This window comes from Poecilia mexicana, unplaced genomic scaffold, assembly GCF_051168715.1.
Source record: "Poecilia mexicana isolate PSO_F unplaced genomic scaffold, ASM5116871v1 scaffold_16, whole genome shotgun sequence".
NCBI classification, from domain to species: domain Eukaryota; kingdom Metazoa; phylum Chordata; class Actinopteri; order Cyprinodontiformes; family Poeciliidae; genus Poecilia; species Poecilia mexicana.
In genome coordinates this window covers 7,164,516-7,266,048 of record NW_028263385.1, presented here as the reverse complement: position 1 = coordinate 7,266,048, position 101,533 = coordinate 7,164,516, and the positions used below count along the sequence as shown (strand labels likewise).

Below are 101,533 nucleotides of genomic sequence, written 5' to 3'. Positions count from 1 at the left end.
TTATGCTTCAGGTTTAGTTAGAAAACAATACTTTGTGTATAAATTCACATCTGTGATGTGATGTCACAGAGGAAAACTCTTATGATTGGATAATTTCTGACACCCTTTTCCTCATTGGCTGGATTAAAAGAGTTTCACGATGCCACCAGTTTGAGACAAGATAAAACAAAATACTCAGTTAACAAAAACAAGAAAGGATTTTTGAAACCCTGCTTTTCTGTGTGTTTAGTTGCAGAAATTTCAAAAATAATTCTTACTTCTTGTCAAATCCTTAGCTAGTTCTAATGTAAATGTATCAATAATGCTTTTACCATTGCTAAAACTACAGGCAGACTACTTTTCTAAAACAGTGCAGACAAACGACATCATTGTTCTCAACTTCTTCTGTTTGCCTAGTGAAAATTCTACAGGAAGAATCCAAGAGAATGGGAGAAAGTCCAGATTGAGCACCAAAGGGAGATGAGAATCAAGAGGAATTGCTTAGTTTACCACCAGTTGTTATAAAAACTACTGAAAAGGAATTTGACTTCCCATCATAGCCATATTTGACACCTTGAAATTGGCCTCTGTCTCTTTAAGAACCTCCCACCCTTTCCGACACTTTGCCTTCTGCGCATCATCACAACAATGCTCTACATGTTGTCCAGTGATGCCATTTGCAGTCGCTCTTAGGACTGAGAAGTGGTTTATATGATGAGCTCAGCAGGCTTGCAGTTCCACCAGGTATTTGCTAATTGCTGCTGCTGCTAGTCTGGAGGAACTGTGAGGCGAAAACTCAGCCTGCAGACTGAAGCTCGAAGGCATAGCTTTGTTTAACTAGGCAGTGCATCGTATAAAGAGACATTAATGCATTTTTAAACATGCAAAATTGAGTCAAAGCAACACGCCGCGTATGTTTTTGATGGGCAAACTGCTATAACATGATATACAGCTCAAAAAAGTGAATTTTCGCATAATACCCCCTAACCAACTCTTAAATATTTTACATTCTTGAACAAAAGCAAATCCTTCTTTAAAAACAGAAATAGTACTTCAGCGTAGAGAGAGGAGAGAAAGCCGCATTTTGCATCGCTACCAGTTAGCGGTTAGCTAGTTGTGCTATTCGCAGGATGCTTTTTCTCTTGCCTGTCACTTTATCGTCCCTAAAAACAACTGAATCGAACACTTAGGGTTAGCAAACTCCACTGACACAAAGGACTAACAAACTAAAGTCACTTCCCTTCACATCCACGGTTTCCAATATTCACTTAAACTTCCTCCACCAGCCAAAACACACAATGGCAGCAGCTGGAAGTGCTTAGAAAGACAAAGTTCACTTTCACAAGAAATATTGTGGCATGAGACATCGTCACATCCGTAAGGGCATTTAAATAGTTTGTGTCGAACCGTTTTAGCTTCACGTTTTTAACAACTTTATTAAGCTGTTCTTAAATTAGCTTCCAAATTAGAGGAAAATATTAAGCATGACAAGGTGGAAATCTTGATAATGTGGATTTTTTAAATATAAAATGAAGCACAATATCTGTAATACGTGATGGTTTGTAGATGGAGAAGTTTCATTGTCATTTTCTTTTCATGATCACAGAGGAGTTACACAGCACCAAACCTTTACCTTTGGGTTTGCTCCATTTGTTGCATTTGGGATGTCAGACGTTTGTATTTGTCTGAGTATTTAAGGTTGTGCATGAATGGGCCTTTACTGGCTAATATGTTTAAGCTAACATGTTGTTCAAAAGTCTACTTCTACTGATTGAAGTTGATCAGAAATGCAAGTTTATGCAACAACCTAATTACCTGAAAGCTTCAGGGAAAACTATTTCTGAATCGAATCGTGATTCTAAAAATCAGAATAAGATCGCCAGACACATGAAAGATTAGCATCTCTAGTGGACACGCAAAACACGGCCTTACCGAGTGTGTCCTACAGACATCAGGGAATCTTTAGGTTTTTTTACTTTTTTTTTTTTCATAAGGTGCTTTAAACACACATATAACCCAAACACACACTCCTGTTGGTACAACGTGTTTACACATCCATCATCTCGCGCAAACAGAAGAACTCCGTTTCCATCTCGTTAAACTTCAACTGCAGCCAAATCAGGAATGTTCGCAGATTGTCCCACAATTCCAGATGACAGACACACACTCTGCACATACAGTGAAAATCACCCACTCTTTCAGCTGTGTGTGTGTGTGTGTGTGTGTGTGTGTGTGTGGGGGTGTGTGTGTGTGTGTGTGTTTAAAAGGTAGAAATATGCTGGTGTTTTGTGGACATGGGAAGCAGGCTGATGGGTGCATAAATAAGGCATGTTGGAACATCTGGTCTTTGTTGTGCGTTCAGCTTTTTAATGTCTTCAAAGAGCAACTCTGACGCATCGCTGACTACCGCTCCTTGCTCCTGCTTCATTTTAGCATGGAATAATAAACCATCTTTGGGGAATTGAGTCCCTAAGTCTCTCTCGCTCTCTTCATTTGGATATGCCGATGCGACCCTCCTCTTCCCCCACACTCCTCCTTTCTTCCCTCGCTTCCAACTTCTAGCACCCCATTTAAGACAACTTCCCTTTTTACTTAGTTGATTTTAAATTTTTTATACCTCAGGGAACACTGGTGTGTGTCACTGCAGTCACCGGCTGTGTTGCTACGAGCACAATTAAAATTCACGCACACTTTCCTCGTCCCCGTTCCCCCGGCATGCTCAGACGCTTCCTCTCCGGACGACGGCAGACATGGAAAGTTGTACGTTTCTGATTATATGCAGAGTAGATTTAGTCTGGAAGGCCCTGCGCTCAACACGATTAGGCACCCAGAGCCATAAATTAAACACACGCAGGACTTCATAACTGAGTGATAATCCTGTTGACCATGAGAGCCGTGTTTAGCTTGTACTTTCATTACGAAGCACAAGTTTCGGGCCGTGTTCAACCAGGGCTGCTGCTGCTTGAAATCAACCAGCTACATGACACATTAGGAAATGTTTCCAGCGCGACACGGAAAAGCTCCAAAGACACAGCAACACGCTCTCACAGTGCGTCTTGCTGCTATTTTGAGAGAACTCATTCACTTTGCACATGGTAATTGAAAGATGACGGCAGACTGTATTCCCTGAGAAAAAGATCATTCACATGTGGATTCAATGGGAGGAAGTGTCGCAGAACAAAGGGCATTTTCTGGGGCTTCAGCGCGCTGGCGTTATGGCATCTGAATGCTGTGAAAATTGGCGTGTGTGTCGAGGTCAGGCCGGTTTTATTTAGTCTCATGAGTGACACATGACTCACTGGTGATATAGATTTACCGAGTTCAGCTGGAGAATTAAAATATCCGAGCAGCTGGAGACCAGCAGATTCATGACTCTTAATGTTTCTGACATGAAAGTCTGCCAAAATAGTTTTAACTTTGGCTGAATTGTTGAAATCTGAAAGGGTTAAAACTTCTTTTCTTAAAAGTGTTTAAAGTTATACTGAATGTGTTTTTTTTCTTAATTTGTCTTCTTTGGGTGTCTAACATTTAAATTGTATTGTAAATAAAAAGTTTTTCATCACATGATTGCAAAAAAAACCACTTCTAAAACATTTCGATACGTATATTTTTTATGAATTATTAATGTATTTATTTAGTTGTTTTATTTTAAGTCCTTTATGATTTAGTAACTGCACCATTGTAGGATCATTTGTGCATCAGTTTCTCTGCAAAAAGAAAATTATACCAAAGTATTTTGGTCTATTTTTTAGTGCAAACATCTTTATACACTTAAATTAAGACGATACTAACTTACAAGTGACTTTTCTGCAAGATATACGAACTTGGGTTAAGTAAATAATTCCTTAATATTTACAAAAAGTACTTTTTCTGGAAATTATTTCACTTATAGCATGAAAAAATGTCTTATTATATCAATATCAAGGAGTTATTGCCAAAACCAAGCTCCTATATCTACATTTAAGTTTGATTTATTTTAATTCAAATGTACTAAGATAGTTTCACTAGAAACTAGGTCAAAAACACTTGGCAGGATTTTGTGTTTTTGCAGTGTTTTTTCTCAAAGAAGAAGTTTAATTGATTTTATTTATTTTATTTTGAAAGAATGGTCCAGAATGGTGAGCAATGGGAGAAGTTCATGATCACAGTGAGCGCAGTTCCCATTACCAGCTGGCAAATGACTAAAATGGCCTTAAAATAAGGAACTATGATTAGACTCTTTTTACCTTTTTAGTGTCCAACCATAATTTCTCTGAAAAAAGGCAAATATTTGGCATATTCCGGGTGAAAATGTCAAGAGAATTACAAAAAAAAGGAAAAAAAAAAAAGCCATTTAACACCATTAACACCATGGGCTGAAAAGCCACTCAGAAAGGAAGAAGCCATTATCCAAAAAAAAAAAAAAAACTAAATTCACAACCAATAAACAGAAATACACAGGAAATATTTCGGCAACATGCCAAGATGTCAGCCAGGAAGTTAAAGATGCGACGGAAATGAAGCAACGCTTTAGTTTCAAAGTGGGTTCAGGAAAACAAAGTCAATGTTTTAGATTTGCCGTAAAAAAGCTGTGATTTTGGCACAATGGAAATTTAAAGAAGGAGCTGAAAAGATTTGTGAAAGGTGAACAGGAAGCTTTAGAAATATAACTCGGTTACACCGGTTCTGTCAGGAGGAACGGGCCGAAACACCAGCAAAAAGGATAACCTAAAACGTGTCAAACTAAAGGCCCGGGGGCCAAATCTGGCCCGCCACAACTTTTCATGTGGCCCTCTAGACTCCAGGGCCACATAAACAGAACTTCAAGGTAACAGATGTTTGCTTAAAAATCATTTTATCTGTGAAATCAAAGCACTTTATTACATTATTGTGAAAGAATATTTCATTGAAGTAATCATGGATTACTTACTATTTATATTCTGTCATATATGATTAAGATGGCTTTATATCAAACAAGCCCTTTGTACAAATATCTGTGATCATTTCACATGCAATTAATAATTAATCATATATTTAAATCCATCATCTTTTCATAAATAAATCCCAGAACCCATCTAAACAATCTTTCCTAATTTTTGAGTCTGTTTGCAGTAGAATAAACTGATCCGCTCTCAAAGTTGAGTTTTTCTGCTCTAGCAGATGTTGATGCTCATTTCTTTGTTTCAACCAAAATGAAAGAAAAGAGGTATGACACCAGAAAATTCTACTTCTTCTCCCCAGAAATCAGCCATTAATTAACAATAAACAATTTCTCCACACCATCTAATTGGCACCACATTTGCCAAGGATACAGTTAAAGAGACTGCTTAATTAATTAAACATGAAATAGCACCTTCGTCGAGTGTTTGAGAATACAGATGTAAAAGTGACATTTTTCTTTCTCTGCGTACCAACACCTCAACCCCAACCTCTAAGAAAAAAAAAATCCTGCACCAGATTTGATAAGATTTGTTCTCTTTATCACTTTAATTAGCACCTCCCTCCTGTCCCCTTTGCAAATGAGGGTTAGGTGAGGGGGTTCGGGATTTGATGACTTAAAATGCACACAGCTAACGAGTTATTCATACCCTGCACAGCTGTTAAGGCAATTTAACGGCTTCTTCTCCATTCTCTTGATGCTTACTTGTCAAGGAGGGAAAGGTGGCGAGAGGCCTCAACAACTGCTCCATTATCCTGCCAGAGATACTCTTGGATTCAAAAATGGTCACAAATTTTTATCATTCACCTGAAGCGGGAACGATTTACAGCTATTCAAAACTCAGGCTCCCACCTTTCCTGGAACTTCGCTCCGTTTTTATGCAACTTTTTCCTAATTCTGAAGATGGGGGGGGGTTTGTTGGGAAATCTTGCTGCTTTAAAGCCGTTTCTGTTCACAACTGGAGTATGAGCACATTTCCATGCATGGAGTACGCTTGCACTCCACCGTCGCCCATCTGTCACCGTGCACTCTGGATCAGAGGAAAGAAACGCACCTCCATTTCCACGCAGATAGGAACTGTTAGCATCGCAGTGATTGGAGGCTCACTATGCACGTCTGCAAATGCTGGCAGAGATGCAAATACTTTATGTAAATCCATTAACTTAAAAAAATTGTAATCGTCCACCTTCTTTTGTTTCGAAAGATATACACCTCCAAATATATAATTAGTTAGAAACTTTTACTTCCAAAACTCTACTCTTGATCCATTTGTTGCTAAACTGGTTCATTTTAATAGTTGTCAAAAATTAATTGCAAGCTTTTAATCGAAAGTAATTCACAAGAGTTTCAGCTGGTTTAAGAGCTGAGCGCACAAAAACAAACCGGGAAAAGTTACTAAATTAATGTTCTTATTGATTTAGATAATTGGACTCATGTCTACTCCTGGAAACACAAAGCTTTGTTGGTGTAACCAACTGGCCAGTCACAAACTTTGGATGGCATTGGCTTTGTTTTTATTCCACCAAGACTTGCTTTAAATCCACTACAAGTTTTCACAACTGCTTGTTTTCATTAAAATAGCTCATGATTTTGTTTTACTTCGACGCTGGAGTGCTGCGATTCTTTACTATTGTGATATTTAAAGAGGGAGAAAGATTACAAAGCTTTTCGCTGATTCATAATGCATAAATATGCTAGTGTTGCTAGGTAATGGGCTGGGCTTCTCTGGGGTTGCTAGGTAACGGGCAGTGCCTGCTGATTTGTGACGTTACATTCCAGAGGTTTTTCAAACAGATAATTTTCCAGACACCAAAAAACATTAATTTATTGCCAAAAAAATGTCCTTTTAAAAATTTTTAATCGCTTGTGCTGTTTTTAGAAGCAGTAGAAACCCAGATGTAAGTACAAAAACAAGCAAAGGAGGTAGTTCATCAATCCCCTGTTTAAAGATGCTTTTCCATGTCGCCCGTCAATGTGTTATCGCTCTGATTAAAGCGTCTCATCAGGCTGTGTTGCTAACGGTTTTTAACAAGCTGTTGTGCCGCTTCTTTTAAGAAAAACCTCGACCCAACTACAGAGTGGGCTCCAGTTCATACTGGGACCATTGCCGTTTGTTTTCCACATGGTGCTGGGAAGCACAGCATAGTTTTTCATTGTGTTGCCCACGTCATTCAGGCCTATTAGCTAGTTAAGCTAAGCAGCAGTAATGCTCCGACACCTTTTATTGAACGACTCCAGTAAGGAATTAGGGTTTTATTTTGGACGGTTCTGTGAAGTTGGATAAACAGATAAGCGCCGTTATTAAGTCAAGCTGATTCCAGCTTTGACTCATTGCTGAAACGAAGCCTTATTTCTTTAAGGTTCATCACCTCTAACTCGACAATAGTAATTATTTTATCTCCTTCTAGATCATTTATAAATAGTTCAAAAACATGACAGTAAACTTTATATTGGTTGTTATTGCCGACATTGGCTTTACTTTGACATGAAGGAACAATTACTAAACTAGTTTTTTTCAGCTGTTTATCTATTGACATGTTAGCTCTTTAGTTTTGGGGGAAAAAAACAACAAGAATACATTAAACATAATTCAGACTCATAAGTGGTGGCGAGCCACTTGGACCTGCAAACGGCCTAAAATTCTGTGACGCAACGTTCGCTGTCGAGTCTGTTTTGGTCAATGCATAAGTGGAACCGCTGTGACAAGAGCCTCCTGGCGAGTGGTGTTGTTCATCGATGAGTTATTGTTTTTAAAATGAAAGAGGTATGGCAGGTTTGGGGAATAAAAAATGAGTTCAATTAGTACTTCATCCTGCAAGAGGCCACTTGAGCTAAAATCAGACAAAATGAACAAGAGGCTGCAGACTTGGTAAATAAACATGAGTCGATTGTTCGTGAAATTTGAGGAAAATTTATTAACTAGACTTAAAAAAAATAATTCATCACATCTCCAAATTCTCACCTAAAATAATGATAGGGAAACCCGGTTTTGCATCTTTACACCTTCATCTGACTGAACGGACTGCAGTCTTCGACACAAACTTCGAGGAAGCTGAAGTGTTAAGTAGATCCATCTGTCCGTTTCCACACATTTCTGCTTGAGATGCTCAGATTGTAAACAGAGGTGGAAGGTCTGAGCTCTGTGGAGCCACAGCTCTGCTTGTTGTGTCTGCCTCTAAACTTCAAACAAAAGCTGTTGTGTCTGAAGCCGCAGAGCTGAAGAAAAGGGCTGCCAGAGGTGTCGGCCTCAGACGCAAATAAAAAGCTTGGAATACCAACGCCAACGGCTGAAACGAAAAGATGAAGCATGTTTACAAATGTGCTGTCACGGTTATTATTTCACTTATAACATGGGGGAAAAGCTATGTCTTGTTAAAAGTGAAATAATCTGCCAGTGGATCTAGTACTTTTTATTTACGCCAAACAAACTCCTGTGTGTTTCTGACAAGTTACTCGTAAGCAGAGGTGGGCAGGTAGTAAGAGTAGCACTACTTAAACATATTTCTACTCAAGTAAAAGTAAAAAGTAGCTGTCTAAAAGTTACTCAAGTAGGAGTAAAAAAGTATTTGGTAGAAAGACTATGCAAGTACTGAATAACTGATCAAATTATCAATCATTTAATATTTCAAAAAGTCTTCATTAGACGGACCAAAATATAAAGTTAAATGGAAATTTTGGTATTTTAAAGACAAAAATAACAAAATTGGGCAAATTATTTTCTCCAAATCAGCTTCTTTCAAAAAAAACAAAAAAAACTGATGAAACTTTAACAAAAACTGCAGGTGTGTGTTTGGTGAATTTTTGAGTGGGTAGAAAATCCAGAAGTTTTACTCAAGAAAGAGTATACTCTTTCTTGAGTAAAACTTCTAGATACTTCATAATAAAATTACTCAAGTGAAAGTAAAAAGCACAGCGTAGTAAAAATAACCCTAAAAATACAGTTTTATTTAAAGTAAATATAATTTAGTGTTGTCTTATTTTAAGTGTAAAAAAATATACTAGATAATAGAGAGGTTTTGTGTTTCTGCAGAGCACTTCCCAGAAGCATAGTAGAGCAAACGCAAACCAAAGTGATATTTTTGTCTAGTTGTTGTAATAGATTTAATGCAGCTAGATAACAGTGATGGTTTTTAATAAAAACAGACCAGGTAAGGAATGTGGTTGGGCTTAATTTTCCATAAATCAGAACACGGATCCAAACAGGTGTCATGCCGCTGAACTAATGTGATCAGCAGGACAGTTTCAACCTGCCGCATTGGTTCGTGTTTAATCTAGCCTCCAAAGACCTGGAAGGCAAACAGTGAGAGAGGAGAGCAGAAAGCAACTCTGTGATTAAAGTTATTAATTCCCAAAGCTCCAACCTTCCACTTCGCTGCATTCAGGAAACCAAGTGCTGTTGACTCCTAATGTTCAGCAGCTCAATGTGACGGAAAGAGTCACAGATATAGGCGAGATTCGAGTTTATGTTGTGGCGTTGCCTCCGAGATTGCCATTAAAATAACTTTATTAGGCTTTCTGCTGCATTTCCTGTCTGATTTACTGCACAGTCCCAGGGGCTCACCGGTAGGCGCAGAGGACTCGCCGTCACGAGGAGCCAGACCTGCCAATGTTCAGCCGTGGCAACCTGAGCATAACGTCCCTATTAATCTGTAGATAAACGTGGCAGAAAGACAGCAGAGACGCTGCCCAGTAAAACGGGCTGCAGACCTGTTAATGCAGCATGTGTTCATGTTGGTGTGTCCATGTTGACAGAGATAACAACCAGATGATTCCAGGAAAACAACCTGTTTAGGGACACTAATTCGGTGTGTTTGACATGCTGTCAAATGTTCTGTAAGGTTACCAAAATCCAAGGATTACACAGAAGAAACAGTCAAGTTTTATTGCTTTGTCATTTGGAGTAGTGTGCAAAAGTGATAAATAATCCTTTATTTTTTCTTCTTACTTTCCTTTTCAGTTCCAATGAAATGCATACATCTTACACACCATTCATGCAGGTGCAAAATGTTGTAAGTTTTCATTTATTCATGCGTCCAAACAGCCAATTCATTTTGAAAGAGGATAATAAGAACTACTGCAGTTAAAAAAGGCATCTGCAGCAATTTCTAATTATTCTACAGCAGCTGCATTTTCATTGACTTCATAATTGCACAGATTGGAATTACAATACGGCAATTTTGAAAAAGAAAAAGTTTCTGCACTACAAAGAGATCGTTTTTTGGCCGTATCACAATTTGTGTATTTCACAAAGCTGCAATGGCAACACTTTTTTTACATCACGAGTCATGTGACCGACAACCAGAGTTACTACTGGAGGAAAAGAGAAAGATGACAACAGGAAGTGGGGGAGGATGATGGCGTGGCGTGTTTTTTAATGACTTACTGCGTCAACAAATGTATTCAAGTGATTTTAATTGCATTTTTTATTTAATGAAAACATCGCAATTGCAAAATTGTGTTTTTTCAACATTAGCAGAATATTGTGAAAGATCAGTCACATGTGGAAAAAATGTAAAAGGGCTGATTGACAGGTTTTCCTTTATCTAAGCTTGAGTTTTACGATAGGACCACCAAATAAATTAAAGATTGATTGGTGAAAGGCTCTTCTCTATAAAAACAAAGATAGGTTTGCAGAAGTAAGCACTGTACCAATTTCACGCAAAAGTGGTAAAGAGTTAATACCTGGGCTTGTTTGGGAAGCCGTACAAGCCCAAATTCCTATGTTCATCAGTATTCTAAGACTCAAAAACAGCTGTCAGTGGAAACTGACAACGATTCCAAACTACAAAACAAACACACTGACAAAGGATCAAAATGTTTCAATGGCCCAATCAAAGTCCACACCTCCACCTGATTTAAATTATGTGCAGGAATGAATGTTTGCAAACCACAAAAGAACTGAAGCAACACTGGAAAAGTTTACCAGAATCTCTCCACAATATTTTTGAGTGACTGATAAAGTTAGACGAAAAAAAGAAGACTACTGCAAGTTATTGCTACTAACAGTTCAACAAGCTGTTAAATCATGGGTCGTATTTAAGTTTTCACACTCGGCTTTTACATTTTAACTGCATGTTTATTTTAAAAATAATGATGGTGTGGAATCTGTTCATTTTTTGCTGTTCAGTTTACACTGAGCTAAGTATAGAACTTGTAAAAAGTCATTACTTTTCTGTGAAACCCCAAAATTAAAAGTCTGTATGGTTTCTTTTCACCATAACTGTAAATGCTGTTAAAATGATCTTATCTCCAAGCAAACTTTCTTCTTTCTAGAGCCACAACAGAGTATTAAAATAAAGATTTTTTTTGTTTCTAAAAAAAAAATGGCTTGCTGCAGTAATACAACTCAACTTTGGAGTCAGATTTTCTTGCTAGAACTGCAAGAACTGTGAGGGTCAAACCTCTGCAAGCTGGGCCAAGCAGGCTTAAATGAAACCTTTACAGGTGCTGTCAATTATGGCAATTAGGATGAGGTGCCATGCAGAGAGCTTTCACATATCTATCCAGGGCAAGTTGAGATTCTGTAGAGAGGGCTGATTGACTAACGTGTTTACTTTCTTCCTGCTGCATAAGGAAATGGCCACACAGCAGGTCTTGATGCTCAATTCCATTTTTTTTTTTTTGTGAAATTTTCGATTATTTTACCAAATTTTTTTTTTTACTACTAAATAAATGTGACCGCGATAAGACTTATGTGTGAATGGTTCACGTCCTCAAAGCCAATCACATGCGGCGAAGTAGAACGTTGACGTCACACAGTAGCGCATTGTTTACGGAAGTAATAATGGTGTTGGATTCACTCCTCCCGTTCCACTAGGGGGCTCTATAGTTGCTTTATATTGGTATGTGTAGAAGAAGAAAACGAACTGCGGACCATTAGTGTACTTAGGTTGCCTAGCAACCACACTAACAAGCCGAACCTGCCATTTATTCACATCTTACCAATCTTACCAATGTTCATGAGTGTTGCCCAATGTGGTGAGTTATATATTAATCCTGTAAAGCTATGTGTAGCCGGGGCATATTGTTTCCCCTGAATGTGTGCTGCTGCGCCCTCTTCCTCTTGCCCATATATGGAAGATGCTGTGACAGAGCGCAGCTGGCTTGTTAGGGAGACAGGTGATCAGCATTTGCATTTAAAAGCAGGTAGATCGCTGAGATGATCAGATGCAGGCTGAGAACTTGTGCACAGGTATGTTTAACATCAATCATGGAGTGAGTTTAGAATTTGTCTGATTCTGCCACTGATTGTTGTAGGAAACGCACTTTAGAGAGTGATGTCAAGAGCAACATTTACTGGTTTCACTGTAGAGAAGGTAAGGGCCGTTTCTTATGATTTATCTGGCTGGTTAATGTTCTTGTCTAACTTGATTTCTTTTGTGTGTAGGTTGGCCTGCTACTGTTTCAGTTTTTGATTTGTTTTGATTTCAATTTACTTATTTTTAGAGGTTGTTGATTAAAAATAACTTTTCTTTTTTTTGGGGGGTTTGTTTAGGGAAAGGGACTTTCTATTTTAGCCCGCTGACTTGTTTTAAACTGGGACCTATGCTGTCCCTGGGTCCTAGGCTGTTTTATTTAGATTGAGGAGACTAGTGGAAGGGGAGTTTCTTTGTTTCTTTTCCTTTGTATTCACTAGGGATTTTTGTGTGAGTGTGCTTTTGTTGGAACACTTGGGTGTATTTGGTTATACTTTTGTTTTCTTATTATTCCTCCCCCAAACAGTCAAATTTTTATCTAGTTTTTAATTATTCAGCTTTAAGGATCCCAGGGCCAGCATAGACTTCCACTTTTAGTGTGGTCATTTGGTATAATAAAATAAGTTGACTATTATTGCACATGAAACATTTGTGAATTCAATAAACTGTTTGTAATCTGCAGCAGTGCCTCTGTCCATTTTTACAAACTTACCTGAGTGATCTGGTAAAAAGAAGATTTAAAGCTGTACCCAAGGTCACATATGTTTAAGTTTATGTCCTTTTGAATAACGCAATATTAAGTATTGACGTTTTGTTTGTCTTTTTTTTTTTACGTTATTTACAGTTTAACCGGCATGTCCGCGTAAAGCACTCGACAATAAAAAAGAACAGGTACAACATCAACGGCTACCTTATGTTCTTCGCAACAAATGGATTAAGCCGTTTATGGGTCGATTTTAAAGTTTATTCATCAACGGGAGCCAACAGCATGTCACAAGATCATAACAAGACGAAGGAAGCTTAAAAAAGACAAAGAAATAAAGAAAGTTTTGCCAATAGCAACGGCCCTTGACTGCAATTTCTATTGCTGTTTGGATTCTGACTGTTAACTGCAGACCATTCTACCTGCCCAGGGAGTTTACTGTTGTTAGCATCACTGCCGTATATGTGCCCCCCAGTGCTAACACTAAAGAGGCTATGACTGTTCTCCCTGCTGCCCTCTGGAAAGAGGTTCCGCAGCATCCGGTGCAGGTCCACCAGGTTCCGAAACAGCTTTTTCCCACTTGCCATCAGACTGCTGAACTCTTAACCGCACTGCACTTAAAATCTGGTCTCCACTTTATACCTTGCACATGTACAAAACTAAATAACTTCTATTTTTACTGTCATTCCTGCACTTTATATTTTATATTTATATTCATATTTTATACTGTATTTTATTTTATTCTGGAGTAACCTCATAACATTGAAAGCTCAAAACACTGTCCTGAGCTGTATGCAACGAAATTTCGTTCTGTATACACCTTGTGCATGCAAAATGATAATAAAGTCAGTCTAAGTCTAAGTCTAGTCAGAGCCAGACAAGACACGGACTTCTTTCATAAGTTCATAAACATAATTTACAACCATTGTTTACCTTGCCTTATGATGTACATCAATGACAAAAGTCTGATCAAATCAGACATAACCGTTTAAAAACAATAATATATCCATCCGTATTAAAGAAATGTGACCGCGATCAGAGTTCCGTATGAACAGTTAACGTTTCCAAAGCCACCCGCATGCGCAGAAGAACTACGTCGACGTCACTCGGCAGCGCCTGTTTACGGAAGTAATAACGGATAGAGCAGTTTATGGATCGATTAAAAAAAAAAAAAGTTTATGGATCGATCTTAAGAATTTTCAGCAACGGTAGCAGTATCGTCACAAGACTTCATTCACAAGTTCATAATCATAATTTTCAACCATTGTTTGTCTAGCTTCTTCTGGCGCAGAATCATGACGCATGTCACGTCACACACACACATCAATGACATAAAAGTCGGATAAATTAGACCAATTAATCTAAAGAAAGTTTGAAAACAATTTGAATTAGTACCACATAATGGAAATGGTTGGAATTGGGAAGTTCAGAATGCCATGGAAAAGCCGACTTGGGTCGCATAAATGCCTGATGTGTGAACGTAGCCTTACCTCGTGTTTCCCTGAATTCCTTTATTGTTTTTTCTCTTTACCTTATGCTGTTGATGAGCATTGTAGCGAGCCATCCCCCTGCTTTGCTTAACATCGTGACACTTCCAGAAGTCTTTGTTATGATGAAGCCAAAACTCCTGTTTCCCTTCAGTTCGTCTGTGAAGTGTTAATGCTTGCATTTGATTGACGTCTCCATGAGGACTCTGGGGGATTGTGTTCAGTGGAGCGTGCGCGCTTTGCAGCATTTAAGTACATCCACGCTGCAGATGTGCATCCTTGCAATGCGAAATTCTAATTATTGAACAAACTCACAATTTCTGGATGTTTTATTTTAATCAGTTTTGTCCATTTAATTTAAAGTTTTCTTTTAATTATTCGAAGTGTGTACTTTTGTAATAGTTAATGTTGAAAAACACACATAAAGCAATGTTTTACCTTCAGCACCACAACTATTTAAACTAGATTTATGAGTTGGTTTGATTCAGTACTGGTGTTTGGACTTAATGTTTACGGATGTATTACTTCAGTAGTACTTTGGCAACATAGAACTGTTTTTCTAGAGATTGTACCACATTCTAAGGCAGTGCTGTCTTGTGCCAAGAGCCTATAAACATTTGAACCGATTATTTGCGGTTCAAAAATTGGTGGATTTTTCTGTGAAAAATCTGCAGAAAATCTGCCAATTTGCAAATTATTTTGCAGAGGTTAAAGAAAATTAAGTTAGGAAATATGAGACGAATCTACCTGACAGAAAAAATTTGAGCAAACTCTTAATGTGTTTTTGACAGCATGTAGGTTTCATTGTTTTTAAATTTCCTTAATGGCCAAACTTTGGAGTTTGACTCATTTGCAGCTTTTAGCTTTTTACTATTTTTCTGAATGTGCATATGGTGAAGGTTATGATGATCAACACTCTTCTGCTTTAGTTTAACGAAATGTTCTCTTGTCTTTCTTATTTTGAAGAACAGTTGAGAAACATTATGCCACAACATGTAGGAATCAGGAGGTCATGCATTCTAATAAAAAGTTTGAAGACACTCACCAACTGAAAAAGTCAGATAAGAATATATTTTTTAAAGGAATTGCTCAGGCATTTTTTAAATACTTTATGTTTTTCCCTCTGAACAAATGGACTCAAATTAAGGGTTATATTTTTACACAATTTTCAACATAAGATATGTTACTTTATTTAAAGATTAAGTTAGATTTAGGTTATTTACAAAGAGTTTTGTGCAAGACAAAGATGGAAAACCATTTTTACTCATAAATTAACTCAAGTTACATCTTTAAACCTGAAAATGAACAAGTATATAAAGCTAATCTCCCAAATAATTTTCCTCACACTGCAAACATTATTTCATGTTGTGCATCACCTATAAATATGTCTCCTCTCACCACCGTTCAAACTGTACCGTTATTATCTAACCAGTTAAAATTAAGCTTTGCTTCGAGCTCCACCCAGCTCTCACCACACATGTGCGTCAGCTGGAAGCTTAATGTGGAAACTGTTTGCTGAGGATTTCTACAAATATCACAAGAAGATGCCTCTGTTTGCTTCTTTTTTTTTACCAACTCAGAAAAGGTGGCCTGTTCCCCAGCATGATGTCTCTTTAGTTTAATAATTTAAAAGCATGTAAGCCTCCCATGACGTGCCTGAGGTAACAGCATTGATGACTCATCAGTCACCTTTATTGCCACGAATGTGATTTCTATTTTAACGTGCGGTGAAGTCTTTGAAGTGGAGAGCCAGAAAACAGCCTTACCTGTCGGAGAGTCGAACACAAGCCAAAGCTTTCAGCTGCTGCTTGGGAGAGAGTATTTACTGAAGAATCAGATTTAGCATCTACTCGAAGAAAGTTACACTGAGGTTGACGGCACATATTTATTTTTGACCCTAATCTATGGTCTACGAAGAAGAAATATTCTTTCTGTGTTAATATTGTGCCTGTACCTTAATATCACATTATAAAAGCTTGATCATGTTATTAAATATTAAAAAGAAAAGCAACCTCAGTTTAAGCAATTTAGTTTCTTAGGTATTTACAATTCCTTCCATAACGTATAATTTTACAATTATTTACTGACAATGTAATTTTGAATTTAATGACCTTTTTAGTTTTAAATATGTTCTATTTACTCTTAGTATAAATACTGGCTATTTTGACATTGTATTTAATATTTCTATTCAAATTTTAAACAGTGATTATTATATGATTGTAATATTTTTTAAATATATTTAGATAATTTTAGCAACTTTTAAATTTATTTTTGTAAGACATAGACCATTTGGACTTTTAAATATTTTACACACAATTTGCTCTTCATGCTTTAGTTGTATTTTCTTTTATCATAAAATAACCCTCAGAAAATCCAGATTTTGCAGCAAAAACAGAGACCAACGTTTCAACTAAAGGTTTTACTAAAGTGGAGGAAAATATACCAGGACAGATTTTTCAGTTTTTGGTTTTTAGACAGAAATTGTTAATTTTTTTTTAACTTCTCCTTGTTTTTTGCAGTGGTGTGTTTTTAATGTGCAGTACTGACCCAGTATTTAGAGATGTTCTTCTCCACTGTGTCCATGTGCTTGCACAGGAAGAACAAGTACGTGAAAGTAATTAGACATGTTGGTTTGGCAACTGTATTAAATATAACTTTACATGTACTGGACCTGTTCTGTAAAATGACTCTTGCTGTAAAAGAAAAGCTATTTTCTAAAGGAGACAGTCTGTCGTCATGAAAACGGTGATAATGACTTAATGCTGGTGTTGCTGATAGTTGTTGGCACCTCTGTCAGAGCGAGTGAAAAATCAGGAAAAATCAACGCTGCTTTCTTATTTCGATCTCGTTTTCACCTCTTAACGTGCTTTGTGTCCCCTCAGATCATCACCTCTGACAGCTCAGGCATTTTTTTTTGTTTGTGTTTCTTCCTTTTCCCCGGAACACAAACCGTGTTACGTTTTGCAGGATAAGACAGAAAGTCGGCTGCTGGAGGACACGTTTCCCTGGGTGTGAACAGGTGAGGGGGGATTCCCTCTCAGTGAGGTCAGGACACCTGCGCCGCGTTAGATGTTAACTCCCAGGTGTTCACACCTCACGTTTTTATTTATTTCAGATTTCACAGGTGCTTCAGATACACTCAGCAGTTCGGAGGAGCCCAGGTACAGTCGCTCTGAGAGGAAGAGGCACAACAGAAAATTCAGTTCTTGTACGGTGAGCTCTTACACAAACTTCAAATATATTTACAATAATAAACAATCAATGATCCATACCATGTGATATTTACAGTTATTACAAACAGCAGGTGTTCCCAGCTGAGCGGGGCGTTTAAAAACAATTCACATTGTCTCGTGTTTTGATTCCGGAGAAGACGACAAAATAAAAACCCCTCCCTCCGGGGGCGAAAGAGTCTGGTCAAGTTAATGCCAAGAAATCTGTGTAACAATACAAACACTTTTAATCGTGTAATTAACAATCAATAACCACTTCTAGTTAGAACATCTCTGCAGAGACAAACTGAGAAACACTTACAAAAACAGTCGGTTTGTAACAAAATAACCGGTGTTCTCGTTGAAATGAAGGCTTTTTAAAAAAAGGAAACACTTTTTGTACAGGATCTTTACACAGCCGGAGCTTTCCCAATCGGATCGTTGACCATAGGAAGACGCGTCGCAGACATCAGACCTCACACAGATTGCATATGTTTTTTTCTTTTTAACTCTCTCTCTAAGCTCGCTTGCAGGTTAGTCGTTCCACCTAAGCTTATTTGCATGATAGTAAAAATTGCATACAACAATAATAGTGAAGCTTGTAGCATGATTAGCTTGACGGACAGCACTTTATAGGCAACCTTTAAAGCACGCTTCTCCGTTTAAGACGTTTAAGACACTTTGTTTTCACTGCCCGTTGAAGTTACACTTATAAATAGGAATACAAAGACTGGTGGAGATTATTAAAACAAAAAGAAGAAAAGAGGGGGCGAAAGTGACAAAGTTTCAAAATGAAAACTGTAATAATTACATCAGAAACACTGCATGAACCGCAAATAAATAACGTCAGACAACAGAACATTTTCATCCATTCACATTTCTAACCGTGTGGCATTTCACAAATTACAGTGACGAAGGTTTTGCAAAATAATCTAACATCGGCAGTGCCGTATAGTACAAGGCATTTGTTGGCATAGTTTCTTTAAGACTGTACTTTTTTTTATTTTTACAGGTACAATATAATGTCTATATATATTTATATTTATAATTCTTCCCTAACAGATAATAAGTACAGATTGAGCTCTTCTCAGAGATGCACCTGGGCTCTGGGTGATTGCAGTGATCCAGAATCACATTACGCTCTTTTGTAAAAGAATAACTTATCCGCCAGCAGGCTCCAGACTTGATACCTCATGATTAAGGCCTTGACAACCACTTGGTCCTTGATTTCATTTGCTTAAAAAAAACTACATACATAAACACCTATCGAACTCCTGGGAAACTTTTTTTTGTTTCTTTCTTTTTTTTGTTTCCTTTCGGAATATAATCAGTAGCTCAAAAAGAGAAGTCAGTGTAAAACGACGTACATCGAGTGCAGCCAGCAAATATCCACGGCAACATAATTACAATAACTTTTTTTTCTTTTTGTGCAGGTTATTAAAATGATGCTTCAGTCTTTACAGTGATTCTTACAAGTTTTACAAAATCCAAAAAGTAGTTCTGGTTTTTTTTTCGGAGTCTGAAATGGGCTTTCCAGTGTGTGTGATCACATATTTCCACATAAACACGCCTCGCCGGTCCGGACGCCGTACAGACTGAGGTCACGGCTCCGCCTCACGCTCAGCGCGCCGCCGTCGGCACGGTCGTCGGTCCTACTTGACCTCGTGCTCGGACTCGGCCTGCACCTCGGCGCCGCGGCCCAGGTGCTCCTCCATCTTGATGGAGAAGATGGTGGCGGTGGTCTGCGTGCTCTCGTCCAGCTCCTTCAGCAGCTCCCCGCTCTCCCTGAAGTCCGTCAGCTCCTCCTCGAAGGCGGGGCTGCTGCGGCTGCTGCTGCTGCTGCTGGTGTTCGCCGCCGTGCTGCCGCAGTTGTTGTTGTTGTTGTTGGCGGCGGCGTTGTGGTCCTTCGGCGCCTTGGCGGGGTGATTGACGTAAAAGCGTTGGTTCTGGAAGAACTTGATGATGGTGAGCTTGGGCAGGTCCAGCTGGGCGGAGAGCGTGTGGATGGCCTCTTCGTCGGGGTACAGGCCCACGTCCTGGATGAAGCTCTGCAGGATGCCCAGAGCCTCCAGGGAGATCTTCCCCCCGCCGCTGCGGGACTTGATGCCGCGGCCGCCCTCGTCCTCCGTCTCGGCCGGGGAGGCGGTGGACGGCTGGCGAGGCGGCAGTCGGGGGCCGGCGTTGCTCTGCTGCTGCTGCTGCAAGGGCTGCTGGGAGAGAAGAGGCTGGGAGGGGTGGAGGGACAGCGAGGGCTGGTGCTGCTGCTGAGACTGAGGCGGCTGAGCCTGCAGAGAGAAAAACCAGAGGAGGGCAGGAACTGAGCAACTTTTCTGAAAAGATATGCTTTTAGGAGTAGTTTTACTCCTTACTTTTTCTTGGGTAAATTTATTATGAAATATTTCTACTCTAACTTGAGTAAAATTTCTGGAACGAAAACCAAACATGTTTTAACTAAAGATTACACATTCCTGCAGTTTTTGTTAATGTTTCATAAGTTTTTTATGGAAAGAAACTTTTCTTTTGCCTGATTTGTTATTTTTTGTTACTTACATGGATTATTGTCATTTTCGTCCCTAAAATACCAACATTTCCACTTAACTTTACATTTTGGTCCAACCGATTAAGTCAATTTTAAGTATTAAATGGTTGATAATTTGATCAGTTACTCTGTACTTGAGTAGACTTTCTACTAAATACTTTTTACTCCACTAGGCCTGTTGCAATAAATTAATTAATTACATGATCAATTAAAATAAACACAGTAATTTCCATTTACATGATTTATCTTTTTCTCTCTTTTTCTAACAGAAACTGGATGACAGTGTTTAGTCTGGAGTTTTGGTCTCAACTGGCCCTTTAATTGAATGACAGTTTCATTTACAGAGACGCCATTATTCATCTTATTTGTTGTTTTATTTATTTTAGACATTTAAAATGTCTTCCAGTTCCAGAGTTTAATGTTCGTCACGATTTAAAGATCATTGATCTTTGAGAATTTGTTCTTGCATTATTATGCTATTATTTCCATCATATTACAACAACAACAATATTATCGTTTATCGCATTAACTTCAGCTGAATCTGTTACCCTGACAGGCCTTATGTGTGTGCTGGTTGGCTGTTGGCTTTACTGGGAGCTGAAAAGCAGCAGCATCACCCTCAGGTACTTAAATAACTCAAGCAGCAGAACAGAGAGGAAACCAGTGTTTCAATTCTGTCCTCAGCAGCTCATCAGGCTCCAGTGGCAGCCAGCAATAATCATTCCTGCGCTCAGTTCACGTAGCGACGGCGCGGCTGACTCGCCGCTGTCGATGGCTTTCGCTCCGGCTTCGTTTTGGAGTCCCGCCGGTACAAACACATGACACATTACTCGTAAAATGTCTCATTGTGTGGCTGGAGAGGGAGCGAGTGGGCAACTCGTGGTCCCTGTTGACCCGGTGAAATGGCTGCTGTTGTGTTTTCATTTCTGACTCAGACGCTGTCGATAGGTGTTTCATAATCAAGTTTGCAAAACAGCACTTTGCAGGGACTCGGCTCGCCAGCTGCATAAATGCACCCAGAGATGTGATTTTACTGTACCAATATACCGAGCTCCGGTAACTCTTGTTGAGCAAATGGGAGTTAATTTGGCCGACGTGTCGCGTTAGTGAAAGACCGGCGGAAAATATTTAAACCCTGTTTTTTTTATGGACAGTAAGGAGCTGCACCATTAAGTCAGAAATAATCTAATTTTATCCATCTACAAGCATTTCTGTTTGCTGCAAAGTCTGCATAAAAACTCCCTCATTCCATATCTGCTGCTAAAAGAAATCCTATTACCTTATTTATATCCCGTAAATGAGAGCCTTTGTGAAACAACTGGCCGTGTATCTAAGGAACCAAAAAAACAAATCAAGCAGTCAGCTGTGGCGCGGACTTTTAATAGGAGTATTATTGTGCTTCATTAAGATGTTTCTACCGTTAACTGAGCCTTTGTGTTATTTGTTATTCATACGCCAGATGTCTCGTATAAAGCAGCTCTGTTAACTAAGTTCAGCCTAATGATATCTTTGAAAACAGCTTTCTGTGAAAAGTAGGAACTTTGAAGTGTTGCCGTGGTTCTAATTTACAAGTGTTCATTATGACTGTTAAACGTTGTTTATTTATTTTCCTGGAATATTAGCTGAAAATACATTAAATGAGAAAAATTGTGTTTTTCACTTGTTTTTGACTCAGACTTTCAGGATCTCATAAGCAGATTGTTGTCAAGAGAGTCTAGCTCTGCGTCTCACAAGTAGCGTTTACAAATTTATTCAGGCTGCAGAAATGATTCAGATCCAAAGGCAGTTTAATAACTGATTATTCTCTCCTATCAGATGACTCATTTAGCAACTAAATTGTCCAATAAAAGACGTAACTTCTATGAAACTAACCGTCTGGTTTAAATTGTAAGAAAATAAGCACAGGGAAGAAAAGTGTGAAACATATATTTCTAAATGTTTGGTTTAATTTCAGCTATAGTTGTGTTAAAAAAAAGTACAGATTGATAAAAAACATGTGGTCTCTACAAGGTTTTAAATGATGATGATGATCTTATTGCGTGAACAAACTTTGTTTCAAAATTGTGTGTTTTGTTTTGACATTATCGGAATATAGACAAAGTTTTGCTCACATTTTTAATGGAAACGTAGCTACTGCATGATCCACAAATCCGGAAAACTGTAAAACATATAGACTAATAATGAACCTGTTTAGCTTTTGAACCATAATGAATGAAACACTAACCAACATTTTGATTTGTAAATGACGACACTTGAAAAACTTTAATGTTTCAATAGTTGATTTTTGTGTTTTTATGATGTAAAGCACTTTGAACTGCCCTGTTGCTGAAATGTACTACATAAATAAAGTTTAAATTCCTGTGACTGCTTGTAGATAAAGACTTTTGTTGGTTTGCAGGGGAATACGGATGCATTTAAACTAGAATATTTTGTTATATCTGGTAGTTCATGATCAACTCAATGACTGCTGAATACTTTTGTTGGTGCAACATAAGCCCAAATCATTAACCCTCCACTACCGTGCTTGACAGTTCTGGTGGTTTTACTATAACGAAACATCTCTGCTTTGGTCTGATCTGTATAAATTACACTGGTTAACAGGTTTTGATGCTTATTTCGATTAAAATTAGTGCATAGATTTTTTTAAGGGAGAAGAGGCTTTTTGATGGCAAACTTTCTACGTTAGTTCAGACTCTTTCAACTGTCCTGAGCTTAAACATTTAAAGGGGTGGTAATATGTACATAAACCCCTTTTATAGCACAATCGAGTCACTATGTTGCCTTTAGTTGACTGAGACTGAAAATTAGCTTATAACTCTTCCCAGACTGATGTTCAGGCTCACTAGTTGCTTCTTTAAAGTCATTGCTCATTTCTTTCCATCTTGGCGTTGTGCTGACATGAACCAGGAAGTGAAAACCTCGGCTTTTAAACAGGCGGTCCTCCATGTTGTATCCTATTATTGTGTGGAATCTGTTGTGTATTCATCAATTTACGTTAAACTGGGACAATTTTTGAACCTAATAAAAAATATTAATTGTATTATATGACATTGTAGGACATAAAAAGTGTATCTTTTGATAAGCAGACACTATAAGTGGGGTTTTCCTCAGTTTGTTTGACTGAACGTCTTGCTCACCTGAAGCTGGTCGGTGGAAACGTGGATCAGGTGTGACGGCCGCTCGTTGTGGTGCTGCTGCCCGGCGCTGCTCTCCTGCTCGTAGATGGCGTCGCGTTCGGCCTGCGAGAGGCTCAGGAACCGACGGATCATGGACAGGTTCTCCCACAGCGTCCGGTTCTCCGGAGACGGATCCTCTTTCCAGCGCAGCAGCTCACAGAGCCAACCCTAAAAGAAATGAGTGAGAGGAAAGATCAGCAAGTTACAGACTCATACACAGGAGAATCAAGCAAAGTAAAGATTTATTTTAAATAAGGTCTAGTTTATAGTGCAAATATATTAACACACTTGAAGTAAGACAAAACTAACAAGTAACTTTTCAGCACAACATAAGAGCTTGTTTTACATCAATAACTCTTTAATATTGATGAAAACTTTCTAGTTCCACTGGCAGATTATTTCACTGTAACATGGGAAAAATGTTTTGTTGTAAGTGAAAACTTGTGAAATGGCCACAAACAGATGCACAATTATACAACCATACACTTTGAAAAGCAGAAGTAGAGCCTTCTGCACAACAAACAAGAAAGCAACAAGTGGTTTCTGGATAGTAAGTCAACAACAAAACACTTGTCTTTTCTAGCAGCCATTGCACCGAGCATGCAGCAGTAAAACCAGCTGAATTATTGACTTTAAAACTTTTATATCTTGCTGAAAAGTTACTTATAAGCTAGTTTTGTTCAATTGTGCCAAGATATTTGCACTAAAAGTAGACCAAAAATACTTGGAAAGATTTTGTGCATTTGCAGTGCAGACCTGTTGTTATACAAGTTGAAAAAACAACATTTAAAATTAATTTATTAATAAAAAGAGAAGAGGTATTTAACAAAAATGATTTCCAGCTCTAAAAGAAAAACAACACACACACACACACACACACACACACACAAACTGAAGCTGCGGTGTGTATGCTCCTCCTCTGCAGCTGAAGATGAAGACGAGAGTGACTGGAGGTCAAGCGGCACAGCAGGAAGGAACAATTTAATGTGACAAGAAGCACACACTCTCACACTGAGCTGCACCCTCAGGAGGAAACAAGCGACTCGTGTGTTTGAGACGCTCCAGCAGAGGGCCACGAAACACAGAGCTCAAAGACGGCGATCAGAGAAAACCCATTTAACTGATCAAACAAAACACCATGGACTGCCTGATTTATGACTCGAGATGTTTCTTTAAGGCTTAAAGTAAATAAGAGGTTCAGTTATACCATGAGTAAATGGTTCTGCATGTAAGGAAAAGAATTAAATGACTTTAAAGTGGAGAATTATAAAAGCACCTAACGAAATAACCCCAAAAAATGAGTTTACTCTTAGATTAGAAGGAAAGCACATAATCCAGAAACAAAACTCCACTTTTTTTTTTTTTTGCAGACCAGCTTCTTTCTTCCAAAAAGTCGGGCGATTCGTTTCAACTGAATAAGTCTAAATACATGGATTCAGTCGGAAAAGTTTGAACTAAAATATTTACTGAGATCACTAAAAGAAATTTGGTCAAAATTGTAATTACTTGTACATCAAAGTATCAGATGAGACGGGACTCAACATAAGTTTCAGAAAAATGTAGAGCCAATGCTGAACAAAAACAAAAACATGAGGCCTGTTCCGATAAAAAAAAAAAAAGGAATATTGTCCAAAACCCTGAGAATAAATAAAATGAAAAGATATTTACCAGCAATAACACACACACACCAAACATACCGGCCCCATTTCAGCAGGAACCACAAGGAAACTCAGCATGCAGAGATGAGTGAGAGTTATTTTAACTGCCCAAAGCTGCAAAGGATCGGCTTGGCGTGACCCACGGCTGTCATGAATTTGGGCTGGAGAGTAGGTGTGAAGTACAGACAGCATTAAAACTAACATTACAGCTGGAAGTCGCTGATTTCATGATGCTGGTTTCACTTCCACAAACACGCATCGTCACAGGATGTGCTGCGGCTGCTGGAGACTTTAAGGTGGTTTAAAGAAAAACTGGAGCTGGTGATCGTTCCAATCAACCTGACTGGGTTCACTCGACGTTTTCTAGAAAACATGAGCCAAACTGGATTTATTTTAAAGGATACTTTTACAAAACAAAGAAAAGCAAAAGTTGATTTCTGCTACTACTCTCAGCTGAGTCACTGAGCTTATATATGGGGAAGAATATTTTTGAGTCTGTGCAAATTTAACATTGAGACCAGAATTTAGCACAAAAATTAGGTTTTCCAACTGTTCATGTTCCTCATTTATTTAACGGTAATTGAAAAATTAACTTACTGTTATCAGTAAGAGCTAAACGTTTTAGTTAAAGCAAATAAGCAACTTTTCACGAAGATATAAGAGCTTGTTTTAACTCAATAATTCCCTAATTTTGATGAAAAAGTTCTAGATCCGCTGGCAGATTAATATGGGAAATGTGTCTTGTTAATTATATATTATAATTACACTTTTTGATCATTAAATGAATGCAAACATTTAGATTTTTACTGTAAAATAAACTGATTTATCCTGTTTATATTGCATATACGTATTCTTTACTCCTCTTGAGGTTTTACTTAAATATTAACATTAGCTGGGGATTTTCTGACAATCATAGAAACAATATTCATAATGATAATTATTAACAATCAATGTTATTGTTGTTTTTAAATATTGATTTGACCTTTATGAATGCAAATCCAGATCTATGTGCACCAAAACTCACTGCAAAGAATAAAAACATTCATGCCTGAGCAAAGATGGAGTTGGCAGCATCTGTAAACCTTTAAGCTCTGCTTCTATTTTCACATACTGATGCATATAGAAGCATATTTGAGAAACTTTACTCGGTTAAAAATTGGTTTGTGAAGTGAAAGAAGTGAAGATTCAGATTCGCAGCTGCAGAGACAGAAGGACTCTTCAGAGGCTCGGTGACGTGGTCGGACATGATGACCTCAACCAGAACAGCGTGAGTGTGTGAGTAAGAGCGAAACGGAAACACCGGACCTCTGCCCAAACTGCGGGAGAGGTGTAAAAGAACGAGGGAGGAAGACGGCGGAGGGCCTCCGGGTGTGTGAGAGCGTGTTTGTGGGCTTCTCTCTCGGCCTGGCAGCGTGACAGAGCGGCGCTGTAATCTCCCGGCCAGTGCGCGGCAGCACCTTTCATTTCCACGGGATTACACCGGGGCTGCTGGTCCGCGCACAAACACGGCGACACACACAGAGCCACGCACGGAGGGCAGAGCCACGCCGCCACACTGCATGCAGGAGATAACTCAGCAGTTTGGTCGTCCCCCGTTCCAACTCCTCCCATAAGCCACATCAAACCCAGGAGGGCTTCTGGAGGAAGGCGAGAGCAGGAGAGACATAAAGAGCAGAGGAGGATGGAGGAGAGAGAGAAAGGGAGAGATGGGTGGGGGGGATGGGAGGAAGAGGAGGAAGAGGAGGGGAGCAGAGGGGGCCATAAAGCCTGCGTGCCCACCTTGTTCCTTTGCCACGTTTATTGTTGCGTTTTTAATTTGCATGCAGAGGGATTTGGACGGCGCTCCGGTTGGGCTGTCTGTGGTTTCAGCTGATTCGGTATTGAAGAACACACACACACACGCACACACACACACACACTCACACACCACCACACAGCATCTTGTCAAAGCCAGAGAAACAGTACCCAAGCCCAACGATGGAGTAATCCAACTCAAACACTCCCCAAACCAGCAGGATTAAACCCAAAGCAGCAGAGCCAATCAAACAAAGGCGCGACGTGAACTCCATTTCAATGCCAGGAAGTCCATTTGATTAAATAAACTACCCAGAGTTTATTAGTTCACAAGTATGAATGTTTTTTTTGTTTGTTTGTTTTCTTTTTGTATGTGTGTGTTTGTGTGTTTGGCTTTTTTCTCTCACTTCTCTGCCAGTTCTGGGGCGGGTGTTGAGCTTTTAAAGAAAAAAAAAATCATGTACCACAAAAAGAGAATTTACCAAACATTTCTGTTTTATGCTAAATGGATGCCAAGCAGCGGTTAACTCTGCTCCCAGCCAGCACTGAGGACAGTGGACAGTCAGCATTTTCCATGGCAGTTTCAAGAGCTTTGTTTGTGTTTGTCTAATTGCATTGCTTCCACAGGCCAGGCAGAGGCAGCGAGACGGGAAAAAAGATCCACATGGAGAGCCAACGGAGGATTTCCTTCAAAATACACAATGTAGTTAAATTAATACGGAATAAACTAAAATACTGTTGTGCTCAGATGTTTCCATGGACTCAGGTTTTTTTTTTTTTTTTTTTTTTTTTTTTGACAATTTCTGGTTGTCGATGATGATGATCCATTGCATCTGGTAGTTTCTCCTTTTGAAATAGAAAAAGTCTAAAGATTTCCCTAAAAATCTGAAAAGTTTGTTTCCACAAGATGGAAAAGTCTTTTGGAGTCATTCTTAAACGACTCTGCATCTAAAGATTATTTTGGTTATCAATTAATCTCTCCATTAAAGGCCCATTCTGCCTTTTTTGTACAATAAAAAATGCAAATAAACACAAATAATTCAATTCCTTTAAACAATAAAATGAACAATTTATTGAATTTATTTAGTGAACACGATCATGTGGAGCAAAAGATGCATCTGCATTGAAAAAACTCCTTCTAAAGCTCAGCCTTTTCTGCTTGACTTAACATTAATGCAGTGCGGAGCGATTTTGTTGATTGTTTTCTGGATTAACAGATTAATAAATGGCCAGCAAAAGGGGCTTAATAAGAGATATTTTTACAGAATTCGATCCAGATGAAGCTAAAACTGGGCCACTTTAGGAGATCTGGGTGGAACATTCTTAAAAAAGGTTGTTTTTTTATTTGTTAAATGCAAACAGTTTAAATTCTTTGTATGGTTTTCGCTTAATTACTGAAATTGTCGTTTCTTGAGTCACTATACTCCATGATTAATCTGTTACTAAATCGATGTATCATTTTAGCCTTAGCCAATACCTTTCCAATGTCAGAAAAAAAATCCCCCAAACTGCCTCCTTCATATGAAGTCAGGATGTTCAGGAACAAACCACGACTCAAGTCTGCATGAACTGGAAACCATCAAAGACAGTCCTGACCTGGAATAATAAAGAAAAGCTTCAAATTCCTCAACTTTACCTCAAATCAACAGCTAGACGGTTAAAACTTGGACACGAGCGGGGTAGGATGTTCCCAAAGACACATTGAAATTGGATTTAAAGAGGAAAAAGCAGCAGACCCACGCTGAGAATTATCCAAAGCCTCATTATCAAACTTAATGAAAATATGTGGATAATTCCTAAAGACCCAACAAATTCCAGGAAATCAACTAATTAAATTAACTCTACAAATTCTGGCGAAAAGAGAGACGACAAGCATCCAGCCTGAATTATTCATCTCCATATCAGCGCATCCACAGCAGAAGAGCACCAAGGTGTTCCTCACTGTTTGAGTTTTATCATTTTTAATCAGCCCATCATAAAAAACACAGCGGTCATGCTCATGGTACGTGTACGGAAACCACTTTAATATCTGTACATTTTAATACACTTCAAAGCATCAACATGATTCTATGCTTAACATTCCTGCACTCTTGTGATATTACCGCCCAGTTGCAAATCTGTTTTCCCCCTTATTGTTTAATGTAATTTGCCGAGCCTCTCCACTGCAGCTGACAAGCACCGACTGCTCTTGATTGGATCACAGAACTTGCTGCCCCTGCCGCTAAAGTGTCGCAATATGTTCCAGAAAACAAAAATCTAGGGCTCTTCAATGCAGTGTACTCTGGGTTTTGTTGTAGATCATTAAGGGCTCTCTATAAATAAATAGAACAAGTAGTTCAGAACAGGCCCGGTTGTCGACTAACAGGGGCGTTTATGCATCACTCAGATTTTCCCATGTTACAGTTTAATCATTCTGGTTAAAAGAACAGCACAGAGACAGGAACCAGAAGACTTAGGGAACTTGCAGTGACTGATAAGAAGAAATACTTTCATTTACAGATGACCTGCATTCGCATGAGAAACAGAAGTAAGATGGTTACTTTTAGTAAGCAGGCTGTGAAGCCTCGTACCTCACATCAAACCGCGCTATAATAAACCGCATACTTGTGTGGCTGAATTCAGAGAACAACGTCTGAGAGGAAACAAAAACCAAGAGCTAAATTATTAGTGAGGCCAAGATGTCAAACGTCTCTAACATCCAGTTTTTTGTTTGATATGTATGAGGTTCATTTCATCCACAGTTTGCAGCTGTTTGTATAGAACATATTGTTCTGGGATCATTTGGACGTGTTCGCCTCCAGGAATGTGCTGCGTTATCCGACGTTCAGTGAATTACTCTGTAGGTGAGCGCAGCTACGCCACACCCAGCCGGGCTTTCACACAGAGGAACGGGCGTGGCCGGCGAGCCTCCCATCAAACTCTGATGACCTCCTCACTGGGAGCGCAGCCGCTGGCAGGTGGCTCCACTCCTTCTGAGCAAGTCATGTAATCAAGTCAAAATGTAGAAGTGGCCTGTATTTCAAACTAACTTGGTGCTCATGCAAACCTCTGATGAGAACGACAATGACGAGAAGCTGGCGTGTTACGTAAAGAGCAATGCATCGGGTTTAATGGGGTCTGGATAAAATGGTGATTAATCAAGGAATCACTTTGCCACAACATGACCAGCCATTGGAGCCACGGTACCTTAAAAATACGCCTGGTCCTGTTGGACGTGCCCTTGCCAGAGAAATGAAAGAAGTAAACCCACAGTACGACTCCTACCAAACTCTGGTACGCAGCGCTAAAACCGTCCAACGCGCCACTTAGACATCCTTTGAGTATCCAGGTCTTCAATTACCGTTTAGACTGTTGGTTGCTATGGTAACGACACGTAAACACCATTGAGAGCGTCATGACTGCGCCGACACCGCCTTGATATGCCTGTTGTAGGTGTGTCAGCTCCTTAGTAATGTACTTATTTACACTCAACACTGATCTATACTTAGACCAAATTACGTTCGTCAGGTCAAACTTCCTTCTGCTTAACACTTTCAGAGGGTGATTAAAAATATCAATGGCACTTAAGTCCAGTCTAAATCCTCTTCTAGGAAAATTTGAGATCTTCCTTCAAAGATAAAGGAACGATATTTAAACCGATGTCATGCTCCAGTTCCTCCAGTTTGAAAAGTAGGCCTGTGGTTGTTGACAGGTTTGTTCTGGTCAGGTGGTGGTGAGGTGGAAGAAAAAATTGGAGTTATTGTTTTATGAGGAATTTCAGACAGTTTTTGTGTCAGTTTGGTGTCAAATCATTTATTATTCATTTGCGGACAAGAGCTACAATTTCCGTCAAAGTTTTGCTTCATTTTGTCGTAGTTTGGCCTTTCCAGTCTATTGCAATTCAATCATTAACTACTTTTAATAACTGGTGGCCAACATTCGCTAACACAGTTTTCTTATTTAAAAAACACCAGTCGGGTTTTCCTGACCAATCCCAGGTACAGGTTTTCTTGGATGTCTTACTTCTTGATTCTGTTTTGAATAATTCTGCTTTTTATTTTTTTTGGCCACTCTTACATATAGAGAGAGGAAAGTTCTGAATATTACTAGCTAGAAGAAGATTTAAATTTAATAGAAAACTAAAGCATTAGAAAATTATCCACCTATTTGCATAAAGTATGTCTCTAAACAAGGTAGATGCTTTCTGTTGATGCATTTATAGACCACGAATAGTTTTGATAATTTTAATGAGTAGTGAAAAATACCCCAAATTTTTAGCACTTGACCTACCGCACAGATCAGATTAGATCAAGGGAAAATCTCTTTACTTTTTGAAAAACCGACTGATTTTAAGTTATTCAAATGCTGACCAAAACTTAGAAGCTGCAACAGATGAAGATCCAAAGAACTAGAGAGGAAAATCTTTTAGTCTGAGCAGAGATAGCAACCGTCGTGTTCGGGTGAAAACATTTTCCTAAGTACACAATAGCTGAATTCATCCGCAAGATTTCCCCCAACGATGCAATGAAGTGCATCGTGTAAGTGAGTGCAGGAGTCACAAGCTGCCAATGAGAGCTCTGTCAGAAAAACCCACCCACTGAGCCATTCACCACAAAACCTCTGCTGCAAAAATCCCCAACATAAAAAAAACTAAAAAAAGCAGGCTTTGCTGTCAAAAAACAGGGACGCTACAGAGAAGGACAGACAGAGTGTTCTGTCACACTGCCTGCACCAACACCTTCCCCCTAATCTCATTTGCTCCTTATCAGCCCCATCAAGCTGACCTCGGCCACCGCGAAAATAAATAAAATAAGCCAACAGATGTCCATCAATTTGCCATTGGAGGCTTATCCCCCTCCCCGTCGTCGTATTGCTGCGCGACAACAGCCGAGGCCTCATTTTTAGCCTCATGGAGACAGTAAAGGCTGAATTTGGAAGCAAAAAAGGCCAAGATGATGCATCAGAAATTAAAACAGAGGGGAAAAAGAAGAGAAGTAATGATTGTGGCCATTGTTGTCACTGGCTGGTTGGAGGAGAGGATGGTTACCGGGGCAGCCAGACAAATCTCTCCTGTGTCTCAAGCTGGGGGTGAGTTAAAGTAGGGGGGGAAGACAATGCATTACTGTCTTTTTTCCTCCTCCTTGAACTTGGCAAAAGTCCAGCGCTGGCAGACAACACAGTGCAGATAAATGCAGTCGATAACACGGTGTGTTCAAACCTGTTTGGCCTCTCTGAGCGTGCCAAACCAGTAACTGCACATGCACATTCGACCTACAAAGCTGGGGTGTGCTGCGCTGTAAATGCATTACGCCACGGTGGACGCCCATCTGCTGACGACAGCAGACTACCGAGATATTCCTGATGCTCAGGCATATGTGGATCTAACGCAACAATAAGCAGTAACCGGGAGCTCGTCTCAAGACCGGAGCAAGGCTTTGTGTGCAAACAGAAAGCGATGATTTGAAACGTGTTTGGTTTTCTGTAGGGCAGGAAGGGAAAGGAAAACAGGAGAACTAGTGTTTTTACTGTGCTGTGCAAGAAAAAGGAAAGTCACTTCAAGTATAGGTGAAGAATCAATGAACATTCAACAAAGCAAAAGAAGTCTCAAAGTGTTAAAAAATAAAAAAATGGGTTTTAGGACGTTTTAAAAGTGGCACTTCCAATGTGTAACAACAAATTGCTGCATCATTTCTACCTGTTCATTCACATTAAGCAGATTTACACCTGAAATAGCTGTTAATTTAATGCAAAGATTTTGATTTTTCTAACATTTTAGTTGGCAGCTGATTAACCAAAGCGTTCAAACAAAAATGAAGGTGGTTGTGAAAATGTGGCAACATATTTTTATGTTGTTTTTTGGTTACCTTCAGGTCTGAATTGATTTACTGGAACAATATTTGGGGTTCAATGGTCAGTTTTATTTTTTCTCTGTGGATTTAAATATTTTGTTGAATAAATGTTTTTTTTTTCTAGTTACTCTGGTTTCCTCCCATAATCTAACAGCATGACTCTGAGAATAAGGGGAGATTTTAAACTGTGTGCTAGGCTGTCTCGTTTTCCTTTATTACTACAAAATAGTCAGTAAAAAGACAAAAATAGGAATGAAAAATTATACAATAATAAATCCAATACCTATAAATTGACTGCATAAAATATTCAAATAATAATCACGATAATGCTTGCAGCATTTACGCATTTTAGTGAATGCAAACTTTAGTTTTTAGTGTTTTTAAAAGCTCCTTTAAATAAACATTGTTTTTGCTGAACTGACAAACCTGTCAACAGTACTGGCCTCTCTTTTAACCTGCTGCTGAAGCTTCAACAGATGCCACTAGTTGTTTTTTTTTATTTTTTGAAGAGGTTTTTGTGACTTCATCGCAGTTCTCTACACCACGATGAAGTCTTTGCTAAAGGTCACCGCAGGAGCTGCAACTTTACCTCAGAGGAAGAAATACTGGATATGTTTCGTTGTCATGGAGGCAAAGAAAAAAATGGCAAAATGGAGTACTTGGGAAAAAAAATGCCATTTTCTAAAGCAGACTGAGTGATCAAAGAGTTTTATTATTCTCTGCATAATTTCTCATAACCACCATCTGATTACAGCTCTGTTCAGCAAACTTGAGAACAAACTAATAAAGCTGACAAATGGTAACCTTGTTAAATGATGGCTAGGCCTTCTTTACAGCCACCCGAGTCATTCCAGATTTTCCCCTTTAAAAATGTTTCCCATCATAAAGTGACCTAAACATAACTCTGATGTCTGTTTTCAGTGCCGGCGTTCCAGATTGCGGCAGCCAGACTGTGCCACCATCCTTCTCTGTTCTTTCTGTCAGCGTCGGTCTGAATCCTTCATGCCAAACACTAAATCTCTGTTGGAGCTGCGACACGGAGAGGTCGTAGCCAGACAGTGAGCGTTTTCTGAAAGAGGTCGCAACCTCTGTGGATACAATAAGGCGACTTGTCAGCGTTAACAGATTGACGGCTAGCGCGACGCGCATTGTGCGGAGGGGAGCGAGATGTGAGCACGCAGGAAACCGGGCCCCCTCTGTGTCAGAGCCAGCGCCCAGAAACAATGTGGACCGGCTCTGTGTGGCCGTTTACGTCATGGCTGCCGACTCAGTTGGGCGTTTGGGGAATTTTCGAGCAGGCAAATAGAGGCAGATGGAGCAAAGAAAGAATAACCAAAGGCAAATGACCATTCCATCTAAAACGGAGCGCATTAAACATCTGTGTGGTTTGCAAACAGATTTATTTATTTATTTCTTCCTCCACAGCTGCACATCGTGCTGTAACAATACCAAAACTTGGGAGTTCCCCAGAGTGTATTCGTGTTGCAGGACTAATATGAAACTAAACGCTAGTAGCTAGCAGAAAAAATACATCCTCTGGAGGATTTTTTTTTCTTCAAAGTTCAGATATGAGAAGGAACATTTTTAGTAAGTTTCACCTTTAATATCAGTCCGTATAAAATCAGTGAAGGTTTTGCAGCACTCCAGATGGATCATGTACACAAAATGGCTGAAAAATGAGTCACCAATGGAGCTTTAGCACACGTGCCTCTTTGTTTCAGATACTAATATTGTTGAAATTGCACCATAATCCAGTTTAGCCTGGTGGTGGGCTGATATTTGGGTACGAGCACTGCCTGCGCAGCCAGTGTTTGAGTGTTCAAACACGGCTCTCCCACCGCAAATTTACCTCTTGTTTATCATCTTTTCTATTCAATACTGATGAGGCAGATGGAGGCTGAACGCGCACGCACCAGATAACAAACAAGGCGAGGATGAACAGCAGACAAACAGAAACCACAGCTCCCATCCCAAACACACACACACACACAATCACGTAGAGCACCTACATAGAGTCTGATTCCATCAATTATAAGAGCTTGATTGAGATTTAATTCAAAGCTGGGGTTTAATTGCTAATATCAAAGGATAATTAAGCTGATAAATCATGACTGATCTTATTGAATTAGAGATTGAAATAGCAGAGAACTTGCAAATTGTCTCTGTCAGTTGAATAAGTCATTTAATTGGTCTACAAGTTTCCCTCTGATACTAATCGAACTAAATATTCAGCCTAAAAAAGAGAGTTAAAATAAGTTTGTCAGTTTGATGCAATTACTAACCATCATTAAAGTAATCTACCTTGAGTTTAGAATATGCTTTTTTCACTCTGCTTCAATAATATTAAGATTTTGCAGAATATTTCACACTCCATAAACCTGTTTTCATTTTACAAACTACACAATTTAATGTTTTTATTAATATTCTTATGCTACAAAATTGTAAGTAGGAAAGAAAAACGTATGTTTTATAAATTACAAATATCCCTCACATGCTACCTTATTAGTAAATGTGTGTATTTTAATCTCAGTTCTGTGAATGACAACCAATGAACGGAGCAGAAACGTCTGCAGGATTAGTTTCTAAAACAACATGTTAAGCTCTGGACATCTCACAGAAATCCGATTCATCCATAAACATAAAATACAAAGACACAAACGCTCATGGTGGCTCTGGAGGGAGAATCTGTTCACTTCACAAATCAGGCTTTTATGGACAGAGAAGAAACATAATGTTGAAAGAAATAAATGCAAGATCCAATGAGTGGCAGAAAATGAACCCTGGTAATTCAATCTGCATGGTATAACTTGGTGGTGGAAGCATCATGCTGTGCTCAGCAGAAACAGAGGAAAGATTGAGAAAAAAATACTGAAAAAAATGTTTTACACTGCAAAAAACACAAAATATTAAGAATTATTTTTGACTAGTTTCTAGTGCAGATATCTTAGTACACCTGAAATCAGACAAAACTAATTTAAGTAACTTTTCAGCAAGATGTAGGAGATTGTTTTAAATCAATAATTCCTTGATATTGATAAAAAAAAGTACTTCTTTTCACTTATAACAACACTGTTAGAATTTCTTGCTGAAAAGTTGCTCTTAAGTTAGTTTTGCCTTATTTAAAGTGAACTGAGATATTTGAACTAGAAACTCGATTGGTAAGGTTTTGTGTTTTTGCAGTGCAGAGAATATCCTAGTGAGTGTTGGATTATGACGTAAAATCCCGACACAATACAGGTAAAGAAGAGATGAGTGCAAGGCAGAAACAGTGATGTGGAGATCATGAAATACATCAGGAGGAAGAATAATGTGAGTGAAACCAAGTGCACATAAGCAGGATGAGGACTTGGATAGATCCTAATATCTCTCCATGCAATTTCACTGCACTCTTTCACACACACACTTACACACACACACACTCTCTCTCAGGCTGCATCTGCCGGAGCTGGTGGCTGTAGTTAAATTGAAATATTTCCCGGCGTGTGTCAGAAGCATGCAGAATGGTAATTATGACAGATCTGATTAGGCGGGCCGAGTCGGGCGGCTCCGGGCTGCAGGTGCGACCTTGTGCATTCCTGCGTGTGTAAATAAAATTAATTACAAGCGTAGGGGGCGCGCGGCGCGTGACATCGGCGCGCACAGGGGGGACTCCCACGGGGGGCACCCTAATGGAATATTTTCCCCGAGTCTAATAATACAGTTGGTATTGACTTGAGGTAATTAGGGGGATCATTAAAGCGCTTTTCCCGGCGTATTTGCCTGCCTGATCAGATTAGTGAGAATGGGCCTCAGAACAAGCCCTGTGTGGTCTGTCAGGAGAAAGAAGTGGAGACAGTGGGAGTGGGTTAGATAGCTCGCATTTGCAGGGAAGACGAAACGAGGAAAACGCCACACCTGGCACAGGAGCGGGAGCAGATTCGGTCAGAGCCAGAGACGGCTCGAGGAATTAGTCCTGAACTAGAGCGGCCAAAAGCTGGAGAACGTTCATTAAAGACGTGAAAGGTGATGACGAAGCGTCCCGACAGATTCCCGGCTTAGGCTGGAGGGTAGGAGGTAAGCGAGGAACCGTGAGGGAGCTGTAGCGGCTGGGAGACAGATGGGGTGAGAGGTGGCATGTAAGGCGTAAGTGAGAGAGATTGAAAGAGAGATGCAAAGTGCTCTGAGCATGCTCAGTGCGGCCCGGTGCTGAACAGTCAGATAAAGGCTGCTGGGAATTCCTCTGTCCATTAAACAATAAGAGAAAGACACATTTCAGGGGGGCGACTCACCGTTTGTGAGATAACTCATGAGCTAAATTAATTATTCAGACAGCTGGGTCTCCAGATCAAGAAATTTGTGTCCTTAATAATAGAGGCGATCTGGCCCTGCCTGTTTCCCATGGCAACCTAATAACCAAGCAGGCACGGGAGATAAATAAATAAATCAATTAATAAACAGTCACGGGCCTTTTCGACCCCCGGGGCTCCGGAGCGTCGGCTCTGATCTGCCTAATTTGAGACGTGCGATGTGCGGAGGAGCCACACAGGCGGGGAAGCTAAGCGCATCTTTACAGGCAACTTTAGAGTTTGTTTGGTGTATTTTTACACCAAAAGCTTCAAACAAGGACAAAGTTTATAGTAGGGCTGCACAAAATTTGAACAAGATATTATTGTTCAATATGGCAATGAAGATATTTATTGTAATCGATCCACGTTTTTCTCAGCACAGGTTTGCTTTTCCATTTCCCCCTAAACGATTGCATCATGGTCAGGGAAAATCCTTGCAAGGATTAGGGTTAGACATTTTTTAACATATCCGTATCGGTCTGGTAAATGAAACAACACCGATATGAACAACCAGTATTTGTTTCTATCTTGTCTGTTTCTGGACATGTTTAATTTTATTCAAAGCTGTTGAAACAGTCAAGAAATATATATATAATATCATCGACGTCCAACATTGACAATATTTGATATCAGATAGCCGATATTAATATCGGATCTCGATTTTGACCAAGATTTCATATCGGTGCATCTCTACTCCACATACATCAGAGAAGACTTGGGTTGCGAGATAAATCACAGACGTTTCCTCGCAACATCCTGGTGTGGAATATTTATTTTCCAAGGAACTGCTTGTGTTGCATTAGATAATTACATAAACACCATGCTACTCACTAGCCGGGGTCTGTAATCGCGAAAAAATCAAACACAAACAGACATTAACTGCGGAGTTAAGCATTTCTTTATTTATTGCGAACCATCACAAACAATAGCGCATGTTTTTCGGATTTCGTGCAGCTCTATAGCCGACGGTGGTAGCAAGGAAAACCCAGACAAACCTGCTTCACGCACACAACCTCTGCACGATTGAAACGTTATGGCAGATTTCCTAGACCACTGATTGTACGGGTTGCCAGCGCCGCTAAAATTTTTGTTGTTGTGCAACAAAATGCCCTTGAATGTAGAGCACCGCATGATGTCTTCCCTTAAGTCATGAAGAAAGTGGATTCACCTTCAAGACAAGCTCTTCTGAAGTCTGCATCCTGAAAGCAGCTCACTGACTTCATCATTTGCTTTTTCATTAATATTTGGATAAATTGCTATATTAAGCTGTAAATCACTGTGACGTGCCGTGAGTGTTTAGAGTTAAGGCTGATGAATTGTTTTAATTTCATTCATCTTCAATAAAGTTTTCAGCTGCCTCTTTAAATGAAATAAATGTAAATTCAGACTTTCTACTTTGCCGTACATTTTGATTTTGGAGTGATGATTGCATTTCAGTGCATTTTTCCGGCTCCAGTCGTGATTTAAAGTGGCTTCTCAGTAACAGACTAACATCTGAGCAGCCACCGTCTAGAAACAGACACTGAGAAAGGTCAGCCATCTGCCTCGCTTGTTAAGCCGCCACTGGATGCAGCGGAGTGATGCATGCAATGTGTGCATGTGTGTGTCCATGCATGGGTTGTGCTGTGGTAAAAAAAAAAATTTAAAATTAAAATGGGGAAAATCGTTTAGGGAAAAATTCCAAAACGACGACGACAACGCCGCAGACTCTTCCCGTAACTTCTGACAAGCTTCCACAGTTTTTCCGTCCAGTTCCCTTCCTCCTCTTATCAGTGTCACCACCTGCCCTCCATCCCCCCCGCCACCCACCCACCTCCGCATCTCAAGACCAACATGGCACTCACTCGCCCCCTCTGCCATCACCCAAACCCCCCTCCGTCGTCCACGACTCCAGGGACCGCCGTGCCAGGCGGGTGCAGGGTGACAGATGGCACACACCAACCTCCCTCCCCTCCTCGCGCTCTTCTCTCTCTCTCTCTCTCTCTCTCTCTCTCTCCCACCCTCTGCCCCCCCACTGCATCAGCCCCCCTGCTCAGCCCACCTCCCTCCTCCGGTGGCGCAGCGGCGGACCAGATCAGTGCCATTCTGTCTCATTAGAGCCTGGCTAATTAGCGTAGCCTCTTCCAGGGGAGAGTGAGTGAGTGAGGGAGAGAGATGGAGAGAGGATGATGATGATGATGGGAAAAGGAGGGCGCTGGTGGTGCTGAAGACGATCTGCGCTCTTCTGGTCATTGAGTCGTCGGAGGGCTTTGAGCCCCGCGGTGCTCCGGGCTCCCAGGGTGCTTGTTTCGCGACAGCGGGGGCTCTGATTCCACCCACCGCATGATTCCTCTCAGGACGTGTCGGGAATGTTTTGACACGAAAGTCAAGTCAAAGGAATGCCCCCCTTCCTGCCCCTCCATCTCCCCGAACCGCTCCACACCGCCCTGCAGCTAACCTCCCATTGCTTAGCTAAACATTAGCTGCCAGGCTAACCGGTCCCCTCTTAGCATACTGAAAAACTCGTTCAGCTTTCCTGCATCAGGTAATAATTTGAATGTATTTCAGACATTTCACCAAGAAAATAAACAAAAACAGTTCAGAGATCAAATCATAGCTAGCATCTTTACAGACTTATTATGCTTCCCTGAACAGGTTAAAATCCTTTAAATCCAAATAAGTAACTTCTGGCCACGCCCCCCCCAACTCTACGTCACACTGGGATGTGAAAATGGCTGAAAACAGATGCTCAAATATATCTGTACATCTTTAAAAAGCACAAGCACAGCCTCCTGCACAACCAACAAGAATGCATTAAGTGGTTTCTGGATAGTAAGTCGACCACAAAACACTTGTCTTTTCCAACAGCCATTGTATAAAGATTAAACTTGCTAGAGCTTCGCTGGGGTTGCTAGGAAACGGGCTAGCCTTCGCGGGGTTTCTAGGCTATGTTACATTCCGAAGGTGTTTGAAACGGCTCATTTTCCAGACACCAAAAACCATTAACTTATTACCAAAAAATGACTTTAAGCGCTTGGGTTGTTTTTAGAAGCAGGAGAAACCAAAATGGAAGTACAAATACATGGAAAACGTGAATTTTGCATAACAACATCCTTTTTTTTTTTTTAAATGAAATGTGTCTGTGCCATCACTGGATCATTTTCTCCGATTCGGACGACTCGCGGAGCTCAATGCAAATGGATTAATTCAGATTCTGATTTCCTATCGACACGGCGTCTCTCCTCGTTTTCCCAGATTGACTGGGTGCGAGTCGCAACCTTTAATCAGATAAAGTAACACGGCTCAGGTTAGATTCACAGCTCTATAGTTGCGTCTGAATATGTGGCAGTAAAAGAGTGATTGAAATGCAACACTGAATACGTGAGAGAGGAGGAAGAAGAGGAGGAGGAGGGGGGCTGTTAGGGTCTGGCAGAGGCCTGCTGTGGTTACGAGCCCTAAGAGAGAACAGCATGGCTGTGTTCCAGATAGCTCCCAAACACACTCGTACAACACACACATTCAATCTGCCTGCACAGAAACCTATATCTGATGAAGAAGAAACACACACAGATCTATACACACACTCAGTGGAGCAGAGCGTGCACCAATCAGGTAAATGTTTACTACTCCTCCATCTTCAGAGCCACAGGATGAAAAAACGGACCGCGTTTCCTTCTGGTTTCTATCAAATACTTGTCTGTGAATAAATCAAGCGCTTCTTCTAAACATACCGCTGCTGGGAAACGCCCACCCAGCACACATGGGACTGACGCGCTGGTCAGCTGATTTTCTGTTCTGAAACACCCCCACCCTCCCAAAGCTGAGCCTGAACTGACAGGACGGTGCCAGCTTCGGCGATGAGGCCTCTTCGTCACCCTCCCCCAACGATTATTTCCCTGGACCCCATATGGGCACCCTGCCAGTTGAGCCCATCCTCCATCTCCATCACCAACCCCGATGCTCGCTGCTAGCAGGAGCCTTTCATTCGGGTTATATTTTCCCTGCAAACATCTCTTGACCTCAGCGAAATGTAAACGAAGACAACTTGCTTCATACGAACCAAAAAAAGGCAATAAAGATGGCGTCGTTGATATCACACATAATGGGGGGGGGGGAACAAAATCCTCCAATCAGAAGGAGCGATGATTTCACCACTAACACCTCGTTTCAAGTGAGCAAGGAGAGATGAGTTGGCAGCAGTGCGTAGCAGGGTTAAACAGACACAGAGTCGGTGCTAATTGCTTACTTGTTTTGCCTTCCCTGATACGAGTTATTGAGAAAATCATGTTTTTTTTTGTGCATGAATGGAAGGTGGATTCTGTTCTACCTCTCTTGTATAAAGAAACATTTTTATTTCAGACACCGTTAACTCTGCAGCACACTGCAAAACACAAGCAGGCATTTTTTGATCTAGTTTCTAGTGCAAGTATCTTAGACTTGAAATAAGACAAAACTAACTTACAGGTAACTTTTCAGTACAGCTTGTTTTAAGTCAATAACTCAGTCAAGTAGTAGTTCCACTGGAAAATTATTTCACTTACAACAAGACATTTTTCCTATCTTAGAAATGAAATAATATTTTTATCAGCATTTAGTAATTATTTACTTAAAACAAGCTCCTATATCTTACAGAAATTTTACTTGTAAGTTAGTTTCATCTTATTTCAAGTGCGCTAAGAAATTGTCTCTAGAAATTAGATGAAAAATCCTTAGTTAAATGTTATAAGAATAATTTCACCAAGAACTGAAAATTTCAAAAAACCTCCAGCATAAACATTTTTCTCAAATGTTTAAACGTTAAAAATCAGAATCGACAAGTCAGTCTCTTAAAAAACAAACAAAAATCTGAATCAGCCAGGAAAAGCTTGATACGAACGTTAAGACCATTATTATTATTATTATTATACATGTATATTTTGTTTGTAGTTGTCGTTTCTAGGTTTTGTTTTTTCTCTTCCTGCAGGTTTAGAGGCAGACTTGTGTTCTTTCTGCAATTCTTTCTTTCCTCTACTCTTATCTCATTTCCTTTAAAATGTTTTCCCAACCTTTCTCTTTCATCTCTGTGTCCATTATATCTGAAATAAATCCAAATAAATTCCTAATAAAGTTTTAAATACATAAGAAGTGGAGCATCGTGGTGAAAGCAGTAATCCTCTGCTTGTGGAAGTAAATCTGTTGGGCTTCACTTTGACACTCAGACAACAATTATCACTGCCACACAGGAAACATAAAAAAAAAAAAGAGTTGATTTATGTGAAAATTAAAATAACATTCGAAATAAATTAACCAATCGTAAATACAACATAAATATTTTCCTTGAGTGTTTTATTTAAAATTTAAAATCTGAATCGAAGAGTCAGGACTTTAAAAAATTGGAAACCTGGATTGACAAGGAAAATCCTGATCAGTGCATCTCCAACATAACAAGACGCGACTTGAACCCGTCTCTGAAGTGGATTAAAATGACTAAAAAATGTGGGACCTATTAGGAATTTGCAGTGGAAGCTCTGCGTAAGCTTTGGGAGCAGGTTTGTGGTTGGAGCAGCGACTGGTCTGAAGGTTGCTGGGAGCTGTGGCGGCTGCTGAGGTAAGGGGGGAGACCAGCTGCCCGGGAAGCGCCCATTACGAGATGGAGCCAGAGATAAGTGCTCTCACAGGCCCCTTTTCAGAGGCATAATTAGCACACTTCTTATCTGCAGCTCAATTCACATTCACACCCGCCTGCCATGAATGGAACGTGAAAAAGAGGCAGAAATCGGAGGGAACGGTGGAGGCAGAGGGGCAAGACGGAGAGACGGGAGGGGAGGCGGGGAGGGCACGGTGGAAATCGGTTCCCAGACAAGCCGTCAATTTGGGGAGAAGGAGACAGGAGCGAGTTAATACTGCGACTGCCTTTTCTCTTTCTCCATCCTTCCAAGGAGTCTTTGAACTCTTTAACAAAAACAGTGGTTTGTGCATCAAACTGCAATTTGGTAAAACAAAGCTATCTGGGGCTATAATCATCCTAATCAGCAAGAAAAAAAACATAAAGCCTTTGCAGATATTCCGAGATTATTCCGCCCTTGGTGATCTATTTCCCCACCCGTCCTCCTCATCAGGCACAATTGTGGAAATCTCTCCAGCTCTGCCTGCGACACACACATTACCGCTAAGTCCTGGGTGCCGCAGCTTTAATTGCTTTTAATAAAGAGTTAAACTGCTGGTGTGTTTTCTCCTCGTCTGTTTCTCTGTTTCCAGCACACACAGGCTCGTATTGTTCGAGCTTTGTGAGAAGCTGACAGGGGCCCCTCATCATCATCTTACTGCGCCGAGCTAATATAAACAGGTTTGTTTGGTGTTGAAACAACGTCAACCGCTGAACTCCAAACCCACAATAAAGAAGACATGATGATGATGATGATGACGATGATGATATCTCACTGCTGCCCTGTTCTGGAGTCAAACACGTTTCACCTAAAACTTCTAGCCAACTTCACGTGACACAGTTCAATACCTGAGAGAGTTTTTATCATGGATGTTTTATAAAGAGATGTTTGCAAAGAGTTAAATTGCTACTTGATACATAAAGATTATTTAGTTTGAAACACATCTGCTGTTTGCCAGGCTGCAAACTCGCTAACACACTTTAAAATAAAGTAAAATAAGTATCTGTGTTTCCATTGACCATATAAAATTGTGCAAACTGGAATTATGAAAATAAATTCACGTAAAGTAAACACGCCCATTCTTTAGGGTTTTTCGGCTGTATCAAGATTTGTGTATTTTACAAAACTGTAATGAAAACACTTATTTCATGTGAGCAACAAACTAGTGCTACTTCTGGTGAAAACGACAAAACAGACGGCAGGAAGTAGAAGGAGGATGACTCATCAGGTAAAGAAATTCATTCACGTTTCTTATTTAATGGAAACAGAGGAACTGAAAACTTGTGTTTTTTCAGCATTAGTGGAGTATCGACAAAGTTCTGCACACATCTGTAACACAATGGCAGCTACTGAAAAACCTTCTGCTGTAATTGCTCTGAACACGATTAACGAATAAAACGACGAACACGACGGTTCCCGTGTGTCTGGGTACCTGGCTCTTGGATGCAGCCACCTTGGCGAACAGGGCCTGGGACACTTTGGCCCGCTTCATCTCCTGCTGGATCTCGTCGTAGATGGTGGAGGTGATGTTCAAGATGCAGTTCTCGGTCTTGCCGTTCCACTCGCTCGGCAGAGGCGACGGTTTTACCTGAACAAGAAACGCAAGATAAACCTGATGCAGACGTCTAAAAATGTTTAAATGTAAACTTTATTTTGTTGTGGTAAATATAAGTATATGGAGCTAAAAGGTCTATTTGTCTAGACTGATGGCACTTTAAACATGCTGACCATTAATATCTTACAAGTAACGCCTCTTGAACTCAGATTTTATGTTATAAACCAACACAAAGTAGTGCATTGGTGATGTTGCTTATTTTCCTCCAGCAATATTGGTTTGCATGTGGCCCAGAAAGTTACATTTTTATCAGATCTTCTTCTACTGCATGTTTACAGCAAACCTTATACTTTATTTTTCATGGTTTCATCGTACCACTGCTCCATAAATATGATTATCTTTTCACTACTTCAAGAGTGTCAAACTCATTTTCATGTTTCAAGATCATGAATTTCCTCAAAGGTTGTAAGCAGAATGTATCAACAGAGGTAACTAATAATTAAATATTCTAACTTTTTTCAATTAGTACTTCTAAATATTAACATTAAGGTAAATTGGTCCTATACACTTTGATAAAATAATGCATAAACACAGTATTATCATAAAATTTAATGAGTTTAGGGGACCACAGAAATGATTATGATGGGCTGGATTTGGCCTGCGAGCCTCGGGTTTGACCCATGCTCTACCTGGTGTTACTCTATCACATAAAATCCCAATAAAATACATAAAAGTTTATGTTTGTAGCGTGAAAAATGCAAAGAAAAAAACATTTAAGGGACGGGAAACTGTTCAATTTGATTTGACATGTGTAGAGCAGTGCATGAAGTCCAGCAGATGTAGAGTGAAGGATGCACTGCAAAAACAAAAACTTATCTTTAGTCCAGATTCCAATGCAAATATCACTTGAATAAAAAGAAAACTAACTTACAGGTAACTTTTCAGCAAGAAATAGGAGCTTGGTTTAAGTCACTAATTCCTTGACATTGATGAAAAACTACTTTTCTGTTGGACGATTATTTCACTTATAACCCAGGAAAAATGTTTTGCTATATTATAAAATATTGTCAGTAGAAATAGTACTTTTATATAAAAACAAAGGACTTAAAGCCAGCTCAAATATCTTGTTGAAAAGTTACTTGTATGTTAGTTTTGTTTTATTTCAAATGTGCTGAGATATTTGCAATCTTGGTAAGATTTTGAGTTTTTGCAATTTGGAGTGTGATATGGTGTCGTGTTGTGAGTTTACATGAGGCTCTGCTGATACGTTGGAACTATTAACACTGTGACAACCGAGTGTGACCCCCATCAAACTCTGACATATCTGCGTAATATTTGCTGGTGTTTCTAAATACTTTTGCTCAGAAACTGTTGTGTGTGTGTGTGTGTGTGTGCTTTGACCGTGGGTGTAATTGTGTGTTCACATTTTGCAGTGTTGCAGTTGTCGGGGTGAGTGGGTGACGCTGTGTGCTCACAGGTGAAATTCCCACTGGGATCCGGGGATTCCAGTCCTCCGGCCTCACGCTGTTGCAGTCTTCCCTCCGAGGCTGAAAACATCAAGAGCAAAAAAAAAAAGACACGGCCAAGTTTGTTCAGGCTCACATGTGGAATAATAAAAAGAAATCTGTCTGCACCAACACACACACACACACATTGGAGTGTAGATTACACCCACACTGAGAGCTGGATTGTTGCTTTGCTTAAAACCACTCTGATGTGTTGTATGAAATGTTAGTATTCTTATGTGGAGCTGGTGATTAAAAAGCAAATGCAAGTCAAGTGAAATCAAATCATTTTTAATCAGCGGCTTGTTGCATCTTGACAAAAATCCTTTGACAAGGTAACAAGCATCCTAATAAAAGCATTACCCAAGAATCATTAGCATATGAATCATTCCATACGAGGCTTTTGAAAGGAGACATGCACAGGGCTGGGTATGAGTGCAAGTGAATGGCATTCAAATAAATTATAATAACACCAACAGCGAACAACTCCTACCAAATAAGAGGCTGGGATCAAAAACATATATATTCAAGTATTTGTCTAGCTGCCTAATACGAGCCTGATGTGTTAACAACAATCCCAGAATCCTGAAATTTGTGGTGGAGATGGAATGTCTGGGCATCCCTGCCTCTTTTATCTTCTTTTACGACAGCTCGACGCGGAGCTCGTCAGTCTGAGCGGGACGATACCGTGTCAAACAAATTGTCGAGGCCTGGACGTGCAGCGACTGGCTGTGGGGGAGCCGAGCCGAGGCGTCAGCACACATGAGAGAAACATACCTCTGCATCTGTTTTTATGAGGCCAATAAAAAGCCTCCTCTGTCTCTGGCTCAATTGCCACCTTGGCTGATTTATGTGCGTGAATTCACACCGCATTGCTCCACCGGAGAGAGGCTGGCAGATGGCCAGGGTGCGCGGAGCGAGCGAGCGAGCGAACCTGCGTCTGCGGCCGTGCGCGAGAACTGATGATGAATGTCTGCGCGCTGAAGTCACGTGGGGGAAGTATACAACCCCTGGAGCGATCGGGCTGATGTGTCAACAGTATTCTGAGAGCTGTTTGAATAAGAATCACAAACCAGATGCTTTGAACTTTTTTTGTTTTTTTTAATTCATTGTCCTGACTGTTAACACTGCAGATTTACAACCAAGTAGCTGTTTTTGTGTTTTCGTCGAGTTTCTGGTTGGATGGGAATTGGTTTTCTTTAAACTCTGAACTTGTTTTGGTCTTTGTCTTTACTCTTACTGCAGATCTACCTCTGTTTTTACAAACCAGGGCTGGGAGATATAGCTTAAAAATAACATCTCCAATTTTTTCACACCAGATTAAATTAAATTTTATTCTTTTTTTTCTCACTTTCTTTTCACTTTCTGAAAATATTTTCAAAAAGTGGCTTTTATCATCTCTGCTTTGAGCAGGACTTTTTCCATTGTTTAATTGCAAGAAAAATAGTTGTAATATTAGCAGAATAAAAACACAATTTTACCCAAAGCACATCTTAAAATGACAAAAAAAGTCACTTTAATGAGACAAAAAGCTTTTATAGAGTTATCAAAATCTTTGAAATGCATTCAGTTGTTCGCATAATCATTTCAAAGTCCTGCTACTGATAATAATCCGATGCAGTTGTGTTAAAAGATGCAGTATTTCCTTATTTATAGATTATAGATTATTTGTAGACTTAAACCATAGTATAGCTTCACAAGATGCTCAGCATTCCTCATTTGAATTTTTTGTTATGTTATGTGTTGAAGTTACTGCTTCATTTTCCTAAAATTACCACTTTATTGTTGTAATTTTGTTACTTTTTCCTCATAGTTTAAAAAATAAAATAACTGCCCTGTTCGTAAACGTAACCTGAATTCAAAGTCCAAATCCAAACATGCTTGTCAAGCAAGATGGCGGCTTTGGGCTTGGAGTGCATTGGTGAACAAAAAAATCTGGATTTTTCAAAAACCAAACATTTGATGAATCAATAAAATCGATTTATCGCCCAACCTGTTACAAACTGAACTGACATGCAGAAAAGGCTTTTAAGCTAATTTATATAAAGTAACAACACTTAGCAGGTAATTTTTAGCAGTATTAGCACAAAGATCAATAACATTATTGAACAGCTGCTCTAAATTCAATAATGAATGTGCAGGGTTACGCACACCTCCAAATTGCCTAGCCTAGGTTAGGCTGTGCTGGTTGCTGGGAGACGGAAGAAATGTGATATGACCTAAAATCAACATCTTGATATGCAGAGCAGTTACGACTGGTATACTTTATATTCATGGTATGACTCCCCTGGATCGGTTTTTAGAAATTATTTTTATCGCCAATTTAATGGACTTTAAAACTACAGCATCTCAAATAAATAAAGTAAATGTGTAATTTTAGTTGTTAAAAGTTATTTAACAAATAAGCACAACTGAACAAGTTTAGAAGCCTTTGTTGGAGGGAAGATTACGCCAACAGGAAATTAATAAGTCATGAATGATCAGACCTAAATGTTGCTTTGCCTGAGTTATTCACAGACTTTTTTTTGTAGGATATGAGTTGATTTCCTCTAATTAGCTGGACAGAATTAGTTCAAAGTTTCAAAGTGTCTTTGTCTCGACTGATAACTCTGCAAAGCTACTTCTGGTTTTAAGAATCTGGTTTCATGTGCACAGAACACTTTGCAGCAGACTTTGTTTTTTACATTTTCACTTCAATAAATTGTTGTGCAAAGATTCATTATTTGGCTCTGATGCACTGCTCTGAATTCAGACAGCTGCTCAGTGTATTAATGTGAACTGCTTGAGTGCTTCTGCTCTAAAGTCCTACTCTCTTTACTAGCAAGCAGAGCACTTAAAAGGAGAGGAGGCTTGATTTTGGAGATGGAAGGGCCTTTGTCCTTCTTACTTTCCCCCCTTTCACCTGAATAAAAGCCAAATATTCTTGACAGACAGGACAGAGGACGCCTTTGTCTGCCCCCGCCACCTCCCAGACGCAGCTGACCGCGCATCAAATGCTCTTAAGTGGTAGAAAGTTGCCACATACGTCTCTCATAAAGGACACTGACTCTAAGAGAGGGTACAGAGTTGTGCTGTGGCATGCAGGGATTTGGAGAGAGGCACCGACTAAACGATGTTTGATCTTTCACGGAGCTTGTCATCACTGAGGGAAACCAAATTTTTTTCTTAGCAAGCGCCGTCTAATGCACGGCAAAAGGTCAAAATTAGCACAGGTTTTTTTTACTTCCTCCATCATTTGTGCCTGATTTTCACCTGAGTGGTGAGGGCGGGGAAGATGCGGAGCTGATTTGCATGCAGAAAGAAGGTAAAGGAAAATCAGTCATCTAAAGTTTCAGTCAAGTGTTCGATGTTAAGAAAACATCTCTGGGTGGAAACTGGATGCATACTTGCAAGAAAAACTGAGTGTGCTAATAAGCACAAAAGTAGTCAGTGTTTGTACAATAAAAATGTGCAGCCTAATGGATAACCACTTAATGCACTAGAATTTATGGGGGAACGTTCATCGTACATGTCTGGATTTGGTTTATGATAATAAAGCAAACGGCCCCCCCACAACTCTGCATACCTTTCCTCATCACTGACTGCAAGAAGACGCCTACATTAAACAGTAATAATATATCAAAACAGACAGCTTAAAGGTTTAAATAATGCGATCCTGGGTGGAGCGTGGAGGAGTGGGACGGTGGCAGCAGCGGTAGACCATCTACTCTGAACCTGGACTAAAAGGTCTGCACAGTTTTACAGCCAGGTTGGTTCAATTTAATCTAACACTGTCATTAACTATCAGTTAGATTTAAAAGATAGGACAGATAGTAGATGCTTAAATGCTGTCTAACTAAACAAAGCAAACAAGAAAAACATTCTGAGTTGGAATAAATACAAAAATTCTCAACTTAATATTACCACTATACTTGTTGCTCCATGACTTTATTAATCACAGTAATTTTCTTATGCTCTGATATAAAATAACTCCTCTCTGACTTGGATTTGGCCGAAGGAGGTTTTACTGTTCATCCGAGCGCTGATAGTTGACGTGCAGAGGCTTACTGCTGCAGCTTCCCTCCAGGCCAACATCTGGCCTTTGTTTTCCATGCTGGCCTTTTTCTGGCAGCTTCCTCTGCTCACATCTCCACAGCCACAAACATTAGCTGACAAAGCCGCTGAAGCATTGATAGAAAAGGAATCCCAAGGATTTTTCATGTCAATTCGTTTCTTTTTTTGACCACCTTTTAATGTGTAGATTTAAAAAATTCACTGTGAATTTATGGTTGGACGTTATGGGCGGGCATTTATCGTATCGTTTATCGCGTATCATTTACTGTGATAAATTTCTGATCATGATTTATTGTTGTCACAATAAATAATGTTTAAAAATACTTAAAACTGCTCGTATTGTTGGAATTGTAGTCAATATTTTTCCTCCACTGTTTGTTCAATTATTAAATGCAGTTACAGTGTGCATATTAACAATAAAAATAAAAATTATTTAAGCTACTTGTGTTGTAAAGAAGCTCATTACTCAGGACGAGTATTTATGTTTGTGGTCTATAATTGCCATAAAGTTACCTAAAAAGGAGAAGTAAATAGTTCTTATCACCACAATAGTACCACAAAATATCGTGATAAAATTTTAAACCGTATCACCCAATCCTATTGGGCAGACATAAAATCAACGCTGGAAACAATTTTTTTTCCAATAATCAATAAAATTCCCAACTTTACTGACTTTTCCAGACTCTGAAGGAACGCTATGTTCACGATTTCCTGTCCAGACACAACAGAGCCACCGGAAAATTGTCTGTATTTGGTAAAAAGTCGACTCAAGTAAATGATGAAATAATCAGTCATTAATATTTAAAAAATACATCATCAAACGGATTAAAATATAAATTTAAGTGAAAATTTTGGTATTTTAAGGACCAAAATGAAAATAAATAATTTAAGCAACAAAAAAATAATAAAATCAGGCAAAAGAAAATTTTTCCAAATCAGTTTCTTTCAATAAAAAAACGTATGAAACTTTAACAAAAACTGCAGGTGTGCGTCTGTGTCTGTTCCAGTCGAGACAGTGGGGAAGCCAGCAGGACAGAGTCTGGTACCTGAACGGGCCGGCTGGTCGGCGTGCTGATGAGGGGAGTGGAGCCCATGGCGGATGCGGCCGTGAGGCTCCGCTCCCTCTCCTCCTGATAGATGCGGTCGCGCTCGGCCTCCGGAAGCTGCAGGAAGTTCTGCATGGCGCGCAGGTTGACCAGCAGGGACTGGGACGCCGTCTTGGGGTCTTCTTCCTTACGCAGGATCTCAGACAGCAAGCCCTGAAAAAAAACAAAAAAACACCCACGGTTAAAAATTTATGTTTTTTATTCTTAAGAGAAACAGCAAAGTAGCTTTTTTCTGCAGACACCAGTTTTTATTCATATCAAAGAAAACCTCGATTCCTTTTCAGCTTCGTCTGTCCATTTACGCACCACAAAAACACTTCACTGGAACTCGTGTGTATAATACGTGTAATTTTGCACATTTTTTTTTTTTTCAGGTTGCCTTTGATAAGAGCTCAGCTATTCGCCTTGTTCAGCGGGCAATCAGTGTATCCTCTGTTTACTTTTCAATAGTGCTCAATTCCATCATTATGAGACAGCGATGACTCCATTATCGGTGATGTGTGATTGGGCCTTTTCATCAGCTCCTGGCCACACACTGTGCAAACCGACGCTGTGCTTCTCTCACCATCAATAGATGTGATTTGGTAATAAAACAAGGTGATGGGGAAACATACTCGTGTTTTTTTTTTTTTTTTTGAGTATTTAAGTCCTCTTGGACTAACCAGAGATGTCTAACAGCTAAATAAAAAAAAATCAGACGAGACACGCCTCATGTTTTCAATATTTCACTGTGAATGCATTGATCCAGACTAGCCAATCGGTTTCCTTTCTGTTACAAAACCCCCTCTAGTCTGATGCAACACAAACTACAACCTCCTCCTTTTTCTCTGCATTTTTTTTTTTTTTGGGAAACCACAAACCTAATAAATTATCCTCTACAGGCGCACTATCTGGCTAATTCCTCATATCAGACACAGATAAGACTGAGAGGAAGCTTCCTGAACTGTACAAAAACACCACTGTCTTTCTCTCCCATGTGACTTTTTAAAGTGAGCGCTGTACGTTCAGCTTGATCGTTATCAGTCGACTTAATGCTCCCCGTTATATGCAACACCTTCAAAGCAAAGACAAATTGAAGGAATAGTTTGGATGATGTGTTATCAACAGCAGATTATTGCCAGGAGGAGAAACTGAGCACAAGTCAAGGCAAGACGGATGATCATTTTCTAAAGTTGCCATTAAATTAAGTCACTAATGTCAGGAGACTGAAGTTGTTGAACTGTGTTTATGAAGTTGAAATCATTTGATGGCTCTGTTTCTTTGTTTTAGAGGTTTTACTCCAGATAACAATTAATCAATTACTAAAATATTCAAATAACTGATCAAACACGATTAATCGGATTAATCATTTCAGCCCCAACGTAACCAACAGGACGCATAGAAAACAGACCAACTCGCGTGATAATCTAGTAAATTCTGGGTTTTGTCCTCACCTGGGTTCTGTTGAAGGCCACCCGGGCAAAGACGGCCTGCGAGATGCCGGCCCGCTTCAGCTCGTCCCTCACCCACTGGTAGATCTCAGAGGAAACCTCCGTGTTGGAGCCCACCTGAGGCTCCAGTGGCTTGGTGTGGGAGTTGCGGTTCACAGGCGGGTGGTTGAGGTACTGCTGCGACAACGACTGCTGCGCCAGCAGCCGGTTCACCGCGTACTGCTGGTTGAGGATCTGCGCCATCACGAGCTGCTGGTTCACCAGCTGGGGGCTGATGGGCGTGGACACCAACCCCGGATGGTGCAGGCCGGGGAGCTGCGGCTGCCGGCCGCCCGTTTGGCCGCTGTGCGGGGGAGCGTGTGGCAGCGGCGGCACCGGTGAAGACGGCGTCTGCTCTGCGGTGCTGCCAGGGATGGGCTGCTGCTGGGAGAAACCCAGGTGGTTGTGGTTGTGGTTGGAGCCGGGAGGGGACAGATCCGACAGGCTGTCCATCTCCGCTGGAGAAAGAAGGGAAATAGAAAACACAAGCCAAACTCATCATTATGGCTGCAACTAAGGACTTTTTAGTAATCGATTATTCTGGCGACTGATTGATTAATCGGATAAAAACCCAAAACGCCATTCCTGAAATGTAAATATGAACAATGTTCTTATAAATATTTCGCAGTGATTAATCACAGCGCCAGAGTGTGATTAATTTGATTAAACCTCTTGATCAACTGAGAGCACTACATATCTAGCATAACTTTTTAATGTTTTCATCAATAACTTAAAACAAGCTGAAAAGTTTACTTGTCACTTTTGTCTTATTCTGTGTAGGGTTGCAAATAACTATTATATCAGTATATTATTATTCTATCAATTATGATTATTCTATCAAAGTGGCACATTCTGTTGATTTAACCATTAAATATTTTTTTAAATATTAGAAATACATTGAAAGATGCAAATGGACAATTTAATTCCTTTTTCAAGTAAGAAAATAAACATTTTCTTGCCTAAAATGCAGCAACATTTCATTCATTTGGTGCAAAAGAGCTAAAATAATATTTCTAACATCAACATGTAGAAGCTCAGCCCTTACTTCTTGACTTATCAATGCAGTGCGGATCTATTCTTTAGATTAACCAGTTAATAACTGAGTAGGGAGATTTTTTTTAGGAGGTATTTTATCTTTACAGAATTTGAACCAGACTACTTGAGGAGTTTCGTTTAGAACATTTTTACAAAAGTTTTTTTTTTTAATAATTGCGAAACGTATAGATTTTTACTTTGAACTAGATGTTCTTTCAGCAAAAGGCCTTTTTTTTTTACAGTGCATATCCCATTTAAAAATTTATCGATTACTAAATTAGTTGACGATTATTTCAACAATCAATTCAAAATGATTCATATAATTATTTTGTGTTTATTTGTAAGCATGACAGGAAAAACAAGCTTAAACAAACTAGTTTTATGTTTTTTAAGAGAATCAGCAGGTCAAACCTTTAAAAGAAAAAAAAAACAAAAAGGAAAAATCAGTATCAGTCTGTAAAATCCGGATTATTACATCTCTAACTATGACCATAGATTCTAATCCGGGGAAACAGACAGACCTGGTCTGCACCGGATCAAATTATTGCCTGGGGTCAAAGCTTGGCTGATCGTTAACATTCTTGGTTTTGCTCTTTATGGGGAGGCAATACAATCAGGAGCTTTGAAAAGAAAACTGTTAAAACCAAAATACCAACCAAAAGATACAGTAAGTCTGTGTTTTTTTGGTTTTTTTCCCCTTCAAAGGGCTCTTCATCGACGAGTGGATATGCCACAGCTGGTTATCCGGCTTAAAAAGAAAAAGATGCAACCGCTGATAAAAGAGCCTCATTGTGTTTGACCTGTGTGTCTCATGCCTTCAGAATTAAGTTCAGAATGTGTTTGGCCTCGTGGAAAAAAAAAAAAGAGAGATCGCACACAGACAGTGGAGCATGTGTGTGTCTGACTGGGATTTATGTTGTAAATGCATGCTTAATTCTAAAATAAGGAACACACGCTGGCCAATGTGACAATTTTAGGGATGGATGGTGTAAATATAAATGTGAAAAACAGAGACAGAATAAACATCAGTGCATGTAGAAACCACCTCGTTTTAATGATCTTCACCTTCCACCGTTTAAGTGAACCGAAATTAAATGTTTTCGCTGTCATTTGAAGGCATTTTCGGAGATTTCTGTGGTGTCTCTTCTTTCGGGAATCTTTAAGTCCATAATGGCTGCTGGGGAATATTTTAAGACTTGTTTAAATGATGTGCTAAGAGGATGAAAACAATGATTTAACATTCAAAGTGCTACCCACAGAGAAGTGAATAAGCAGCTGGAATAGTTTTTAGGTTGCAGAGGATTTTTTTTCTCATCTTCTGTGCCGAACGAGTGAGGGGGAAGCATTCAAGGATTCATCCGCGCGGCGATGCTAACTCCTCGGAAGTGGGCTGCGGCCTCCACATCGTATGGGATTAATGTTAAAGATTTGGATATTTTTCCCCCTCCTTTGATAGAGCAAAATGTTTCAGCAGATGGAAGATTATCTGCATGGCCGTTTTCCAAAAAAATATTGATAATCGTGTCTGAGGTGCTTGCTCTATAACTGTCAGGATGCAGAAAACCACCGTCCAAGACAGGTCTATTGAGCCTTTTTTTAACAAATGATGTGGAGTGGAGGGGTGACGAGGATAAAACAAGAACAAAACAACAAAAAAATGTTGGTAATAATCACATCTTTTCTCATAATCCCTGGCATTCCTTGGCTCTGATGGTATGACATGCCTATTCACTCCTATATGAATGTGTGTGTGTGCATATGCTTGCACATGCAGACTGCTGGGGGGCATGCTCACAACACACAAACAGAGGCACATGGAGGTATTTCCATGCAAATTGAAAAGAGTAGGGGTGACAGAAGAGCATGGCAGGCCCTGGGAGGAAAAAAACAAAAAAAAAAACGGCTGCCACAGAAGCGGGAGTCCTCATGTGGAATCCTGCCACAAAAGAGTCCCGGATTAAACACACAATGGGAATGGAATGTGAGCTGAGGGAGAGAGCATGTGTGTGTGTCTATGTGTGTGTTTGACAGAGTGAATGAAAAAGGGATTGACCCAACTCTCACTTTTACGTTGGCTTTCCTAAGGATCGGGAACTTTATTCAATAACCAGGAACGTTAACCAAAGCACAGATAAACAACTTCGTTTCTCAGTTTAGCTGCGTTTTTCCAGCAGATTCCTCTCCACATGTTGCCAAAGATCAACCCAATTAGATGGACTCTGCCGCAAGCCTGTGGTGGACAACTGGCATATATGTGCTGGGTTTTTATCTGACGTTTGGTTAACATGACATGTGGGTGCTAGAGTTTGTGTTTGACTGCACGTCTGGAGATGTTATCGCTGAAAATGTGCACCAATGTGGTTGGTTTTCTTATCGCAGCGTAAAGTTCCAGGCTGAAGGATTTCATACGTGACCGTTTTTATGAGCTGTCACGATTTAGATCATGATTTGAGTGGAAAAGTGACTTCATGTTCAGGGTTTCCCCTAAAAATCATGCAACTTGTGCATTTATTATGAGAAGATTTGAGTTTTCTTCTTTCCTGCTTCAAATGTGTGTGCTTTTTAAGAAACAATAAATTCATATAGAAACAAAAACACTCCGTTAATAAGTGGAACAGCTGATTCTTTTAGGCTTTTTCTTACCCTGTGGCAAATCTACATGAGATCGAAGCTTTAGCAAACAAATCTTGAGTCCTGATTATTCCAAAAAGTAAAACTTTTCTTGCCTGAAAATCCAACATGGCTGCCAAATTAATAAGAAATGTATAGAATATAAATTTGACTCTTCAGCACAACTGGAAGAATCAATTTAAACTTCCAGGGTAAATGAACCCATTAAAGGAACAACCACCATTTTTATTTCTTCATCTGACCAATCAGAGAGGGAATTTGTTCTTAAAGTGACATAATCCAAATCAATCTGTGACGACATTGTAATTCAAGCAACACAGATTGTTTGTAAACTTGCTATGTGTAATGTGTTTGGCTGATATTACTTTGCAGTCTTAAATTGTGAGAGTGGGTAAATTAAATGCCTAATTTTTCATCGTTCCGCTACGAATCTCAACATATTTCAAAGGATTTTTAAGTGATTGACCAACAAAAGTGAAAGCATAGAGGTGAAGTGGAAAGGAAGTGCGGAGTGACGCACCCTTTTTTCACAACTTAACTTTAAACTTCTTGTATTTTATCTCTGTTGTGTCTCTAAAACAAGCAGCACACTGTACTTTTCAGTTTCCTTGAAATAAATGTAAAACGATTCCTTTTTCTTTCACATCACAAATTATTTGTCGTTTTTACAAATAATCCCAGAAGTGTGAATACTTTTAAGTGTTTACAATATTTGTTGAGCCTCCAGATCAAATTCCCAAAAATATCATTGTCCCTCTGAAATCTACTCAAAATAAAAATCAAGCATTAGAAATAGTACTTTATGAGATTTATTTTCTAAGTTAAGGTCGAATGTTTGACAAGTTTCAGCTTTCATGGAGGAAATGAGCTCTTAAAGCGACTCATGTTTCATTTCTGCATGACTTTAAATTAGCATGAATTGCTTTTTAGAACCAGAAATAAGATTTTAATTAAAATTCTAGTTAGGAGAGTCGGAAGGTAACTATTTTAGTTTATGCATTTAGGAATAAAATGCTGCTTCTCAAATACTGAGTGGGCGACTGTTTCTTCTATTAAAGTTTGAAATGGAGATTTACAGTTAACCTTGGGAAAACAGGAGCTAAACTTGCAGGTATTGTGGTTGGGTTACAGTAAAGCTGCAGGTTATTAATGTGTGTGTTTTAAGCGTGTGTGTGTGTGTGTGTGTGTGTGTCTGTGCCCATGCTGTAACCTACCTAGCGCATTGGCACGCGGGCTCTCACGGAGGACGCACGTCCCTAGGTAGCCCTCCAGCTGGGAGGGTTGGCGCATGCCTGCACGGGCGAATACACACACAAACACACACACACACACACACACACACACACGCACACACACACACACACGCACACACACACACACACACCACGCCGTGCAGGCGTGAGGAGAGAAACACAGGGGTTAAGGCTTTCTACAGATTGTCTCTCTCACTTCCAGCTACGCAGGAATAAAAAGCATCAGCATCACTACAAAAAGGCCAGACTGGCAGCTGCAGCAGCTCCCCGTCTGAGGAACATAAAACCGGATAGAAAACAAGTGTGACAGAAAACGTGTGGGAGTGAAGCAAGAGAAAACACAAGAACAGCGGCTCTGAAGGAAATAATGTACCCGGTGTACGTTGTCACTTTAAAAGGATCAGATAAAATATGATCGCAGCACACCGTTTGCATGCAGGATGTGAAAACATTTTTGATAAAGAATCTTGTCTGTCATCGCTGTGAGGAATAGCATCCTGGCAGAAAAAAAAAGATTCAGCTCAACAGATTACTAAAACTAATATCTCACCAATGCCTGCTGCCCTACAGGTTCCCCAGCACAGAGCTGCTCCGCTTAATAAAACTACAGAAACGAATATCTGACAACTATCTCCAGCTTTAGTGGAACTGGCATTATATGACCCCCATTTCCTGGGAGGTCAAAGGGTATTTTTTTAGATTATATAAAGTAATGCATTGGTAGAGAGATAGATAAGAAATCTAATTTAATTCCGGATGGGGTAGTGGACAGTTAAAGCCAATGCCGCCTTTTATTCACAGAGTTATACAAAACATAAAAAGAAAATGTTCAGAAATGTTTGTTGGGTGTGGTAATAATAGCTCATTTTGAGATGCAGTAACTGAGAGAAAGAAAGCACACCCTGCCCACCTTCCGTATTTTCTGGACAATACATTGATAAAGAGTAAAAGTTACAATCAAAAAATGTGACACAAAGAGGGAAAAAACATTTATGTGCATAAGACACATCTAAGTGACATTTAGTCACATTTATTTATTTTCAGCTAGCTTTCCTTGCACTGCAGACGCTAATGTTTAATCCTTGGTTCATATCAATATGAATTAATATTTAATGCATCAGTCCAAAAATAAAAACACGCATAAGTTGCAGAACCAGGCAAACTATGAAAATAAGTGTGATGTTTAGTCTGGAAAATATGGTAATTAAAAATGAAACTGACATCAAGCTTACAAAGCACAAGCTAAAGTTTCCAAAATGCTGTTATTAATTGCACAAAATACGAGGAGCAAAATGGAAAAGCTGATTGTGGAAAAAAAGAGAAAATCCAACAACCGCTAAAACTCCATTCTTTGCAGTTTGTGAAGAAATAAGTTGCGCTCTGTGTCTTCTTCAGAGGTTTTCATGTTGTTTCCCTCAGTAGGTCTTGGTGCAGCGCCCCCACAGGCGACGGGGTGAACAGGTTTTGGAATTAGCTTAAATCATTTTACACAAAGCAGTGTGAAAGCGAATCGCATCGGCTGAAAATGTAACAAATGTTGCAACTTTGGTCCTCAATTGAACCGAGTTCATCGGACTCTCAGGTGTGAAAACAGAATCCGAAGCACTTTATGAATGTGGATGTGTGGTTGTTTTTACAAACTGTCCAGACATGAGCATTAACATCCACCAAGCTAACTGAGGCCTGGACAGTCTGGGATGAAGCTGTTGGTATCATTTTAGCATTTTTCAGAAGGTGAGGTTGAATTTTTCAGGGAAAAACTTTCCCATGAACATTAGCAAACGACTTAAACGTTTTGCACTAATGGATGTAGAATCACAGACTTTAAATTGTTCATGAAGAGTTTTATAAGCCTTCCAGGATTGATGAGAAGCTCCTCTAAAGCTACTGCTGACTCTTTCTAACGTGGCATTGTGGTAACACACATCCAGACCAGCAAACAGTAAACACTCCTGTCACAACCCAAAAGGGTCCACTTAGATTTTCCATTTCTTGCTTTATAGTGCCAACAACAAAGGTTATATTTACATGTTTTTTTGACCTTGTAGAGACCCGATCATTTCTACTGTCCTAATAAACAAAACCATGGAGCTGAGAAAGGGTGTACTTTCTTATTCCAATGGTTGTAAGTCCTTTTGACCTTGAAATATTAGATAACAAGATAAAAATGTATCTGTGCAGCGTTCAACAGCAGGAAGACAAAGAGCCGTTTGGATAGGGGACATATTGTGATGATGACTGGTGCGAGTGTGTGTTAAAAAGTGTGTGTGCGTGTGTGTCTGTATGCAGAGACAAAAGTGTGAGCGCCATACTTTGCGCCCCTCCGTTTTGCTTACCCATCATATCTTTTGTCTTCTTGAAATGTTTATACCAGCGCCCAAATTCCTGACACTTTGCCGCCGACACATTTGCATAGTAAGTGCTGTTCACAATGGAGGAAATCATACTCTGAAAGAGAGAGATTGATTGAGAGAGCGGGAGAGACTTTTAGATTCTCACTGTGGAAAATACAGACATAATATTAGAGCTGGTGGAACATGCAGCAACACTGTCGCTTGTCAAAGCAAATAAAATACAGGGGAGGATAAAAGTGTAAGACATGCAGATGTGTACGATTCTTTCCCTCCAAACGAACAAGAAATTACATCAAACAAGGTTTAATCTGTTATTTTTATCAATTTTTTTATCAAATGCCACAGAGTTTGTCTTTTGCAGTGTGGGTATTATTCATCAAGAACAAGAAAAATATTTACCTTCAAAAGGAACATAGCAATGTATTAAGCACCAACAGCTGTGGAGGTGTTTCATGTGAGCGAATACGAATCTTTTTATTTTTATTTGTGCAATCTGTTGGAGACAAAAAACTTCAAGCGCGTCGGGGTCCGCAGCGAGCATGTCGCTCTGTGACGCCGACTCTCCCTATACAGTTGACTCTCTGCTCTCTCAACATTTATCTCCAACCTGAGACAAACAAAAGCCCCATTTATTAAATCCCCATGCAGTTTCATTAAAACGAGCGTTTTAACACCTCGCCAGCCTCCGGGTGAATGCAGGGAAAAAAAATGTTTCTGATTGTTATAAATATTCAAAAGAACCAAACCATCTGTTTTCAAATTATAGGTATGCCATCTTTATCGTTTTCTATAATATATGCGCTTGGAGGTTTTGTGCGGGGGACCTGCTGGCAGAACGAGCACAAACCAACTGTTTCAGCATAATTCTGCTTTTCTGGCTTCGGCTTCTCCGCGCAGAACGGGGAGGAAGAAGCCAACAGCTGTGCCATCAAAAAGGTCAGAGCAACTCTGAACTCCTGACCTTTTGTATTAAAGGGATACTTCAGATTTATTTCATGCAAGGTTCTGTTAAGAGGTTTTGACTGGTAGATCCCTGCAGAAGTAGTTAGAGCAAAGTGAAGACAAATCATGTTAAAAGACCTCCAGTTATAATTTTATAAATGATCTGAACACGGAATAAGGACTTTTTTATATGCAGGTGGCAAAACAAACTGGATTTTCCTGCTACAAATGTAAATAAAGCTCATTATGCTTAATTTGCCAGACACATTTCACATGGGAAAGGCCCACAGCAGCACAGATCCACCACCGTACCTAACAGTGTGGATGAGGTCGAGGTTTCGTTTCAAGTCAGATTCAGCTGGACTGTTTGTTGCTTCAGGGCAAAATATAAAGTCTGACCAAAACACATGGTTCAGCTGAGGTTTTCTGCTGCATTTTAACTCAAACTTCTGACAGACTGTGGTTCATGCCTTCAAAACAACAACTTGCTTATAGTGTGTGAATAAGAAGCAACTGAGATAAGAACCAGTTCTTGTAACCCCTTTCTGCACCACCAGCTTCTCCATTCTTTCCCCTTTTGAAGGCTTTTTGGAAGGCTGATGTTAATTGCAGACCAACACCAAATGTGGCGTAAATCACCATGAACGTCTACATAAATCACCAGGACTGTTTGAAGGTACAAACCTTATTTTGCAGTTGATGTTTAAAAGACTGGAGTTTTTGATAAGACAGAAATCAGCTTTCATTTTGGCCCATCTACTGCAGGTAAAATATTAATCAGCCAACGTCTCAACAGAACCCGACTTTCAAAGCGTCTGAACTGTCCCATTAAGTTACAGATAAAACAACGACGGTTTCTTAAATGAAACCGTCGTTGACCCTTACTTCAAATTAGTACAGTCTGCCAAAGGTCTTTAATAACACGCCTTAGTTTTATCTTGCTGATGGTTAATCTAGTTTGGCAGGAAATTGTTGTTGAACTACATAAGACAACCTTGTAAGATGGTATCAAAAACGCAGTGTGAAGCTTAAACTCGTCTAAAAGAAAACACTGGACAGCAGAAAAACAGCCAGTTGTTCTCTCCATCGTCTCCTTCACTGTAAAGACACTAAAGCTTCTTTGCAGTCTCCCAAAAGGGTTTTCTGTTACATTTTTCACATTCCAGAGACATTCTCTGCAACTTCCCACAACGTATCACAAGGATCTAGCCGTGAATACTGAGAACTGCGTCACTTCATTTCCTTTGAATTCAATTCAGTTTATGTGCAAGGAACCAATAAACCACAAATCTTAAACCAGAAATGTATATTTAAATCAGTCTAAACAGATTCCAGTTTGATCTTACTTATAATACAATGCAATTCAAGTGCCACTACTGTTAATACGATCTGAACGTGGAGTTTTATGTTCCAGTTTTACTTAGAACTGGGAAATTCTGACTTCCCGGTTGTATAAATCGATCAGAAACCCATCCGAAGTTGGATTTCCCTTTGGAAAACTGAAAAACTCCAACTACCATCAGTTACCCTCTGCAAGGCCAACTTCGCGTTTCAATTTGGCCGCTTCTCGCATTAAAAGTAATAAGCTGAGGTGGAAACATGTAAAAGTGGATCTAAATGTTACAGGTTTATCCTGAACAAATTAGCTTAAAACAATGATCGTAAACAACGTCTGAGTCGTCTGACATCAAATCCACAGTAATCCTGTGTGAAGGGGCTCTACAAAACAATCAAATATCAACATAATTTCAATAAAATATTTTTTTTTTTGCTGAACTTCTTAGATTGTTAGAAAACCACTTTTCTGTTCAAACTGTAAGAACATGTCAGATCTAAAACTTATTCCAATGAATGAACCATGAGAGGAGTCAGTAGAAGATCTTGATTGTGGTAAAAAACATTTAAATGTTGAGAAAATGGTTCACAATACAGTGAAAATAAAACATAACTAATCTATACTTCAGAATGCCTGTGTGGAGCGGATGGTGCGCTGATTTTATCTTAATATTTCTGGGAAAAATGAAGACAGCTGAGCAGAGTCACATTGGCGACTGCAGCTGGGTGTGAATCTGTGCCAAGCATGTTGTGGTGCATCATCCCGCCATGATGAAAAACAAGAGGGGAGGAGGCGGGGGGGCAGAGAGGTCTGCAGTCGGACTTCAACAGTATAACAAAGCGGTCCTTTATAGATTTATTGAAAAGGCTTCATTCAATAAAAAAAACCCTGATGGAGTTCAGGTTGGGGTTAGGAAGTCAGAATTAGCTTTTTAATGGGTCATACATTTATGTATGAAGCACTTCCTTCTTTAGAGTTTATGCAATATTGTTATTAGCAAAGAATAAATAGTAGTTCAACCTTTTGTGGTCGATTCCTTGGGAAGTGGCGAAGCCGGCCTGGTTTCCTGCCATGTGTTTTAGCTCGGGGGGGTAGAGATGGAAATATTCTGGATGATAAATGGCGTACCTGGCAGTGAACCATGCAATCCAGTTTAACCTGGTTCCAGCAGCCCAAAGATCCACCTGAAAAGGCTAAATTTAAAGTGAATACAGTTCTCCTTTTAGTTCGGGGGGGCTGGGATAATGAACTCCTCTCCTCTAGCCTGCCATGTTTTATTTACAGTATATCTGGGCTAAGGCGGCTCCAGGCAACAAACAAGAGGCCTGCAGATCTCTCTCTCTCTCTCTCTCTCTCCCTCTTCCTCCGCCATCTTTGACACAGATGTTCTAATAAACGCTCCTCATTAATCAGCCCTCTCCCTCAATACATCACTCTACCTCTCACAGGGGGCCCAGCCTGTATGTGTGAGGAGAAACAACACACACACACACACACCTATTCTGCGTCCCCCCACTGCTCTGTCACACACACATGCAGACGCACTAAGTGAAATCAAGCAGATAACCAGCGCCTCTGCTTCCACTGTGGAGCCAGCGGGAGGGCTGAGCTTCGGTGTGTCAACAGGTAGTAACTCTGCCTCTGTGCCTGCATGTGTGTGTGTGTGTGTGTGTGTGTGTGTGTGCGGGTGTGTGTGTGTGTGTGTGTGTGTGTGTGTGTGTGTGTGTGTGTGTGTGTGTGTGTGTGTGTGCGTGTGGACCCTTTAAATGATAGCCATCTGCAGCACAGAGCGCTTATCGGCAAGACCAGGAAGTGGCACTGGGCTACTATCGGTCCCCAACATCTACTCCACTCCCCGACATAGGAGACAGGAAGAGAGAGAAAAGTGTGTGTGAGTGTGTCTGCATGTGTGTGTGTGTAAGTGGATCGCAGTGCAGCAACCAGGTACTGTACACACACGCACACACACACACAGATTGCACTGGTTGCCTGAATCAATTGGGAAAAGGCGAATCCTATTTGCGACACTGCGCCTTGCCGCTCGCCAACATCTAGCAGAGCTCAATTATGGCACATATTCATCTCAGCTGGGATGACCCCTCCCTTCCCTTCCCCTCCCCTCCACCGCCGCCACACAGAGACGCCACGCACTGGCAGCCAGGTTGCGCCTGTGGCAGCCGAGGTGGCGAAGGCCTCGCAAAGATGGCATTTTGATGACTTTGCTGCTACACGACGCAGCAGCTGGTACATCAGGGGCAGCTCAGCGAGAGGGTGGAAGGGGGGAAATTCTCGTTTGTTGCCATAGTTTCTGCAAACCAAACGAGGGTATGGGGTTTCTAAGCTTGGTAGCATCTAGGGCTGAAACGATTAGTCGAATTACTCATGATTTTTGAATTAATCGTCAACCAATTTAGTAATCGATTAATCGTTAACTGGAGACTCAAAAACATGACATTTGCTGGAAAAGCAACCTACTGAGAGCAATAATTAAGCCATAAACGGTACAGATATGTTGTGCATTTAAGATCAGAAACGGATCTTCAATAGTTCTTGAAGACCAGATTTTGCCAAACCTGCTTTAAAACATCAGTTTGTCATTAATGATGAGTACGGCTGAAACGATTTATCGTTTTGAATCAAATAATTGTCAACTAATTTAGTAATTGATTCATTATTAATTGGAGTATACAAGGTCAAAAAACAACACACTCAGAGCAGTAATTAAGCCAAAACTGCAGAAAAATATCTACATTTGTATGTAAAATTAAAAAGCGCTATAATTTTATCATCACCTGATTCAAATTCTGTTATTAAGCAACTTTTATGACCCAATTATTAATCAGTTAATACAAAAAATAATCAATAGATCAGTCCTGTAAAGTTTAGATATTAAGTCAATAGGGTTGAGCTTTTCACGTTTTATTATTTTACCTGCAGTTGGGTCCTTTTCTACAAATGATCACTAAATAGATGAAATGTTTGAAATGTTTAATTTAATGTTTAAAAAAGGGAATTATTTGTTTTTAACATGTTTAATATTTCACAAAAAAGGCTTAAATTAAAGAATCTGTAGAGTGCCAATTATTTTTATCCGATTAATCGTCAGAATAATCAGTAACTAAAATAATAATTAGTTGCAGTCCTAGCAGCTGATTGGTCGATGAGAAGTTTAATTTTGCGGACGCTTCTTCGAGTCATTAGCCGTTAATGTTTAAGAGCCGCTGTGGGTCGGAGCCAATTGCTTGAGGAGTGAGAACAGCGTCCAAACACACAAAGAGTGAAATTAAAGATTTGACGTCGCAGAACACAAAAGAAGAATTTCACGCAATAACAACAATAATAAAGCGTTTTCTTCTCCTCCGTCTCCTCTGAGAGCTGTTCAGAGGTGGGCTTGCTCGCTCACTCACTCGCAGCCATCCTGTCATCTGTGAACCTCGCCTTTTGCTCTGGGATTACACAGCAGAATATCAGGGAAACACTAATCCTAAAAAAGGTGCCAGTCTTCCGTTCCCTCCCACTACGCCCCTTTCTCCTCCCACGGCCCTCGCTGGCTTTGGTTGAAACCTTGCAGGGAGGGGCCTGGGAGCCGGGGAGAGTGTTTATCGGGGAGCAAACGGCTGGGTGGGGGTAGCCGGACACATGCGGCCCCCACAGAGTAACAGATGTCAAACGCCGTCATAGCAGCCGTCTCTTAGATACAATTGGATCATCAGGACATGTTCTAACAAACCCAAGCCAGAAATTTCAAATTGATAGAGTGGTTTGCAGAATACATTTCCAGAAAGTATTGTTGCCTCAATAAAATCAACCAACTCCCATCAAACGCCACCGAATTAGCAAACAGAATCCAATTGTATTACAAATACAGCCAATCGAAGGCCTAAGGGGTTTCTTGGACACTATCAGTCGATGTCTTTTGAGGTGGTTTTTGACTCTGCGGTGGCATCAGTCATCTTCTGTGGTCTGGTACGTTGGCACTGCACCTTATCTGCAGCTGAGAGGAAGCACTTAGATAAGCTCAACGTTAAACGGAGGGTATAATGTAGCTTCCATTTTATTGCACAACTGAGGAACTTGTTATAAAAGCACTGTATGTATCAAAAACAACTTAATAGATATTTTACTTTACATGTAGCCCAGTCTGATGCCTTGAAATTGGCCTCTGTCTCTTTAAGAAGCTCCTACCTCTTCTCACACTCCCCCTTCAGCACATAGAAACACCAATGCCTCTCCTTTATGCTGTTCTTAGCAACACTGGCGTGAGAAGCAGTTCCTATAATGAGCTCAGCAGACGCGCAGTTCCACCAGATGTTTGCTAATTGCTGCTGCTGCCGCTAGTCTGGAGGAGCAGAAGAGCAGGGTAGAGGTGCTCCAAGGTGGGGCTTTGGGAAAATAGGTGGGACTTCTCACACATGCATGAATTTCTGAGGAGGGAATGGTATCATAACAGGATATAAAGCTCCAAAAAGTCGATGTTGCATCATAGCACCACCTATGTTGTAAGACGCCCATCAACCCAGTGCAGGTGGACGATGTCTCCCACCCCATGCATGAAGCTGCTGCTGAACAGAAACACCTACAGTGACAGATTGCTGCATCCTCGATGCACAAAGGTGCATAACAGAAGATCCTTAACCATCACTGCTCCCAAAAAACTGAATAAGTGTTTCGATCCTTGCTGGTATTTGCACAGTTTTCTATTTGTTGTAAATACTTTGTTTTTGTGCACAAACGTGCATGAACGTTTTGCTTAGTTGTACAGTTCTTTTAATCTGAATATGCCTGTCACTTGAATGTACCTTATTCTATTCTATTCTATTCTATTCTATTCTATTCTACTCTAACAGCATGATGAAGACTGACGGACACAGGGTGTGTTATTAAATGATAATCTAAACTTTGAACATCTCCCATGGCTTTGCTCAACACATCATCTGAAAACGGAAAGAGGTTAATCTCCAACCTTCCCAAAACTTTCCTGTCTAAGTGAAAAACAGGATAAAGAAGGCAATTAATAAAAGAAGAGGTTAAGAAACCGATGGCAAGAAACTGGAGAGCCATCAATCTGAATCTGTCGACAGGATAACTATTTGTCAAACCTGCAGAGGAAAGACGTCCTGTTTGAAGTTTGTGAAAAGGTGTGAGCCAGAGGAACAGCAAACAAGAGGAAAGTAGAGGAAAATTTAAATTATTGGCTTCCTTACAAGATGCTATGTTTGGTAAAGTTGGCCTCTACATTAGTATAAACACATATTTCCACATTAAAGCTCAGGATCATGTGGTAAGGATGCTTTCTTTCAGTTGGGAAAGGTCAAATTTGAAGGGAAATTAGAGCAAAAGAGGAGGCGATGCAGGCTCACCTTCCAATGGACGGTTTGGGCAGAGCTACGTTTGAGTTAAAAAGAGGCCAGTCAAAATCCAGACCTACATCTAATTGACAATGACTGTGTCAAGATTTGTAAATTGCTGTTTACAGACGCTGAAGGTATCTGGCGAAGAAGAACGGATGTAAATTTAAGCTTCTAGACGGACAGAACTGGCAGAGAAATGGAGGAAAAGACCTGCAGCTCAAAAGAGTCCAGAAGTAAATCATGTTCCTTCACTAGGATGCTCTTCTATCACATTAAAATCCCAATAAAACTCCTAGAATTGTGTTGCTGTAGCAAAACGTAGGAAACTCCACAGGGTAAGCTTGTGTAAGCTCATTGCTGTTGTGTATATACATCTGAGATAGCTTCGGTTTTACATAACAGAGCATTTAGGGCTGATTTATAGCATTTAAACTGGTAAGTGGGAACGAAAGACATTGGCTTGAAAGGAAAAAAACAAAACAAAAGCAATCTGATAATTTAATCTGAAACTTGTGTGTGTGTCAGTCTTGCGAATTTGTGTCTGAGACAGACTGAATGTGCTTTGTGTGTTAAATCCTCGGAGCTAGTGTGCGCTCTCCTCTGAGCCGTCTTCACATATGGACCGTAAACAGGGTGATTACCAGACCGGGCTGGGCTCCGCCTGAACGCCACCCAGGGACTCTTTACATCATCATGCCCAGCTAAACACACACACACACCCACACACACCCACACACGCACACACACATGCACCGAAAGCAGCTTCTTGCGCATACACACGGCACAAACCCGGGTCTCCAGGTGACCATCCGGTGGACTGGGAGGAGAGCTGGCTGCTCGCTAAAAACCTCAAAGAGCGCAGATACAGTCTGAATATTTCACCAACAAATCCAGGAAAACACACACAAGCCCTGCTGAACAGTAGCTAACACACACACACGCACACACACACTCCGAGATATGCAGCCTTTTCTTTCCATTCACTGCCTCCATGATATACCGACTGCATTGCCTTTTAATACAATATCAGTGCAAGCGCGCTCTATTGAACCTCTCGGCACACAGCGTGACACCTAACATGTGAATGTGTAATTCTCCAGCCCAGCGCAGCGATACGAAATGAACTAAAAAGACAAAATAAAAAAAAGAGAGCAAAAAAACACAATCCGGATCGTTCTGGGATTGGTCCAGTGTTTATCTAACAATAACCATATGTTCAATAACACCTCTGGTTTTTTGGCTGCACGCACGTCTCTTGGTGTGTGTGTGTGTTCTGTAGGCGGCAAAAAAAGGGAAAAAAAATATTCAGACGACAATGGCCATTGATTTGGATTTTCTATGCCAATTCTCTTTCCCAGTGGATCAAACTCAGGGCATTTGATAAGTGAAAGATAAGAGACGGAGGTGATGGAGATAGGGGTGTTTGTTTTGTTGTGTGGTATGGTAGCGGAAGGAGGGGAGGTGGGTGAGGTTGAGATATTTTTCTGCTTTCTTTTGCTCTTTTTTGGGGGGTGGGGGGAATTTTGAATAAGCGGATTGGGCTTCAGCACCTGTGATAAAGGGCATTCTTTAGCCAGAGAGCTCTGATTCATGTCTTTGAGTAACTCCTTGAGGGCGTTTCTTACTGTAGAGTGGCTCCATTGCTCGGGCGGCAGGTCCTCCAGCTTAGGACAACTGTTAGGAAACAAAAACACACACAGGAGACGGAGAGGAGAGGGGAGGAGGAAGGGATGGAGAAGGACAAGGGGTAGAGAGAGAGGATCATGAAAAAAAGCACCAAAATAAAACACTGAAAAATATGAATTTATTTACAGATTTACTCCCTGAGGAGCTCAAGTCAGTTTAAAAAAGCTGAATTTACTTGGCTTGCACTTTAAATCACTTAAATTTTCCAAGATTGTTATTATTAGGGAAACAAAAGCTGTTGTAGAAGTTTAAAATGTCAAATGAATAATAATTCTGACTTGGTTTTACAATAATAAAACAATGTTTTAAAGAGACTGCTCATTCATACACACAGTGTAATATTAATATTAATAACTATTGGTGCTTAGGACAGGAAAATTATGTGTTGAATTTTGATTATTAGGAAAAAACTATTGTAGACTTTGAGCAGAGCACTAAAGTGAGTGATATCATCAGCAAAAGAGTTTGAACAAAATTATAAAAAATAAACTGTGATTTCATAAAAATGGTAAAAGACGTTTTTTTAAATCATTGCAGTTTTTGAACAGACTTTGTAAGAGGAAGCAGTTTCCATTTAAAAAAACAAACAAAACAAAAACTTTATTTTTTAGTTGTATTATGGTTTTTATATTTAAATAATTGCAGTAGGGTTAATTTGTTGAGAGAGCATTCTTTTCAGCAGCAAAATACGGGACTATTAGGATTTCAACAGAAATGTGAATACAGTGAGAAACGTCTGAGGTATTAAACATATCAAGTGATTGATTCTGGATGACATGACGGAAAAGGAACATAATTTACAAAACGCTGTCAAACAATTGTTAAAAACCTGCTCAATTATTTCCGTTATACAACAGAAACTCCTCGAAATGCAAGACTTGATCGATTATTGTGAACCTGAAAGATGCTGCTTGCTGTTCTAATATGAACTGATCTGTAAAAATGTGAGTTTTCATGAAAGTAAAGCGTCTAAATACGAATGATGCAGGGCTGACATGTCATATTGCTGAATTTGGTTGGAAAGAATTTTAGGCGTTTAATTGTTTCTGCCACAAACAAAAGGTGAAAATCTGAGGATAGTTTATACATGTCAACATTTTTGTCACAAAAATGGAAAAGAACTCGGCTCATTACCAGAACTGGATGATGTTCCAAAATGTTAAAATCCATTCAGATGAGTAAATACATCTTAAAGCAACCCTCTTCAGTGTGGACGCTGCTACTGACTGAAGAAGAGTCTGAATTAACTCCTGCAGTACGAGTGAAATGCTTAGAAATGAAATCTGATGTAGCAAAGAAATGCAAGTGGCTTCATTGAGTCTACGAAAGAGCAGGAAAGAGTGAGACTTAAAACAGGAAGGTTTAACATAAAGCATTTTTCTTCTCAGCTTTTAGTCGTAATCTGACATGAAATGTACTGGATTTGGAAACGTTTGCAGCTTTTTCTCAGAATTAGGAATATTCTCTCGGGAATACAGACAGACAGCTGTTCTGGTAACGCAGCCTCACTGAGGCTAAACACAGTTCAAAATGTTAAACCAATAATTATTTGGTTTTGAAATAGTAATACTCTATGTTAAAGCAGCTGCTCATTCATACACACAGTGTGACATCACCTCTGCTCCTAATATGAATGAATAATGGCGCTCGGGGTAGGAAGACGAGAAAAATATACATTTAATTCTTATAATTGGATAACGAGAAATAGGAATTGGTATCTGTAGTACAAATTCTAGGACTGAAAAGTCGTCCACAAAATTCAGATTCAGCAACAAACATTTGATCATTTCCCCAGAAAACAAATATGTGAAATCTGTTTCAGTTAGTCCAACCCTGTTTGAAGTCCATGTGCTGCTGAACTGAGGACACATCAGAAAGGCAGAGCAGAGAGGAAACCAGAGAGAGCCGAACACACGGGCCTCTGCTCGTTTTTCCTGCTGCAAGCGTCCCTCCAAGACAGACAGATTTCATTTGGCGCATCAAGCAGATGCATCTGGAGATTGCTCTGTCTCTTTCTCTCTCTCCCTGCCTTCCTCCTCTCTCTTTCATATTATCCCTCTCTCCCTCTTTCTCTCTCTCCTGATTGTTCTGATTAGTTAATTACTTTATACAACACATCTGCTGGATTGATGCATGAATTATACATCAGCTGCATGTGGCGACTATTATTCTGTGTTACTCGTACCTTCCTGGCTTGTTGTATTCGCAGAGACAATTTAAGGTCTAACTGGGTAGATTTCTGCAGTCAGAACGCAATATTACTGACAATATTCAGCACAACAATACGGTTACAGGAGTAACAGTCTGACGTTGAATTTAGTTGGGAGAGTCATCAGCTGCAGACATTCATCTCTACCTGGAAAAACACTCCTGGGTTTTGAAAATGAGAAACATATTTAGATGGAGGGTGTGGGCAGCTGAACTGGGCTCCAGTGGTTTCACCAAGTCTGGATGTGCAAGACATATGTTTGACTGTACACTAAAATTAGCACCAAAAAAATATATATACATCTGATAAATCCACAAAAATAGGAGAGAATATTTGGAGAAAACTCAGTCATTTAGTTTGTTGGAAATGTTCTGGAGAATGGAAAAGACAAGGATGCGTGGAGCGGTCGAGGCCAACATCTGCTAGTGAGAAAACACACAGCCTTGCACGTGCACGCACTCCATCAAGCCGACAATGGATTTTCCAGAACACCTTAAACTGCTCCAGCAGCTAGAGAGCCTCTGGGGAGATGGAAGTGAACAAGAGGAGGGAAAGAGCGAGCAAAGCGGGAGGAGGGAGCAGGGAAAGACAGCAATCCGCGCATTCAGAGGCTGGCAGGCCGGAAATAAACACAACCTTCTGTATTCTGGCTGGTGGACGTGCTCGCATCAGTCAGTGCATGTGTGAGTGCTCGGCTGGAGAAGGTGGGAGGAGGTGGGGGAGACAGAAGGGGAAGAGGCAGAGCAGGAACAGCTCTCCAGAGAGTTGCAGAACACTAGGTTAGCGTGCAGCTGGCACGAGCCTCCACATCAGCGCCAGCTGACTGTTTGCGCGCGCACGCCTTTGTGTCCACGAGCACATGCAAGCCCGTTTGGGTCCAAAAATACAAACGTGTGTGTGCTTGCTGTGTAATACAACAAAGGCTCTCACACCTACAGGGGAGAATTTAGCATCCAATGTGATCAGAAGACAGTTAACAGCGTTCAAGCTAAGGCTTGAGCTGGTTGGGTTTTCTTCCCTGCAGCATCGTTTAGGATTCGGGTTTTATGTTCCGGTTCTAACTGGCCGCTCAAGTTAGCAGTGGAATACAACCTCAGACATGTAAAACTTTATTTTCTTCAACCAATATTTGAAAAAGTTTGTAGAATAATCAAAGGGTGCAAAAATGTTCAATAATTGTCTTCTGGATGTTTTTTATCTGTGCTTTACGTTAGTGTTTATGAAATTTGCAACATCTTCCTATGACCTTATTTTAGCTGCATTCACACCAGCTCTGTTAATCCGCTTTAATCAAAGTTTAGTTCATTTGGCAAGAAAGTCCAGTTGGTTTGGGGAAGTGTGAACGCGTAACAGAACTCTGATGCGGACCAAAGAGGTGAACTATAATCCCCCTAATAACCGAGGTCTAGGTTCTATTGAAGTGAACTCTGGGGTGGTTATAGAATGCGTAATGTGAATGCAAATGGATCGGGAATCACTCCAAAAGCAGGAAGTGAACTATAATGCACAGCATTCTGGGTAAATCCAATCTAAACAAACCCTAGAGCCTAACGCTAGTGGAGGAAATGGCTCATGATCTTTTGCCAAAGATAAACATAAATCCTATACCTGCTAAAATCTGACGCCACTCCATTTTTGTTTATATTTTGTGAAGAAGGAAGTTGCACTCAGTGTCTTCCTCAGAGGTTCTATGTGGTTCCCTTCAGTAGTTCTTGGTGCAGCGCCACCACGGGCAAGGAGAGGAACAGGTTTTTCAAAAGTTTTGGATCGTTTGACAGTAGAAAGTAAACCTTAACAACTGAAAATGCAAAAAAATGCTGTCATTTTGGTCCCAAATCGAACCAAGTCTACTGGACTATCTGGTGTGAAAACATCCTCAATTTATTCATTTAATTGGTTCTGGCAAACCACAGAATTTCAGTCATGTCTAAACTTTGACTGGGCCAATACAACTGTGTCAATGTGCTGTTGATGTCCCAGTTTGGACCGTCTGACCGACAGATGGCTTCACATTTGACTCCAGAATAATTTGGTACACAGAGGAGTTCATGGTCAACTTAAAGAGTGAAAAGAGACCAGATATCCATTTTTAGGCTTCACAGTTTTCCAGATGAGTTTTGTTTAGTTTTCTCCAGAAATTGTGCCGTGCAATTTCAAATTTCTTTTTATTTATTTATTTATTTATTTTTTTGCAGTTTTTTTGAGGATTTCGGGATCTGACCTTGGGATGTTTTTCTTTCCAGGAAAGGTTATCCACTCTCCCCAACGTTTTCCTTTTTTATTTTTATAAAATGACCCAGTAAAACTTGAGGAATTGTTTCTGTGAGGTTGTTGCTGTTGTTTTTCTTTCTTGGCACAGTTTAACACACGCTGCATGTAAACTGCCAAAACTCCTGATTACTGATAAACAATGCATTTGATTAGCAGAATCTGGACGTCACTATTATGGAATCAGCAGGAATTAACTTATTCTATGAATATTTTCTTATTTTTTAATAAATACTTCCTTATCTTACGTATTTTTTTGGATGCATATTTTTATAGGTGTGTGAATGTTTGAGTATTTGTGAATGGATGATTGATAGGGAGTTAAAAGTGTTGTATTGCCCATCTGGGGTTGAAATTTCAACCTTAAAAGTACAGAACAGATGATTCTATGCATAAAACCTTAAAATCAAATTAAAGTTTGTGGTCTGGATTCAAAAGAAACATTTAACATCGGGGGATTTTTGTAGCTATTTCTGGTTCAAAAAAGAAACAAAAAACAAAAGAACGTTTGGATTAATCTGCTGGAATCTCCTTTTATGTGCAGCGCTTGATTCAATACTTGCAGCTTTATCATTATATTACATTTTATCTTCCTTCAGCCATTTACAAAACAAAACGCTAATCAGTTAGCAGCACTTACCAGTTAAATTTAGATCAGCCAGTGGCGCTAAATCCACTCGATCGTTTTAAAATAAACTGTGAACAGAGTCTTGGATGATGCATTCGTTCTCCGTGTTTCCGTCTCTTAACAGATAAAGTGAATAACTATAAAACAAGTGTGTGTTTTTGGCACCCAGTAGGTGTGGAGGTTTTCCTCTGATATCTGTTCCTGTTTCCTGGGAGAGGTCAGGCGGCTGTTCCTGTGACTAATAATGCTATTCTGGGTATGAAAGCAGCAGATTGGCACCTGCCAAGGAGAAAATGCTACGTGCTCATTGTGTTAACGCTGCAATCAGGGATTAATGCGACTCTACGGTAAACCCTCACATGAGATTAATGTATTCTGCAGGTGTCGGCGAGGATGTGTGAAGATAATAATAATGAGCGGTGCCAGGCTCTTACCTGTGCAGCTGGATCTTAAGCGTGACCACGTGGTAGACGTCCTGCAGCATGTCGGCCACTGTGGCGTCCGGCGCGTCTGTCACGTACGACAGCGGGACGGGGTTCCACTTCCCCACCTGAATCATACCTGAGTGGATCACAGACACGCCGACGTGGGTGAACAACAGATGTGGACAAGACAGCGAGCGCATCTAAGCATCTGAGCTAATTTAAAAAACAGTAACACGTGTGAAAAGTGCGAATAGCACCATGTGTAGGCACCCAAGAAGCATCTTGGTGCCATAATCACTCTCCGCTCCTCTTTATTTATTAGCGAAATCACAACAAGCATGTGTGAATTTCTCTTGACGCCGTCTTCAAACCTGCAGCAGCCCACACAGCAGGACGCGAAGAGGAGGAAGGCTCGCGGGAGAGCTGGATAAGGATGTGTGTGTGCATGTGTGTGTGTGTGTGTGTGTGTGTGTGAGATGGACAGGTTATAATAAAAGAGCATGCAAAGAGGCACCTTGAAACAGCCAGCCTCGGCCTGCATGTGCTCCAGTGCAATTAGTGGACCCTTTCCTCCACCTGCCTTCACCACCTACACTCGCTGTTTGTGTGTATAAATATACGCACTGGAAGCGTGTGCAGAGCATGCATGTATGTGAAAACAGTGAGTGCGCCTGACCCACTGGAGACGTTAGCATCTCTGTCTGGGATCAGTGTCAGGATGAGCTGCACTGCAAAAACACAAAATCTTCCTGAGTACTTTTGTCTAGTTTCTAGTGCAAATATATTAATACACTTGAAATAGGACAAAACTAACTTACAAGTAACTTAGGAGCTTGTTTTAAGTCATTAATTCCTAAATATTGATGAAACAGTATTAGTTCCGCTGGTGAATTATTTTACTTATAACTAGTATTTTCATCAATCTTAAAAGAAACTTGATTAAAAGTCACCTGTAAGTTAGTTTTGTCTTATTACAAGTAGGGCTGTTACTAACAATTACATTAGTAATTGATTGTTCTATTGATTATTTGACGATTAATAGATTAATCAGATAAAAATGGCACATTTTGCAAATTTCTTATTTAACCATTTAAGCCTTTTTTACATATTTGAAAAATATTAAAAGCAAATATTTTTTCAATAAGAAAACAAACATCTTATTACCTAAAATGCAGTAAAATAGCATTAATTTAAATTAATTTGATTATTTGTAGAAAAGGATGCATCTGCAGCAAAAAACAATATTTCTAATAACCTGTGAGCAGCTCAGCCCTTTCTGCTTGACTTTACATCAGTACAGATAATGTTTATTTTTCAGATTAATTAATGGACAGCAAAAGGTGCTTAATAGATTTTTTTTACAGAATTTGAAGCAGGTGAAACTAAAAGTGACACTTCAGTTCTGGTAGAACATATTTACAGACAGACGATTTTTAATCTTAAATGCAAAACGTGTGTATTTGTACAGTTTTGTTTTAATTGCTGCCCTCAACAGGTTGTTCATTCAGCAAATGGCCATTTTTAATGATTAATAAACTACTAAATTAGTTGCCGATTATTTCATTAATCGATTAATCACGATTAACTGTTTGCACTAGAAGCCAGATTTTGTGAGATTTTGCGTTTTTCCCAGTGTACTGTAGCTTCAGACCTGCTGTAGCGATGTTATCATGGTCACACGGTGTGTGAGCGTACAGTAGGAGCGTGTCAGGGTGACGGAGCGACCTCGGCGGCTACCTTTGGCCTGAGCTGCGGAGCTGTGGGAGTAGCCCAGCGACAGCAGGGCCATCTCGATGAGCTGGTTGAAGAGCATGTCCTTGCGCACCAGGACGAACTCGGCGTGTTCCTCCTTGCTGTCGAAGTCCATGGGGTTCTCGTAGTGCTCCACCACGCAGAACACGGGCAGCATGTTGCCTGACGACACACAAGCACAGGCGGGAAACTGAGTGGGTTCCACGCTACTCCACATGCAAACGCTGACCTTCAGCGTTCTGTCGGCAGGCTGAAATTCAGCGCCGATGATTAAGTTACAGTAAGTGTCGAGGGAGTCGGCGGGAATGACTCGGCTGCTGCAGAACAGAAATGAACGTAAAGATGAAGGCATCGCTCATGTTTGAGGGAACAGCTTCTAATCAGAGGCACACACGTTTACCCTTTATTTCCTCCTGGTGGTATAGACATTGTTAACCTTTACAAGTACATGAGATGTAAATGTAAATCTGGAACTGTATCAAGTAGCTGCTCACAACTGTGTTGGGAAGTCATCATCATCTGTACATCTGCAGCCTCTCCTGTTTTTTTAAGGTCTCCCCTCTAGGGTGGGGTGTTGTTTTTGTGCGTTTTTGTGGTTTTCACAAACAGTTGCTCTCAAAAGTGTACACACCCCTATAAAAGACCAGGGACTGTGTTTTAAAAAGGTCTGACCAAGACAAATCTCTGAGTCTTGGTGTATGCTTAAGGTGTATGCTACATAATTCAACCAAAAATACTAATTTTAATCAGAAAGAATGAAAAAAAACATCCTTAAACTAATACTGAATCTGATTATGCTTTAGTTAAAGCTGTATATAACTCATATGTTGCAAAGGTATCAGTCAGGAGAAGGTTACAGAGAAATTCCACAGCTTTATAGGGATACTATGGCGCAGTGAAAGCTGATATCAACAATTATGGGACAAGACAGAAGTCACAAAAGGGAAATGTTTCTTCAAAATAAAGAAAAGAATTGCAAAAACTGCAAACATTTCAGTTCAAAACAACAATGACGGCACCTTAAGAAAATTTAAGATTAGCTTGTTTTTCAATTGAAATTCTCAGAAAAATGTAAACTTTTCTAAAATGTATTCTCATGCTCCATTCTCTTTTATTGCTTTCTACTTCTATTCCATATCAAACCAAAATAAATCTAAAAATAACTTTACGACGATGCATATTATTTAGAGAAGTCATACTGGTTGTCAAAGGAAGCACAAAATGACTTATGGAGAGCATGAATTCATCCACAGAAAGTTTAGAAATGGATGAAACTCAACAGAAAAGAAGGCCTTTTGTTGAAGCATTTCGGAACAAAAAACAGTTTTGTCAAAAGATCTACTGGAGAATCACCAGTTCTAAACCTTTTATTTTCTTCTGGATTATATGCAACATTCTTTTAAAGAGAGGAAAAACAGAAATCATCTTTTAACCAGAATTAGCTGAATAGCAGTTTAGCTAGCTAAAAATCAAAAGTTACCTAAATAAATGGTAGAAGCACAAAATGTGTAAAAAGTTAATAAGAAATTTTGAAGATATGTTGCAACTTTTGCTCTTAAAATTGGCACAAACTCTAGTATCAGTGTTTCTCTTTTGTGTTTATTAATGGCCAAAGTTTATGTATTTCACCAACGAACTACAGCAAATTTTAAACAGATGAATTTATATACATGAAATCAGAACCAGCAGGTTGGACCTCAAAGTAAACCAGAAACGTGGATTGGCCATTAAAGCCCGATTGGTGCGTCGCTACATAAAACATCCATTAAAAATCGTCCTTTGCTCCCTCTCCTGTTGGGCACAATATCCTCCTTATTCATTGTCAAGGTACTGTGATTACATTTGCCTTTCTACTCTTTTGCTTGCCAACCCAAAATCATCTTCCCATGATGCAGCGCTTCAAATCCCGAGCCACCTCCGCGCCCCGAGGTTCACTCTTCTGTGTCAACAGTGGCTCTGCTGTTTTAAGCAATGAGCAATTCTTGTCCAAAGACTGAATTTTCAAATGTGCAAATATCACCTGATATGGCGTTTCTGTTAAAATAACATCCCTGTAAATTGAAGAGTTGGAAAAGGGTAAATTTGGCCTTTTAAAATTGAAGAAGGGGAGGAAAAACAGAACATGTCGAAGCATTCTTGAAGCAGAGCGTGTTTACGAGCCGCTCCGTTGCTCCACTCGGCTGTCGTGCGGAAACATTTCTGTATGTTTATTGTCACTGCAGACAAAAATGATTCACTTTCTAATATTTTCCAATCCCAGGCATTCCAGAAGATGTGCACAGCTCTGGCAAAACAATCAATAAGCCGACAAAATGCAACGGAATGTGCTGAAAGAGCTGCTTTTCTCCTCCCCTGATTTTAATAGATAAAGATCTAACAATAAAGACTGCTGTGTAGGTTCATTTGGGGGATCAATACTGGCTTTGTTTCCAGGGAGCCCAGAGAGGGCTGCGGTAAATATTGTTTCGGGCTCAGACACAATGCCCACTGTGGGCTCTCTGCGAAGCCTCGGAGAATCATCCGCCTCCACTGGCCGCTTCACCCAACCAAAAAGGAAAAAAAGGAAAAGAGGAAGAACTGATGAGTGGGAAGAGGCGGAGGAGCGGAGAGGAGGCTCGGAGGAGCAAACGCGGTGGGAGGCCACAAGGAGCGGCGATGATGAAGGTGACAAATTAAACTCTCTCTCAGCCGGAGCGCAAACACGTACATAAAAAGCAGCGAATGAGAGCAAACGGCCCATACGAGGACGCTCGCACGGCCGCTTTCCAAGACTTCCTGCTTCCCCGTTGGCCAGGGAAAAACTGAAGCAGCCAAACAAACAAACAGTTTGGGAGCCAGGAGCAATCACGGCCGAGACACTGCAAGTTTTTTAAAGAAAAAAAGAAATAATCAAAAATGATGTAAATTACCACACTGCTCTACAAAAGTATCCCTGCAATTCTGCCATAAACATATTGCAGTGAGGCTTTTGGAATAAGCGAAGAAATACCGATGGATAATAACGAGAGAGACGGATGATTATGCATGTTTTTTCTTTTTGTTTCACAAATAAAACTGTGGAAAGTCCAATAACCAATTGAAAATAGCAGACAGAGTCATTTAACCTCAGTATAAATCTGTTAGAAAATGCAACAAAACACATCATCCCCACTAAGAAACATAGTAGTGGCACCATCATGCTGTGGAGATGCTTTTCTTCAAGATGGTAAGAGATGATGGAAAGATGGATGGCTCTAAAAACAGAGCAACCATGAAACTTACCCTAAACATACCAGCTCCAACAGAATGACTGGGATTAAATTAATCTATCAGAATATTCCAGTAAAATCCAGACCTAAATCTGAAGATTTGAAATATGACGCTCACAGGCACAACTCATCCATCCACGTCGTCCTTGAGCTGTTCTATAAAGACTGAGCCAAAATTTCAGTCTGCAGGGCTGCAGAGCTGGCAGAGAGATGCCCCACAAGCTTTACAGGCTTAAGATCCACTGTTTCCATTATTATTATCATTATAATTATTAAAAATCATGAATTATTTCACATCCTTGCTACTTTGTGTTGGTGTATTGCATAAGAATATATTCAAATTTGACAAAATGTGAAAAACATTCGCTCTACTTTTCAAAGCCGGATAGCTTTTCCTATTATTTTCTTTTTAAAACATGACACCAGTTATTAAAATATTAAAAACTATATTTTAGAATCTCAATTTTCAAACTGAAACTTCTCAGTAAATAAATATATTTAAAGTTGTAGAGCTGTGCAGGAATATTTCTCACACGGCTCCTCTATTAGCTTTTGTTTGAGCAAATAGTTGCTGTGCGATAAATGAATGAGTGAGTGTGGAGACTAGACAGAAAAGTGTTTTTTTTTCTTTTTTTCTACAATAAAGTTTAGGACGAGTGAGTGGGAGAACATGTCCACTCAAGTGAGTATTTAATGGTTGAGTTAATCAGTGTTTAAATTACTTTCCTTCATTAATATGAATTTTAATTTCAATAATTCGTAAAAAATCTAATTTTGACTGTATCTCTCTCTAAGTCTAGGCATTTATCGTATCGTTTATCGTGATAAATCTCTTATAAGGTAAGACTTTGATTTATTGCTGTCACAATAAATTTCAATGAATGATGTTTAAAACTCTGTAAAACTTTTATTTTTTAGTATTTTTCACCACTGTTTCTTCAACAAAGCTGTAAAAATTTCATTTTGATTGAACTGCTTTCCAGCAGTGGGCATTTATCGTATCGTTTATCATTTATCATGATAACTTTTGTATCCTGATAAGATTTTTATTTATCATTGTCATGATAAATTCCAATTAATGATGTTTAAAAATCCCTAAAACAGTCCCTATTGCCAGGATTGTAAATTTTACTATTTTTAACCACTGTTTGTTCAATAAAGGTGTGTCAATAAATATCAACAAATGTGAAAATACGACTAAATGCAGTTAATGTTTTGCTACAAATCACATTTCTTTATGTGATTGTTGTCCAAAAGAAGCATACAGCAAATGGTTTGTTTTTCAAGAGAAGTATGTGTGCTTGTTGGAGCATATTTACAAAAAAAACATAATAAATTGTTCTTATTATCACTTTTATCGCTAATAATACACAAAATAATACCGCAAAGTATTGTGATAAAACTTTGCATTCATATCACTCCCATTTCTTTCATTCACATATTTTTTTATAATTTGGTTCTTCTAAAGAAATATTTAATTATGTCCTGAGCAGGACAGTCTCGACAACAAATAAATTGTCCCAGAAATTATTATGATAAATAATAATATTGTCATTTTGAGACCATTTTCAACTAATATAATAATAATAATGATATAATAATGCAGGCAGATTGTCTCAAATATAAAAAAAAAACTTTCATTTCTAAACATTTTTCACTGTAACTGGAAAACATTTAGATATCCAAAATAAATAAACAAAACAACAATAATTAAAATGGATTATGAAATCTCTGTAACCAAATTTTAAAAAAATATCAATCATTCAGCTTTGACAGGGAAAACAGGCAAAAGTGGCAGGTAGTGCAAAATAACTACTTTGTATTGGGTGTCAAATGTTTGCAATATTTTTCAAAATGTCAATTTTTCCACAATATTAACGATTATATTCATCTTATTTCAATTTTTCATGGGATTGACTGCTGCATTGCTTATTGTGACAGGCTCAGTCATAATAAGCTGTTTTTTAAAAAAGTCTGAGGAAAAGTTGAATAAAAAGTTGACCATTCTCTCCTACCTCTCTTGTGGCAGGCTTTCAGCAGGTGGCCAGCGGGTTTGTACGGGACTCCGGCGAGCTTGGCCCCGGCGCTGCCCAGCCTGGCCCGGCCCAGGGGGCTGCCGTTCTGCTCCAGCCGGGGCAGCTTGGCCGGTGGGGCCTTGGCTTCGGCCAGGCCGCCTACCACTAGCTCTGAGTTTTCCTTGCCCAGACACGACTCGCTGAGATGGTCCATCATCCTCAGCACCTCAGCTCACTATCACCTGGGGAGGGATAAACAGAAAGGGAAAAACAAGACATCAGCCGCTAATTTTTTGGATCATTTATGAAGATAATCTAATAAAGCTGCTGGAATGTTCATATTTTTTAATGATGCAACGTTCACGGCTGTCCGGCCGGATACTCTTGAGGAAAAAAAAGGGTAACGAAGGTAGAACTTGCTTTGCAAACACCCGACATTGCTCTTGGTTGCATGCAGTGAAAACACCCAAGGTTCTGCAGAGCGTTGCAGGAAACTAACTCAATTCGGTGTGTGAGTCACTGCTTCGTGTGGCTTCATGCTGCAGCTCGGAGGGCAAAGGGAGGCGAGAGGCCGCGGCATCGCTCTGGTGCGACAGACATGTCGGCTGCTCAACAGGTGTGAACTTTATTTATAGGTTTTACAATGAAAGCGTTAATTTAAAAAAAAAAAAACAGTAACGTTTACGAGCCCGGGATGGCGGGGGGGGGGGGGGAAACAAAGAAAAAAGGTGGCTCGAGGAAAGTTCAGAACAGGCGACCGCTGACTCATAATCAGTCATCAAAATTTTGAATGTGGGGACTCTGCATCACCCACAGCTGCTTCAAGAGCTCGGATACAACTCAGCAGAATCGTGGTGAAAATTCAATCTGCCGTTTGTTGAGGTGGAAACGTAATGGTGCATGCAGGTTAACGGGAGCTGATGAACGTGAGCTGGAATGCTCAAAGAGTGAAAAGGGCAAAATCATCCACCCCCATGCAAAAAAGATCATGAACTCCCCCATTCATAGCATGCAATGAGGCAAACTAATTTGAGGAGGAAGGGGAGGAGGGCAGAGAGGAATCCAAACCCGGATGCCGTCCAGATCCAGGTCAGGATTTTTAAATGACCTTAAAACACAAAACAGGAGCAAAAGTTCAAATCACATTCTAAGAGAGTGGACTTATGCAGAAATGGAGTGGAGTGCAATGAAAACCGCATGCAGAGTTGAAAAGAAAAAAACAACCACAAATAAAATAGTGCAATAATTCAATCCTGACTTATGCATCTCAGGTTTTCAAGGAGTTGGTTGAAACTAAACGCTGCCTCTTTTACACCTGACAAGTGACTAATAATTTTAAAATCCACCGTGTGATTCACTTTTCTGGTCTACAGGCAGCAGCAGCATTTTTGGAGAAGCTGCGACTGCCTCATTGACTTTTATTGACACCTGTACAGACAGGAAAATAAAAGCCATACAGCAGCTGGTTTTTTTCTCTCTTTCTATGGCAATGTTTGGACACAAATCTGTTTTATTCTGCTGGTTTTTTAAAACATAAATAAAGAGATAATTCACCTGTATCAGCCTGAGTCTATCAGTGGCATGCCCTATGCTCGGTCATACTGAGATATCACACCAACCTGAATCTGAGAACTTCAGCACTGGAGAGCATAAAACACCGCCTGGAAAACGCGTCTCCTTCAAGTTTAGCCAGGGTAGAAAAATATTTCTTTTTTAAAAACAACAACAACTCCCGGGTCCTGTCCTCAGTGGGACTCGCTCTCCGTGTGCATGACAGCGGGGAGGTTGTGCTAAAAAAGAATCAGTGTTGAACCAGGCGCTTTCTCCGGCTCTTCTTGGCAGCGCAGCGGACAAACAACAACAACAACCCGGCGTCTGTGTGCCACTGCGAGGGACGACGAGGTCGAGATGGACCGCGATAGGCGAACATTGGTGAGCGGTTATGTCTCTCTGTGAGTGCCGGAGCCCCTGAACGTTAGCTAATTCCGTCCAGCTGGAGGAAACAAGCGGCAGAAAAAACGGAGAGCGGTAAAACCGGCGACATTTAGCTTCATAAAGTGGAGCGGGTTTAGCCGCCTCCAACCGCCGCTGCAACGGTTACAAGTCAAGAGGCGACTTCGGCTCTAGTTCCGCTCCGCGACATCCACACCGCCGCCGAGCAGTCCGGATAGCAGCCGATAATAAACCCTCGATGTGGACGGAGACGAGAGCAGCCCCGGCGGTAGTGATAGTAGGAGGCGTCCTGTCTGTTGGATGGGGGATTGGCGTCCGGACGGAGCTCCTCTTCTGTTTCTCTTTCTTTCTTTCTTTCTGTCTCTGCCCCTCTCACTCCGTCTCTCCCTCTCTGTCCCCATTAAATTATTAGTTGTATTGACTCATCACTCCCCCCCTCACTGCTCTGCTCTCCTCGCTGCTGCCGCTGCCTGCGCTTTCCCCTCTTTATCCTCCTCATTTACAACAGCGTGGCGGAGGAGGGGTACATTTATTTCTATATCGTTATTTGGGGGGTGAGAAACATTATAAAGCATGAAGCAGAGCCAGGGTGAGGTATTAGCGAACTATGCGACCCGCTTAGTGACCCTCAGGAGCCAGAGGGGGGCATCCAAGAGCACTTTAATTCTTTCAAAAACATATTTTATTATGTATTTGTTGAAACTGTCACTCTGTTGTGACCATATGGTATGAGACTGTGAAAAAATTTTGCTCCTCTGCCTTCAGTGCTATCTATAAACAACCAATCAGAGCCAGGAGGAGGGTCTTGGTGCTGTCAATCACTCTCTATGTAGCGCTGCAGCTAGCAGAGCCTCAGGCTGATTAGCATGGCCAGCAATGACGGTGGTTTGCTTGTAACTGTAAGTTGTTTCTCCGTCATTAGCACATTGAGCAGTGAGTACATGACATTGATTGACAGCACTAAGACCCTCCTCCTGCCTCTGAATGATCGTTTTTGATCGGAAGTGAAGCATTTCTTCAGCCAACAATAGTAGCTCAAGGAGAGGATGGTGGAAATCGATCTTTTCACAGATTATCTGTCTCATATTTTTGCTGTCAAAACATGGTGATCGTTTTAACAAATATGGAAAAAACATATTTTTGAAAGTTACACATTGAAGCTTTAAAGGGATAGCTCACATTTTTTAAACTGGGCTTTTCTCAAAAGGTTTTACAAGCCTGAGGCAGGGCCGGCCAAAGCCTTTTTGGGGGCCTAAGCAGATTTTCATTTAGGACAGTAGCATACCTACTGTCATGAGCGTCATTAATATTTACCCTACATCATACCAGTGTTATTATGGCTGTTGATTTTAACCTTACATGAGTAGCAAACTAAAATAAATATTTGGATTTTGAAATGGAGAGTGGTGTTTAACTGTGTCAAACAGTAACTTCACCTGACAAAAACTAAATTTACAGTAAACAAGATTGTGCTGTTATAACAGCACAATCTTGCTGTTACAACAGCAAGATTGTGAAACTAAAAAAAAACTAAAAATAAAAAATGAAAGTCCGCTGCCAGAGAAGTAAGCTAGCAATATTTAAAAACAAACAAACAAACAAAAGTAGAATGACAGACGATATTCTTGAGAAACACCTACTTTGTCTGCAGACATGCTTCTTTAGGTTTGAGTTAATTCAGTTTAAAAAGTGAAACTTCATTATCATATCTCAACTTTTTGTTTGACTGTTATAGCATACAGGTCATGAAAACTCAAAATTCAGTTTCAGAAATTATAATTTTGAACAAAACTTTCAGAATCTGTCTTGGAAGCACGACCCATACCATCAGCTAATTAGCGCATGTGCTAACAGAAACTTCTGGCAGTGTATTTTATTTGTTTTGGAGTTTCACTGTGATAATAAAAATAATGTATGATTTAAAGAAAATAACAAAAAATAGAAATAAAAAGAGTTTTGTCGCATTTCAGTAGACTTTTTTGACTATTTTCTGAAAAATAAATCAAGTAAACACATTTGCCCATGTACAGTAAAGAAACATTAGAAAAGATAGTCATAAATTAGTTTCTTATGAAAACATGGGATGTAGTCTTGTACAATAAATCATTTAGTTAATCTAATAAAAGATGTGACTGTTATAAAAATAAACATCTTTGTTTTGCTCATGATCAGTCCACCATAAATCCTTTCGCTTGAATTATAATCTTCAAACTAAACAACTTTGGTAAGAGAATTATAACATTCTCTCATCCTGTTCTCTTATAGTGTTTTAAATAATATAGATAATAAATATGGTATACTTTGTTTATTTAAATTTTAAGAATAATCCAGAAATATTTCTTTTAGCACTTTCTGGACAGATTATGCGCTCAATATTTGTTTGCCGCTATTTTTGCATGAATTCATCAATGCAGAGTGGCGTGGAAGCGATTAGCACGTAGCAATGCTAAGGCCTTAAAGAATCCCACCCAGCTTGATTTAATGGCGGCCTTCACCTCTTCTGCATTGTTAAGTCTGCAATCTCTCATTTTTCTCTTTATGGTACTCCATAGTTTCTCTGTGAGGTTTATGAGGTCAGTGAGTTGGCCAGTTAATGCGACGGTCATTAAAGCAGCTACTGGTACTTTTGGCAGTCCTGCTGGAAAATAAAATCAGCATCTCCATAAAGTCAGTGGAGGGAAAGTTTGAAGTGCAGAAAAATGATTCCAGAGACTCCTCTGAACTGAGGATACGATGAAAACACAGTGGAACAACACCAGTGGGTGACACTGCTCCACAAATTCCCACTGAAACTGGAAAATTTCACACTGGATGTCAAGCAACTTGGGTCCAGTGCCTCACCACTCTTTCTCCGGACTCTGGGAACTCAAAATGAAATGCAGAGTTTTACTTTTGGTTCAGTTCAGTCCTTTTTCCTAAATACGTCAGAATATGACCCATGAAGTATTGGACCTGCACTCCACAATTTGTGAATCTCAATCAAATTGTTTATTGGGCAGTGCTTCATAACGCTCTACCACAGTTTTTCCTTCCACTAAGCTTTCCACCAATATGCTTGAATGACTTTTTGTGGTCTACCATCATGTCAGATAATGGTTTTTTGTGTAAGCCACAATGTAACAGAGTTCCGTTTTTATTGGTACGATCCAATATTTAATTTCTGAATTTAGAGTTGGTGTTAGCTCTAAGCTATAATCTTTAAAATGAACCAAAATAAAAACCTAAAATCACACTGTATGAGTTTACATATTTCACTTGATGAATTCAGGTTGTCATAAATGAAAATTTTTTCCTGATATTCTAATTTACACACCTTTATGTCTTAAAGTAATTTTCTTACAAGTTTCTGTTAAAAGTTTATGAGCTGATATTATCTTACCTGCAGTAAATATTACTTTTTGGGGAGGAGGGGTATATATCTGCTCTATATTTAGATTAATCTACCTGACCGAAAGGCAAAGCGCGCATTCTGCAATCTGGAAACAACTAAAATCACAAAAATATCCTTTTTTAATAATCTTTCAACTCTTGTCACATGATGATAATTTACACATGAATTTGAGTTAGGAGGCAGCGTGACTGGAATAATCTTCCTATTTGAAACAAATGCTCAGAATGTAAGAGTACTGGATTTGTAGTCAGATATGAAAGTAAAGTAGAGAAAATGTTTTTACTAAAAACTAATTTATTAATTTTTAAACTGCCTTACTGTTCTTTTGGGATGTTTTTCTGATCGGTGATTATTTGTTCCGTTCTCAGTTCATGTTTCACACCAGAAGAATATTGGCGGCGCACCGCCTCCAACCTCCACTTCCTGTCTACATAGTTACTGGTTTCAGACACTTGACACAGTTTAATAGTTCTTGAAATAGCTTTCAAATAAGCTACTAACACGTTTTTGAGACTAAAAGTTGCTTTTCACACAGTAAACATAACTTTTGGTTTTAGCCACTTTCCAGATTAGCACTTTATTCTTTACCTATACTAAATAATTAGGCGTAGGAGGTTATACACTGCAAATAACATAACTGCTTTTATAAGAAACCCCACTGAAAAATACTGAACTATATCTAGATTTTCTAATTTAATAAGAATAAGCCTGACTTTTAATTAGCTCATAATTTTGAGCTCTTAATCGTAAAAAGTTTTAAAATGTTAAATATATTTTTTAAAGCAGGTAGGAATTTGAGATTTTCCTGGCATGATGACCTAAAATTCCTAAGGTTTTATATTTGCTCAAGTAGTGAAACTGAAATTTAGTCTATAATCTAATTGATTTTATTCAAAATAAGCAACATTTATCCGTACTGTTGCTAAAATAATAAAACATTGATAAATGCGTCTTTAAGAATGTTATCATTCATTTTTACACAGTACTATGCAAAATAGAACAAACCCCCACTAACGTTAGTAGACAATTTTAAGTTTTTAATGTGGAAACTTAAACAAGCTAATATTCTCTGTTTAATTAGTCAGGCTGTATGCTGAGGTAGCCAGGTCAGTGCCTGTCGGGCATGTTGCTACTAAAAGGAGTAATGGGTGTTTATATTTTCTGACTGGACAATTTGTTTTTCCTGTAAGCGTGGAAAAAAACAAACTGTCTTTTTCAAAATTGCTGAGATGCAGCATTTAGCTAGTAGAGGCAGCAATATGACAAAAACATTTTGCAACATTTTTAAAGTATAATTTATGTTGAAGTGTTTGTTTTTTTTTCTTTTCAGAAAAGGAATCTGACAGTGATATGAACAACTTCAATGCAAATACATTTACGTTGCACCAAAGGCTAGTTTTCATCCAAAAAAAAACTGTATTAATTTAACGTGATTTATAGACGATATTACGATCTTCTTTGCTTTGGAAGATTGTCAACTCTGTCAAAAGCAACACAGATATTGACTCCCAGTGGTAAATATTAAATAAAAGATTGTCTTATTTGTAATATAGCAAGTTAAAACCAGTTTTTTTCTACAAGGTTTAGCTGTGATTAAACCAGTTTTGCACAAGTGACTATAAATAATATAAATATGTGAGCATAGACTCTCTATGCTGTGACGTTTCACAACATATGAATCATCGCTGAAGGAATTTTAATTATGTTATTATACTTATAACACAACATCCTGATCACAATTACATCACACATTCTCCACAATTATTATCTGACCTTTCTGCGATGTTAGTGCCAGAGGGGAAAAAATCAAGATAACTCTGAAAACATAGGCCGCCTTCTTTCAAATGCCACGCTGCTACGGTTAGCTAGCCTGCATTGTAAATGAACAGAAGCTGGACGGACAATTTTAGTCGCTTTAATTTTGTTCCCTCTTTTCACAATAGAGCTTTTAATAATATTTTATGAAGATCTTCACTTATGAACAAATACAGTGTTGTTAAACTGCTTATTCTGCTTTAATTTTGTAAAATTTCAGTTGCATTAAGCTGCCTTAGCAATCAGCCATCACAAGGTGAATTCTTACACAAATTATGCAATAAACACTCTCCGTAGTTTTGCAGTTATGTTTACATAATAGTAATAATCTAATAGTTTATAAAAAATCTCAATTAGTATTTTATGTGTTACTTGTAGTTTAAGAGTTCAAGTTAAAGCTGGAGTTCACTGCTAGCTTACTAATTAACTATAAAACAATTGATATGGAAAGAATGCATGACATAAAAGTTGTGTGACTTCATGTTTTTATGATGTAAAGCACTTTGAAATGCCTTGTTGCTAAAATGTGCCATACAAATAAAATTTAAATGATTTGATTGAAAAGAACAATTCATTTAAGCATGGTGGCACTGTGGTGGCCAATTCAATGGGTCCCTGGCCCCCATGTAACCTTTGTCCGCCCCTGGAAGAGAGTGAATGTGTATGTGAGAGAAAGAGACCAACAAACAGCCATTTGTTTGGACATATTTCTCAAAAAGTTGAGTTAGAAAGAAAATATATTTCACTCACACATAAACAACTATAAAACCCTACACACACACACACACACACACACACGCACACACACACACACCGTCGGTGTGATTTCAGACTGTGCACACAGAAATTTTTAATCAGCTTGATTAGAGTGAGGCGGTCCTGCATTTATTAGTGGGCAGCAGCACACAGATGCTCTCACACACACACAGACTCCAAATACCTCAATCTATTAAGGCTGTGTTATTTTCATGCTTATGTTTCATTCAAACATTTTTCTGTTTTTATTTTACCTTCATTTATTGTGCAAAAGTGGCCCAGAAATACATTTATATGAGCCAAACATGGAGGAAAATGAGCCACCTTAAAGCTACGATACATATTTTATATTTTGCATATATCCAATCTTATGCTTACGCGTTATTGCATTAAAAGTAAGTAAGTTAAACTTCTTTTTATGCAAACATAACACCTTATAAACTTTAACCTGCGCTCTCCATTATGTCAAAGTAGATTATCCCAAAATATAAGGCGGGGTAATCTCTGTTGACGTTGTCAACAAAAGTCTGAACTGTCAAACATTCAGAAGGACAAAACGTTCAGAGAGCAGCTGGTCGTTGTTGTTGTTACTTGTGCAATTATTTCAGAAGCCTCAAAAAAGTTAATCTGTTGAAACAGACAACAGAAGCACTGATATACTGTTTGTATGTAATTAAAAGGTGGGTTTATAATAACAGTTTACTGTGGGATTATTAATGCTGAAGATGTGCATGATCAGGTGAGAAAAAGCATCTAAAATGTTGTTTGTTATTTGTTCTTTTGATGTCACGCAAATCTGTAACCCATGTAAGACGAGTGCGCTTTCCTCCCTTAATTGCTGCAACAAATGAGAGGTGAGAAGTCGCGTCTGTCCAGGTCGCGTAAGAACAAAAACAGGAAACCAACAGAACACAGGAAGCCTGCGCACCTATCACAGCGTCAGAACCAGAGGCTCTGAGGCGACCTCGCAGGTCAGGCGGGTACGAGTCGCTTCGTACATGTCAATAAATCTTTGCAGGGCACAAAACGAGACCTGGGGGCGGGGGGCGTATAAATCAACTCAGAACGAGGAGGAAGCACTTGAGTCAGCAAAGAAAGGAACACGACGTGATGACTGTAAAGAAAGGCGGTCAGTTCTGGAGTTGAGATGCAATTAAGCTTAATTTGAAAGAGAAACAGGTACAGCAACAAGATGCAGATAAAGTAATACTGAGTTATATCATCAGCCACATGAGAAACCAAATCATTGTTCCGCCCACCTCGACTGCGGGGTCAAAAGTTTGTTCACCTGCAAATATGTTTGTAAAAGGCAGAAGAAGGCTGACACTTTTAAACGGAAAAACTACAATGTGAAACTCACCTTTCGGATCCGCGATGGAACAATGGCGTGGTTGACACCTGGTGCAGTGTGAAGTTTTGCGGGGGCGTCTGAATTTAAAACGGAGACCTACGACTGTGGCTTTCTTTGAAAGGAAATGGAAGGAAGACTTTTTATAGACCCCCTCCTGACCAAAACGTTTACAGTGACGAACCGACGCCGCCACACAGATTCACCTATCAATTCTTATCTCGACCATGCTCAGGGTTTCAGAAAACTGCCAACACTGAAAGCTAAGCACAGCTGTGGTGTGCAGTGTGGTTACACGGCTGTGCTGTGTGCCGTCGAAGACCAGAATCAGTTCGTTTTCAGCACCAGGCAAGACATTTCAATCAGAAAAATGAGCGATTTCAAACCTAAAATCCAAACAAGGTTGAAGCTCTTTCAGGATAAAACATCTACATACAGCTCTGAAAAAATACAGAACAGCAGCAAATGTTTAGTTTCTCTGATTTTTACATTTTTAGGCATTTTAAGTAACAAAAACAGGCAACAATTCTTCCAAATTCCACATAAAAGTACTGACATTTTTTTTGCAGACTGTGACAAACAGACAACAGACTGAAATAAGTGGTGGGCGGTATGGACTTTAAGTTTTATCACAATATGTTCTGGTGACAATAAGAACTACTCATTACTTCTTTTTTAGGCCTGACTGCATCTCAGCATTCAAAACCCAACAAACGCAAATTCTGCTCTTGAGAAAAATTGTAATGCATTCCTTTGTGTCACCAAGCTGCTCACAATTATTAATATTTAATAAATAAATAGTGGAGAAAATGGTAAAACCAACAACACAGATACTTTTGGGGGTTATTGAATATTAGCTGGAATGTATTGTAACAATAACTCAAAATTCTCATCATGACAAGAAATTTATCACGATAAATGACAAACGATACGATGAATTCCCACTCCTACCTCAAACAAAAAGCAAACATCACTACAATAATTACTCAACTTTGCTTTCATGCAGCTTTAATTTTATTTTTTTTGCATGTCTGCTCCAGTTCATCACGCCCTCTGCGTCTCTGGCTTTGCGGCACCTCGACTTTCACAGCACTGCTGCAAAAAACATCATGCATGCTCACATGTTTTCCCACGTTTGACGTCTTCTGCAGGTTTTTCTCCCCCCCTCTTACGTCCCCTTTCCTCCCGGCCACTCTCGGTAACCGAGCGACGGTGAAAAGCGAGCCATTGTCGACAAATGCTCTTTTTCTCTCTGGCATGACGCAAACCGCCGCAGTCATTTTCCACAGCGATTGTCGGGCGCCATCAGAGAGAGAGCGCTGATAACCCCTGCCAGGCCTTGGCACCAGCCAACAGGTGCCGCCACTGCCAGGCGAGGCTTTGGCACCGAGCGCGGCTCGCAGAAACCCTCTGACATCCAGAAGGGCACAGATTTGCACTGAATGCACCACTGAATCAACACTGCTGATTATCAATTAACATATAGCGGGTTTTGTATCTCGCAGAAAAGAGGAGCAAGAAAAAAAAAAGGCTTTGAAGCAGAGAAAGCTGGTTTTAAAACATGCTAGTCTTGTGCTGTCATAATCACGTTCTGAATGCAGATTTAGCTCTGTTCAGGCCTCTGGACTGCGCAGGCAGGATCTTTTTTTTCTCTTTTTTTCATGCCTGATGGCCACATTTGTAAAGACGTCATGAGAAATGACAGAATATCTGCACCACCTGCAGAGTGTGCATTATCAAAGGTAACGCTTATCTGTGTATCACATTTGGCCTGCTGGGTAAAAGCCTCACGTTTACGTCTCATTAAGCCCATTTCTTTAAAGAAGACACCAACAATCAGCACACAAAGGGGGGAGAACATGACTAAGAAAACACATCACAGTTGGCTCGGCGTCGAGGAGCGTCTTTATTTAGCGCGTCACGCGAAGCCGTGCCGCGCCGCCGCCGCTCGCAGCACGTAGGTGTCTGTGATGTCTTCATGCTCGCCACTTGTGATGCCTCTAATGGGCATTAATACGATTATTTGCCTCCTAATACAAATTAGTCTGAGCGGCAAACACAAACAGCATGGGGGCTAAGCTCCGCCACCGGTTTCGACTCTGAAGCGTCTCCCACAATAACGCAAACATAATGGTGTTATTTATTAGAGACTGCGGAGGATTTTAATAAATCTGTCGAGGAATGTGTCAAAAAGACGCCTCTGTGAGTGGGGGCTCAGACGAGCCTCAGACAGACACTGGAAGTGGAAATAAAGTCAAATAAAACTGAACAAATTGTTTTTTTTTCTAATTTCGAAGAAATTTGATCTAGAAAAGTAAAAAGAAATCCCATAAAATTCAGAATTATGGGATCCAATTTGGGTTTGTTGAAATAAATACTGGCATGCACAGCACTGCAAAATCACAAAGTCTTGCAAAGTGTTTTGCCTACTTTCTACTGCAAATACATTGTACATTTGAAGTAAGACAAAACTGACTTAAAAGTAACTTTTCAGTAAGATATACGAGTTTGTTTTAAGCAAATAATTCCTTAAAATTGATGAAAAAGTACAAGTTCCACTGGCAGATTATTTAACTTTAACCTGGGAAAAATACTGTGAAATAATCTTCCTGTGAAACCATCAGTATTAAGGAATTACTGACTTAAAATAGCTCCAATATATTGCAGAAAAGCTACTTTTGTGTTTGTTTTGCCTTATTTCAAGTATACTAAATTATTCCCACTTGAAACTAGACCAAGAATACTTGGTAAGATTTTGTGTTTTTGCAGTGCGTCTTCCCAGAGAGGTCTAAAAACTCCCCAATAATTATAAAACACATTTATCACAACTTCCTTAAAAAGACTTTACATGTTGTGGATGCAGATAAGCAAGTAGAACCGTCTGAAAAGAAGGTGATTTTGATCATTTATGTCCATGTTGTGGTGCTGGAGGAAGCAGAAAACAGGAACATGATGAACCGAGAGTCAGTTCCTGAGTCTTTAATTGTTTTATAATCACATGAAGAAGACAGAAATAGCAGCGGAGCAAGTGGTCTCCTCCTCGGGTCAGCTGACATCAAGGCCTGACGCCGCTCGGCCTCCGCCTGCCGCGCTGCGCCGACAAACACCAGAACCGTTTGCGCTGGAAGACGAAAAGACAACAACAACGTTCTCACACCGCAAACACTCGGCTTCTCAACAGTCACCCCCCTTTAAAGTGCGCGGCGTGCACTGTACACGCTGCAACTCCCACGCATGTACACGAACATCCGCTCGGCTCCGGCGTGCAGGCTGCGCCGCGCCTCTCCGAACGCCTCAAAACTCCCCGCGACTCCTCTGAAATCAACCTGTGTCCGAACCGGCCCGCTCTCAGCTCTCGCTTTATTAGATTACAGAACCAATTAGCTGCCAGACAATCAACAGGCATCAGAGGCGGAGCAGTTTCTTTAACAGAAAATGACTTTTCTGCCACTGCAGGCCGGACGGGTCGGCCTTTCACATGACCGAATAATCAAACTCTAATTTCTGCCTCGTGGATCGCAACAAATAAACAATTAATACAGCCAGACAGGCGGTGAAGGGAGGGGAGTGTCTGTGTGCGTGAGACGGAGGATGAGGAGCTGGCTTTGTGAGCGAGGGGTGAGGAAGGTCAGCATGTCCAGCTGGGGTTTTTTTAAACGGAGCAATCCCAAGGGAAAGAGTTGCAGGTGAGCCAGGAAGTGACGCCTGACAGAAACGGAGGCAAACTGCTCCTGACAAGAGTCTCTTTCTGAAAGATGCGCCTCTTTATCTGTGTTTTTTTCTGTGCAGATTTAATCCCTCGTCACAGGATAAATCATCCATCCCCTGACGAACAAAACAGTTGTTAAGGCAAGTGTGTGTGTCAGGCGGAGAGAATACAGTGTGTTGAAATTGTTTCATTGGGGTACGTGGGTGGGTATTAACAACCTGATCTTAGCGGGATGCGCTTTCCTCCAAATCGCTCCTTTTTTTCCTCCCCCAAACAAAGGATTCTGGAAAAACCTACACAGATTGGATAAAGACAAGCAGCACAACAAAAGACAATGTGGTTTAAAAAAAAAAAAAGGAAGAAGGGAAAATATATACGGTGGGACGTGTAATGTGATTTGAATCGTGAAAAACTTGCATGCACGCATCCTTTAATTGCAGGAAATAAGAAGCAGGGAGAAAAGAAGGCGAGCAGGAGGAATGTCACTTTGGAGGAGCGTGACGAAACCGAGATGACGGACTCGGAGCGCGACTCGCCGAGCCCATTCTGAGGACGCCGAGACAATGTGAGGCTTTTATCAGCAAGCCGAGGAATCTGGATCAACAGTATGCAAAACATACACCAAAATAAATGCAACCAAACATGTTGCAACAGCAGAACCTCGCTGGGTTTTTGTGCTTCCTATAAAAAAATAAAGTTTCACATAATGACAAAATGAGCTGCAGCTCCTGATGCAGTCAGGGTGGCATGTCTGTATCTGACAGCAGAGCTGCTGCTGGTGTCGGGGGGTGTGGGGGGTGTTGGTATCTTTCATTATTTCCAGCCCAGGAATGCAGCAATCACTATTAACTCGCCAAGCGCCAAGCTTTTTTTTTCTTCTTTCCCTTCTCCACAAACTAGCTGCAACATGCCGTAGATGAAGAAAATCATTGTTATCTTTCTCCTCTATTAGCAGTCTGACAGAGTTGTTCTACACTGAGGAACGTGCACACACCGAATCCCCAAAGAGCCACACATTTAACACGGAAAAAAAAAAAAAAGAAGCGAGACAGGCCTCTTATTTACTGGCGACAGTCTAATAAATACACTTGCTGGCGGCTAAAACAGGTATTTACTCCACTCCCTACCGCAGGTATAATTTCACTGTTTGCTGAGCTGTTATTTTGCCACAGCGATAATTATCGAGGTGGCAGAGAAGGACGATTAATGGTTTTAGACGAGATATCAGCCTCAGCTCTAAAATCTCTGCAAACACCAGAGAGATGAAGGGGAACATGGAAGAATTTCAGGAGAAGTCTCAACTCAGAGAGGGAGATGGAGGCGGAAATTTAACATTTTTAGTTGAGGCTTTTTCTTCTTTTTTATTTTTAGCTTGATTGAGATGCACCAGCCATTTAAAGTGGGATCAGAATCAGCTTTTAAAATACCAAACAGTCAGTTTTTAAAAAAGGGACAAATCACAGCCAGCAGCATGTATGTTGATACAGGTTTTTTAGTTAAAGAAAAATCCAATAAAGCTTAAAAACATATGATTTGGTGCATAAATCTAGATTATGTATTAAATTCATTACTTCTAATAAACAGCACGCAGCTCCTTTTTTTCTCCTTAACGCGTCAAAATCCTTGGAGGAGAAAAAACCCTGATCCACAGGTCAAATACATATTTTAAAAAATCTAATTTTCCTTTTTTATATCCATTAATTGCATTAAAAAATGTAAGTTTTCTGTCAGTAAGTGCATCAACTGACAGCATGCACTTTAAGTTTGACTAAAATCACGTGAAAATCTGGAGTATAAGACGAGTTTTAATGATTTAATTTAGAAATTTCTTCATTTTTACTGATGGATTCTAAACTCTGGCGTCTATCACTAAACCTGCAGCACATTTTCTGACTCTTATGTTATAAAACTCAGAAACAAAATAGGACTTAAAAGAAAACTGGACATTTTAAGTCTACGTTTTAGGAACTGTAACACATCAAGCATAAAAGGAAAAAATATACTGCTGATTCTTTTTTTTTTTTTTTTTAAACTCTTAATGAGTTTTCCTCGTTCAAAACCAGAATAGCAAATAAAAACAAGAATCAGTTTTGGCCTGGAAAACCCAGACTGGTGCATCTCTACTTTGAGGTGTGAGTTTGGGAACAAATAAAAACAAAATAAAACAGAAAACAGAACCAAGCGCTGGGTTTTTAAATTTTTGTTTTGTCTTGTGTTCACTAATTGGTCCCTCGTGTTCACGGGGACAGACTCTGGAGCTCAGCAACCATCAGATGATCCCCAAAGAACGCGGTCCGAACCGATCCCAGACGCTGGCTGGGACCACGGCTGCACAAACGCCTCGGCGCACATCACGAGCCGACTTCCTGCTCGTACACTACTACGCTACAGTAAATGCAACGTGCTCTGGTTTCGATTAGTCGTAATGAAAACAAAACCAAGACGATGAAGAACAAAGGTTGTACCTGCAAGTTAAAAGAAGAAAGAAAGAAAGAAAGAAAGAAAGGTGGAAACCCTGCAATTGTTTTCCCGAGATCAGCCCGCTGACTGTAAATCACAGAGCGGTTATTGTAAGAAGAGAAACGGGATTTTATCACATGGTTAATAAGCTGTGACAGATGTTTTACTCTCCGCCGCCGCCGCATCGTTGTGACCTGGCAGTCATGTTCAGCCATCCTCATGTTCTGATTCTTATCATTCCTGCCAAGCAAGTTTACAGATTTCGCCAAGCATGTTGACGTGTCCGCCTGGGGACACGTGTGTGTGTGTGTGTGTGAGTGTGTGTGTGTGTGTGAGAAAGAGGTGCATCTTTGTGCCACTTTCCCGACCACAAACTGATAAAAAGTGGTTGAAGAGGAGCTCTCTCTCTCAAAGCCGAGGAGTAATACTGAGAAGTTGTTCTTCTCGAGGCTTTTCGCCTTTGTCAGAAGGCTATGTTACAAGAAGTGACACATGGCAAGCCTGAGACAGGAAAAGGGCTCTTTGTGTTGGTGTGTGTGTGAATTGCTGCTCTCAACGGTACTGACCAGATAAGCCGCAGCACCTTGAGCTGCCAGAGATCTGCAAAGATAAAAGGAGAAAAATCACCGGTTCTTCGCCATGATCCGTTTTCTCACATGCAAAAGAAAGTGCCACGCTTTATCTCACCGGTGCACGTTCGCTCGCACGATTATTCATGAAAATCCCCGACTAATAACCCAATCTGACACATCTGCTCGGGTCTCTGAGTCATCGGGTCAAACCTGCATTTCTGCTGACGTCTATTTATGAGCGATCTTGATTAAGCCAGTGGCCGAGCCGCTGCCTGTGTGAAATGTCAGCTTTTTTTTTCTTTTCTCTAAAGGAGCAGACAGTGAAACCTTTAAAAGGCTGCACACCACAGAGCAGCGGTGCCCACGCACAACAGAAGACGGCAACACACACTCCTATCTGCCTGTCCAAAAAAACACACACACAACCTGCACAGTGTTCTGGTTGTTAATTCATCCGCACAGCCACAGGGGAAGAAGCAGCATCTCTGCATCTCACTGGACTCGCTGACACCCAGTCAGACTGACAAACTTTTACTGCTGTGACATTAAATTAAAAAAAGTTTGACTCAAGCAGCGAAGAGAAAGAGTGAGCAGAGGAGAGACGATGAGGTGAGTCCAGGACGCGTAAAACTTAAGTTGTAAATACAAACATTTTCTGTCTTTCCACATAAACACTGTTATTAGTTTTCTCTTAGCACATGAATGTCAGTATGCTCAAACACTAAAATGTCAAAATATGCTTCACCTGTTTGATCTGTTACCCCCCAAAAAACTCCATATTAGTTTTACAACCGACCTGATTCAATAAAATCTCTTGAAAATGTAAACATCAGAATCCGTCCTCGTTTTTTTTACAAACAGCAGCATCACTTCTTCATCTTAAAACTCAAAATTTGACTCATTTTTTTCGCAGAACAGACGATTCAGATCAAACAGCGTCTGAAAGATTTCACGGTTTTTCAGTGGGAAGGAAATCAAAATATGAAGAACAATTATTTCAGGATCATTTTTAAAGTGAGGCGGAAACATGAGGTGACAGGTGTGCAACATTCACCTGACTTTAGTCAACTTTCACCAAGTTTTCTGGCTTTTACAACTTTCTGAAACAGAAATGCAGTCCTCTTATATCGCTTTTATTTTATTCCTTATATTGAGTATAATTTCATGAATGTGCAGCTATGTCATTTCAAAACATCCACCTGCCTAAATAAGTGAATTTCAGTGAATACATTTTAGATTTGGGAAGAAAATATGCGCAAAAGTTGATCATCCTCATTTAAAGGAGACGCACCTTATTTGTTTTTGTTTTGTTTTTCTGATGGTGAGACTTTAAATGACCCCGATCAGCTGAGGGCGGCCATGTGCGGCTGTGTGGCTCCATACCTTTAAAGTCAGCAGCCGCTCGACCTCCTGTTTTCCATCAAAAGTTGAACAGCCTCCCCGTTTCAGCGCTCCACCGCGGCGAGAGATCCAAAAATAGGCGACTGCTCTGTGGGAGGAAAAGCTGCTCTGAAAAGTCAAAAGTCCGACGGATGAGGAGGAGAAAGAGGCGGAGGAGGAGGAAGAGGAGATGGAGGAGGGGGGTGGTCTTGTGGAGACCGCACAGGCGGGGAGAGGTTGAAGTTGAAGGAGCGCACACGGAGCAGAAAACGCGAACAACCGTGCGCTGCGGGCAGCGTGGGTGAAGTGGAGGAGAGGAGAGGAGAGAAGAGTGGCGGCATGTGAGGAAGGAGGGCTGCTTTGAGATGAAGGGGTGGCAGGTAAACGGAGCGCCCCTCCCCGTTCGCATGATGCTCAAATCGATGATTTGCCAGCTGCGGCGCGGCTCGTCTCATTGCCCCACTTTGGTATCCGGGGACGCGCAGAGGGGAGAGAGAGCGGCGCACTCACTCACTCACTCACTCACTCTCACTCACTCATTCACGTCCATTCTCACATTTACACACCACATGTCTGCATGTCAAGGAGAGGAGGAAGGTTGAATCAACAACAACAAAAAGAGAATAAAAATAAATCCTGATAAGCAGCGGATTACGCGCAGCTTTTGCGCACACCTGTGCGGAACCTTCAGCCATCTCCAGTGCAGGAAAGAGCGCAAAAGTGCGTGCAAATAACTTTTTAGTTATAAGTAGTAATAAAATTAATAATAATAAAAAAGCATAAATGTTTGCCTGTTTTTATCTCATTAATTTCGCCAGTTTGAACAAAGCTTTTAGTGGGGAAAATATCCCGATTAATATTCTGTTTATTCTGCAGGAAACATTTCAGATGCGTCGTTTCTGAATCCATCAGCTGTTGCCTTTTTTTCCTCAAACCTGCGGGGCCGAGCAGCAAGAAATAAAACATCTAAAAGATTATTACAGCCAGGCGCTGGATTACCGGGTTTTTATTTGTATATTTATTTGTATTTATTTTTTTAAAGAACTGTTTTTAACCGAAAGGTTCAGAGAACAGGTGAGATAAATATGTTTATTATTATTATCATTATTATTTGAACAGATTTACAAAACTATAAATGGACCGATTTCGGAAAATGAAAGAAATTCAAAGAATTGAGCTCCGGTAATTAGTGGGGAAATTCTGAACTTTCGGAGTTGTAAATTAAATTGTCTCCATCGGGAACATTTTAACTTCATTAAGATGAATCTAATTTTTCTTTTCCTAATTTTCATTTGTATTTTTTTTCCACAATAATCCTCTTTATATAAGACTTTTTTTTTGTTGTTTAGGTAAAATCTTGAATGGATTTCTTCTGCGTTGTCTGGGCTTCTGTTACACATTATTTCGTTTTATTTTTTATTTTCTTAATTTGTGCCACGCTCTGGAACTTTTGCGCGCATTCCCGTGCGTGTCTGTGTGTGTGCGTGGATGCCTTTTTTTTTTTTTGCGTGGAAATGATTGACAGTTTGCATCTGTGCACAGGCCAACTGCTCCGCAGTAGCAGGTGTGCAGGAGCCCACAGGTAACGCAGCTGTTTACCTCCAATACAAGCGCGTTTTTTTTTTTAGCACAAACAACACACTGATCCGTTTCTGCATTTACACTTCATTTACACTTGGTGTTAAATTTAGAATTAGTGAAGCGGAGAGGGTTTTGGTTTGGACAATGTTTAGATTTATTTTTCTTTTCTTTCTTTTTTTTTATTATTCCTATGCTGAGATTATTTATCAGAGGAGACGCAGAGACTCTGGAGTCCTTATCGTAACTGATGTGTACAAATAGTTCTCAGAAAAGTTCATTTGTTGTGGTTTTGGGACTCCACAAAAGTTTCACTATGAAGTATGTGAGATCTGCATTAAAAGAGACGAAAACAAGAAAAAAAAGAGCCTTATCTCCCTCACACACTGAATCTCTGTGAATGATTCACAACAGCTTCTCTCTCCTGGGAGAGTCGAAATGGGAATTGAAAAGTTCCAGTAAAGAGATTCAGATTTGCTTTCTGCGTAATTATAAATTCATGCTAAGTTGGGGATGTTTTCATCGCGGATGACAACAGCTGGTGATTTTCAATGCAGCCTCTGATTAATGCAACAATTCAATGTGGGTGTGAGACCGAATGTCACCACCAGGGGGCCCAGTGAGCCTCATTTCAGCAGTGAAAAGCGGAGGGCAGCTAATGGCGACCCCTCCTCTCTATCCTGTCTCTTTAAGACTCTTTTGAGGCTCCAGTTTTGCCTTCAGGTTTACTGCGCCAACACTTTTCATTTAAACCCAACAAACCCTGACCTTTGCCCTCCAAACACAGCCGGCTTTATTAGACGTGCGAGAGCTTTCCGAATTCAGATTGTTAATGCACATCTATGTCTCCGAAGCATAAAGAAGGCTCGATAAAGCACTAAAACAAACATGTGTGAAGTGTAAACAAATCAAAGCAGACCTTGAGCTGAGACTTTTAATCATCTGCATTTTTTTTTGTTCCCACTGTGAAAACAATAAATAGCACTTGGAAAATTGCAAGGGTTATACACCCCAGAATTAATCTTTCCAACCCATAACTAAATAGAAAGACGCGGCTCTCTCTCCATCAAGTGGGTATATTTTAATTACAGGCTATTGACTACAGAAAGTAATTTGTCTCAGAAAGATGCCCAAGAGCTACAAGACAGACGTCTCGTCTAAATGTGGAATGCTCCGTCGCTGTTTAGTTGATCTGGTTTTGTGGTTTGCCTCTGCAACTTTCTTCTGCAGCTCTTTTGTAATTATTCTGCTTTTAAAGCTCAGCAAGGATTCCTGGGAAGACTGGGACTTGTCTGCAGGGTTTAGTCTGGATCA

At 40.0% G+C, this 101,533-nt stretch overlaps 1 protein-coding gene and 2 long non-coding RNA genes across 9 annotated transcripts; 2 read left to right on the top strand and 1 right to left on the bottom strand.

Moving 5' to 3' along the window:
• Positions 1-11,903: 11,903 nt before the first annotated feature.
• Positions 11,904-12,774, top strand: LOC148154965 (uncharacterized). The gene is made up of 2 exons (XR_015765603.1): positions 11,904-12,213; positions 12,285-12,774. It is a non-coding gene; the product is annotated as an uncharacterized LOC148154965 (long non-coding RNA).
• A 4,574-nt stretch (positions 12,775-17,348) lies between these two features.
• satb1b (SATB homeobox 1b) lies at positions 17,349-99,116 on the bottom strand. Of its 7 annotated transcripts, XM_088013743.1 has the most exons (14): positions 98,645-99,114; positions 97,256-97,289; positions 81,258-81,499; positions 75,980-76,156; positions 74,252-74,378; positions 68,577-68,700; positions 59,380-59,491; positions 57,005-57,082; positions 52,089-52,582; positions 50,596-50,808; positions 45,416-45,538; positions 43,869-44,024; positions 23,169-23,375; positions 17,349-19,777 (listed from the first exon to the last, which is right to left on the bottom strand). In XM_088013743.1, the coding sequence occupies exons 3-14, from the start codon at positions 81,472-81,474 to the stop codon at positions 19,145-19,147; spliced, it is 2,661 nt and encodes an 886-aa protein (XP_087869869.1). In that variant the 5' UTR covers positions 81,475-81,499; positions 97,256-97,289; positions 98,645-99,114; the 3' UTR covers positions 17,349-19,144. The 7 variants fall into 7 exon arrangements, with proteins under 7 accessions (XP_087869869.1, XP_087869867.1, XP_087869871.1 ...); XM_088013741.1 differs by lacking the exon at positions 97,256-97,289 and having other exon boundaries at positions 98,645-99,111; XM_088013745.1 differs by lacking the exon at positions 97,256-97,289 and having other exon boundaries at positions 68,652-68,700; positions 98,645-99,110.
• Positions 83,053-94,944, top strand: LOC106929568 (uncharacterized). Its single transcript, XR_001420676.2, has 2 exons — positions 83,053-83,189; positions 94,670-94,944. It is a non-coding gene; the product is annotated as an uncharacterized LOC106929568 (long non-coding RNA).
• Positions 99,117-101,533: the final 2,417 nt, after the last annotated feature.

Coding starts and splice junctions, on each gene's coding strand:
- satb1b (XM_088013743.1), bottom strand. CDS start 81,474: ATGATGGACCATCTCAGCGAGTCGTGTCTGGGCAAGGAAAACTCAGAG. Junction 45,539..50,595: donor CGACCAGCCGGCCCGTTCAG/GTACCAGACTCT, acceptor TGATGTTTTCAG/CCTCGGAGGGAAGACTGCAA. Junction 23,376..43,868: donor TGGCTGCATCCAAGAGCCAG/GTACCCAGACAC, acceptor CATTTCTTTTAG/GGTTGGCTCTGTGAGCTGCT.